We start from the raw sequence: 143,764 nt of genomic DNA, 5'->3' as shown, positions 1-143,764 counted from the left end.
ACCCCCTGGGTGAAGTTCATAACTGTAACTGGAAGTGATATGATATCTTTTAAAAAATGTGATCTTCTAAGTAACAGCAAAACAGATAAAGAATGAGCAGTGAGTAGGAACAATTGCATGATATAAAATTACTTTCAGGAAAATTGTTTTTCCTGCAATCAAGAAAAAATGCAATATGGCTCTTTGAGATACAAGTACAGTTCTTCTCAGTCTTTGGTCAGTGAATCACATGTGCTGATACCACTTCTTTTCTTGGTCAAAAGTTAAGTGATGCGTTAAGTAAATATGCTGATAATCGTTTGGGCTAATGCCTTATGCATACATCAAGAAACCTCTTTTTTCATGCTGAACAGTAATGGTCATCAAATGTTGCAGAAGAAAGCAGACAGCACTTTTGTGCCCTGTGTATTCAGGTGAGATACAGTTCATTCAGAGGCCAGCTCATTCCTAGGCAACAGTCATCCAGACGCCTCCTGGTGCCACAACCACAGGTCAGCCTTGATCTGCTCTTTTGAAGTTACTGCACTGTCTAAACCTGGTGCTTCAGCCAATGTCAGACAGATACCAGCCATCTCTAATTTTAGATGAACTAGTTGAGCAAGATAATATTTTGGTTCTCAGGTAGGTCTAATAATATCTTCACTTATTATATTTTCAGAGCTAGTGTGGGTGCTAATTTTTCAGCAAATGCTGATAAATGCCATGATATTTATATTGCCACTGATTGCACCTATTTTTAAGAGGGGCTTACGTACAAAGCTGAAGACAGGTAACATGAATCATAGTAAGATTACTGTATAGAAATGTGCATGATAACTTAAGTGCTGTCTGGACAAGACAAGTAACCTTAAGCAATGCAAATTTTAACACTGGATTATGAATGGTTGCTATATTGTATGAGAAGAAACCATAGTGTATCCCCAAGCTGCTCTTTGCACACCACTGTTTGCACAGTGCATGAGCTGGGGTGAGACATTAGCACATTAACACACTTTCTGTTCTAGGGCACAAAAAAACGCTATGTATGATGGAGAACTTTCAAACTGCTCAGGTGCCAATCCTGACCACAATTTCCTAAGACTATTCAGTTATAATTGCACATGATAACATAGAATTAAATGTCCATATTGTCTAAATACATGTTAATATTCTAATGGCAGTTAAGATATCCAATTTTAAAATTAGTGTGGCATTACACAGTAAACAGCTTTATTTTACAAATTTTAAATTACTTCTAGAAAACACTAATTTCTATGCACAGTACAGTACACCATAAGAACATTTAAAACTATTTAGTAATGCATATTCACAGGGAGCCAAACATTAACAGACATATTGACTATCTCTGATTGTTTGAAATAGTTTCTGGGTTTGAATTTTCTAAAGAAAATAAATTCCTGCTTTTGAATTGTGTAATCCATCAGCAAAAGTTTGCATATTTCACAAATGAAGACAATATTGGTTTTCTATATTATTATATTTAAAATGTTTTTGCAGGAAATCAATGGACTTACCTGAGTACTGTCACTTTTATTTCTAAGCAGATTTGAATTCAATGTGAATCAAACATCTACTCATATATTGTTCATAATTGTGTTCAGTGGTTCAGTGGATATTTTCAAAGAGAAATAATTTTGTGGCAGCCTTTTTTCCGTGTCTCTTTAGGTCTTTAAATCTTTCCATTAATTTCAGCAATATTTGCTTTTTAAAGCAAGAATCAGCAGCCGTCCTCCACTATAAAAAGCAGCAAATTTCAACAAAATTTATTTTGCTTCCAGGTGCCAACAGGGGGTAAAAAGCTGCTTTCCAAAGTAATATTTGCAACACTCAATACATAGCAAAATTGAACCCAACATCAGTCTTTGTCATCAATGTATTTTCTGTATTTATTTTTTTCATTATCTACGATAACTAATGATTCCAGAAATATTTATACTGCAGAAAATATTACTTTTTCAATGCCTTCTCTTGGGAGTGGCTAAATGTTTTAAAATTAAAGAAAATAAAGAATAGGGAAAATAAAATGGTACAGGAAGTGTTATTTAAAAAATATAGATATTTCAAACAAACTAGGAAAATTGACACAAGCAGAGAATCCAGTCTAATACCACTGGTGGATAAATTGTGACCAGAAGATTAATAGGATGTGGCTTTGTTTCTCCTCTTTGGACTTTGGACTAATGATTCCAATTACATGATTTAGCTGACCTATTACACTTATTTTAGAAATATTGCAAGTGTTGATTTTAAAATACTGGTTGAAGAGATGTCCACAGAGCACTTAGGGAGCTGGTTCTAGTGACTAATTGTCCTGATTCTAACTATTGTGTCTATTGATTTTTCTGGTTTTAGCTTGCATCCACTGGATTGTACCATAACATTTTGCCTGAGCTCACAGTGCACAGATGATTACAGACCCAGGTAAGCACACAGTAAGAAATTACTCACCTAAGACTAAGTTGTGACTCCTAAGGGATTTTGCCTCAAGAGTGACTGACAAAGAACAGCTTCATATGGCACATAACGTTTTAATTGATTCCTTATACCTCGTATTTATCTTTTGTCATTTAAGTTTTTGATTGATAACACAATGTGATATCAAGCAATGTATTACAGAAGTCTAGCACAGTGTAACACTGATTTTCACCAAACTTACAATCTCAATACAAAAAGTGGTTATTTTGACAAGATCATATTAAATGATCGTCTAAACATTCTTTTGATTGCTTATTGAGAATTATCTAGCATTGTGTGTATTATTTACCATGTCAGATGTCTAACTGCTTATTTCAGAATTAAGAAAACATACCTAGAATAAGATGGCTCTTCATTCTCTTTTTTTGAAAACTATCATTAGAAAGAGTAACTTTATTGCAATTACTGAAAATGTTCACAGTTTCTCTGAATTATTAGAAAGCAGCACAAACGGATTGTAAGTATGACTTCAAATGATCTAAAGGATCCATATTATGTGAAAGACTCTTAGTTTTCAGACAAAAGGCTATAATAGAACCTATTTAAAAATGTACCTAGACACAGTTGGAAAACACCTATAACCTATCTTTTTCTCCAAATGCAGAAATGGAGTATTTGTCAAACCTATGCCTGGTTTTCACCCCACTTCAGTCAGGAAGAGCTAGGTTAGTTTTCAGCAGGTTATAAAGGGACTTTTGGACAATGCAGATCATATTGACAGAGGATGTGGTGAGCACTGGGAGCAGTAAACTGCAGAAAAGCACGTGTAGTCCAGCCATAACCATCGATGTCCCTGTGAGGTGCTGGCCTAGAGTTCCAAAAACTGATTTTAGCCCATTACTTTTATAAGCAAGGACAGGCTTTTCAATGCTCCCTAATTATAAATACACAGAGAAGGCAAAAAAGGGAAAAAAGATATGACCGTAGTCAGATAAACTCGTTACAGCAAGGAAACTAAACTTTTTAAAAAAAATTAAAGTGAGCATGTTAGAAAAAAATGAAATAACAACCGAGATTAAAGAAGCAAGCAGTTGAATTACAGATACATAACTAAAAATATAAGTGATACTCATGACTACAGGACGTCACATTCTGCTTTTGATATACTGCCCCACCACTGTTTTTACTTTAGTACCTCACACAGGTTTTGTGAGCTATCTGAAACCTGGAATCAAATTGATAAGAATAGGAAAATCTCTTTTTTTTTAATTCCCTAAGTCATACATATTTGCTTAGGGGTTTGTTTGTTTTGGTTTGGATTTTTGTTTTTGTTTTTTTTTGTTTTTTTTTTTTCCCAAAGCAATCAATTTAGTAGGTGGAACAGCTCACTGTTTTTTTTCCAAGGAGAATTAGGCTTTCTGAAATGATCCAAGCTAAAAGGTCTCAAGTCAGGCATGTACCTAGTAAAAGTAATGTTTTTAGGTTCAAATGAAATAAATATCTTCAGAATTGGTGTTGGAGTTTCTTGGGTTTGGGCTTCTTGGGTTTTTTTGGTGTTTTGTTTTTTTGTCTGGGTTTTTTTTGGCACGGCCCTGATAATGCTACAGAAAACAAAACAAGACATTCTGCTTTTGTTAAAATGATTAGGCAAAATTTAAAGCTTCTTGCAGAAAAAGAAATCTACTGACAGTTACACACATTCACATTCATCCAAGGACAGAACACATCCTTTGGGAAGCTATATGTTTTCAGTAACTCTAATTTCTTCTGAAAAGATAAAAACAATAAAGTAGCCAAATTCCTAAGTGACAACTTACTAGTGGGGAAAACATGACTAGAGAATAATTGCAATTCACCATCCTTGGCCTGGCTACTGCTATGTTGGCAAGACCTGAAAAGGAATGAAACCCATCTCAAGCATTGCTTGTGTTCTTTAAGCACAGAGAATTTGGAAAAGAAAAAGCACGTTGAAGAAATCATGGCATGCAGTAAACTGGACATGCAATTACATTGAGAAAGGCATTGCTAATGTGGCAAAATGCCAAAAAAGGATGTATCCCCTGTCTTACCTCGTGGTCTGCATTTACATTTTTAAGAAATCAAACTGATGTCACAGTAATAGAAGATGATCAAAAACCACAAAAGAAAGAACTGGAAAAGTAGAAAGTAGGCTCAAGCCTAAATTTCACTAATGCTCTCACTGAGCTGTTCAAAGTTTTACCTTAGCTGACAATGGGGAATACTGATAACTTTAGGCTTTGGGTTTTACTCATGTTTAAAGGTATAAAATGGCAAATACATGAAATATAGTCTAGAAATTAGATTAGGGGTTGGATTTTATGTTTCTGTGAAGTGACTTGGCTACTGGCTAGTCCAGTGTACTAGCAAGGCAGATTATTAATAATTATTAATTTGGATCAAAAAAACATGCCAGGTATTCATCCTTTTATCTCAAATATCAACAAAATATTATTCCTTCATTTCAGGATTGTTTCATCTGATTGCTAGTTATGTAAACTAAGGTAAAGTGTGGTTGTTTTCTTGTACACAGAAGCTTTTGAAATAATTCCAATTTCATTGTCATTCTTAGTGGTTTTATTAAAAGAACAGCATTTTTAGTCACAAACTTTTCAGTTATAAAACCAGCAGCACTTTCCTAGAGGTGAACTTATATTTGGATTTAGGAACTGAAAAGTATGGGGTGAGCATAAATAACAGGATTTTCAGTGCTAAACCCTTTTCCCATCAGTTTGCTCCACTAAGTGGATAGTAAAAATGCATAATGGGGCATTTTACAGCCAATGGAAAGAGAGAATTCTGTGGTCTAGCTAATACTCTCCATTGACCATATCATGAGCCTGGACACCTCACACAATCTTGATGGGCTCCTACTTTTAAAAAGGGCCTGAACTAATTTCAAGAGCATCATCTGATGTAAAAATGCTGGGAAGTCTGGGCCCAAGTTATTTCTGTAAGTCTCTCCTAGTACTTGTCTGCATCTTTAGATATACTTCTTAGTCCCTGCATGCTGGTTTGAAAATCTGTAAATGTATTTGGAAATATATTACATAAAAATGTATTTGGAAACAATTTATTATTGATTAACAGGTCTTTTTTTTCTTTTTTTATTCCTTCTATCTTTGCCAGCAGGCCTTTTATTACTAAAATATATAATAAGGTGAGAGTTTGGGTTCACAGCACCCTTAAACGTACTGACACTCCCACAGTTACTCATGTTGGCATGTCCGTGTATCAAATGAGCTCATGGCTTTTGTGTGTTCCAGAACAATTTTAGGTGTGAGACCTTCAATGAGTTACTGATCTGGATGTTTTATCTTTCTATTCCAGTCTTTGTTGTTCTCTTGATTAACTGCTCACTTAATGCCTAGAAAAAATAAAGCCATCAATATCAATAATAGTGCCAATGAACTGTGGCAAACTAAAGGATACAACAGATTAGCAATATTGCATGTCAGAGGCTTATGATTTACTGATGATGATGACTATTGGAATACAAATTTACCTCTACAAAAAATATATTGCAAGCAATTGGAATAAAAGATAACTTTAAGGTATATGTAACCTGCTGTATCCTTAGCAGAGTATTAAGTATAAAGTTATAGATGAAAATACAAGATATTTCAATTGTTTCTTGCACAGATGCAAGGCAAAACCCATATTAAACCTCACTGTGATATTCATAAGTAAGATATATTTTAAGCTACAATATATTTGATGTATAATGCTATAAAACTTGCACTCAATTTAAACTAACTTCATCCAACTAATGCTTAAAAATTATCAGGTTAAAGAAAATGTCATGGGTTTACCAGTAAGATTATTTCTTTAATTTAGGAATTAATGCTATCTGTACCCTACCAGAACTGCCTTGTTTAAATCTTTTAATAAATTAACTCCATTGATGTGATAAATATATTTTCATTTCTGCTGCTGCTATGAAGAGGGAAATTGTCTTTTTGCCAACTTCTGCTTAATTCAGTATGCAAAAGACATTAAATGACTTAGAACTCTGTTCATATCATTGTGTAGTCACTTTCCAGTCAAATGAAACCTAAGTCTAAAGCATGCATTAGTACTCTCTTCTGACACACAGTAATTGGTCTAACCTCCCAAATGAAATTAAATTTACCTTTCTTTTGATTACTCAAGTCTGAAAGGAAATAAGCATACCTATATTTAAAGCTCCTATTTACCTTTCCCTTTGTCTCCTTAACAGAGATAATATGGAGCTTTGTCCTAGCAATATAGATGCTAATTCTACTATCTGGGAAAATCACAACTTTTGACTCTCTAAGACCACATAAAAAACTCCACTTCTACTTTCCTATTGTTGGCATCCATAATAAAATTTTGTGAATAATTTTATTTTTTATCTGCCCCTCATATTTTTATACAATTCATATTAATAGAGGTTTTCCTTCTCAGGACAAAATAGAGAAAAATATACGAAAGCTGAAATGACTAGGAATCTGGAAAAGTTGCTTTATCCCTGAAAAAGACACATATATTAGGTGACACCACCCCCCCCCCCCCCCCCCCCCCAGAAAATATACTAAAAGTGTTTTATCACGAAGTCTGTAACCTGGAAATTACAAGTCCAAAAATACACCCTTAGAATGTATTCTAGGATGATGCTTTCTTCTGAAATTGCTTAGTATCAGTGAGATTCAGTCTCACCTCAGCAATGACCTTGCTGTCACACAGAACTAACATTGCACTTTCCCTTCTAGACAAAGTTATGACTGGGCATAATTTTATAGACATCTATTGCTGATTTTACCCCAAGCTCCATCTTCTCATTCCATTAGACCAATCAGATCCACCATGATAAAGTGCTAATGTACTTCATTTCTAACCTGTTTGGTCAAAAAAGATCAAGGTGTTTGGCACTTCATATGTTGAAACTGTTGTCCATGTGGCTGAACTGGTTAAAGAGCAATTGCACAAGCAATTGTGACAGTGGATCAAGGCTGGCTGATGCACACCCGATACACACAAACCCATCCCAATTCCTTCATTCTCCCTTCCCCAGGCTCCCCTGGCCCTGGCAGAATTTGCTGAAGCTTCTAAATCTGCAGAAAAAAAAGCCTTATGCAGGATCAGTCAAAGTTCAGCTCTGGTAAAAAGGAGGTGACAAGAAAAAGTACTCAAGAAGAAACAGGAAGGAGAGGGGAGGCTTAAGGAGGAAGCCAGAATCTGGGAATAGCAGAGGTTGCTGGGGACAGGGACATTCTCAACCTGCCTTTAGGCATTCTGGATAGTGGAGGTGACAGACTGCAGAGCACTTCTCCCTGCATTCCCTAGTCTTTCTCCTGCCACACTGAGGGGCATTTTGGCAATAGTTTCAAGGACGCCAGAACTGGACTCAAAGTGAGAGAAATAGAGCTTACTTGAAGAAAGACTTGATTAGGTAGTGGACTTTTCCAAAGAGAGATTTAAGTGCATCCAGAGTCTTTAAACACGGATTGCCAGAGACTTCAACACAAAATAAATGGAAGAACTTCCTACCTAAGGAATACCTAAAATAACTAAGGAATAATAACTAAGGATTACTAAAAATACCTAAGGTGTTTTTAGTATTGAACTCTCTCCTAAAATTAGGGCCGGAGCAGATGTTTTATCTTTTCCCCAGCTGGAGATTCCTGCCCCAGGCCACCTGTGACTGACTCAGTCTGTGGGGCACTCCTTACCTCACTCCAAGGAAATTCAACCAAGTTGATGCCAACAATCTGCACTGTTAGAGCTGATCTCTTTTGTTGTGCCTGAAGCAAATTAGTGTGTTTGGGCTGACAGCCTGAAGAAGGTAGAGATGAGCAGCTGCTGTGAGCCAGATCTGGCACCCCTGGACCCAGCAGAAAGCATCTGTCCTTGATTGTGGGTCCCTAAACAACTCCTTCCTCACAAAACACAGGAAGAAGAGTGTAATTAGCCCTCTCTTATTCTATCATGTAATGATTAAATCTCTCACCTCAGACTGAGAGACAGAGGTTTTTTTCCCTGCACAGGGAAATGTACATCTGCATGTTTTGGATGTCCAATTTTCAGATTACTGAGCATTTCAGAGCATGGCAACTTGTCCTTCCCTCTGCAGTGAAATCTAAATCAGGACACAAAAACCCTTGCCATCATCTAGTGAAATTCTTGTAATCTAGCCCTTATTCACCCAGGATAGGAAAAATGAAGGTGGCTCTCGCCACCTCCTCAGTGAACATTCCCTGTTTAATTTGAACACAAGTCTCTTCCTGCTCTCTCAAAACACACCCCAGACAGCAGTAGTTTGACACAGCTCTCTGTCAGAATGAGCACCTCATCATCCACTTGCTGAGATAAGCACTCAAGCAGAGAAGGAAATTAACTACGGGATAATGCTGTAATGCTATAACCACAAAAGTAAAAGGGATATTATGTCATCTGGTCTCACTTTAAATGAAGAGCAGAAATTAAGATTTGATCTGAGTCTGCTGGCTGGTTTAGCCCTGCCAGCCAGCCAGGCAGAACGATGTCTGATTTATAAATACCTCAAATATGTTTGAAACCTAAGCTAAAGGCTGTCACATGATTATGTTTTGGCACTCCAATGTATGAACAGTTGCTAACTTAGAAATGGAAGAAATTTAACTGATAAAAACTTCAGTTCTTATAATAATCAACCTCTGCAGAGTTAAGTGACAGCCAAGGAGGCCCTTTGAGGCTAAATATTTTAGACTTTGCAAACACAACAGCCACTCAGATACCTGGAGCTATTTTGTACGTCAATAATAAAATAGCCTAAAGCACAGTCTCACCACCTTAGAGGATAGTGCTTGTATGACACGTATTCTCTGGCATGTGGTTTCAGGGAGGGTGGGAGTGAGGAGAGATCTGGGAGACCTTGCTGGTGCAGCTCCTCTCTGCCTTAGTCTTTTGCCTCTTAACAGCCAGCACTTGAAGTTGCAGTGAGTGAAAGCAGTCCCACCCTTTAAGGGCTGTGCATGAGCAGCTTGTTTACTAAACCTCCAGTCCTGGCTTACTTTCTCTGCCAGGAGTTTTAGGGTCTGTTTTCCACCAGCATTCATTAAGTTATCATGCAGAGTGCCAAGTTTCCATCAGCCCAGCAAAAACTTTTTCAGTTCCAAACCCTGTTTTCCTGATGGCAGTGCTCTATACTCTTAGACTTTCAGAGCTATCTTGGCCACAGAAATCTACTTATGAAGTTAAATTTTCCTAAGAAGCTAATGGGAAATAAACACTTCAATAAAGCAGAAGATTACTGGCCACGGGGACTAGTGCTTTCGAAAATCAAAACAATGTGGAGGGGGAGCAGTCAAACATAAAAACCACAAATAAAAAAACCCCAAGCTGTAGACATATACAGAATTTTGGACAGAGATGCCCAAGGCTTCAGGTCCTATAAATCCAAAGACTAATCCTAACAGTGATCCTGAAATTGGTTTGGTCTTCCTGAGAATCAGTGAACCAAACCTCTCCAGGTCTTACTCAGGGATGAAACAGAAATCAGTGGCAATAAATGTAACAAATAAAAGTCTTTCCTGCCTGAAGGTGTATCTTCAGTCCTTCTCAGCACATTCTGTGAGTATGCAGTTATCCAACTCCCAGTACAATTAAGTCCTTAATTCCTGTCCACTGAAGTAAACAGAGGTGAAATCACTGATTCAGGTGGGTTCTCAGCTTGCCTCGGTCGGCAGCTTGCAAGGATGTGACTGCAATGACTAACTGCATTACTAATACCTGCTTGTTTCTTCTGTGAAGGAAAAGTTGCTCAGAAGCTGCTCAGTGGGACAAGGGAATTTTTCTAAGTGAAGCAGAATTTTGCGACTGATTTTTGCTATACAGAGGAGACCTAGAAATCTGCATTCTTTTTTAAACTACACAGCACAATTAATGACAGGTCTATGTTTTTGGAAAGGGAGTTGGAATTTCTTTATCAAATGGGACATGATCTCAACAACAGAGCAATGAGAATTATTCATTGTGACAAATATTTTTAAAAACCTTCCAAAAAGGATTAAGGAACTTCAGACTTTGAAATCTTGCATTCATATTGGGAAAACTAGTGGAAGCCTTCATCAAATTTCTAGTCATCAATCAAAAGTGATAAGTATTTTATAGTAAGGAAGAATGGACAGTACTATTGCAGCAGAAAGTTGTACCTCACAAATGTGCCAGTGGTTTTGATAGGTTCTCAAGAGCAGGCAGACATGGGATATACAGGCTATGGAGTGAGTGTAGATTTTAAAACCATTTTACAGCATTCATTTCAAGAAAAAAAAGCTTGAATCATAGCATGGAAGATCCCATCAAAAATTCAGATCTGATCCAAGAATACAAAAAAAGAGTAGGAAAAAATAGCTGATTTTACAAGAAAAGGAGATGCCCAGGATCTGTGCTGAGCCTTGCATTGTTCAGTATAAAAATTAATTATTTAGAAAAGGAAGATGATTTTACAGTTCCTGTCAATTCAAGATTTTAAAAATGAATATTCATAATATTTGCTGGCTGGGTAATGAACCGGCAGGGGAAATGTAATGCTTACAAATGCAGGATCATGAACAAAGCCAGTTCTAATGAGATCCATATACTGGTGGGTTGAAAACTAATATTACTACTATAGAAAATGATCTTGAAATTAGTGAATAAGTTTGTAAAAATCTGTTTAATGCCCAGTACTACTTACAAAGGTAAATAGTAAAAGCCATAGAATAAAGTAAAAAAGCAAAATTATTATGTGATTATTATAAATCTGGCAGGTTTCCATTTTGATTATTATTTCCTTATTCATGTCAAAAGAATATAGTGGCATAAGAACAGGTACAAAGGCAACAATTATAAACAAAAGTACTGATTTCCTTCCATATCAGCACAGGTTATGTTGACTAGAACTTTTAAATTTGGAAGAGAGAAGACTCAATGGATTATGCTGGAAGTCACTAGTGAAAATTTTAACTCAGTGATGATGAAGACAATGTAGTTATACAGATGTTTATAGACAAAACTAAGGGGCAACAAATGAAGTTATCAAGCACTAGTGTGCAAGGAAAAAGAAAGACCTGTGCATACACTGTGTGTAACTACTTAAGTTATAGAATTCATTGTAAAGAATAGTAGAGAAGCCAAAATATGAACTGGGTAAAAAGTAATACAAAAAGTTGATAGCAAAATAATGCATCCATGGTCTTAAATTACAAAGATACAGCTGTGGTTTCAGGAAATCTATGGACTGCAGAAGGCTGGAAAAAACAGGCAGGTGAAGTATCATGCACAGTGCTTTTTCCCAAGGCATGAACTGCTTTCCCCAGGGCGAGACAAGGTGCTTCACTCTCACCCACTATTGGTTGTTCTAATATTATGTGCCTAATGATATCAAGCTATCAAGCCAAATATCTGAGCTTCTGTGGGAATCACATTAAAAATTATTTCCTTAATAAAACAAAACTTTGAAATCACAAGAAATACCTCAAGTTTGAACATTTTTCTTGAACTTCTTTTCCAAGACACATTCAGATAAATTTCTTTCCACCAAAGGCAGCTGGAATACTTCTAGCAATTCCGATGCCTAATTCTGCCTTTAGTATTTTTATCACATGTATGTCCACAGTATTTTAAATAATAGAATAGAGAAGGCTCTCCCTGGAACCTTTTACAAGTCAGAGACAAAATTCTCATTGATTGCTGTGGGTTCAAACATTGTTAACTCATTAGGAAGGGATTGGCTTTTTGACGATTTAAAGGCAGGGAACTGGAATATGCAGGTGTTTATACTTCATTGCTAGTTCTGGGAACCCATTATCATAGTATTTTACTACATTACTTTCTTATTACTAAGTATGGGCAGAACTACAATGTGTCTCAAGCAGCATGATGCTTTCCCACAAAAAATTAGGATTGCTCTTTTTCTTATCTTGGAGCTTTGCTACTGGCTACTGAGCAGATTACCCCACCAAGCACCCAAGCGCACTCTGTACACTGCTCTTGTTAACCAAAGCGTAATGTTTAAATAAGAAGTTTACTGGAATTAGTGCTTCAGTCCTGCCAACAAATTTACCAGATCTGTGAAGACGCTACCCCACATGTATAGCAAGTCTCATGAAGTCTGCATAGGTAAGGAGACCACAGAACTTCAATGTTAGCTTTATGCTACAGGAATCAGACTTCAACAGCTTATACTAAATAACCTCTGTTCTACTTAACTAGCCAAGACTGAATAACAAAAAGCAATCTTGCTAAATGAATCTTCCTTTTCTATCATTTGAGTGATAGCTTCTTACTCCTTGGGACAGGCTATTTTCATGTAGCCTTTCATGTTGGCAGCTGTGGAGAAAAAATTCTTGACACAACCCCTTGTATCCAAGCTCTTTGACTGAGTATCTACACACAGACAGTGCTTTTCCTAGCACTGCTTGAGACCACTGCTGTTATGCAAGACTTATTTTTTAACTCTGGAACCTCCTGTCCCAACCAGTAAAGCACCACATAGAGCAACATCTGAATCAGATGAAACCAGTAAGGTTAGTTGGTGTCTCTCAACCAAGGTATTGCTATAAGGACTTCATGAGTGATGTTGAAGAAGCTGATCCTTTGAGTTCACAGAAGAAACTTTGTAAGGATTTTGGAAAATACTGTAAAGTCATTCATGTCCTATTTAAAAAAAAAAAGAAAGGACTAGCTGAACACAATAGTCCCTGTAACTTTATATTCTCATGATAAGGATTTAATAATTTTAACTATAATTTAACTATAATTTTAACTATACTATACTGATCCATGGTTATAAACTCAATGGACTTTACTTAGGTCCTTTACATAAGACAGAGAATTAGGTGAAGTTGTAAAAGCCACGTGAATTGGTAGAACAGTGGTGAAAAGAGAACTTTTTGGGGGGGTGCGGGGGAGTGTTGAGTTTTGTGAGGGTTTTGTTTGTTTGGGTTTGGGGATTCTGTGTTTGTGTGGTTTTTATTTTTTTTTTGTTTTTGTTTTTGTTTATTTGTTTTGGAGGTTTTGTTGTTTTGGGTTTTTTTGCATTTGCACTTACTTTTGCATTTACATTTGCTGATATTCTAGCATACATCTCAGTAAATCTAAAAACAAGTTATCACTAATTAATGTATATAGTATAGAAGCACTTAAAGACTCACTATCTGCTCTTTTGTGAGGGAGCCAGTGAACTAAATCCATAGATGTACAAAGATGTAAAGCCTACCAGAAATCAGAAGTAAGAATATTCAGATATAATATCACAGGTGACATACATTCATAAATCTTGACAGAAAAATAGAATATTGTTAATTTTTTCCACTGATTCTCTTAGACATATTTGCACTGAATATGTTTCATCTAAAATGTGAAATGGATGTCCAAATCTTGCCATAGTCTCAGAGAAAAATGCGGTCTGTCCTAATTTTCAGGGTTTTCCCATGTAAACTACATAAATTCATTTTTAGCTTAAAAACTTCTGAGATATTAACCTTTAGTCTCCCACAAATACTCAGAAATGAAAAATGGATGCTTATCTCTCCCCAGTTCCTTCCTCTCATTTAATGGGTGAGTTGGATTGGTACTTGAACTCAGTCAAAAGTCCCCAGAGAAGACTCAAATGTTAATTGTGGCCAGGACTACAATAAACCACATCTGATCCTGTGGTAGCATAGGATACATAATTGCTTAGTTGCTAGAACCAGGAAGCTCTCTCAGGAAGTGAGGGAACTGAAAATTATTTTTGAGTTATCCCAAGGAAGTAAATGCCCATCTCCAGCATACCAGTGGCAAGGTACCAAGCAACAGGGCAACTTGGAGAAGATCACATCCCCTGGGATGTGCAGGCAGGAGTGAAGGCTAGAAGAGCAGATTGGAGATGTCCCTGCTGCAGCAGTCCCATGTTTGAAGCTGGACCCTTGGTTTGTAGGGGCAGGGCTGAGCTTTTGTCCCCGACTCCCACTGCCACTTGTGTTCACTACAGTGACAGTTTAATATAAAACTCCTATGCATTTCAAGATTCAGCTGCATAATATCTGTTCTGACCTGACCCTTCTTTCAGCATCCAGCACAATAAATTTTTATCTCATCTTGGTAATATGGAAACAGGAGATGAAATGGATAAAGGCCTAAGTTATCTCCATTGAATTCAGTGGCAGAACTCTATTTTATGTGAGATCAGTAATCATAAATTAATGGCAAAAGTGAGATTAGAATAGATAAACTGTAGGCAGGATTTACACACAGACAAACCACTTATACTTCTGAAACATAAGACTGCATAAGACTCCGCTTACGCAAAACTGTGATCAATAAATATGTCATGGAACAACTGGGACCATTACAGTAATATTTCTAAAATGTAAAACAAAATCCTGAGTTTGGTAGAGGCCACATGCTTGAAATATGGGAAGGATGCTTGTCGCAAAGTGACAAAGGTTTGATTAATCCTGAAACACCAATGTCATCAGAATCCCATTTATTTTGTTTTACCTATCATGTCTGACTGCAGCCATATTGTGCCATTAATGCAAGGTCTGTAAGATATTTGTCCACCTTAGACTTCTCCTTACAGAGGGAGCAGCAAGCATAACTCTTTTTTGTAATGTGTCACAGATATCTTCTGTGCTATGTAAATGGCCAAAGAAATAGACAGACTTCTCTTACCTGCTTTTATATTTTCTATTTAATATAAATATGAACAATCCTACACCTAATATTAGCACTGAATTTCATAGATACTGATTTTCAGATCTGGATTCAAGCACATAAAATATTTAGTGATAGCAGGATAAATGCATTCTGTATCCCAGAACCTGCTGCAGAAGCATCCTCTGTAGAAGTCAAGTGACTGAGGTACTTGAGGGAGGACATTCCCAATATGAGTATCCTTGATCACAGGACAGAGCAAAAGTGATACTCTGGATGAAACTCTTTTGCAGGTAGGTCCTTGAAGGTCCAGGGAAGGATTAGTTTAGGTCCTCTGTTGATGCAGGACTCCGTGCTGCAAGCATAAACCTGCAGTTGAAATGAAGCTGCAGCGTTGGTGCTGGAACTAATCTACGAACATTGCAGTTGTCAGCACTGTGGCTGCAAAGTGGGGAGAGAGAGGTGGATGCACAAATCCTCATACAGACAGTCTAAATCTTGTTATTTAGTATAAAATAGATGAGTCAAAACCCAGTATACCTCTTTCCATATGACTGATTAACCACCAGACTCTAAAGCCAGATTTGTATGGCTCACTGACTTGTGAAATTGCATGCCCCAGCTCCACAAGAAGGGTCTGCAAGCACTTTGTGTGTCTTCTTGCTGCTCTGCCCTTCATCCTCTGTCAGTGTGTGGCTTGGGGTTTCACATTTCCCCAGGAGGCAGGTGGCAGATATGCATATGAATTCTTTCAGGGTGAGAAGCTAAATTGATTAAGTGCTTCCTTTGCAAGTGCTATAATCCCCAGGCTTTTATGTTAAAAGGTCCTTGTCCAGTCAATAACTTCCAGAAGAAAGGCTGAATCCTGCTCAATTACTTAAGGGAATGGTTTCAAGTTTACACTGCACGGGGAAGGGGAACAAGTGGCAGATCTCAAATAGACAGAAGGACTTTTTGGCAGACATTCATTGAGCACCTCAGTTTATGCCAGCTTAATATATATGTCTGACTTCTCTAGTGACCCTGAGCAGGTCTCTGCACAGTATAAGGATCTGGGGTTCCATGTGAAGTATCTGTTTCCCCAGGCCTGTCAGGGGAAATTAACGGAAATTTTTCAATTCCATTCCACACTTTGTATGCAAAACAAAGTGTGTCCTCATTTTGGTGCCACATTTATAAATAACTGCCGACTTTCTTCAACAGAGATACTCTTTCAGAGTATATCAAGCACAGCTATATATTTTAAAACATCAAACACTGATATTTTAGAGAACTAAAATAGAGATCAGATAATATAATATATAATATATAATATATAATATATAATATATAATATATAATATATAATATATAATATATAATATATAATATATAATATATAATATATAATATATAATATATAATATATAATATATAATATATAATATATAATATATAATATATAATATATAATATATGACATATAATATATAACATGTAATATATAATATATAACATGTAATATGTAATAATTATTATATAATAATTGTTATGTTATGTTATGTTATGTTATGTTATGTTATGTTATGTTATGTTATGTTATGTTATGTTATGTTATATTATATTTATACTATGATATGAAATTACATGAGATGATATGAGATGATAAATTATATTATTTATGGCAGTTAACATGAAGTAGTTTGCCAAATTTTAATTTTGTGAGAGATAAGGAGAAGATTAAGCCAGGTGACATGAACTGTCATTGCCATTTTCCATGTATTGCCCACCAGTGCAGAGGCTAATTCAAGGAAGCAGAATATGCCACAGATTCTGATTTGTAGGTATAAAGTCATAGATGGGATTTGTTTGTGAATAGCTTATATTAAAAGCAGATAGCTTAATGCTGAATACATAGTAATCTGCTTTTTGAATCAGAAAGCCAGAATCAATAATTTTCTCCTCTTTCAGCTGAGTCTTAAGAGTAATTTGTCCAACCAGACAAACCAATAAGGGAATCCTGTTTTCCAAGTGAGTTTATTCCACTGATTTGGAATACATTTTCGCCACAACCCTTCTTCCCATTAAAGTCATTGTTTGACGATACATTAAATCCAGATTAGGGATTTTAGTACCACATTCTAAAAATATCTTGGCTACAGAATAAAAAAGGGCCTCTAACATAGCCTGAACTCAATCTACTGCAAATCTGTTAAAACCAAACCAAAGCTGGGGTTCTTGTTATGCTGTCAGGCTTTATGCAGAATCAGGTATTGTTTGTCCCTCCACTCTTAACTTTGTGCCAGATCAGGTAGTATTTTGCAGCACCTGCAACTGCCAGAAGGTCCAGATAGAAGCATAATGTCAACATAATTTGTTTGTTGTGTGCTCTGGGTAATTCAACATAGATGTGATTGTTTGCACAAAACTAATCCATATCCTATTTGAACTGCTGAGTCACCTGGTAAAGCAGAGGCTCTGTAAGAATTATAATGGAAGCAAAATTTTATTTATCCACCACGGGAATGGAAAGGAAATACAACAGAGTGTAAGCAAACCAGAAATTAATTATAAAACCTGCAGGAGCTTAACGATTCATCTTTAATGAATATGTGCAGTCAGTGAGATTGCACTTAATATACACCTGGTGCACACACTCATAGCCACTGCCTATAGCCAGAGAAGGTTCAAGGAATGGGTCTTGGCATGTGAGACTATCATGACTGCCTGACCCAGCATGTTTAATACTGGACAAACCACATGCTGACTCTGAGGATCTTCTCAGAATAGCAGCCCAGGCGTTTGCCCACAGAAGCTACCCCTGGGAGCGCATCCTGTGAAATACCTGCATTATTTGCCCTTCACATTTGTGTATACATGTGGTGAAAAGTCCTACTTCACTAAATATAAATTGGAAGAACAATATACTCTTCCTCTTTTTAAAAAAAGGGAGTTGAATGGGAAAAAATGACAAAAAACCCTCAAAACTAGCTTTTCACAATTATAAACCTTTACATATTGACTGCGCACTGGCAGAATGAATGTGTTTTCCCCCTATTCTTTGTAGTTGTCTTTTTTAAAAATGCTTTGGAGTCTTAGTCCATTTGTTAAGAAAATCCCTTTATTTTCTCATCAGGTTTCCCACTGTCATAGGACAGTATCTCATTTCCCTCATCTTTTTTGTCCTCTCTCTCTCTCAAATACATCCTAGAACATCTCTTCTTATTAGAGAGGCCAGTGCATTACTCCAGTACTAGTTTTTAATGTGCACAACTTGCAGAGTGCTGTAGACTGGCATACTACTGGCTATGTTTCCTTCTAGATCAAGCAAATCAAAGTGAGACAAACTTCAGTGCCCTGCTGCTTTGGCTTCTGATCACTCTTGTATTCACAGAAAAAAAATTTTAAAAAAAGCCAACAAACCAAAACCTCTCCTAAAAGTTTATTGTTGGTAAACTGAGCAGAGTATATATATTGAAGGCATTACTGAAGCCAGTTGAAGTAACCCACTCGAAGAAAATAGATTTTTTTCCAGTGTGCTGTATTCATTTGAGGTTAGTGGTTAAATACAAAAGATTTATATCAGAGTTTACACTTAATGAAAGTATTTGTGTGAATCATCTCTGTTTAGTTGCTGTTAGTAGGGATTTTGCAAGATGTAATTTTCAACAAAGCAGCAGACTATCTTTCTAAGACTATTATCAAAAGTTCATTAAATTAGAGATATCGATTGGAATACAATGTAACTGTCATTCCTGATTTATTATGTTTTCCTATGCAGGAAGAGGAAGGAATGTCTTACTGGAGAAACGAATAAATCTGCTGTTCCAAGAGCACAAATTCAATCTATTATCTGAATATCCTGTACATGCAGAAAATAACTAACTGTATAATCCCATCTCATGGTACATGTGATAATGTACAGGAAATAAGAAAAAGGAGAAATCTTATGGTTCTTCTGTAATGCGTTTATTATGGTATCATTAGTGGAGGCCAGACTGAACACAGGAGAAAAAGATGAGGAATCACGTAGACATCTCTTTTATATTCACAGGAATTACTCACATATACCAGTGTCTGAGGTGTTCAACCCTGACTGTCAGGTGGAGTTACTGCCTTCACACTCCTATCAGGACCACAGTGCTTCTTCTGTTGTGCTTCCCAGGGAGTCACACTGTTAACCTGGGGATCTGCTTAAGCTCGTCCTGTCTTAGCCATTCATTGCCCATACTGCACTCAGTCTGATCCTTGTCTTTGTGTCCTTCCCAGGTTCTTGCCTTGTCACAGCTCCAGCCTGTCACCTCTGCTTTCCTTTCTCTCTAAGGAAAAAAATGCCAAGAGGTAATCTGTCTACAACAGCAATGAAGTATTTAATAGCAAGTGAAATTATGGATTTGAAAAAGTTAATAATGTAAATAAATCAAATATTATTTGACAGGACATAACACAATGTTATTAACAGTAAACTAGAATGCTGTAAAGTCAATAGAGCACACAGTACAGATTAGACACCAGCAGCTCTTGAAATACAACTATAAACATGGAGTAATTTTTGAGTAAAGTCCTACAGGGGACAATCTTTGACCCTAATTTACATATATATTTTAATTAACTAATTAAATGAGGAAAAAATAAATCAACTCAGATATCACTACAGTTTGCTTTTGGCACTTTTTTTTTTCCTATCTTCAATGAGGTGTTATATGGCACATGCAAACTGTCTTGAAGAGAAAAAACAAATTAGGAACCTTGCACATGTTCATAGAGTGAAATCCAGACTTCCTGACAAAAGGGCCAACAACAAGTTAATAATTGCTGCAAACTAGGTCTAAATCATGCACTGAGAGGTTATGAAAAAAAAGTCATAGTGTTGTCTTTAGACAATTTGATAATACTCAGTATGTAAAGTTTTCTTTAGCGTTATGTTGCAAAAGATAGGGCCAAATGCAGACTCTACCATTAGAGACATTTAGGAGTAGTTTTATCAACAGTTGGATTGTGACTGCATGAAAGTATCATTCCAATCCTTTCAAATTGCTACTTAATTGGTATTTAATAAAAAAAACCAAAAAACCTTTTTTGAAAACGTTTCACATACATGTGATAAAAATGCTAAAAGGTATCACAGAAAGTGTTCTCTTAGACGAGCACAATCTGGCCTTGAGGAATTTGGAAGGTATTTTATATGGATTTTCGTGGGTTTTAGCTGGGTGGATAAAGCATACTACATTAATTTTGAGTCTGCACTTACAGACTGCAGCAGACTAAAGAGTAAATAATTAGGTTTGTTTGCTCTCTGAATTGTGATACTCTCGGTATTTCATTGATTTAAAGGTGTGTTGATCATATTTTATGCTTTGACAGCAGCTGCCAATCCAAGATCTCAAATTCTTTATAGTAGTTAATTAGCAAAACCTACAGAATATTTCTCCCTCTTTAAGCCAGACACTATAATGCTGAAAATGCAAATACTTCATATGAACTATTGAAAAAAAAAAGCATGATAGGGAAAAAAAAAATCTTTTGTTGTGACAGATGTCAGGAATCTTATTTTGTATACAGAGAAAAAAAAACAGTAGAAAAGTTGATAGTCACAGTCAGTTAGCAGGAATGCAAACATATACAAACTACAACCACTCTAGCAGTAATCTACTGGAATATGGATTTTGAGAGGTGCTCAGTACCCAGTAATTTCTGTGCTTCTTCAAGTAAATGCCCAAATAAAAACAACCAGAGCTGTAGTTCATACAAACAGCCATCTGCCAGTTCCCTTCTTTACCTTCTAAAGGTAAAATCTCTTCTTCGCGGTCAGAGATTTCAGGATTCAAAAGGCTTGTTTCTGTTGTGATGGTAATGGGAAGACGTGGTAAGGAGAGGACAGAGAGAGCATGTGGTGCTCCAGGCAATGCTAATGAGGGGACCATTCATTAGGACAGTAGCCTTCCCTGACATAAATCTGCCCTGATCTGTTAACATTTGCTAATATGTAGTTTACTGTAATAAATTAGTATAAATTGTACCAGCTAAATTGTCTGTCAAGTTGCAGTTTCTCTTTGCAAGACTTGAGCTGCCTATTTGGTTCATTGCTCTGCTCTGTGTGGCTCCCTGCACCACCAGCCTCAGCTCTCTCTTACAGATCCACATGCACCCAGGAGGTCTAAGCAAAACAAAATCCCAGCCACTGAGTTTCATTTGGTTTCATTCTGAAATCATGCAAAACCAGACCCCTATTTTTAGAGACGGTAGTGAATGAAGTTCGCAAATGAGTTTTCTAAGAAGATTCCAGACAACCTGGGCTGAGATCTGGAGTAGGTAGTCCAGACTGAGACTTTAAGCCAAGACACTACTGCTCAGAAGATCAAGCTCTTTTGAAAGTGGGTACAGTAAGTTGTTGATCCTTATGCTGCCATCGGCACTGCTGACCACGGAATCAAGTTGAACAAGTAGAAAAATTAAACAGTTTTCCTTTAACCTGTTCCTTTTCTTAGGATGAAGTCTGACATGGCAGACAACAAAGGAAAGGGGAAACTACTTTTTGCCATTGGCTGTGAATTCCCTTATACCACTGATGCACATGATGCATGTGAACAGATTTAAGAAGCAAAACAAGAAGAAATTTTTTTTTTCCCTCCACGGGTTTAGCATGCTGATGATCCAGAAGACTGAACCCAGTTCATTTAAGAGTCAGACAAGACAACCCAAGTGAACCAAATCATCATTGATCATGAAAGAAGAAGTGTGCTGCTCCCCTTTCCTAAGAGCAGAAAGAAAATAAGTTGAGAGATCTTTCTGTAAAGCAAAAATTCACCGTAAAAGATCCTACAAATTATCTAAATAGTCTGCAATCAGTAAGATCCTTATGTAAATATCATTAATAGAATCTAGATGTAATATGACAAAATGCTTGAGGTTGGAAGCGACCTACGAAGGTCACTTGGTCCAACCCTTCTGGTCAAGCAGGGCTGCCTAGAGATGGTTGTACACAACTTCCCTGGGTAACTTCTGCCAGTGCTGTGTCACCCTCACAGTAAAAGTGCTGAAGTTCAGAGGGGTCCTTCTGAGTTTCAGTTTGTGACTGTTGCCTCTGGTCCTGTCACTCAGCACCCCTGAAAAGAGACAGACTCCTTCCTCTTTGTACCTTTCCTTCAGATAATTGTACACATTAATGACACCCCCCTCCAGGCAGAACAGTCACAGCTGTTGTGGCCTTTATCTATATGAGGGATTGCTTATCAAATTCTTTGAGGAAAACTGTATATATTCCTTCTCCTGTGAGATCAGGTGATAGAAAACAGGATGCAATGTGCATTAGAATATATTATTTGATTATATTGAACTGTCTCTCTTTATAATAATTTGAAATCTTGTGTATATGATCAATAAAATCTAAAGAGTGATTCATCCCATCTTAAAGTAACTGCCTAAAACAGGTGAGATGAACTATGCTCTAAAATTCACTACTTCAATAAAGAAGGCATAGTGCAATTATTCACTCTGAAGGAAAATAAACTTGGACAAAATTGTCTCTTGTAAGTTACAGAGACGTCTAAAAAAGAAATTGCTACAACATAAAGTAAAAATACAACTGACATGTTTATCCTGCACACAAGATATGCAGGGGTATTCTAATGTGCTAAATTAATACCACGGTCCCTAAAAATAACATTCAAATTATTTTTAAAAAATCTGTTCTTAACAGTAGAAATCTTCTGTCTTTGACGTAACAAGATCTGGAAGTTTCAATCTTTAAAACAGTCCCTGGTAAACAAATTTACTACAAATATGCCATTACTTGGTTCACAGGGAAATTTTACACAAGATGACCTAGAACACAAAGGTTTTTATATCAGCTGCTATTTCTGGGATAATTTATGAAGCAGGATAGGACATAGGATAATTGTCATTGCAAGAAAGATATTTAATGTATTGGATATTGATCACACAGCAGTTTACTGTAGAAATTCAGTTTTGGTACACTACTGTATTCTTTTTGTTTAATCATTAGCCTCTGGTTTGTCTGAAGCTTTTTGCACATGAAAGTATGTACAGTGGGAGAAAGGAAAAATTATGGATGAGCTTCAGAGGAGCTTTGATAGGATAGAGATTCAGCTTCCTTTTAATCATCTGGATATCATCTGGACAATCATCTGCTTCTTCACAAAAGAAAACAAACACAAGACATTTTTGGCATGAGATTTAAGTTGGCTGGTATTAAACAGCAGCTGTAGATCAAGTCCCTCCATAGTAAATCCTCTGCCCCTCCCTCAGTAGTGATACTAATTTTAAATATTTAGGTTTCCATGTAGATGAGATTGTGTACTTCTGGAGGCCCACTCATGCATTTACTTATAGAAAAAGGGTTGAGATGAAATTAGGTGTGTTTTGTTATTTGAAGACTTGTTACACTGTGCCTGTCAGGAGAGGTTTAGCACTGTAATTAATGTCTACATGAATTAAACACAGAAATCTAGTACATACAGTGACAGTATTTAAGTAAAATGGATGGTTGCTCTATCATCTGTTTAACAGATTTTGTCACTTCATATTTCATGTTTATTTTGAATATTGGTGGATCTCTGATTATTCTTCCTCTAAAATACCATTGTTGCATCACATGGGAAAGAAATGTAAATCTATAGTACTACAAAGAACAAGAATCTTTTTCAACATTCTCCAGGTACTCAGAATACTTGACATGGAGTTTAGGTGCACATATATATCTGGGGTAGCACCTCGACATATGCCTTATCGGTCCTGAAAATAATTCTAAACACTGAAAACGCTGAAAGTTGAATCAACACTTTACACATCCTATTTCACTTCAAAATGCTGCAAATAATATTTAAAATATTTTTGCCAGTTTGGAAGAATATAAGCTAATAAGCAAGTAGATAAACATGCTTTGCTGGAATATCTGAATTTAGATTTTCAAAATCCTAAGGGTCTGAAAGGAAAAGAAGAAGTTTTTAAGATAGTTCAGATACCCACTTTCATTATTGTCAGTAAAATCTTTGACAGGTGGGAAAAATTTAAAAGTCCAGGTACTTCTGTATCTGTTGTAATGAGAACTGCTAGATGCTGTGAAAATCCATTTGATAAAGCGAATGGTCTTTCAGTCCAGTTGACAGCCAGTGCACACTCATCAAAAGGATAAATCCAGTTTGTTTCACTTCTTGTCCCATTATCTGTCTGCAAATTGGGTTTTGAAGAATTTTTTACTTCAATGTTTCTATGACATTGGATTGGGATTAACTAGGAAACTCAATGAACTAAAATCTTTCACCCAAGTGAAGAGGGCTGCAATCAGACATTATCTTTCAATATTCCAAAAGAAAACAGTACAGCAGCTGAAAGCAAAAGGAATGCAGGGGAGCCCACAAGCATCATCCAGAATGAAATGCCTACAAAGGATATCTTAAGAAGTTCTACCATTCAGAAGCTAACCATAATGTTATTTTCTTGCTAGCAGATAAGTAAAGAAGGATAGTAATGGTAGCAGGATGATAGGGTCATGCTGACATCGAGAGATAGATTTTGGGAAAAACAAATGCAGGAGAAATATGGTAGATTACAGACTAGAAATTAAGATAGAATGCCACTACAGAATATAAGGAGAGGTTTCCTTATTTTACTATTTCAACACTTTTTTTAATGGTTCAAGTCCTTTACTCTAGTTCTCAGTACAGGGTCCAGATAGTCTTAATGACAAAGGCGACTGTATCTCATCACAACTGTACTGTTCCTGAGATGAAGAATACAGGACTAGCTCCACAGACCATTCCTTAGGATTATATCAAATAGAGGATGCTCAGAGATAAAGAATAAGCCTATTTTATTCAGGGAGGTGGAACTACTATGCTTTGGAGTTTAAGATTTTCATTTTCAGAGAAAATGATGTGGCACTTCATATTTCCAAAGCTGCTTTCCAAAAGTATATATGATTTCACACTAACCAGCTTTGCTACAAACATTCAGCTCTTTTTTTCACTATTGAAGCTATTAACTAACTAAACCTACATTAAATTAAGAAGCTATAAAAAGATTTACACATCATTTATTTTGAAACACAAACTTAATTGAACATATGCTTTTACCTAGAGAGGAGCCTGTTTATTTACCTGTAACCACACAACATGGTGAGATTGCCACATAAATGGACTGGGCTAGTGATTGATGAATTTGGTCTCTAATATTTCTGACCTCTTGCTATGTTAGTGAGGAAAATATAGACTCAAGAGATACACAGTCAAGTGAACTTATTCCAGAGACAAAAATAAGTAATGAAAACTGGAATATAACAGAGAAATAGATTAATATTTCATAAGTGAGAATAATTTCTTTCCGTAATTTTTTCCTTACATTCTTTATGATTCTGTATTCTAGTTACTTTTCATGTCCAATGGTTAACTCTCCCCATTTTAATCAGGAGAAATGTAAAAAACCTATGATTAAATAAATAAATTTGGTATCTATTTACCTCTTCTACCTGTTCTACCACTGAACTTTCTACATCAAAATAACATGTTCCTTGAATTGCTGACCAGTTTTCCTTAACTAGCCCATGGGGCAGTTTAGTAGGTACAGAAAATTATTCACACTGCATGTGATTTAATCTTTATAGCAACAGACTTTTCTGAACAATAGTTTATAAACACAAGCCATTCTGTTATTACTCCAGAGGCAAAGAACCAGTTATTTCTCTGGAGTGCATGGGTAACACTTTTCCTCTATTGAAATGTGCAGAATCAACACAAACTTGCAGAATCAACCCAAAAACTTGGAAGTAGGGTTTTTCCCACAGTGCTGTTGTATGGATATGATCACACATGATGGAGTTTCTACACTGTTATGCCCCATTCCGCTCAGTGAGTGTGGGGAAGGATTGTTTGGCTCACTCTGGGTGGTGCACAGGAGAAACAAAATTCTTAGGAGGTTCAATAACAAACTTTTACTTGCAAACCTTAGAACATTAAGGTAGAATAAGGTTCTAGACAAATTTTAAAATGCAGCCATTTTGGTTAGAAAAATATAAAAACTTAAAAATAACAGTTCAGAAGATGTTTAAGGAAAAAGGAGGAAAGATAAAGAAAGGACAAGAGTAGAAAGGTAAAAAATCGCCACCCATGGGTCCAGCAGCAAGAGTTGGTTGTTGCACTTCCAATGTCTGCTGGTCAAGGTGATGGTCATAGTCTTGGTCAGTCAGGGGTGAGGGAAGCCCATGAAACACAAAGCCCAATGGGTTGATATATGTTCAGGTATAGGTGTGAACACCCAGGTACCTCCCTCCCCTGGGGTGGAGAATTTTACACTGTACAGGTATGTACCCTGTGAGAATAGAGGCTAATTTAAGTGACTTGAATAACTTTTGAAGATGTTATTTTAACTGTAAAAAGGTAGTCTTCTACTTTCAGTGTGTATGTTTGAATCACACCCAAACTAGATCCTTCAAACAGTCAAAAATCTGCTCTAAAACCTCACTGGTGTCTCTTTCAGATGAAAAAAATTACGAATCTCAAAGACTTTTTATGGTGGAAAAGTCTCTTCCACAGCATCCCTGAAGACTATTGACATTAGAATAATTCAGATTTATTCTGTTATGGTAGCAATAATAAATGGACCTGAAATTTATTACCATAAAAATAATTTAGAAAAAAGAAACTGGTTAAAATATTTTTAATTGGACTACATTAACATACCCTCTGTTCCTATAGCAACTGCAGTGGAGTGATCAAAAAGGGAAAAATACCCAAATCTGAGAGTTTAACTTCAACTGGTTTGCCTGATGCTAGGTAGAATGAACACAGCAGAACCATATTAAAAAATGCTTATAAATTTACTTGATTTAGCCACAAAGCAATCCACAATCCACAATTGTTGTGGATGCATAGAAGAAAACTGATGCTGTACGAACTTCAGAGATTCATTTTGGACTACCTCTGCTTTGATTCTATGGACTGAATACCCATGTCTTGGTTAAAACTGATAGTAGGTCCAAATGATAGGAGATGATCATGGAGTATCTGACTTGGAAATGACCCACAAAGATCATTGCACAGGACAACCCTAATCCTTGATGACCTGAGAGGCAAAAATATGGAATGACTGCTCAATCCTCTAAACTTCATTTTCTTAGAAAAATGTAGAATAAAGCACCCAAACCATTACCAAAATCACCATAGAAATCTCAAAAAAGTATCTACCTAAAGTAAGAAATACACAATTCTTTAGAAGGTTTGCAATCAAACCTCAGGCTGCCTCATTCAGTGTGTGAGAGCAATGCGACACTGCCGATTTTTTAGCTGGAGCCACTAGCTGTTAAGCAAATATCTTTCTTTCAAAATATTCACTTCCCTTTTGGTTTTAAGTTACAAGGGCAAACAGAACTAAAAGAACAAGCTGAAGAAAAGAGGTACTGAAACTCTGCAAAGGAACCAACCAGGAAAAGGCATTCCTTCATTTTCTCATATTCACACAAATGGAAATCTGAAAAGTGAAATGCTAATGACACTTTCAAAGTGTTGAGTACCTCGGGCAATTTAAATCCCTACTGCAGAGAGAAAGACATTTCCACAGAATTATTCTCTGCCAATATCAGAAATTCCCCTTTATTAAACAAGTTCAAGTAACAGCTCAGTGTTTTCAAACTTAAAGAAAATGTGAGCTGTTATGTTTTCCACACAGCAAAAGAGACATTTTGTTCTCTGGAATAAGAAATTTTACATTAAGTGAAACAACACAACCAGAAAGAAAAAAAAATAATAATAATAGGAAAAAAAGTTCCATCAGGAAACCACAGCTAACACCTGAGGGTAAAGTCCTGGAAGCATATCTCACATAGAAAATAGAATTGTTACTGCTGTATGTGACAGTTTCATGTACCTCTGTCATGGAACTTTTGTTGCTTTCCTCTGGAACAAGAAAATATTTTACTCCATGATTCAAAAGTTTCACGGTATTTGGTATTCCTGACTTTCTGTCAGAATCAGTTCATATTCTAGAAGATTATAAAATATTTGTTATAAATACATCATTTAGTAAGAATAAAGTAGTATGGACCCATCTGGAAGTGATGACATTAACAAATATGGCTGGTTTGAAATGAGGTAATTTCTTAATCTACCTAAGAAAATGACAGAATTTTTTTCAATCTAGGATCCAACTTTCCTTCTTCAAATTCCAATTTGAAGTTATTCCTAGAGAACAAGCAAGGATAAAGACATTCAAGACAGAGACAGACTGACTACAAATGTCTTGGCTAGGATGGCACAATTCCATATTGTGGAATGCAAAAGAAAGACAGGAAAAAATTGCCTATATTAAAAGTATGTAAACTGGAACTCCATTATATCTTAATGTCGTATTAACAACTTAGAAAGCAGAAATGCATCCAGTGATGAGGTCATTGATAGATTCGATCCAGGATTTTTATATCTTTAAGATTTTTAGATGATTTTCAGAAAATATCATATAATTTCAGATCTTTGCTGAGAGATAATGCTCCCAATGTACAGGGCAGAGAGAATTGCACTTTCTGGAGCAGTAGCAGCACTGCATGAAAACCCAAGTTCATGTTCTCTGGAAAGGGATGAGTTATTAGGATGCATGATCTCATCATCATTAACCATCACCAAGCAACCACCACCTGCTGCAATTCACATTACTGAGATGCTACTGCAAGGATAGGGAACAATTCATTAACAGCATTACTAATGACAGATACATATCAAAGCATGCCTTCCAGAGACAAGCATTCTTACAGCTCTATAAAGCAGAAAATATCTGCAAAATAAAATACTTTGTTTATCCTGTGAGACGGTTGAGAATGGCCAAGTGCTCATACTCCAGAAGTAGCCATATCTCAGGAGAAAACACCTCAGGAAATTAGTCCCTATTATGGATAAAGCATAAGATGGAGTTTTGTTTAAAAAGGCAGGATAAAGCAGTAGCTCTGGAGGATTTGGAAGCTGACACAAAAGCTTGCATCACATGTTTGAAATAAGCCCATCACCAGCAGAAATGCTGAATCAGTAGCATACACAGATTTATGAAAATTTATTCCTAGTTATGCAATCAACAGAACGAGGAGATATGTAATATATATGTTTTAATTATTAAAAGTTCCAGGAATTACAATTCCTGTAACTAGTAATTAGTAGTAATCCCTGTAATTAGTAGCAAATTAATACTCCATTTTCTATTAAGTGCACTGAATGGAGGACAAAACTAAGGTCATAGGCAAAAATGTCTGTATTGCTTATAAAGCCTGTCAACTGGTTGCTCTGGTTGTGTTGTGAACTAACACCATTCTGACCAAGAGTTTCTTATTTCTTCTTTGCACTTCCCTATCATCATTTCTATTCGTGTGCACTGATTCTTGCTTACAAAATCAGGCAGAGATTCTTTTGATCTTTGAAAGATGTGTAACAAACCCCACTTGCTGTGACAATAGGCCTCCATGCCCCAAGGTAGAACACAAATCAGTCAGCGTCAATAGAGAACTTAAGCACAAATTATCATCTAATAGGCGCTTTGTAAGCAAATGAAGACAGAGTTGCAAGACATGCTAGAGTGTCACAGCAGTTACCAAGCATACAATGAAAGACCTCAGAAAAGAATGCATCAAAGAACAATGTTTTTGTTTCACACTAGCAAGAGAATGGATGACAGAACAAAAAAAGTAGTAAAATATAGGGGATACAAAGCCCATGTACTCAGGTCAGCAGATCTGAGTACAGCTCTCAAGAAGTACTTTTAAGTACTTTTAATTAAGAATGCAAAACCTAAACTGCATTGGAACAAAGTGCATGGGGACACATGGCAGATTGCCCTGCAGTAAGCAATGAAGAGTTATCAGTGACCTTGTCATATGCAGTTATATCATGCACATGCCAGGATCTGAACTTAACAAGAATCTCATTGGTCAGTGACACCCAGTGCCTCTGATTTTTTTCTGCAAGATTTGCAAACATCACATAACAGCAAGCATCATCATCAGGAATCCAGAGATTACATTAAATAGAAGCCAAACAATCACCTAGAGAAGACTAGTACAGCCATGATGATGTGGAGGGAGAAGATGGATTCCTGAAACATCTGTGTTAAAAGTTAAAGTTAAAAAAAGTTTTAAAAGTTAAAGTTAACTGTTAAAGTCTGGCTCCAGCAGGTCAAGAAGGCTTTCACAGAGAACACAAAATAGCTACTAAAGGAACCTGTGCATACAATTCCAGTCAAGGTATATGGCCTGGAACTGTTCATTAGTTGCTTCCTAAGGTGTGAACAGACATTCCATTACAACAAAGCTATTCATGAAGCACATGCTGAGCTCATACTATCTCAGTGAAGAGAAGTTATAAACAACATGCGGTGAAGACTGTTTATATTTTCTGAAAAAAGTATTAAGCTGTGCATTCTCCAAAACCATCATCTTGGAAACTCCAATCCAGACTTCATGCTCTCCATTAGTGCTGAGAGGATTTTCCCTGGGTTTGTCAATAATCCACAAGACTGTTCTGATGATCATGTTGGAGGCAGCTACTTCCTTCTTCACCTAGAGATGAAAACAAGCGATATGAAAGCATCCCTTATTAAGACAGAGCAAGATAATATATGTGTATTAGAGTTTATGTTACACTGAAGCAGATTTACAGTAACTAAATGACGAAATCAGTGGACTACTGACAAATACAGGAAGATGGTCAAGAAAGTCACTACAAGTTTCTCAAATGCTGGCTGCAGATGTTTGTCTACAAGTAACTATATTCTTTAAGAATCTCTTAATCCTCACTTGGTGAATTAACTGCTTGCAAAATAAGGAACTATTCTTGGCATGTTGCTCCAGGCAGTGGGAAATGTGCACTAGGGATCTCCTGCAACCAAAACCCAGGCAGAATTTTGATAACAGTAGTCTTTAGATTAGGAACAATTTAAGGTACCTGATCGCTGCTCTGGGCCTAAGCCACTTACTCAACAGTATCTGAAGGCAGTGGAAACTGAGTTTTCACTTCTATGCTAGAATTCTGTGCTCAAGCTATCCTTCTGTGACTGAATGGAAGCTGAATTTACCAAGCTAATAATCTAGAAAATATATGTGGAACATGGTCCTGAACTATCTTAAAGCAGAAATAACTCTCTTTTTTTCTGAGAGTGACTTCATTCTATACATCACCTTTAAGTATGCGCTTTTGCTTCTTTTTCTCTTTTCTTTTTTCTTTTTCTTTTTCTTTTTCTTTTTCTTTTTCTTTTTCTTTTTCTTTTTCTTTTTCTTTTTCTTTTTCTTTTTCTTTTTCTTTTTCTTTTCATATTTTGAGAGAGGGAGGGAAGGAAGAGGAGGACATAAATAGTTCAATTTCCAGGTAGTTTTCAAAATTCAGATTTTATTTTTCTGTGCATAAAATTTTGATCAACTTGTACCATCCATTTTGCCTGATGCTGACAGTCCTTTCTGCTTATATAAGGGAGAAAACTTATAATTATTGGATTTGTCTATATACATCTATAGTCTTTCCATGACTTTATGTCTATTCACTCTGCAGAAGCTACTGGCTTTGGATAACAAAGTTTTGGAGAAGGAAAGCATAAGGGAGGGACTCCATCTGCTAACAAGAGTTTCCCCTGAGGAGCTCTAATATTTGCAATTGGAAATCCAAAGAAGAGTTAATGCCTGCTTCAAAGCCTAAGGCACAGATAACTTCACTTTCACTCTACCTGGCCACAAACCAGAGCTGCTGGACTTCTTATTATGTGGCAGCCAATAAGAACTGGGTCTGAATGGGACACTAGCTTTCCTCATTCCTGTTAATCAAAGAATCACAAAATACCTGCCTATGCCTAGACACAAACAAAGCTTCTATTCTTATTGACATTTGAGAGCTCACACCTCCAAAGGCAATGTGATTCCCAGAGAGCTCCATGTCACTGCACTGAGAGACCTGATTTACTATACACAATTATGAGGTAATTAATATGTATTTATTACTTAATATTTCATAATATGTTTATTTTGGAGCTGTTTTAAGATGTTTTATATCTTTGACTTGTGTAGGCTTGAAAATTTACCACATTTATTGTGCTGGCAATGGGATTTGGTCTTGTTTGGTTTGAAAAAGATATGTCCTGTAGTCTCAGGTACCAAATTCCAATTCAGAAACAGCAAAAGAAGCTACTTTTCTCACTTATTTCTTTAAGAAAGTAAGACATGTCTTTTCCAGTTTTGACAAGTTCCTTTGAAATCAGACTATGAAGCTGTAGTCCTTCCATTAATTCTATCCTTTCAGAAGTCTCTGCAGTCACAAAACCTGCATGAAGTAAACGGGCATCTGCCTATTCACAGTTCATAGTCCAAGCACAGGGGGTGGTTTATGGTCTGTTTTCCATTTGTTTCACAGGCCTCCTCCACTGTCTAATCGATAGGATATCTGGTCACAAACCAAGGAAATAAACTAGGTAGAATGGAAGCACTGCAAGTTCCTGACTAGTACGTATTGTTGCATTTGCATTGCAGATTTTGGTTTTCTGGTTGGTTGGTTGGTTGGTTGGTTGGTTGGTTGGTTGGTTGGTTGTGGTGAGGGTTTTTGCTTTGCTTTGCTTTGTTTTATTTTTAGGGTGGGTAGTTGTGGGTTTGTTTGTGGTTTTTTTGTATAAGCAATTATCTTAACAAAAGTTTGTGTGCTCTCTTTTTCCATTACTTAAATGAAAAATTTTGTTCCCCTAAATAAAGTCCTTTCCATTTAGAGGTAGAGTGGTAGAAAGTAAAACACTTGATTAATATATTCCTTGGCAATTTCCCACCTGCACAACCAGAGACACGATTGTTCTTCATAATATTTTTTTCCCTCAATAACTCTTAGTAGAGGTTCCCTTTAAACTTACCACGGCTGAGCCCTGGCAGTCTTAAAGTGCCGTTGGTTTTACTACGCTTCTTTAGGTAAGTAAATGAAGTTATTTTAACTATATTTTGCTATATTCCTTAAAAAAAGAAAAAAAAATTTAGAAGTTGACTGCTTTTAAAAATCTGAACAGTGACAATCATCCCATTGACTTCAAAATTTTTATGGCTCTAATTTTCTCGTTCTATTTCCTTATAATGATTTGTGGTCATACTAAATTAATTTTAAAGCTAAACAACATCTAAAAAGTGTTAAAAGGGTTTCCCCCCCCGCTTCTTAGGCAATAAACATCTTGAGACTTCACAACAGGTCTCTCATTTGCTTTGTTAAAACACATCTTTATTACGTCTTTCAGCTAACATGAAAAGGTGTAAGCATTTCGCTATACTAAAAGCTTTTGCTGTGCTGAGCTCAGAGGAATAAACAGACATCGCTTGAATCTAACAGCGATGCTCTTAAAAAGTCATTACTAAGGTGCTTTCTGAAAGATTAGTGCCATGTAATATGCTGATTAATCGGCTTCTAAATAGTGAAATTGTAAAAGCAAAGCTGAAATGTGTTTAATTGCACGAACAGAATTCTTTTCAGAAAGGAAAATGTGTTTGGTAACACCTGTATTGCCCACCTATTCTGTCTGGCCCAACATTTCATTTAAGGGTTTTCTTATTCTGTCAGTCCCAGGCAGCAAACATCCCGTGGAGCCCAGCGAGAGAGCGGCCGGAGCCTCTGCCCCCGAGGACACCACTGCGTCCGCCAGCCCCTCGGTGAGCAGGCTGGCACCGGGCCGGCACCGCGCTGATACCGGCCTGGCACCTCGCTGGCACCGGGCTGGTACCGGGCCGGTACCACGCTGCCCCGCTCGCCCCCAATGCCCCGGGCACTCCGCGCCCCCACAACGCCGCTATAGGAGATGAAAGGGCGGCTCCTGCACCTCTAATTACTGCTACGCATCGGAATGGGCTCCTGAAAGCTTCTTATGACCTCCCAGTCGAAGGCAACCTCCAAAAGCAAATAAATAGCAGATAAATACCTTATAAAAGCCCAGTTAGAATTATTATTCAATTAAACATAGGAGTGCTCTGCCTCTTTCTTAAAAGCAAACATAATTTGCAAAGCCTTCCTAAGAGGCTTGTTACACCCCCGTCTTCACATTAATTTAATGAATGGAAAGTGTCAATTATACCATTAGGTGAAACAGATTCCAATCTTTCCCCTCTGCTGCATGGTCAGCTAAAGCAGGGCACTTCCCTGGTCTGTCACTTGTACACCTACTTATGTCTGAATTTTCTTGCATCCTAAGTATTCTCCTTTACTGCAGTCTGATTTTCAAAGTACACTTCACTATATACAAGGATTTAACGTGTTGTACAAATTAACTCCAGAAAACACTGTGCTCGTGTCTTTTGTGACTTTAGATACAGCAGGAGACTGCTGGAACTAAATGACCCTCACACTCTTAAAATTAAACAGCTCTATAATTGTTTGCAGAATGGAGGCCTACATTACTTGTCTCTAATTATAATATCTACAAGTTGCATTTTTTATTTGCTGTCCTTTGCTGTGTTTACAGTCTTTACTAATTATAAATATATATAAAACACTTTTTCAACCCATTCTTTAAGGCCACAAATTAAAACAAAGAAGACAAGCCTTGGTATCGGGAGCTGGACTTCAATGATCCTTGTGAGTCCCTTCCAACTCAAGATATTGCAATTCTATGATCCTACAGGACATTTTTCACCATTGTCTCTCCAGATCATGTGTCTTTACAGCTGAAAATTTAACATGTGATGGATCAGTTAGAAAAAAAGAAAAACAAACAACAAAATAAAACAAAACCCCCAAACCACCACATTAGATTTAGTGATACAGTCAATGTACCAAATTTGTGTCCAAAATAATTCACCAAATCCATAGCAGCTTTAGGACTGTGTTAAGGTCACTGGTAGACAATATCAGACAACGCTATTAACTGGGGCGGAACATCGTCTTTCTGATAATGAGAAATGCCTAGCCTTTTCTTTCATGTGGAGAAATACCAGCCTTTTTTAAACCATGTAATAAAGCACCCATTAGCTGCAGTGTTATCCTCCTTACTTGACGGTTTGTTGGTGGTTTCTTTGTTTTTTCTTATACTGTATGTGTGGCAATAAGACATATTCCAAGTGTAGCATCAAAGAGACTTAAAGTTGCAGTCGTATAACAATTTGGTGAGTTTGGAAGAGTGAAGCAAAGGTTTCTCATCTGGGAACTTCTAACGCCTCAGCAAGGAGGATGTTTCCATCAACACTGCAAATCACAGAAATCCGTGGGGTGCAGCAGGATTTGCAGGTTTTCCTGCCAGACTGTTGAGCCTGAGGCTGACAGAGATAGTCTCAGTTGGAAGCTGCACTAGCTGTGCTTGGAACCTACTGTACTTGTGATAAAAGCACATACCAGACATGAAGAAATTAAATATCATGTGCACGAAAAGTTAAAGTACATATAAAATATATTTACGTGTATATACGAATTTATAGGTGCAATATACAAATGGGTGTCAGCATTCAAATCAAGAAACCAGGACAAAAATGTGCAGTGCATTAAAGAACTGTAGCATGCATGCAAACAAGTTTTAGACGGCACTTCCAGAAATGGAAGAATTTAAACTACAAGCCCTCATGCATGCTGTCAGGTTTGTTTTCAACTATTTTTCAAATTTTGAGCCCCTACACATTACTTACTGGCATTATGAATGTCTGCCAGGCTTATGAAAATGAGCCTGTTTTTCTTGTACTGTGGGTTCTGTGAACATTAATACCACACCTGTGCATTACTGGAGTAAATAGAAGTGCACATTGCAGATAGATCAGGTTTGAATACACAGCTTCATTCCGCCAACCTGGACAGTAAGATTTTTAATGCTGTCTTTATGATCTTACTCGAGCTTTTTTTTGAGCTACGGATTGATCCATTCTGATCTTGCATAAAGCAAAACCAGGGGAGACAACATTTGAGACAGCAAAGCTTCAAGATCAGAGATGTCTATGGAAAAAATATTTAATTCATTTGAAGAGGCAAAGTGAGTTTTTTTTAAGTTCAAGGGACTGTTATGTTTCTAGACTCAGACTGTGCACAAAGACTGGATTTACCACCACATTAAATGGTACTCCTTAGGGCATAATGTATTTGACATGCTCTTTTCAGTGGTAACAACCATTTAAGGTGTACCTAGTGTTACAGATAAGAAAGAGATTTAGTCGAATTGAGTATAATCAGAAATAAGTGATAATTTATTTCGTGGCCGGGATACAGTCCACGACAGCCACAATCAAAGAGCAAAGAGCAACGCTGAGCACGAGATCGGTGCCGGGTGAACACTCTATGATCTGAATTCTACCACTCCGGATCCCCCAGTGTTCACAAAACTGCTTTGGTTAGTCCAGTTTATATACAGTTTTTCCTAGCCTGGAGCAGAGGTCTTTGTCTCCTTCCATTGCTTCGCATATTCATGTGGTTTCCTTTCTCTGTGTTGGGCTGGACAAAACCATATTCTAGGAGACGATGAATTCTGATGAAGGCAGGCCTTGGTTTATGGGAAGCTGGTATTGAGATGTATTGTCCTCGATGGCTCTGGTTACCTTAATTGTGAGTGCTTGCTGGGCCGCTGATCGCCTGGGTGTTCTCTGGACGGTTTCCTAGAGTGCCATCTCCGTTTGGCCACGTCCATTCACTTGTTAACCCGGGCTGTCCTGATTTTGTTAGCTATTACAATGTTGTGGTGAAGCAATCTGTGTTTTTTTTGTTTGTGGTTTTCTTTTTGGTTTCTGAGTTTATTTTATCCATACAGACACTGTTTATTAATTTACAACTTTACACGAAATATACTATATATTACACTAAGACCCCCTAATGCCTTGCCACTGGTTCATATTATGGCAGCTGGCATCATTTGTGGGGCCAAATGACAAACCAAACAAATTAACAGAGACAGATTAAAAATAATTCTGACAAAAAAGTCATGATCTGCCTTCATCTAAGGCAGCTCAAGCAGCTGTGCTCACACTGTGGAAAGCATGGTTAGGCCAGGTCCGAGCAGGCAGTGTGCTGGATAGGAAAATCTGAAGCCACGGCTGCTTGAAAAAATGGTGTGAAGAACCATTCCCAGGGATACTTCTTCTGTTTGCTCTCTGCTACCTCACCCTATCAACTTGAAAATTTGTCTATAGGTATGCAAAGGTCCTCAGGCCACAGGCAAAGGCTATTCAGGCACACCTGCTCTGCTGAGGGAGAAGTGATAGAGACAGCTTAGGGAAACACACTCAGAATGCTTGCAGTTATAAAGATTTTCCCCATCCACTGTATTCAAGTCTGCTTTGTTACAAGTCTTACACTCAAGTCTAGTTCATGAAGGTAAACTGGTCAGAAAGAGTTCTCACCATCCATCTTACTAGGCTTACAGTTCTCTGTTCAAACCTCCTTCCTAAATACATGCTAGAGGTGCTCTTTGAATAAATGACATTTTTCAATACCCCATTTCAGCTCTGGAGATCAGTGTATGCTCCTAAATAAAGATGACAACAAAGGATTGTTTGCATTTGCAAAGCAGCTTCTCTGGTAGAATTATTCATTTGTGTGAACTGCTTTTACATATTTTATGATTAATTATACACTTAATTTTATCCGTTAAAGAAAATTAGAGAATGAAGTATTTGGAAAGCAGTAGAATAAGTTCAAGGGATTTAAAATGCAAGAGAAGTCAGGTATCTATACCTAAAAATTTTTAAGAAAATTCTACCCTTTTATATTTAGCTGTTGACATTTTTTAGATAGTCACATTTAGTTTTAACTTTGAATGCTCTCTTCTTGTTGATTTTAACATACATTATGGGTTTTTTTTAATGACATGCATTCATATATATGTGTAAAAAGAACATTTATTTATAATTTTTTATATTAATTTATTTACCAAAATATACACAAGGCTAAGTTTCTTGGCTAGATCTCTTTTGATCCTATTTTTAAACAGTATTATTTTACTAATAAGATGCAAGTCCAAGGGTTTAACATTGCCCCAGGAAAATTAGTCTCTGAGGAACACATTGCTCACAGCTGCAATGAAGTATCCATCACTGAAAATTTCAGCACTTTTAATTCCCTCTCAGTGACATCAGTGGAATAATTGAAATATTACTCACATGTGGTACTCAGTAAGGGCATGTATGATTTTATCAAAATTCTAAAAAAAGTAACTTTGTATTTACCATTAGCATTTTTTTAACAAAAAATCAGAACAAAAAATATTACTGTAGTAATACGGTGTATTTGTGGTGGAATTTTTTTTCATTATTATTAAAATAAGATGCAATTCTCCCGAAGTTTAAAATGATCAGCAAACCTCTTCCTGTTTAGTTTATAGCTTCTTTCTTTTAATCCTCCCACAAAATTGGGAAATTCATACTGTAGCAGTAGCTTAGCCAACCTTATGGAGACTTTGCTGATTATAAGTCACTCAAAGGATAACTCAATTACTGTTTGCAACTCAGTGAAAGCCATGTTTTTTTAATCACCACTGCCAGACTTGTGACCAGTCTGACCATGTGTGTGATAGTACTGCTTTGATTTTGACACTGACATGTGCAGCAAGGTACATAATGCCCCACACTGTGGCACTGTGCGTTCTCACCCTCAGGTCCTTAAACTTCAGATGTGGTAGGATGCTGACAGTGTTGTTGATATCTTTCTAGAAGATTGCTTTTTCTAATGCTGAGGTCAGTACCATCCAAGGAGAACTGTACACTAAACTGTTTGTCTTGTGGCAATGCTAAAGCATTGCAGCCTTATATCCTATTTATTTCCTTTACACAAGCTGAACAGCAATTGAGAACACAACTGCAAGGAGAGTCCCTGAACTAGAAGTTCCTTCTTTGGAGATTACAGCACACTACTAGGAAAGTATTTGAAAAACCAACATACACAACTCTTTGACATGCTAAGTATTTCGTTTGATAGACTGAAGAATGTAGAAGGGTTAGTGAAAGGGAGAAATTAGTGAGAGGAGATGACTAGACTTCAAACAGGGAAAACAACAAAGGAAAATCTTCACAACTGACAACATCAGGGAAATGAATTCTGAGGGTTATGTTAGCTTACGCTAGCAGAAAACTCATTTGATAAAGTTACTTAGGGTCAAAAGAAGTTGTAGCCGTGGAAAGGGTTATTAACCCTTTAGATGTGGTGGAAATAAGGCACAGCTACATGGTCATCCCTCAGGATGGGAAGGAGACAAGTTTTATTCAGAAACACATTTGCTTAAATAGAACGACTCGTAACTCCAAGGGCAGAACAAAGATGATTGGTTCAGAGAGAAGACACCTCTTTTCCAGGGCCTGGTCACGAACCACAACAGGTGTTCTATCTTTGTTATTATTCCTCTCTATTTTGACCAAGTTATCATCCTGGGAGAGATTTTCCCTGGCCTTCAGCTGGACCAGCTTACCAGCCTGGGAACAGAGCTGACAAGCTCTGGCCTGGAATATTTTCCACGCTGGCTCTCTTAAGTGAGTGTCCACAAGAAGTGCCATGATCATTAGGAAATTGACAAACCTCAGTTTCTCAGTGGTCACTGGCAGCTAACAGGGTACTTGGAAGGTGACATCTCCATTTCAGAGACTTCCCAGACCATATTGCCTGAATATCAGAGATGTACAAGAGGCCACAGGAACTTTTGCTTGTATAAGGTTCCCGAAAAGGATTCATACCAGGATCTCTTGAAGTTTCTCCTGATTCCATATTAACAAGATCAAAGCAAAGACTGTGTTGCAGACCATTGTTCACCAATGTGGCCAGCTGGTGCACAGGGCTGGTGTTGGTTGCAACTCCTGCTGGGATGTAGCTGGCACCGAGCCCATTCAGATCTGCAGGCTGTATGCTGCTGTCAGATCCAGCCTGCTCTTTGATGCTCTGGCTCAGAAAGTCAGACATTATTGGCAAACATAGCTATTTCAAGTAACCACTTGAACAGCTGTGGAACTGGTGCAACGTGTGTTTGGCCAAGTTCTTATCAGGACAGTGCTTGCTTATTTTTTTGCATATAATAACTGGGAAAGCAAGAGGCAGCAGACAGCAGAAGGGGGAGAGCAACTCCAGATGACACTACAGTGTGCTATGACTCACTGGTTTCCCAATAATGGCAATGGGATAGCTTTGTGCAAAATTTGAAGTGCTGCTTGCTGCACTGCAACACTAGGTATTAATTTTGTGAGAGCTGGAAACTCTGTCTTCCTGACCTTGCTACCAGCTTTTTGTAGCTTACTCCATTCCTCTCCTTTAATATGTGACTTCCAAGAAGAATGTCATACTTTATCCCAGTCCTCACCAGAACATTATTTCTTTCTTTTGCATAGAAAACTCCAGGTGATATACCCCAAAATGCTTCCTATATTGTTGTTGTTGACACATACTTATTTAGTTTGTGATGCACTACTAGATCTTTCTTCCATATGCTCCTAATTTTGTATTTGTACATGATACTTCACTTATGCATAGCACTTCCCATTTGGTCTACTAAATCTTGTAAGATTTATCCTGTTAATAAGTCCTTAGTAGAACTTGTTACATTAGCAGGAAGCAAAGTAAACTATAACAGGAGTATAATAAAATTTAAAACTACAGTTCATATTTGTGATAAATTTTGCTTGCTATTGTTACAATGACATTTAAAGTACTGTGATGGGTTGATGCTGGTCAGATGCCAGGCACCCACCAAAGCCCTGACTCACTCCCCCTGTGGCCGGACATAGGAGAAAAAATATAACAAAGGGTTCATAGGTTGAGATAAGGAACGGGAAAGATCACTCATAAATACTATCATGGGCAAACAGGCTCAACTTAGAGAAATGAAGTTAATTTATTTCTAACAAAATCAGAGTGGGATAATGAGAAGTAAAATAAACCCTGAAAAATGCCTCTCCCCTGCCCCTTCCTCCTTGGAGCTCTACCTCCTACTCCAATGGCTCAAGGAGGCAGGGAATGGGGGTTATAGTCAGTTCACCACGTGAGGATTCTCCTGCTGCTCAGGGGGAGAACTCATTCCCTGGCTGCATCATGGGGTCCCCTCCCACGGGAGACAGTTCTCCATTAACTTCTCCAGTGCGAGTCCAACTCAAACAATAGTTCCCCGCAAACTGCAGCAACGTGAGTCCATCCTATAGGCAACAGTCCTCCCAAAACTACTGCAGCATGGGTCACTCTTCCATGGGGTGCAGTCCTCCAAGGACAGGCTGTTCCAGCATAGGAGCAGGACTCCTCTCTCCACAGGCCTCCCATGGGGTCACAGCCTCCTCTCAGGCATCCACCTGCTCTGATGTGGGGATCCTCTATAGGTTGCAGGTGGATCTCTGCATCCCTATGGTTTTCCATGGCCTGTAGTGGCACAGGTGCTTCACCATGATTATCACCACGGCCTGCAGGGGAATCTCAGCTCCAGCACCTGGAACGCCTCCTCCCTCTCCTTCTTCACTGACCTTGGTGTCTGCAGAGTTGTTCCTGTCACGTATTATCACTCTGTTCTTCTCTGGCTGAAATAAAACTATGCCACAACTTTTTTTATCTTTCTTCTTAAATATAGTACAGCATTTCTGATTGACCCAGCCTTGGCCAGTAGCATGCCCATTTTTTAAGCCACCAGGGACTGGTAATGTTGGACACAGAGGACGCTTCTAGAAGCTTCTCACAGAAGCCACCCCTGCAGCCTCCCCACTACCAAAACCAGGCCACGCAAAACCAATACAGGTTCCCATTACAGAAAGAAATTTGAGAAATATGCTCCCATATTATTCTATTTAGCTTAATGTGCATATTTGAAGGCAGACATTGAGAATCATTTGAAAAAAACAGGGTCTAGATTAAACTAGTCATACGTCTCTTTTTAGGTAAAAGGAGAAAATCTTCAGAGACTGATTCATTCTAAATTTTTTGATTGTCTATTTTAGAAAGGTAGTAATCACTTCCTGGATTTGTCTTTTTCCACTGACTACAGAAGAAGCCAATACAAATGCTTTAGAAGAGATACCAAATTTCCAAATTGCTAAGATTACACAAGATGAGTCCCAGCTGCAGCTTATTCTCCCCCTAGAACAGACAATCAGACAAATTCTTCAAAGATTTCAGGCCTAACTCCCATTGATTTCTCACTGTGAGATTCTTTAAACAGTTGACTTCAAGGAGAGTTACACACCTAAAAGTAGTGAATACTCAACATCGGGTCTGCAAAACACTGATAAAAATCTTAAAAATCGCCTGTGGCTATTTAAGCAGATACAGCCTTCAAGACTTTTTCCCTGTGCCAAAATTTTCCATCTACACTGCAGACAGGAACTTATGTTTGAGCTTTAGGTACCATAATCCCCCACCCCACGGAAGGGGAGCAGAGAAGAGCCAAAGACATTACTGTCTGGAAGACACACTGCTAGGTTCAACAGAGCACTCTTTCAGATTCCCTTTTAGACCACTTCTTGATCTTCCTTACCACAAAATGTTTAATTTTAAAAGATTATGTAAAACCCCTCAATAAACTAAAACAAGTAGAACAGACCTGGCAGGTGTTTTGTTAAGTAGCACCATACTGAAATTACATCTACTTATTTTTTATTGAAATTGACAACATTTCAACTTGAGTGTTCCATAATGACATAAAACTATGTCTTATTTTTTCCTCTTTGAAGTTCCATCATTGTAGCTGTTGATTGTTTAATTGTCCTTCCAATCAAGCACTTAACTTCCTACTTAGCCCTACACAGGACATAACTTGAAGACATTAACAATCGTCACTAATGTAGATTGCCTTTGGATGTTTTAAGTTTATTTGCAATGAAGGCAAATACTTACTGTTTGGATTAATTCTATAAAAGCTGAACATTTTATGCCCTAGGGAAAGTTTTCAGAGTTCATATGGCTTTTCTGGTTGTAATCAGTGCATTCAAATTATGCGTAATTTGGTTTTCATGGTTTCACTGTTGGATCACATAAAGTCAATTATAATTACTACCAAAAATAAATTTCTGTATGCACCTTGGAATATTCACTGTGGAGTTATGACACACTAGGAGATTCACAATTACTAGGAAATTATTTAAGAATATTTTATTATTTTCCTCAAATGCAAATGAAATTGCAATGGTTAATCACAGGATTTGCAATAAATGGTCATGAAGTCTTAGTGCAACTATAATCTATAATCAATTGTTATACCAAATGGGCAGAAGCAAAGGAAGGTGGAAAAGCTCTTAATTTAGAGTAATTTCCATTAAAAATGCAATTGGATGTGATTATTCTTTACACATAAAGAAGTAAAAAGGTTCTTCTGCATACAATACAAAGGTTTTGTGGGACTCTTTAGTAACTTCCAGACAGGTGCCTGAGGCAAAACTTTCTCTTGCTTATTGCAAGGTATTTCATGTAGGCAACCAGCCTCCACAAAATGCATGTCCTGCTCCACTTTTTTTTTTTTTTTTTTGTAAGCAGGATGAGTCTTACTGGTTCATCTCTCCTTTGAGCTGTGGTTTTAGAAAAAAAATTTTGTTAGCCTTAAGATTATTCTTTCTAATGGACTAAACTGGTGAATCTCCAATAAGCAGTAATAATCTTGAGAGCATGAACTCTTCATTTCCTTCTCTCAGTTAGCTCTAAACATCTTCTTTGACAATAAATAAAACTGATTAGGAATAAATAGATAGGACATTAATTCTGCCAATGCTCCTTAAGGGTTATTTACTAACAGGAAAGTAAATGGATGGGCCATTGGTTTCTATCTCACTCTATCAGAAGTATATGTGCCAGAGTGTAAGCAATGTTGTTCTGCTTTGCTTCTGCTTTTTGCTGCTGAACCCTACGCAAGTCACTTATTTTAGCCATGAAAAGTAGAAAATCTGAAATGAATATCAGACACAGATTCAAAGGTGATCCAGGAGTGCATGGGAAGACTTTTAATTCCTGAAGTGGCCTTAGAAGACAAAATCGTTTAGTATTTAGTAGATGTAACTGTTCAGTCCTTTTGACCTTCTGATATTAATCCTGCAGATCTAACTACACATAACTATATACAACTATATGTAATTGTCTGATGTAATGACTTGAGATTCCTTTGCAAAATGAATAAAAAACCTGTAATTAGATTAACTGAAGTCCTACTAATGTTATAAAAGATGTTCTAATTTAAATTCAGAACAGAAAATGTGTAGCACTTTAATTTAGTTTTGCTTAATTTAGCAATAGGTAAATTATTTTTAATAATCTGCTAAACCCAGTCTGATTTAGGGTTGACCTTTTCTGGAAGTAAATTATTTGAAAACAGTGCCTGATTTTAGTGCATTAATGATATGCAAAAAAAAAAATCATACTTAGCTTCTGGGTGTGTCTTTTGCCTGAGGTGAATACATATTTTAAACAAGGTATGTTTGGACTTGAATCTTTAAATCTGTATTTATCTGATTTAAAATAATCAGAGACTGAAAATAATACCATTAAAATCAAGCCAAAACGTCCAAAACAGTGGGCTGTATCTCACTACACAATCCCCTGTCCTCCACTCCCAATCCATATACAGGACTATGCTTGGTAGTGTTGTGGAGGAAACTAATTTCGTTAGCCAAAGAGAGCTTGAGGGTCTAGTTTTACAAGAACCTTTCTCTGAAGCCATGCTTCCCTCTCCTCAACATCATTCCCTCAGGCTGACCTGTATTCAGGCAGTCATAGAGAGGACTGCCTTTGCATAATCATGAGTAAAGTCTCTTCCTTGTGCAGCTAATGGAAAAGTGGATAAGGAAATTATTCCAACTCAGAATTAAAGAGTGAGAGTGTGTGTGTGTGGTATTATTTTTAAGGGGTTTCAGTCAAATCAGTCCCCTAATCCTGGTGAATTCTGCAGTTACACTAATGCCAATCCAAAGAATGGTCACCAGAAGCTCCCTGATACATGTGGAGATAACAGAGTAAATGAATGGGACACCTCTTATTTTGATATAAGCTTACTTTTAAGCTTATACAATACAGTCCAGCCAAACTTGTGAAGGAGGAATTTCTATTTGCTTATGTACAGCCACAGTGCACACTCAACCTAAAACCAATGATGAAGAGACTCCTGGAACTGAGGGTTGCCAGAGCTTGCAGTGATCATGAGGTGCAGAATCGCTCCCTGATACTTCTGAAGAGAGCAAATCTCCCTGTGGGAAAAAAGACTTTCTGTCATGGACTTTGAAGTACACATACATATAAGTATATATTAGCGTTGTAAGAGTCATAATATTGATTACTTTGAGAAAAGAAGCTGCAAAGATAAATGAAGTAATTTTCTGAATTGATTTACCTTGCTTAACTTAAAACAGCTTCATATATTACTAGCACTAAATATGCATTAGGTTTTTCTAAGGACACAGTATTCCCTGACTGTGTGAGTGGTTTTCAAAATTAGAAAACCAATAGTTCCTGCTCTTTTCATCTTTTTTCCCCCCTGCTTTTGTTTCTCAGATTCTCTCTTGTTCCATAGTTCACACATGCACCATATATATTATTGACTGCTATGATAAATTAAGTTCAAAATGCTTTGTTTCTAATTTTTCTTTTCCTTGGATGTTAAAACTGACAGCTTAATGACTCTCTTGCCTCCTACTAGTGAATCACCACCCTTACCAACACTCAAGATAAGAGAAGCTCACTTTTCCCAGAAAAATGAGGCCCATTGCTGTGCACTCTGGGAACTATAATACAAAGCTTAGTTATTTTAAATCTATTTTAACTTTTGTAGATCATTTAATGACTACCTGGAACAACATAAAGATCCTTCTCTTTAATTTTGATTACTCTGCAAAATTAGCAAGTATAACATATCTTACCAATATATAAACACATGCTCAAGTATCTCTGTATCTTGGTGTTAATGGTGTGAAACAATTGGACAGCTAGAACCAATGCTGTAACTTGAGAAAAGCTTTCCCACTGACATCCATGGAAACACGTACAGATTAGTGATGGATAACTTCAAAAATCCAGATTTGGCACTGTCCTGCTGTCTGTTTAGAACAGCTCAGTGTTTCACAGGCTTTGTTCATCTAATGTCACCCTAATGTTTTCCAAAGGAAGACTGGAAGAGAAACTGCACTACTGACATGACAATGGTACCAGGAGAGTCTTCATTCACTTTACATAAAAAACAGTAACTTGTAAAGAAATACTAAGTAATTTATATCCTATATTTTGTTCCTTTGCTCGTTTGCTTGCTTTTGTATATAGAAAAAAGAGGGCTCCTGCAGCATTTGTTTGTTTTCTCATGGTAATTTCCTTAAGGAACAGCAGTGATCAATGGAGCACAAGCCGACAAAACATTGCACAGCTCTGTACACCCTCTGTACATCTGAAACAGTCGTGTTGATAGTGGCACATGAATGTTTGTACTTAGTTAAGACTTGTCAGTCTGGCTTCCAAACTCATGACTCCTGGCTAAAATGTAGTTTTGTTTCTTTAGCAAAAATCCCCATATCATCAGATATACATGGAAACAATAAAAACCGGGACAAAGTTTCAGCCTTACTAATCTTGATTCTGGAGCTGTCAAACTTCTTGAGGCTCCAGGTTCACAGTGTGTAAGATGTCTGCCATCTTTCAGGTGTACATATAAAGGTGGGAGTGAAAGCAGTGTTCGTGCGCAATTTGACGGCTGGTGCTGCGGATTAGGGGGGTGTGAAGCCTTCAGTAATTGAATCCGTTGCAGGGTTCGGGCTTACATATGGAACTTGAACAATAGGTATTTACTTAAATTACACAGATTACCTCAGAGATGTGGAATCTGTATGTTCTGCCCATTTTCCTGAACCTTTGGAGCCGGGATCCTGTGGGGAACATAATGGGTTTAATTTAGCCGTGTAGGACCCGGAAGGCAGGAGTTAACCTCACCTCACCTTTTACATGCCAGTGACCCCAGGCTTGGCTGGGAAGCCCTTGGGGCCTCTGGAGCAGCTTCTCGATTACGACGACACAGGCCACCTGGTGTGATGGCAAAGGAAAACCCCGCGCAAGCACGGCCATGGTGCCCGTGCCTTCTCGCCTCGGCCCGCGCCTGGTGGGTGATGCTCAGGGAACACAGAGCCTGCTGCCCGCTTCCGCTCGCCCATGGAGAGGCCGAGGCCAGCAGCAAAACCCCACAGCAGCGCCCGCCGTGCTCGAAACGGGCATGTGCTGCGGCCCGGAGCGGAGCGGGGGCCTGGGGCTGCCACCGCCAAGGCCTGGCAGCAGTGGGATACGATGCCGGCCCGGTCCGGTCCGGTCCGGTCCGGTCCGGTCCGGCGCACCACCCCGCACGCCAGCCCCGCGGGGCCCGGCCGCGGCTGTCACATGGCACGGGGAGGGGGCTGCGGCGGGGCGGGCCGTGCTCGGGGCTCCCCCGGCCGCGCGGAGGCGGGCTGAGGTGGCGGAAAGTTTGCGGAGTGGCTGGCGGCGGTGGCGGCGCTGCGGTCCCCTCCCGCTTTCTTGTCTTTACTTTTTTCTACACCCCCGTCTCCCATCGCCTTCTCCCCCTCAGCGGCCGCTCCGGGGCATGAGCGGCAGCCACCACCCGCGCTGAGAAGCAGGAGGTCGTGCCGCGCCTCGGTTCTGTCAGTGGGGAGAACGCCAGGGACGGGAGCGCGGGCAGCGGCTCCGAGCCCGCCATGCTCCGCCGGCCCCGCACGGCGCCCGCCGTCCTCCTGGCGCTGCTCCTGCTGCCGCTGCTGCTGGGCGGCCGCCCCGCCGCCTCCCTCTGCCCCGCGCCCTGCCGCTGCTCTGGGCACCTCGTCGCCTGCAGCCGCCTGGAATTGAGCCGGCTGCCCGAGCGGCTGCCGCGGGGGGCGGTGCAGCTGTGAGTATCGGGGCGGCGGGCACCGTGGTGGGCTGAGGGCGCCCGCCCGCGTCCGCCCGCCCGCCATCTTCTGCCCCAGGGGCCGCGGACGGGCGGGCTTTGAGGGGAGCGCGGGTGTGGTGGCCGCAGAGAGATGCGGGAGCGGGCAGCGCTAGGGCCGCGGTCGAGCTGTCAGCGGGCCCGGCCGGGGAGCCGGCGACTGCAGCAGGACAGAGTCCCTTGGGGCGGGCTGCGGCCCCGAACGGTGGTGGCGATAAGCGCCGGCTGAAATGTGCCCGGGAGTTCTGCTCAGTGTCGGAGGGGGCGAGGAAGAAGTTCTGTGGACTTTGTTGGACAACGTGCAGTAATCATCACGTTAAAGCTGATCGGTGTGTCGGGAAAGCTGCTGTTCGGTTTTCTTCGTGCAGCTCTTCATTCCTAACTGGGTAGTTTCTGCGCTGCGATGGTGCGGGCCCGGTCGGCCCCGTAGCGCGCAGTGGCCGAGAGCTCAGGGCTACCTGGGGAAAAGTTAGTTTCAGTGGCAAACTTATATAGCAAAAGCATAAATTAGGTCAGCTTTCTAAAAGCTTGAAAATGGCCGAGGGACTTATCACGTTTGTTTTTTATCGCTTGTCACTGAAAGATCTTCTATATTAGTCGTATTAATTTTCTATTACGTTTTTAAAGCAGATCGAGATAAGGGCTTTAAAGTAAACAGGAAGACTTTCAATTAGTTGTGGCTAATTCTGTTCAATTGCCTCGTCTGGAGGTCATGCTGCTTTACTCATGAATGCGGATGGCTGTATTGACACCATATGGAACTGAACACAGGCATGGCTGTGGGAGTTGAATATTTCCAGGACTGGTATAGGAAAGTGTGAGGGAAAAGAAAGTTTTTTTAACTTATGTGACTGAAACATACGGATCTACTACTGGATCTGCTTTACATTTAACAAGTGGTTTTGCTTTATATTACATTTCATCTCTCTTACTCTTTTGAGCTCTTTCAGTATATGCCCACTTAAGTTTTTTGACAAAACCTAAGGATTTTATTTTGATATAAGGTAAGCTTTATAGTTTAGTTTCTTAGCATACATCGGTGCTGTTGAAATTCAGGTATGGTAAATAAAAACACAAGGGGAAAATCACAGAACTTTTCATTTTTTTAAAGTTGATTTAAAAAGCGTTTTTCGTTAGCAGTAATGCAAATTTGTCTTTTATACTTAGGTTCCCGAGAGACAATAAAACGCATTGCAGGACTTTTTTTGTTAGCACAAGGGACATTTTTCTAATTAGAATTCCCTTGGTAGTGTAAATTGCCCTTATGTAAGTCCACATTCCTTTAAAAGTGTGAGAAAATAAGTTCCACTTGTATAAATAAGCTTTGGTCTGTTGTAAGAAACCCTGCTGTGATTACTCATTGGACAGCTGTGTCACTTGCTTTTAAACTCACAGAAGTACATCTTTGTAGGTGTCACCAAACCATGCGGTCTGGCCGCTTTTGTGTAAATATTTCTTTTGTTTGTGACAAATGCCTTAGAAGTACCCAGCTCTTTCTTCCTTCTTTTCCATCTTAATAAGAACCAGGAAGAGTGTGGCGTTTTCTGTTACTTCCACCTACCCCACTACCTGGATCTGGAATTGTGCAATCTGAGAATAAATGCGTTCAGTTTTACATATGCAAAAAAGGTTTGACTAGTCTGGATTATTGTTGCAACAAACTGCACATTACAAATTGTCGAAGACTGTTTATGAATTTTATTGCTATATGTCTACTGTGTTTTCCATGCAACTCTATAGTGGGTATAGCCAAAGGCTAATAGTTTAATTGCAGGCTTTCCAGTCCTCTTGAGAAAACAACAGGTTTTTTACCACTTTCTCAACATACACAGATGAGACTCCCAAGCAGGCGAGTGAAGGCTCTTCTGCCTGAGAAGGTCTAGGCCCATTTTTGGCTTTACACCTTCCTTTACCCATCTGTACTTGCCCATCTGGAGAACAGGTTTTTGAAACTCCTGCTGCATTCTTTCATGCCTTGTTTTGTTCACATTCCCTGCTTAAATAACATGAGAGTGACCTTAGAATGGACAGAGGGGAAAAAATTGAACCTAAGTTCTTCTTGGTGCCAGGTGTAAATCTACTGCTTTGTATGGAAGTGGCTTCACAAAGTGGAGTGTAAACAGGCTGTAATTGCCAACTTTACTGTGATTTTAGCCAAAAATACTGTATTCTATTACCTTATCTTCATGAGTGATAACGGTCTGCTGAAAACTGATAAACATTTATAATGGCTTTGTGTACAGATAGTTTTGAAGTTGGATGTTCGTCCTGATATTGTAAGAATGTGGCCTTAGAGCTTGAAGAGGAGGAAGAGTGTTGAGCATTGGCCAGCGTCCTCCATGTGTGCAAACTCCCACTGGCACTGCAGTTCCCTTTGCCAGGTTCACTCAGGAATGCTAGAACTGTCGGTGGGGCAGGAGGGAAAGTCTGAAAAATGGTTTTCACTTGTGTTTGCATTACATCTCTAGTATTTACATTTTATAAATCCTCTAGTTCTCTACCAGAATTGCCAGAAAAAAAAGCTGTATGGTTTTCACAGCTGTTTTTCAATATTTTCCAGACTAAAGCTTGAGCATAGCAAGCTGATTTATGAGTCACTTTGGATCAGTGTCTTAGAACAGCTACAGCCTGGCTTTTTGTTTTTCAGCTCTGCTGATTTCTGCTGAATTAGCAGCTCTATAGGCCCCAGTGGGACTGATTAAGGAACTGTTGCTGGATTTGCATTTTAAAATTTGACTTGGAGCTCAGGTTTCTGAGTTCTCTAAGGAAGAAGATGATAATTGTAACTAAGTGTTGTAAATTAAGTTCGAGTCTAAAAGTTATATCTATAAAGTGTGTGAAGAAGCACTTGCCTTCTCCCTTTATGCATTAGACTTCCTTTCAGTTTTTAATCACACATTGATGTTTAGAGTTAAGTTTCAGCTAATGCTGAGCCTTGTGAGTTACAAAAGATGGTCATACAAACATAACGGAACTTAGAAAATAGTTTCTTTCATAGAATAGGTTCTCAGAGGGTAAAACTATGGCATGCTTTCTCAAGTGGAGGCAATTCTACTTAAATGTCTAATCACTTCTATTAGAAATGCAGGGTGAAGAACAGGGATATATGCTTACTATTGTTATAAATAATTTCTTATTTGGTTTCTGACTTTTCAGAGTGTGTTCTGTTCTATCTTCTATGACTTTTGAAATTCTAGTAGCAAAAGTAATCACAGAGGGAATTTTCTCCTCCCTTGCAATTTGGTTTTAACATACAAGGAAAATTCAGAAATGGAAAACACAGAGTAATAATGTTTGAACAACGTCAGTTGCATTTCTGTGAAGGAGAAATAAAACTTAATTTTCCAGCTTTTTCTCCGTGCTTGTTTTAGGTATGTTGAGGAATGCATTGGACTGAAATAAACTTGTAGCTTTGCAACTGGGATGATAGATTTTTGTATTTAAGAAAAAATTGTGCCAATTCAGTGCTTATAAGTTTGAGAAACTTCTACAGGCTTAACCTTCACTTAGATTATTAGTAAGAGGCAAATACTTTTAACTCTTGGTTCATTTCCAACCACTCTGATTGAACTTGAGATGTAACTTACAAGGCTTTTTTTCCTGAATTTTCATGAAGTTTCCTATGCTGGTAGTACTCAAGCAATGTTTAATAAAATATTTATAATACATATTTTATGCAACTATTGGTAGACAACCATATATACTGTATGAAACAGGCAATTCAGTATTGTCTGGAGAGTTGGGCATTTTTTGTTGGATTTTTGCTTTGGGATTTTTTTCCATCTTGTATTTGACAACTTGCTGTAAGTAAACCAGGCATAAGAAATTTTTATGTATGATTTTTTTAAAGTAGGTGCTACTTTAAAATGTGAAAATGTGAATGTATCTTTAGTGTTAAAAAACAAACACAGAAAAAGTAGTTTGAAACCTAATGTTAGTTATGCTCATGGTTGCCTTGATAGACTCCAGATGGATGTGAGCTTGAGCTATGAGTGAAAGTGTCTGGCTCCAGTGTGGTGATCATGCACAGCAGTGGTTGTAATTGCAGGATTTTTATAGTTTAAGGACTCTGCCAGATTTTTTTTTTAACCTGTTATAACTCCAGCAGAGCAAATCTACTCACGTCTGTTACTGTCTGGTAGGTCCTTTAGCCTTAAATAAACCTTTTGCAGAGATTTTAGGTGAAATGAAGAAATGCAGTTTTTTAACACTAATGTTGAAAACCCTTTGTTGAAATAATTACCGATTCCTAGGTCTTGTCTTAAGCGTGAACAACAGCAACATGTTAGACACCAACAGCCATAACTTAACTAAATTTTGGCTGTTTATTTGCATAGTTCTTACAGTCCCTTCAGACTAAAGCCAAATATTGAATTAAGTTTAAGGGCAAAAACTATCTCTGCCTTTAAGGACCAAGTTAGATTGCTGTCTAGATTTTTGTAGCAGCATATTTTTTCAGTGTTTACACTTAAGAATGCAGTGTGAGAATTTCAAATCTGTGAAGCTAATGCCTTCAGATGTTAAACAAAGGGTTTTTGCTCCAGTGTGTCGCCTGGAGAATGTTTGCACTAGATTTTTAAGCAGTGAAAGATGCAGTCCTCCAACTTCAGCTTGGTTAACCTAATATGCAGGAGAACTCAAAATCATAATAGTGAAACTAAAATTAATGGGCTTTTGAAAACATTGACACTATATTCGTTTTCCATTGTTAAGAGGGAAATCTGTAGGGATTTAGACACCTGAAAAAAGGCACAGATATATTAGGTGCTTGAGGTCAGAGTTGAGTCTCTGAAAACATCCCCTCTGTCGCCACCTGAGTAGAGTGTGTTCCCCTTCTGTAATTAGCTCTTCCCCAGCCCTCAGCCCCCTTCCTTTGTTCTGGAAAATGCCATTCACACCTGCAGCTCTGCCCTGTTCCTGTGCAGCCCTGGCTTGGGAAATGCAGCCACATCTCTTTTTCCCTGCCTGTGGCCCTGAGCCAGGCTCTGGTTCCACAGCTCAGCAGCTCACTGGGCCTGGTCCAGTTGGCTGGCTCAGAGCACACCTTACAGCTGAGTACTGGTGCTACCCCTCATAATACCCGTATATGCCTGGGATTATTTTTTATACTTAATTTTATTGCTACTGGGGGCTTTTTTAACTGCCAACTGCAGGAAAGGACAAAAGTGACAATGAAACTGTCCTGGCAACATAGAACAAGTCAGTTGGAAGAATCTAAAACAGATTTACTATTCACATGTTCTACTAAGGGAACCTAGGTGCCTGGCTGGGTTGCAGCATTACACCTGTGCTGAGGATGGAGTCATGGGTGCAGGGGAACTAGATTTCCCTGGATCTGTGGGTTTTCAGAGCTTAGTCACAGAGCAGAATGCCTGGCATAGACCCTGAATTTGACTTTGTTTAAGCCAGTTCTGGTCTGTGTGCAGCAGGGATATGTTGTTCCTCAGCTTTCTTCACTTCTGGAACTGTGGATGGAGAGTAGACATGTCTGTGGCAGTCAGGCCTGTGTTTGGCATGCTCAGCACGCTTGACTGTACTGAGTCATCTTACCCAGAAAAAGCGAGGAATCATGTAGTTTCCTCATAGACTCAACTTGAAATAACACTTTATGCCTGTGTGGCTTGATGAGGACCCCAGGTATGGTGGATGACTCTTTAGTGCTTAATTAGCACAGGCAAAACTATGATGGAGTGTGAGCAATTTTTTTTTAATTGATGCTGATGCTGCAGCTGCTCACTGCTGAGGTGTGCTGAATAATTTTGTTATATGTCTGTATTACAAACACTCACTGGAGTGAATTTAAGAACTCATTTAAAATAATGTCGTTTTTGTTAGCTGGCTTGGATAAATGCAGTGTCCTAACTTGGAACAAATGCTTGCAGATGGCTGGACTGATGCTGGTGAGGTAGTGATAATCTATAGCAGGGGAATAGAAAATTGCACATTTTGGTGGATGACTGACTAAGAAGGGGGAGGCCTTCAACAGAGCTAGTCATGGTTACAAGATGAGTTGTGAGACTGTACCACTTGTGCAGAAGTTTAGAGATGTGCAGGTTTGAGTTCCTGCAGTTCTCTTTTCTGTCTTTTACTTTCCGGTCACTCTTATTTCTGTTATGTTTCCAGTACTTCTGAGCCTACAGTAAAAATTTCTTAGGACTCTTGTATGGTGTCAAGTCTTTGAGAGGGTAAAGATGCATGGCACTGTAAGGAAAAGTACTTCTTGTGGTCAACAAGAAGTGTTGCATTTTTAGTACCTAGCTTGTTTCGTAGCAAATGCTACTAAGGTGCTAACGATTGCTTGCAAACTGCATCATTACTAGAGATCTTCAATACAGCATGGCACAAGCTAAGTGTTTGAGCTACTTCAAGTGTAATTAAGTGTGGTATTAATATCACTAGTACACAGACATCTTGAAACTCAGAATTAGCCCTTGCTATTTCTTAAGATCTCCATTAGATTTGGTTATGTGGGAATGCTGTCCTGAATATTGTGAAAGCATGAAAATACAATTACAATTTATGGGCAGTCCTCATTGTGTATTTGTGAGCTATGCATTGCTTTTGGGAAGTGGGTGAGAAGAGTGAAATATTATGATTAACCCAAGTAATGAGACTGCAATGACAGTTGTTTTCTGAATTTTCCTTGTTGAAGTAACAAAGAGGTTGATATAGACAAATCTTTTGTTGTGAGGGGATGTGGGAGTGGGGTTGTTGGTATATCTGAGCCAAAATCTTTAGATGTTTTCCATGGGCCCTATGCACATTCCAGTGAACAGTTCTATTCTCTTCAGAGGTACTAGGAATTTCGTTGACACTGCTAGCATTGATCAAGGTACTTGCATTTGTATCTGTATATGTATACTTTGCATAAGCAAATGAGTTTCTATTACAATTTTACGAATATAAAAAAATCTTTTTATGTACTTGGAGACAACTGAGAACATAATTTGGATTGAAATTGTACTGCTTTACCTGATACTGTATGGTAAAACTGACAGGGTGTTTATTTTTGTAACCTCGTAGGGACTTAAGTCACAACAAATTATCTTCAATCAAGACTGGTATCTTGGATCACCTTCATAGTCTTCAGGAAGTGTAAGTTAATTTGTCTTAATTAAAAGCCATACCAAAACATAAACCCCAATCAAAAATACCCAACCTGTGTTTGTGTATGCTAATTGTATATTTATTTCTCTCGGGATGGTTGCTTGAACAACAAAAATGCTGTTCTTATATGTTACATTAAGTGAAACTGGAAGTTTTTTTAATTTTGAGGTGACACAGCTCAGCAGTTTAGCAAGTCCAGTGTACATACTTCTGATTAACATCAAAGCTAACTCTCTCTTTTGTAATATTAATAGGAAGTTGAACAACAATGAACTGGAGATCATTCCAGATCTGGGACCAGTCTCGGCAAATATAACTCTTCTGTCTTTGTAAGTAGATCTTACTTTTGTCCCTGGTTAGTGGAACTAACTCTACAGGGTTCGTGGAAATGTGTGCATTACAGAGATTAAAGTAAAATAATTGGAAATAGAGCAGCTTGTGGTTAGGAAGTTGATTATGTCATATTATTTAGTAGTTCTTTAAAATGTGTATAATTGAGCTTAATCCTTGTAGTTTTTGTGCTTCCCAGGTGCAAAGACTGCATTAGAATTAATTTATGTTGTGGTAGTGTCCAAAAGCCTTAGTCCTGTTGTACTAGGCACTGTATAAACATCTGTAAATGTTAGACAAACTTGTACAGTGCTGTCTTTAAAACAAAAGTTATACTCTGTCGTTATCCATCTTGACTTAGATCCTGGTGTGTTAAAGCAGAATTCCATTAATTTCACTAGGCAATACAGGGAAATCCCCTCGAGATGCAGCTTCAGAACAAGTATCTAGGTTAGATGTTTTGCCAATGTGTTGAAAAAAATTTTGAGCCCATTTTAATGTGTAGCACTTTTTTTATGACTGCAGTTAATACATAAAATTGTGACACATGATTGTGTCCGTATTCATGGCTTTTCATGAAAGAAATGAGTAGGTTACTTGGTGTTCATTTGTAATATGAGTATAAAGTTGTAAAAGGCATATAGGGCCCATAACCAAAAAAGTTGATTTTAAAGGAAATCTTATACCTGATGTTTTGATGATAAATTAGTTGGATTTTTTTTCTGTGATTTAGTTTCAATAAACTGTTGAAGGAAGGTGTAGAAAAGTAGTTACTATCATACTATTAGTTAGAAAAAAATAAAATACCTGGTTTTCATGTGTGAGATTTGTGTTTTATCAATGGGAATCTAAAGTGTCTAAAGCTATTAATATGTAGCCCTCTGGCCAAATCCTGTCCTTGAATATAAATTTCAAGTTACCTTTCTTGAAGAATCCTGAAGGGTTAAAACAATACAATAAACTTTGGAAAGCTGTTCAGTTAATTAAATTGATCACTGTTCAATTGCTTACATCTGGTGATTTATAGGGGTTTGTTTTTACTCTAGGTCCAGGTCAGCCAAGTCAGCTGGTGCAGCCGCTGTGTCTGGGCTGCTCTCTTTGAATAAGAACTAAGTGACATTTGATACCGATGTGGTTTCTTAAATCAGAAAAGAATGAAAGAAAAAGCAGATGGTGTCTGAAAAATAACTGTTGAATTTAAACACATCTTTTATTTTGCAGTAGCATTGGCATTACTTTTACACTGGCACAGCATTCTGTAGTTTAGGCATTTAATTGATCTAAAGATTATATTTCTCATATATATATATATATATATATTTGTATATATACGTTACTAGCTTGCTAAGGTCCTTTTTACCACAGGGCTAGACATATTAGCGTAATAAAGTGGTTTATATAGTCTTGCTTTACTTCTGAATTCTTAGCATTTCTCCTACTCATGGAAACTCAGCAAGTTTAGAGGAACCTAAAATCATGCTTTTGCAGCTATGTAAAAATTCTGGTATTCCTTTGAGAGAAAAAATTATTATTAGTCACTGTTGAATTGTTTGTTTCATATCCTTAGGTCCCTGGCTTGGGGCATTTACTCAGGTGGTCAGACATGGAAAAGTCTTTGTTAGATCTGTGCTATGCACTGTATATGCTAACACTTGAAAGGAAAAAAGCCCCACATTTTCTAAAAGCTTTTATCAGACTACTAATGCAGTTAAAGTTGCTCTGATTGGGTGTTAGCTTGTTCTCATTCTAATTCTGTGTGTGGATAAGGAGATTACTGAATGTAACTGTGCTACAGCTGGGATTTAATACCTCTGACTTAACGTTCTATGACTACAGCAGAGATTCCTGGAGTTTAATATAGTAGAAATAATGATTTTAATGTTCTGCGTTAACTTACAAATTCCAGTCTACAATAGTTAAGATAATTGTTCTATATCAAAATAGATGATAGAACATGATAGAAATCAGAGTGGCATTGTATTGTTCAAAAATAAAACATCTTTTGCTCAGCTTTTCTTTAAAACATAGAGTAGAATTATAGAATCGTTTAAGTTGAAAAAGACCTTTAAGGTCATCAAGTCCAACCATTGACTCAGCACTGTCAAGGCCGCCACTAAACCATGTCTGTAAAAGCCACATATGCCCATCTTGTAAATACTTCCAGAGATGGTGGCTTAAAACTTGCCCTTTGCAGCCTGTTAGAATGCTTCACAACCTTTACCATGATGAAATTTTTCCTAATATCAGTCTAAACTTTCCATGGTACAACTTTAGGCCATTTTCTTTTGTCTTATTGCTTATTACTTCAGAGAAGAAACTGACCCCCCACCTCCTTCCAGGTAGTTTTGATAGGAATAATGTCTCCCCTGAGCCTCCTGTTCTTACTGGTTGGATGTCCTTTAGGTAAAGATATTAAATTTAATTTTATAGAAAACTGTATAAATAAAGAGAAATAAACATACAGCTGTTTGGTATAAAAATATATATAGTATTTTGGTAGCATAAATTGACAAATACTCAATCTAATGATGCAGTATTTTTTCACTTCTAAAAAAGTATTTGGTTTTCTATGGTGGATGTTATTTGAAAGGGATTGAATCGAACTGAGTTAATACATCTTAAGTCATACGAAGAGAACACATATGGAACAAATAGAATATAAGTTTTAGAACCACTCTTCAGAGAAACATCTGATGACTTTCTCCAGGATTTTTAACTTCTATAAGAAAGGAGGTTGTGAAGCTTTTCCAAAGCAAATCACTGTTTCCATGCTGAGTCTCTGTTCTGGCATTCAAATAATAGCCAAAAAGAGGGTGGTGATAGTCTTCTGAAACTTGATTTGATTACATTTTTTATGAGATACATATATGTTGGTTCATTACTATCAGTTGAAAAGGCAGCTGTTTTTTTCCAAAGAATCTTCAAGGAATGCTGTAGAAGTGATACCCTCTTTTCTTGCCAGTATCTTCATTGTTGAAGAAGCTCTATTACAAGATTTCTTTCTTTTGCTTGTTAAGAATTCTCACTGAGCTGGGAAACCTTAGAATTTTACCTGTTCTGCAAGAATTTTCTTGCCCTGCAGAGGAAATTACACTGCTGTTATGTGTCCATAATAGTGCAAGTATCCCCACATGGCCATGTGTGAATTCTTTGAAGAATATAAACAAGCATGGGTGGATTATCATGTTAGTCCAGTTTCCATTTTTAGAGCAACCTCATTTCTAGCTATATAGTTGATACTTTATCTTAATAAGTTATTTACATACTAATGAATTATTTAGGATAAACATACCCAGAGCAGGAGATGTTCCCAGTCTCGTGGTCCCAGTCTGTCTGTAACATGAAACAACAATGCTAACATTCTGTTTTTACCGATGCCTATTTGAGGGTTGAGCATCTTGGGTATGAAAAGTATCAGGCACACCCCCTCACCACCACCCTGGGAGATGTGTCAGTGTGTAGGAGTGAGTATGCAAGGATATTCAGGCACACTCTTATTACATGGATGGAGATGTATCTTACGATTTTATTCATGGGATGAGTATGTATCTTGTTACATGTCATAGGAGAGCTTGTGAACCTCCTGGGAATTTGGATACTACTGTGAGCTACATGGGTGGTAGTTTGGGTTGGACAGGAGGCTTAGGTCAAGTCTCTGAAAATTAAATTTCAGGATGTTCTTTTTGCACAGCCACCAAGCCCTTTTATATACCTTTTATATATAGAGAAGGCATGAAGAGAGCAGTATAGTAAGGCAGGAATAGGGAAGTTCAGGTATTTGCCATAGATTGTTACCACAATAGGCTCTAGCCAGGAGGTCAGGTCTCCCACGTGCTGGCAACATAAGCTTTTTTCCTTACCCACTGTAATGTAGGTGTATTTATCTATCCCTAGAAGTAAAGTATGTTAGAAGTTTTCTACTTTGTGTTCCTGAAGTAAATGTAAAATCAGTTAAATTAATGGAGAATTGCTTTAAATGGTTGTAGTAGAAAATCCTTCATTTCTTGGAGAAAAAACAATTTACTTTTTACTTTCACTAGATAGGTGGATAGCTTTTGTGTCAGGTACAAAAATGGGCACTAATGCCCTCATTCCAGGAGAGCAAGTAGAAGTTCTGAATATTGTTTCTGTTCTAATGACATTGCTTATTCAAGATGTACCAGTTCTGTCCTATTTATCCTAAAAGTCTGCCTGAACCAATGATCTTGACACAGGGGAAGAAAACTAATATTGCTTTTAGGTCTATCACAATTGTAGTTGTGGACCAAGGATAAAAATCCAGATTGAAACCAAATAGTGTAAGTACAATAGCCTTGTCTAGAAGTCCTGTTTAGTGTTTAACTACCAACTACTATTTGCATAGGAGTTTTACTTCAAAATTCTTCCAAAAATGTTTACTTTTAATGTTACTAGTACTTTTTAAGGAAGAGATGCTGATTTGCAAATTCAGCAATGTTATATAAGATTTTGTTTAAGGATATACAATTTAAATAAGAAACCCATGCTATTTTTACTTGCAGAATTTTAAAAAAATACGTAGTTGTAGACACTATCCAACATCGTCAGTACACTGTATCCTTGAGTTCTGTGAAAAATGGCATGGTTGCAGTGACTATGAAGATACAGAACAGCTTTGAGTATTAAAGTATCCTGCCTCTCCAACTAGAATTTATTCTTCTTATCAAAACATAAGTGTAGAACTAATATGAAAACCCCCATATTTCTCATTAACCACATCCAGGATATGTTCCATAGTAATCCACTTGCAGTCAGTAGGGACTAGAAAAGCTGTACATGCCCAAGTGCATATAATGAAATTCTAACATTAGACTAGTTTTCAAGAACTGAGTATTTTAAATAAATGGTAATTTTACATTTAATTGAATAGGAGATATTTTATTTAAAATTGCTAGAGCATATGGCATAGGCAATTCAAATTGTTATGTTGTAAGGATTGATCATGCTAGTCTACAACACAAACAGATTCTGGGTCTTAATAAAACCAGAGAGGAAAATGCATAAGTCATGATGTGGAAGTTAAAGGGTGCATGCATGATTCACAGTTCAGGAATGTTTTTCAAGTCTTACATTAATGTGTGTTTTATATTAGGTTCCTGCTTCACGTTTTTTTTAAGAATGTGAAATCTTCTGTTTATAAGAGACACAATGAAAATATGACATCGTAGAGGATTTTCTCTGCTGTGCTGGGGGATTCCTCTGACTCCATCTGTACCAGGAAGCCTTTAAGGCAGGGACCGTTCACTTTTGAGTTCTGAGATACTTCAAAGTGCTGCCAAAATTGAAGCAGTTTTTTTGAAATGTGACCGTGTGTTTGTTAGATGATGAACAGAGTCCAAAAGTCACTTCTCTGAAGGTTTTCTATAGCCTTTGGTTTGTAATGTCTTTCTGTCAATGTGTGCTGAATTTAAATTCACTGTCTTTGAAGATGTGTCTTGTATCCTGGATGTTTAAAATGGTAAATGAACAAAAAGTAACAGGAAAGGTTAGGAGACAAAAACAGGACAAAAGAACTGTAAAGTAGCCAGTCCTAGGTGACTGCACAGGTCATAAGTTTTTGTAGTAAGAAAAACTATTTCAGCTTTAAATTTAGCTTTCTGATCAGCCACTACAAGATTAGCCTGATTGCTTATTATACTTTATGCAGAAGCATAGTTACTGAAGAAAAGTGGCAATTAATCCCTTCTGCTATTGAGAGGGATTTTTTTAAGTATTGTGTATCCCTTGTATCCCTTTCTGTTTAAAATGTAGAAAAGTGTATTTATGTATGTTAATGTGATAATGGGCATCCCAGATCAGGCTTCAAATAGTCATATTGAGAAATAAAATTCAACTAATTGAAGCAAACACTCAAAATAAATAATGCATTTTTCTCAACTGACAGCTTGGAAATAAGAGTGGTAGTTTGCACTTTCTGAGAGTAACTTAAACCGCTGTGAAGGGCCTTCAGTAAAGACAAGAAGAGTAGATATGAGAGAAGTTTGCCTCTTTGTCATCTCACAGTGGTCTGGGAGCAAAAGCTGTGTGTAAAATCCAGGAGAACACTGTCTCAGTATGCAGTTAGAAAGCTGCAGTCACAAGAAAGATGTTGAGATGAAACTCCTGCAAATGAAAGCTTACATTCAGAAAGAGTGGATGCCTTTCCCAGCTATGCTTGCCAGAGAAAGTGGTATTGTTTGTTTATAAAACTAGCATACTAAACTGGAGTCTGGATCCCAGTATGAAGAAAACGTTGGTCAAATATTTTACATCCTTGTCATCTCTTCAGCTACCACTTTATTATGAGAAGGATTAAGATTTGGATGCTGCCTGGAAGACTTTGTTTTGAAGGACTGAAAGAAAGGATAGAGGAATGTCAGACTGGGCCTCAGGCATAAGGCTACTTGGAGAATGTCCCAAAACAGAGGGATGGTAAACCATGTGTGACTTGGTCTGAAGTTGTGAGTAAAAAGCTAGAGTGAGGAACTTACTGGAATTTGTTCTTGCAGTCTTTGATATTTGTTGTGGAGACTTATGTGGAAGTAAATTAAAGAATTTGAAAAGGAACCTGACTTAGTCAGACTTATAGACATGGAAACTCAGTTTTTATGGCAGCAATTTAGGCTGAATGATGGGAAAGAGAAGAAGTACATAGAAACCCAGAGTTTGTTGTATCAAAATATAAGGAGTGAGAGCCTAGTTTAATGTTTTTGCAATGAGAATGGAAAAGAATGTAAATTTTATGAGCTATTTGCAGTGGATAAATCTGTCATGATTTTCTGATCATAGTGGTCAAAGAAGAGGTGAATTAAAAAGAATGTAATGAACTATGAAAATAGAGAACACTTCTGATATGAGAGAATGGAAGAGTGGTAGGAATTTTACAGAGGAGTAGGGCATATGATACGGAAAATGAGAAATGTGAGAATGAAACTGAGAGATCAGGCATAAGTGTTTGAATTGTGTTTTAGAGAATTGCTGGTGGTGATTGCAATAGAGGAGTGGAATCACTTGTGTCTTGAGTGAAGGAGAAGTGGATGGGAAAACATTTCTCACCTTGTATTGATGATTGAAGTTAGGGGCACATCTAGTAAGGTGTGCAGTCTAAACTGCCTAGACTTTGGTCTGCACCCTCTAAAAGGGAGGATTGCTCTGTAACAATAAAGAATAGGTGCTTTAGTTAGGAACTCTATACATTAGATTAGAAAGATGATTTATAATACTGGAGGGCACTATGCTGGTTTTTTTCTAGGTCATATTCAAAATTTTTCAGGATTTTAGCATTAACTAACTGTCACACAACTCACCAAGTCTACAATGGGCTATTATTCCTGTTGTCAGCTCTTGCAGAAATAGTTATGCTTGCATTGCTTTTGCTTATAGCTGTTAAAATAAAGAGATGATCTTACACACTCACTTGCCTATCACATGCTAAGTAACTTGTGATTATTTTGGAAAAGCCAGAAAACTGAATTGGAAACAGACATCATGGTATTAAGAAGAGAGTTCGGAAGCAAAGCTTAATTAGTTGCATATTGGTACTATGACTGTTATGGAAGTATCATGTGTTTGAAAGTTTGGATTTGTCTCTTTCTTCTTTTTGATGATGAAGACATGTCTGATCATGGAGTTGTTTCAGTCTGCATCTTTCCCCTTTCCCAGTTTATGTTTGATTTGAGAATCAATAAATCTTTGGTTTCAAGTTTTGGACAGGGTATCAGTAGCCTACAGAGTTCTGAGTTTTCATTTTCTATATTATGCCTGTATACCATAAAAACCAAAATATAAAAGCAGAGTCTTTCTGACATCTGGCTTGAAAGATGAATGAGAGCCATGAATCCTGGAATGAAGGAGACCTTCAAAAGAACACCTGCTTGCCGCAAGGAAGGCAAGAAGCTCGTGTGAAAGAGGCATCAGATTTGTAAACCTACCAGTAGAACTGGAAGTAAGCCAGAATCTGGACTCTATTTCTGCTGACTTTTTGGAGAAAAATAGTTTCACTTGTAATATTTCTATTACTAATACTTGCAAATATTAAAAAAAACCCCCAGGCTTTCTTAATTCAGTCCAGTTGGGTGTCTTAATGGTGAGAGGAGCATATAGTCTCATTCATATCAGAGGCTGCACTTTTTGTAAGGGTAGTGTTGAGCTTAAAACTGCAAATTCAGTATTTTAAATGATGTAATTACTCATTACATTATGACTCAGTATTTAAACAAATAGAAACTGAAGAAAAAAAGAACGTTTTTGCTCTTCTTGAAGAAGTAGTTACTGAGGCTTTTCTTCAAGTTCCTTAAAGTTGTCCAGTTTTATCCTGAAAGCCCCAGGGTATGTATCTTCCAGCACTTGCCATTACAGTCTTGATCCTTTGTATTTAATATATTTTTTTCTTTTTGCTTCAGTTTTCTTCCACACAGTATCTTTACATCATTGCCCCCAAAGGAGTTTGGGAGGGGTGACATGGTTCACCCTTTGCCCACTCAAGACTAGGGCAGCCCTGCTAGCTCTGAGGCGAACTTGTGCCAAGAGTGGCCTCTTCCCAAGATCCGGGAAACTCGAGATATAGAGGTAGAGCTCCAAGCTCTTGCTGTGGCGGCACCAGTCCGAAGGAGAGTAAAGAGCACAGGATAGTCCTTTTGTAGATCCAAGGGTAAGGTTTATTGGAGAGGGATAGGAAACCAACTGGGGTCAGGGAGGAGGAACCACAAAAGGCAGGGAGAACACTTGTACAACAACTTAAATAGGGGTCCTCCCCCATGGGAGGGTACAACTTGCCAACAAATCAGAGTAGCCTGGGGTGTAACACAAGGTGGGGCTACCACTGCACTTAACCAATAAGGGTAGAACATAAGCAGAGACCACACAACATAGCCAATGGTATGCATAGGAGAGGAAGATGAACACTGAACATTCTGGAAGAAAGGGAGGGGTCAAAGGGGATTGACATCTGTGTGGGATGGGATTAGGGTGACAGGCGGGCAAGAATCTGGAACTAATCTGGAGCAGGGGTTTGGGGATAACAGACAAGGGTGGAGGCGGGAAGGGAAGAGACTAAAACATGTTAAACCAAGGGGGTAAAACCTAGGAACGAACCATTGTGAAACTGGGTATAACCTGAATTAACACAAAATAAAACAATACGCCGTGACATCTTTTCTTTTCTTTTTAAGACACTGGTGATGACAGACTAGATTCGTATTCAGAGGCCATATCTTCATTAACCCACCCGTCTGGGTTAGGGCGTATTTCAGTTTTGACTGAACGGGAGATGTTCTGGGAAATAATCATTTTGAATACGGATAGGGCAATGGAGATTAAAAACAGGATCAGTAACACCAACAAAACGTTTTTGACAACTGGCGCCAACCATCCCAAGAGTCCCCAGCCTTTAAACAGGTTGTCCAGCCAGCCTTTGGACTCCTTCTTGATGTTGGTAATGAGTTTTGCAATTGTTTAATCCTTGAGTGGATACTTTGACTGTTGAATGATAGGTTGAAACAACACAGTCCTTCGAAGTCCTTGCAGCCATGGCTGTGAGCCAGTATAAGAAAATCGATGGTAGTCGTATTCTGAAGGGTTGCCTTCCTAGTGATTTCCTCATCTTTGAGGAGGTCACTGAGGGCGGTTGATGTAAGGTTCACCTGTTTCGCCACCCAACGCTCTAGGTGGCCCAATTTTCCTAGAGCTTTGGCTGCCAATACCCAAGGCAAAAGGCAGATACCGCAACTCTTTTTGGCTTGGCTCAGTGGAAAATTTCTGAATTGCAGTTTTCATCCAGATTTTTCAGTTCTCTTTTTTGGACTGCCAGTGTATTATTTTTTAGCTTCCAATTAGCAATATGGGTTCTGTTGGGTGAGAACAGGGTCAGTTGCCTGATTGTGCATGGCCCTCCGAGAAGATGAGAAGGGATGCCTGCCCACACCTGGTCACTGCAGTTGAGGAAGACTCCTTTGTCTAACTTTAGGGATTCCTCATTGGGGGCTTCCTTTCCTTGTGTGGTCTCATTGCACCATTTTGTGGCTTGATATTCAATGGCATACTGGGTTACACGGGAATATCTTTCAGAGTAATAGGTTTGTAAGCAAAGTTAACACAAAAAGGGGCAGGGAAAGAACCTAAAACCAGGACACCACTGCTGAGTTTGGGGGTTCTTCCAAGTCATTACTGATTTGAGAGAAGCCCTGGACGTGCCTGTAAAAATTGCTAAGGCCTTAAGCGATGTCTGGCTCAATTTTTCTTTAGGAATCAGATTGACATTTGAGTTAAATAATTTGTGGCTTTGATGATGTACTGATATTTGTCCAGTGTAGCTGTCCAAAGCGAACTGGAGGACCTCATTTTTCTTGAGCAAATGCTCCAGAGCCTCATTAGTCAACTTACCCAATGTCAAGGTAAGTGGTATGTGGATGCACGTGAAGTCACAGCCCACCAGTTCTGGCCTTCCTGCTCATCTGAGCCATCAGCTCCTGTGGCCTGGTGATACTTTTGGACCGCTGGTGACTGAGGAACACCCACTCTATAATTAAGAGGGGGTCCCTGTGGTCCTGGTCCTACTGAAAGATGAGGCCATGGAGGTGTGGCAACTTTCCAAGGATAATGTAGTTAAACAGCAGGTTTGGCAGGTATCGATGGGCTTGTCTAGATCCCATCACCCTTTCTACTTCTAATGCAGCTCTAGCCTCTGGGGTCAGTGCCCTAGGAGAACATAGATCATCTCCCCCTTTCAATAAATTGAAAAGGGGGGCTAGGTCTTCAGTTGTTAATCTCAGCCAGGGCCTGACCCAATTCAAAGATCCATACTGCTGGTGGAGATCCGCTAAGGTTTTTGGTTGGTTGTTAATGGCCAATTTCTGCAGGACAATGGTCCTGTTGGTGATCTGGAGCTCAAGATACTTCCACGGGGGCATCTATTGAACCATGTCCTTCTGGAGTTTGAATCCTGCAGAAATCAAAACCTCGATAACTAGGTCAAGAACATGTTGCAGCATGTCATCCGTGGGGGCACAAATCAGCACGTCATCCATGTAGTGAAGGATGTCAGCCTCCCCTGCTTTGGCACACACTGGGGACAGCAATGAGGCCAAGTACCATTGACAGATACTGGGGCTGTTCTTCATGCCCTGAGGCAGTACCTGTCAATGGAAGCGCCTCATTGGGGATTCTCAGTTGGTGGTGGGAACCGAGAAGGCAAATCCTGGCGCATCTTCGGGGTCGAGGGGAATTTGGAAAAAGCAGTCTTTTACATCAGTAATGGCCAGATTCCAATTTTGTGGAAGCATTGAGGGCGATGGCATGCCCAGTTGTAGGGACCCCATGTTTTCAGTTTTCTTACTGATTTCACGGAGGTTGTGAAGGAGCCACCACCTGTCCTTCCCCAGCTTCTTGATGACAAATACCGGAGAATTCCAGGGCCTAGTTGTTGGCACTATGTTACCCTTTGCCAACTCCTCCTCCATTGAGCACCTTCAATTTCTTTTTGTTAAGCGGCCACTGATCTATCCAAACTGGTTCGTCAGTGAGCCAATTCAGTTTCTGGACAGGGCGCTCCACAGTGGCTGCTAGGAAAAATCCCACAAGGACTTCAGGATTTCCATCCTAACTCCCCATTGAGACATGGCGTCCCTACCCCACAAGGGCGCATTGTAATCCATAGCAAACTGGCAGATATTTGCCACGTGGCCATCAGACCCTTCAACCTTAATGATGCTTTTTGACTGTCAACCCAATTTGGACCCCCCGACTCCTTGTATCTTACCTGCCATGGGTTGCAGTTCCCAGTGTGACTGCCATCTGTTGGTAGGGATGATCGTCACATCCACCCCAGTATCGAAGAGTCCATCGAGGTAGAAGTAATCTTCACCCCGACGGAGTCCGCATCCTATTATGACTAATGCCCAATAGATACAGGGATCTGCCGGCTTTGCTACGATGCTATTGGGCACCAGGATGGCCTGCACTATCAGTTGTCAGTTAGGGAAGAAGTATGGTGGTTGGATGCAATGTGCCAGGAGAAAGAAACTGTCCAGACACACAAGTTGGGTCTGCGGCATGATCTCAGTCTCTGGGGGAGTATGTTTTGTATCCCCAAGCATGACATATGTACAGTCAAGTCCTGCGAACAAACCCAGAGACATAGGTCCAACTGGCACACCCCACCAATCCTGAGTGTTAAAGAGCACGTTTTCAGTCAAAGCCAAGCCTGGGGGGGACGAGGGTCCCACCCAGGCACTATACATCTTGTCCGGTAGTAAATGTCTGTGTTTGTATTGGAAATGTCATTTTCATTGCCCCCTCCCAAGTCCCCCTGGCGGCCTGCCTCATTTTCATCTGCATGCGAGGTAGGCCCGCGCTCCCCCCCTAGGTTTTTTTTTTTGTAGAGTCGATGTTACTAGCTCCTCCCTGCTGTTGCTCTTCCGTGTGTTTCTGTCTTTCGGGACATACACGTGCCACATGTCCTATTTTATTACAGAGGAAACACTACACAGGCGCTGGCCGATGTTGTGGCAGAGCGGTGGTCACGGTGATGTGAGGTGGTCCTCTCCCAGGTGTGGATGGTTGTGCTGAAACCACAGCCCACTTCACACAAGCTTCTATAATCATGCTGAGGGTGGGCTCAGGATAGAGAGGTAGGGAAGATATGACATGTTTACAGGCGTCATTCGCATTGATTTTCACCATCTCCCGTACTATCTCATGTTGAGACTCTTTGCTCGCCACCTGTTTCTGAACCTCCACCCTCAGTCTTTCAACAAAATCCACTATTGGCTCCACTGGGCCTTGTCTGATGGTAGTGTAATTCACTCTAGGTTCTTTCCTAGGCATCATCATGAATGCCTTCTCAGCAACAGCTTGGACTTTTAAAATGACAGGCTTAGGGATCTTTTCAGCCTATACCTCCGCCTGTGACCAGTCACCTTTGCCACACAGATGCTGCCTGGTTATTGTGTTGTTACCTGCATCAATGGTACGTTCAGAAATCTGTAGAAGCTCAGGAAGGAGATCCCCAAGCAACCTTTTCCATGTCGCCTCCCACAACTCATATTCTGTTGGGAGAAGCAGACAGGAAAATAAGACCTTCAGGTCGCTGGGGACCAACACGTTTGAGGAGAAGGTGGCATGTAAGAGACCTTTAAAATATTCACTCTTCCTCCCAAACTCTTTCTGAGCCTTACAGATTTCTTTTTTATAGGAGTATTTGAATGGCTGCCAATTTTGAATACCCCTTTGCCTTGAATAATGAACCGGTGCGGCTATAAGGGTGGCTGCTGGTTCCGGGTTCCAGCTCCCTAGCTTGTCACATCCGGTTTCCAGCTCGTGGGAACCGGAAGGAGGAGCATGGGAACCGGAAGTCGGAAGCGGGTAGGCAGGACAGCTTGCTGAGAAGGAGGAGTCGATGAAACAACTGCATTCACGATGGGCGGAGCCATCTGCTGGTGACAGCATAGACTGAGAGGGTGGAACAAGGTGGGTGACTTCATCTGGAAAGGCGGGGTAAGGGGCAGGGCAGTAAGAGGAGGTGGGAAACAGGAAAGGGTTGGGACAAGGGGAAAGGGGTGGAGCGGTGGGAGAAGGAAAGGACAGGTCAATGTAAAAGGGGTTCTGGGAAGAAGAAGGAGCACAAAGGGATGACCGTGCCATGTGGCCAACGTCATCTTGTGCTCCAGGGTCACAGGTGCCATTTTGTGGTTCTGTGACAGAGGAATTAAACCTAACAGATTTTGGGGTCTTGGGGGTAGGCTTTGGGGTTCCAGCTGGGGAAGATTTCAGGGTAGGTTTTCAGGTTTTGGGATTCTTTAAAACTGACTTTGGGGTTGAAACTGGGGTAGAACTCGGGGAATTAACTGGGGAGATTGGGTAAGATGAACGTTGGGAAGAGGGAGTAGGGGAAGGGTCCCTGATGGCAGGTGCCTTGCCACCAGGGCTTGGGTATCAAGGAGACTGGAGGGGGCCAGGCGAGCAGTGGCCGGTTTCCCCAGCCAGGCTCGCCTTCAATCGTGTTTGTGCTGCCCCACGCAGGTCTACTGATTTAGGGGATGAGGGATAGGGTCGAGGGGAAGGAGAGGCAGGGGAATTGGGGAGATTCGGCATGTCTTACCTCTCACTCCCTCTTTCTCCCTCAACACTGATCTTACAAGGAGAAAGAGCCCCAAAAACTTTTCCACTGATGTGTCGCCCTGGGCCCGCACACTGGTTAACTTGTGGCCCACAGAATCCCAAAACTGGACCGGTTCCAGTTGCTGGGGTGACACACCGGGGAAGTGAAAGGTAAGCCAACGCACAAACCTTTTTAAACTTTGAGAACCTTTTTCCCCCTGCCCACCAGGGTTCCCCCAGCTTGGTGATAAATCTCCTGCTGCTGAGTAGAGAGCTTTGCGCCCATCTTTCTAATTTGATGTTAACCAATTTACTCAGCCCGACTCACACTCCCTCTGCAGCAAAGGGAAAATTAAAAAACTAAAAAGAAGGATCCTGGGGTCAGTGAAGAGGCACAGGAGCTACTTCACAGCCAACCTTAGTGGCCTTTTGATTCAGGGTCCTACCTAGGGACAGTGCTCCCTGCCTTGCCCCATAGGGAGTTCCTCTCTCCCTTTGGGGGATACTCACCTGCCCATTGACCTTCCAGGACAAGGTGCTGCAGAAAAAGGTCTCTCCCTCCGAAAGCAAGCCTCCTGGGAGGTGAGAATTGTTGCCTTTTCCCCTGGGAGCGCTGCCAAATCGACCTGCTCCGACCGGGGGTAGCTGATGCCCGACACCTCCGATCCACAGATCACTCGAGGCACTTTGTGAGGTCATGGCTGGAGTGGCCCCACGTTGGGCGCCAGCTGATATGGTTCGCCCTTTGCCCACTCAGACTAGGGCAGCCCTGCTAGCTCTGAGGCGAACTTGTGCCAAGAGTGGCCTCTTCCCAAGATCCGGGAAACTCGAGATATAGAGGTAGAGCTCCAAGCTCTTGCTGTGGCGGCACCAGTCTGAAGGAGAGTAAAGAGCACAGGATAGTCCTTTTGTAGATCCAAGGGTAAGGTTTATTGGAGAGGGATAGGAAACCAACTGGGGTCAGGGAGGAGGAACCACAAAAGGCAGGGAGAACACTTGTACAACAACTTAAATAGGGGTCCTCCCCCATGGGAGGGTACAACTTGCCAACAAATCAGAGTAGCCTGGGGTGTAACACAAGGTGGGGCTACCACTGCACTTAACCAATAAGGGTAGAACATAAGCAGAGACCACACAACATAGCCAATGGTATGCATAGGAGAGGAAGATGAACACTGAACATTCTGGAAGAAAGGGAGGGGTCAAAGGGGATTGACATCTGTGTGGGATGGGATTAGGGTGACAGGCGGGCAAGAATCTGGAACTAATCTGGAGCAGGGGTTTGGGGATAACAGACAAGGGTGGAGGCGGGAAGGGGAGAGACTAAAACATGTTAAACCAAGGGGGTTAAACCTAGGAACGAACCATTGTGAAACTGGGTATAACCTGAATTAACACGAAATAAAACAATATGCTGTGACAGAGGGGAGGAGAGAGAGTGCGAGAAAGAACATGCCAGCTCTATGAATGTGGTATCAGGTAGTGAGTGATGGGAGGAACCGGTGAAAAACCCGAAAAAATTTAAAAGGAGGCTGTGAGTTGTAGTGGCATGCAATGGAGACCACGCAGAAGGTGCTCAGATGTGAACAGTCACATTGATTTTGCCAGGATTCTGATATGGCTATCTCCAAAAGCGCTCTAATCACATCCGACCTGGCATCCATGGATTTTCATGTCTCGGCCTCAGCACTGGTCATAAAGATACATCTAGTCCTAGCAGAAGGCTTTTTTTCCCCCCTCTTTACATATCCTCTTCTTTTCCAGCAGGAGATTCCACTATGGTTTAATTTGCCTGTTTGTGCTTCAGATTATTCTGCCTCTCAAGGCTTAGTTGAGGGACATGAGGTCCTGTTTTAGTCCAGATATATACATATGTTAAGATAGTTACTTTGCATCTAGCAGTTATTCAGAACACGCTGCACAGACTCTTCTCCAAAGTTGTCTTTGTGGACAACTTTTTTTTACCGGGTTGCTCCACCTCCAGGCTCCTACACATACTCCTTGACAGGATAGTAGGGGCAGATCCAACTGAGAAGTTTTCAACACACTGCAGATCTGGATTTAGCTGGAAGAAAAAGTTATGCTGGAAGTGCAGGAGTGGTTTTTTGTGGTGAGCTTTCAAAGAGAAACAAATGATAGGACTTTCAGGTCCTAATCTGTTCCTGCCTTGGATTTTCCATGTTAATGTGTGCATGATGAGTTAGAACTCATCAGGACCATGAAGCTTACATGGATGTTTTTCTTAGGTAGAAAACATTTTATGCCAACAATCTTTATCAAGAGTCATTGTGACTACATTAGATCTTTAAAAACTGAGGGGAGGGGCATATTTCAGCACTTAAGAGCTAAAAGGCGTTAACTAGATGCTCAACAAAATGAATACAGGAGTTTCTGACCTGCTTTGTATTTCCCCAGAGTAAGGAAAGTGCAAGTCATTATGTTAGATACGTGGTAGCTGTTTATATAGAATGAGTCTTAAGATCAGGATTGAGAGGGCTGTTAGAGGATTTCTGGCTTACTGGTGTGTTTAAAGTCATGAATATTGAGAGAGAAAGCTAAGGTTTCTCATACCCATAATGAAAAACTGGTATTCACTCTTAAGCTGGTATTCAGACAGGCTCATGTAAAACTAATTAAATCAGGCTGTATGCACTCATGGTCATTGCTTTGTGGAGTTTTTTGCTACAAGATGGGGTGTAGGCACTCAAATTGCAAAAGGCACGTTCAAATTCATGTAGATATTTTTGTTGGGTTTATCTGCATTCCTTGGTGCTCCTGCTGCTGTAGCTGTTAACAGGAGAAGTTGTAAAGAAGCAGCATGTTGCTGTTCCTTCCACATGAAGAAATTGTTACCAAATTGTTGCACCTTCCTTTCTGGCAGAACTTGATGATCTGGTTTTCTTGTTGCAGACGATCTGTTTCTCTCATCTCCACTTGAATGTCTGTGAAAATAAACCGATGGGGTGCATGCAGCTCCTTTTGTCTGAACATAGCAATAGTGGCATCTCACAAGAAAGATTTTCTTTTGGGTTTTGTTACCCACACCCTCCTGTCAGTAAAAAAAGCTTTTATGTCATTGTGTCCACAGTGTACTCTTTGGTTGTGTCTTGGCAGTTAGATAGGCTTGTGTTTTCAAACATGTCCTTCTTGACTAATTTTCATGGTAATTTGGCAGTTATGGAGAGGATGATACATTGTTGGTTTTTTTTTTAATTTGCTTAAGTGATGATTATGAAGAAAAATCAAATTACAGTTAAACTTTCTCATATTAAATAAAGTTGGGTTTTAAAGTAGAACTGTTTGGATATCTTCTGTACTAAATAATCATCCAGGTGTGAATTATATTCTTTTGAAGAGAAACTGGACTAGAGTGTTGCAGCAATAGGGAGTGAACTATTGAGCTATTTTGCAGCTGAATAACTTCTACAAATATGATTAAGTGGGAAGGTGCAGTGAGGGCTGGTTTGATTTGATTGTGAGATGGACTAGGACTATGATGTGTAGTGCAGTTTCAGTGAGCAAAAGAAGTTGCTCGTTAGTCCTCAATATGGCTTTACCATCTCCAAAAAAGAAAAATCTTCCTGAAACAAACAAACTGCAGGTTTTTTGTTTGGTTGTTTTTTTTGTAACTTGGTCTGTGTCAGGTAATTTGCCAGTTGGTTTAAGTGTTACTCTGAAGACAGTGTAAGAGTTTTATTCGGTTCCATTAGGTCCAACTAAAGTTTGTAATACAGGGGCTATTATCACGCCAGTTGTGAGGAATTTCTGTTTTATGGAGCAATGCTGACACAAAGACAGTACTGTGCAAGCCGTCTTAAAACTGAACACTTTCACACTGCAATTTAGGAGGCGTGCAGTTCAGGAAATTACTGGCTTCTGCTGGAGCACACTTTTACTGCAAGGAAAATTTTATTCGTCATTCAAGTAATTGGCAGTTTTAATACCTTGTTAGTTAATTACCTTGTAAACAAACTAATGCATAAAGGCAAGGTTCTGTGACCTGTTATCTAACACATTCTTATTTGGTTGGTGGAACTGACACGTGGTGGTGGTGTTCGTTGTTGTTTTTTATTAAAGTAATTTTTTTCCATTTATTATAAATACTTACAGCTAAAAGTTAAAAAATGCAGTGTACCTCTACCAGACAGCCTAAGGAGTGAAACATGATACAGGCTGAGCATTGGAGGGGCTGCTGGATCACTTATCCATTCCCATATTTGGTCAGAAAACCCATTAATCTCACTTCTGATTCAGTTTGTGAATTAGGACTTTTCTGTCTTGAGCAGTAGTTCCTCCACACCCCTTGAATACATGAGAATTGTCCATGCTACCCTAATGTGTGTCTTACTGTTTGATCTAGAGCAAGTATTTCCAGTAAAGGTAAACATGCTCCAGATTTCATATTCTTGTTGATAGTTTTACTAAAATTGTGTTTGCCTGCAATCTGTCGGATCTGAAGAAAGCTCCTAAATTTTCGTAATTATCAAACAAGGTATAGAATGTACCACAGCTAGAACTGACTTGAACTTACAAGGTAACAATAATCATTTCAGGCTACATTTGTTTAATTGGTCATGATCTACTTTCACGTATGTACTGGTAGCCCTGAGTGATCATGTTACTGATGTGCATGTATGATTCTGTACATTATGCAGCCAGGATGGAAGAACTGGTAGGTTGCTGGGTATGAACATGAAATAGGATCACTGGAAAAAATTCATGTGTGAAAGAAGGGGTGTTCCTTAGAGCAGACTATAATACCCACATCTTCAGATTGTTGCATGCTTTTTGTTGTGGAATTGGGTGTGATGCTGAGCTGAAGTCTGACCAGACATGAAGTCCAAAACTCCTGTAATGACCTGTAATATGCAGAATTTTTGTTCTTTGCTGGCTCATTGGTAGAATCTGTAGGTTGGAATACTAGGTCTAATTCCTCAGTTACATAGTTTTTTTTCAGGAGGCTGCACTGTCATCCATCTTTTATAATCCAGGTCTTCATTTTTTTCTGGAAATTCAGTTGGACTTCCATGCCAAGGGAGTCTTCAAAAAATTCCAGACACCATGTTTAGCTACTATGATATTAATTTGCTTAAAAGAGAAAACAGCTCTAACCTTATTTCATTACAATACTGTGACATACTGTTCCATACAAGTACCAGATACTTCTCCTATTCAGAAATAGGTGGTTATAGAGTTTTACATCTCTTTTTAAAAGCCATGAATTGCAGTAATTTGATTATATTGCATTTTTTTCATAGTTTCCTGGAATTATATTTTAAGAAATATTAATGAAAATTTATTTAGACTATTCCAGTTTGTGATTTCGGATTAATGTTATGCATAGAGAACATACTTTATTGCTTTTGTGTAACTCAAAATTATTTTCAAGTAGAGGAATTAAGAACTAACATTTGCCAGAGTTGTGTAGTTAAGGTGTGTTTACTCTGGAAATGACAGTTTTTTGCCTACTGCTCTTAAATTTCAGGACCAGTAACAAGATTGCCAACATTTTGTCTAAACATTTGAAGCCATTTCAGAGTCTAGAAACTTTGGACTTGAGCAACAACAACATATCAGAGCTAAAAATTTCATCATTTCCATCATTACAACTCAAGTATCTGTAAGTAAAAATTACTACTCTTTTTTTTTTTTCTCCCAAGTTACTTTCAAAAGTCTTGTTGGATAATTTAGATAGGCAGCTGTTTATTAAGATTTAGTATCTTAATACTACATTCTTTTAATTGGAATGACATTAAGTATTCCTACTTTCACCTGCCTAGTTTAACATAAGCTGGTAACTTGAATATATGAGTTGTTACAATGAGATGTTTTAATTCATTAAAAAAAGCTAAGACCATTATCTTGAGATGAAACAAATAGATGTGTTTTTTGAGAAATAATTATGTGATAAAAGGAATTTAAGTTCCCCATGTATAGGTTAGTTTGTATGAATATGGTGTTTGATAGACTTCTTGTGAATACACTTTAATTCTTATTCAGGAATATTGTAATACCAGATATACTGGCTGATAAACAAGTAGCAGGATTGCCACATATTATCTTTTTCCATTATCGCACTCAGGATTGCCACATATTATCTTTTTCCATTATCGCACTCTGGCAGAGTAGAGTAAAATGGTGGTGGTGAAATACTGACTATAAAATAAGCTGTCAAGAACTCTAATTAATATGAAAAAGTTCCATTTATAAATGACTAAGCACCACAAGAGCTTTGTGTTTCACTACTTGGTGTTAAGAATTTATTAAATAACTGTAAATTTAACCTTCAAGACATTATTTCAACAGGTATATTAACAGTAACCGAATAACCTCTGTGGAGCCTGGTACATTTGACAATTTGTCTACCACACTTCAAGTATTGAAACTGAACAGGAACAAAATTTCAGCAATTCCTCAAAAGATGTTTAAACTGTCCCATCTGCAGCACCTGTAAGTGTGACCTACAATTGACTAATTGTTTTCAGATTTTCCAAAGCACTGGCAGTGCTTGAACTTTAGCCTTTAATTTAACCAGAGCCAGAGTGAGACAGACAGAGAAAACATGTTACTACAACCCTTACTAACTGCAGCGTTGTACTGAACAAAACTAGTCTTATATTTTGGTAAGATGTGAACAGTCTTTGTGTTTAAAAATGTGTTTGCCTATTAAAAGTTAAAAAAAATAGGCTGGAAAAGGGGTAGTAGCAATATTTCTGTAAAAAAGCATCAGGAAAATAGTAAGTAAAGTAAATTTACATAGTTCACTGCAGCAGTCATTTACTTTGTGCTTTCACAGTGAAATGAAGGAAATTCATTTGCTTTCAGATGGCATGACAATAAGCAATATGCTTGAACAAATAGACTTTCAGCTTGACTGATACAGTGCTCTCCATAAATGTTTTACCGAATAAATAATAAAGTTATATGAAAGAGACTGTGTTGGTTTTGTTATTTTTTTTAATTGGAAACCTTAGAAAGTGCAGAAAATAAACGAGAATGGGTTGAATTTTGTCAAATCCTGTATAATTATTTTCCAAATCAGACAGTCATGAGTTAAAAATGACAAAGTCTCTTAGGTTAGCTTTGAAAGTAAGAGGTTATGATAACACTGAAATATTAGGGTGCTTGATGTTTCTGGAAAGAGTGACTGTGTCTCTTCTGTATACTAGTGCTGGAACACTTCTACTCAGGCCTCAGTAGAAGAGTGTGAGAACAGTCCTGCAAAGCTCAGGTTTTGTTAATGAGCTTGGTAGACTTTCTGATCTTCTGATTCACCTTAAATTTTGGATGTTGGTTATATTCTTGCCTAAAAATATTCCCTTTGTTCATAGTCGATATGCTGGCCGAGTTATGTTAGGTAGATTATTTGCAAGGAAGGCCAAAAATTTGTGTTACCACATGAAAGTATTCTGAGAAGAAGGGGGAAGAACTAAGGCCTGTTCTTACTGAATGTTCTTCACTTCTTATTCATATTTAAACACAGGATGAGAAGTAGGGTTCTCCCTCAGGTCTGTTATCAGGTAGATTTTGTGTCAGACTGCCATAGAGGAAAGCTGAATTCTTACAGGGCTGTCTCTGAAAAATACTGATGGTATAACTATGGGGAGAGGATTATTTAGACCTTTACTTTGCACGAGGAAATAAGTTTTGAAAGGAGAGATTCTTCCTAGTTTGGTAGACCTAAGACTTCCTTGAACTCATTTTACTACTACTTTCTGGTAATATTGTCTAATCCTGTGACTGCATCTTGCCCTCCAGTTAGTCATGCCCTACATCTCCCTCACAGGATACACATTGCTCCCAGTTTCTGACCTGCACAGGGTGAGTGTAGAAGTGGCAGAAGGACGAGTGCCAGGACCACTTAAGAAAGAGGAAAAGGCACTGTATAACTAATTGTGGAGGAAGGAGAGATGTAATGAGTGCTTGGCTACAGGTACAGAAAGAGATCACCCAGGATATTCGATTTTGTCTAGTTATCATAACTAAAATTTTAACTTTTTCTTGACTGTTTATTGATTGCAATTACAAACCAACCTTAACAACTCTACTGCTGGATAAACACTGCTTTCAGTTTTGATTTGGGAACAGGGTTAACCATGACATTCTAGGTCTACAGGGATTTTTTAAGTCTGAAAATCAAGGAGTTACCAAGTACTTGTCCTCAGTATCAGAAAGGGAGAATATTAACGTGGTTGAACATAATGTGTTACAACAAAACACTTGATTTTTATTACTTCTTGCCTTTGTTTCATGTGCAAGTATCTAAATAAAGTTGGTTCCAGAGAAGGAAGAAAGGTTGTTGGCATGTAGGTAAAATTACTGTGCTGTAACCATAAACTATTGATGCAGGGAGCTGAATCGCAACAAAATCAGAAAAATAGATGGGCTCACTTTCCAAGGACTTCCTGCTTTGAAATCATTAAAACTGCAGAGAAATGGAGTTACGAGGCTTATGGATGGTGCTTTCTGGGGTTTGACCAACATGGAAGTCTTGTAAGTATCAAATATTTGCTGGTAGGTTCTGCTGATAACATATGAAGTAGATTTGCACAAAATTAATAGAATTGTGTGGTAAAATTTAAAATGTAATTTAATTTAGTTTTTTAGTTAAATTGTTGTGGTCTGAAAAGCAGCAAGCAGTCAGTAGCTATTGTGTAGAGCAGCACATTTTAAATACATGCATATGATTTGAGATTTAAATAGAGACTCCAGCTATCTAGTGAGATATCTAGTGTTGTGAGGTCAAATGTGGACCTGTGGCATAGCACGCATGCTGCTGAGTTTCTGAACCTTATGTCTTTTTCTGTTTGTGGGTGTTTGTAGGCAGCTGGACCATAACAACTTAACAGAGGTAACCAAAGGCTGGCTTTATGGCTTACTGATGCTGCAGCAACTCCATCTCAGCCAAAACGCCATCACCAGGATCAGTCCTGATGCCTGGGAGTTTTGCCAAAAACTCAGTGAGCTGTGAGTGCCTTTACTCTCTTCCAATTTCAAAAGTCGAGTACATGCCAAAGCATGAGCTTCTTAGCACTGATCTGTGAAGTTTTCCTTGCAGAGTTTCCAAGGTGACAGCAGCTTTGCTGTATAAGACAGTTATATCTCGTTGAAAGAAGCTGAAGTTAACTGTGATTGCTCCATTTCACTATAGCAGTGGTACTAAAGCCATAACACAGTCATTTTCAAATGAGAGAAACTAATTCTGCAGTAATTTCTGAGTTGTTTGAAACAATGCAAAATGCTGTGTAGTCAGAAGTGGTGTAGTGGGTTCTGTGATAATCACAGAATTGTGATTGTGCCTCCCCCGTGAAAATTCATGTGGGTTGAACTAAGTTAAATAAGCACTGCAGCATGAACATTAAAATGCTTTTTCTTCCCCTTAAATTTGCAGAGATTTGACATTCAATCAATTAGCAAGGTTAGATGATTCAAGCTTCATTGGTTTAAGCATGCTGGTTGGACTGTACATTGGAAACAACAAAGTAAATTACATTGCTGATTGTGCCTTCAAGGGACTTTCCAGTCTACAGATTTTGTAAGTTGATGAACTCAATTTGTAAGGTCAAAAACCTTAAGAAAAATCCTTTGTTTATAGGTTATTTCTTTTCTTTATGAAATAGACAAAAACGTTTTGCTAACTTCCCCTGATCAGTGTATGATTTTCTTAAAGTAAGGTTTCTTTCCAGAATAGTTGAGAAAGGGAGGAGTTCCTCTTTTGTTAAGGCTGTGCAAAATGGAGGGTGATAACTGTGATACAAACTTTCAGTAGCATTATTGTAGGAGAGGTACATCTCTGCTTGAAGACAGCAAGCAGAGTACTGCTACCCATACTTTTAGGGATGTATTTTATAGTTGTGTCTTAACTGAACCATTTTCCCTCATGGCAGAAATAAGATGACAGAACTCATTGTCATGACTGGACAATTGCTTTAAGTATTAGAGCATGTTTTGAAATAGCATTTCTTAAAGGAAGGGAAAGAACAAAGTAGACAATCTAAATACATTCCTCTTCATTAAAACCTTCGCACTGCATACCACTGACCCATCTGTCAGCCATATGAGCAAAATGATTGCCTTTCTCCTCTAGGCTGTATTTTCAGGGATTTGCTCACATACTCAGACTTAGGGCATCCAGGAAAGATGCAAATTAGGGGAGTGTACACTATTTTTTTAAAGATTATAGAGTTGGAGATCATAGAGGAAGTTGGAGAATTGCAAGGTGTTTAGGTATTAAGTATTATGTTTTCTCTCCTAGATTTTTTTTCTCCTACAGCCCTAACTGGTAGATTGTTTGCTGACACACCATTCTGTACACAAATCTCTAATCTCTTTATGCTTCATAGATAATGAAGTGAGTGTTTTGGGATGTTAAAATGATTCTCTAGGTGTTAATGTAATGGACTTAAAAAGACGTGAGGGTATTTCGTTTCAAAGGGACAACAGTTGGTCCTTTCCCTTCCTGTGATGCATGTTCTCTTGAGATAGTTCTGTATCTAAATACCTTTAGGAGGGTGTGTGGGTTGGTTTGCTCACAATTCTAAAAATTGTTGAGTTTCTAATCTTTTTAATTATCAGTGGGAAAAATACTAATAGTCTTCAAAGTCTCTCAGTAAAAATTGAAATGATAAAGTTAATCAAGAAAATCTTCTCTTAAAAAAACCCCAAAAAACAACTGAATAAAAATCCATCCTAACAGAAAACTGTTAGAACTGTAGAATGTTTTTTAAAGTAATGCATGCTGTTGAAGAAGTATGTGCTTTGTTCTTTTTAATATATTTTGTGATTTGATTTCCCCATCCCTCTTAAACAGAGATCTTAAAAACAATGAAATATCATGGGCTATTGAAGATATGAATGGTGCTTTCTCTGGCTTAGATAAACTTAGGAAGCTGTGAGTATTGCTAAAATATTTGTACCTCATCATGCTGTAAAAAAATTAGCTTATTATGTGTCTTTCAAGGGACAGGCTCAACACCTAAGGATATTAAGTTTTCCATAGCAGAGATAATTTCTTTCTCCCTTACCACATGTTCCTTTTCAGTAAAAGAAATGCAAGATTTTCCAAGTCAAACTAATCTGAAATATTTTAAGTATTATTAATATTTATGGACATACTTATCAAAGAATGAGGTTTTCCCATACTAAGAAGTAAGTGTATCATTTGACAAAGGCATAGTGACAGCTTAGTCTTCAATAAGGTAAAGCAGCATCCAGTGGAAGTGGCTCCATTGCATTGAAATTTTCAAATGCAGATTTATGAAATGAAAATATGTTTATAGTTATATATTTAGAATAATCCATGTCACTTAACTGTACACCTTAAATGTCTTCTAAAGTCATTGTAAAATCTAGATATTTATTCAAGGGGAATAAATGAGTATCTTTTGGATGTGATACATTTTGCTGCATTGGAGATGACTAAGTGGTGCATACTAGTCACAGTTCAAAAATAAATGCCAAAAATGCAATTGTTCGGCTCAGAAATACTCACATTTATTTGCACTTTGTTTGCATCACGTGTTTAAATTTTTCAGGATACTCCAAGGAAACAGGATTAGATCCATTACAAAGAAAGCATTTTCTGGTTTGGATGTACTTGAACACTTGTAAGTAGTAGAAATTCACATTTAACTCACAATTGGAAAAAAATTACTTTTGATACTAACTGAATTTAAAGTAGGACTAACAAGCTTAACTTTTGACTTGGGATGAGATACACTTACCATGGATTCTACTGCGATCTTCAGAAGATTTTTCAGTTTTGGAATTACGCTGAGTGGGAATTTTGGAATTAATGCAGAAATTCTTACATATTAAGCATGCTATGAAACTCCTTATTTGTATCTCTTTCACTTTTGAGCTTGAGAGTCCTTTGTGTATCACTAAAATTGCAAATTGTTGCTTGAGTCTAAAATCCATTCAGTTTAATAAATTATTATTTTCTTCTAATCTTATTTTTCTTTTTTCTTCCTAGAGATCTAAGTAACAATGCAATTATGTCAGTTCAAGGAAATGCATTTTCACAAATGAAGAAACTCAAAGAATTGTAAGTTTCTATCAGAAGACATCATCTCTATTAAGTATATATATCCTGATAAATATATTAAAAAAAGCCTAGTAGGAAATTGCCTGATGCAGTGATAAACCCCTGCTGTAATCTCTCTGAAGTAACATAAAAAGCTTATGTCAGTGTTTTCGTTTTTTTTGTTTTGTTATATGATGGGTGTATTTAAGTGAAAGAGAGTAGAATAGGAAGCATTCATTTTCTGCTACATTTGTTGCCTCTAAAGTCCTTATTTTAAATTAGGTGATCTCTAACATGTTTTAGATAAGGGAGACTTTGATGTAATGTGCTCTAAGATCAGCAGTACTGTCACTGAGCTAAAGCTTGCTGGACCAGTGAAATGCAGTGCTGTAATTCTTTCATAAAGACCTAGTTGTCAGTGCTTGTAATTGGGTCCTTCTGTGGTAGCAGACAGACAGATCTTCAGAGAAGTCTGGAAGTGGTCACTGCGAAAAATGTATTTTTAGTGAGGATGGATTTTTGTCCTATCACCCTTTTTTTCTTTTGATCAATGCAGAAAAACTCTGGCTCATGGGTTGGGTGCAGAGGGTTATACTGAAAGGGGTGACTTCAAATTGACAACCTGTCACTAGTGGGGTTCAACAGGGTTCCGTCCTCATCCCTCTGCTCTTCAAAAGGGACTTGGATGCAAGAGTGAAAGGGACACTGAGCAAGTTCACAGATAGTGCAAAACTGGGAGGAACTGTTGACTCCCTTGAAGGCAAGGAGGCCCTGCGGAGAGACCTCAACAAATGAGGGGGCTGAACAGTCAGCAGCTGTATGAAGTTCAACAAGAGAAAGTGCTGGATTCTGCACCTGGGGTGGGGCAGCCCAGGGTGTGTGGACAGCCTGGGGAATGAGATGCGGGGAAGCAGAGCCATGGAAAGGGACCTGGTGTCCTGGTTGATGGCGAAGTGAATTTGAGTCAGCAGTGCCCTGGCAGCAAGGAGGGCCATCCCTGTCCTCAGGCACATCATGTTCAGCATCACCAGCTGGCAAGGGAGGGGATTTAAGCTGAACAATATTGCCATCTTTCTCTTGCAATATGTGTGTTTAATCTAAAACCTTAGTTTTGTTACAAAAGTGTGCTCATACAGATCTATATTACAAACAGGCTTTGATTTTAATTGCTTTTTCTTAGGCACTTCAACACATCAAGTCTCTTGTGTGACTGCCAGTTAAAATGGCTACCACAGTGGATGTCAGAGAACAACTTCCAGAGCTTTGTAAATGCCAGTTGTGCCCATCCTCAGCTGCTAAAAGGGAGAAGTATTTTTGCTGTCAGCCTGGATGGGTTTGTCTGTGGTGAGTGTAGCATCTATTTCTCACTCCATAAAACAAATTTTACTGTGTGCTTGGGATTTTTTCTGGTTCCTTGATAAGTTGCAATTTTTATAACAAAATTGATGTTACTAACATTTTCTTCTGTTCCAAAACTGTGATGTAGATGGTCAAAGCTTGTGGCTTTGTATAAGACAGGGGGTGATGATGGTAGTCTGACTTTTATTTCAAGTACAGCTAGCTAACACAGAACATATTATAGCATGTGAGTGAAAGCTCAGTAGTTTCTGAGGGCAAATATATGTGCCTCTAGATTTAAAAGATACTGTTTCAATAACTATCATTTTTAAATGAGACGTATTTTGGCAAAATTAAGGTGTAGATTTTGGGTTTGGTTATTTGTAAATATTTTTCATACTCCATTAGTTTTGAAGTTATTCCGGAGCTGATAAAATTTGAAGGTAAAAAAACCAGTATGGCTCAGCTCTGACTTTTTTGAGTGCTTGTTGTCTGCTTTAATAATTATTTGGAGTATGTAAATTACTTCCTTTATATAAACTGTGTTTAAAAAAATACCTGATTACCACAGTTATGATACTGTTTTTTTGGTTTTTATTTCAGTTTGCCAGATAGTAAATGCTAGTAAAATATTTTTGTCTTAGGACCTGAGAATTTGAGGTGATAGCATCTGCCTTAAAAATGAAATTTTTCTATATGTGTTCAGCAGCATTCATGAGCACCTGTTATCTTCTGTTCTCAATTAAAGCAAAGTGAAGCTAACCAGAGTAAGGATGTGTGTTTAATTCTCTGATATGTAAAGTGGGAACTTTGAAAATATCAGCAAATTTTAAAGCTAACTGCATTTCATCTACTTTTGTTTTAAAATATATTTTATTTTTCTTACTAAAGAAAATTCAAACTTTATATTCTTTGGAGACAAAAAGGTGTCTTCTCAATAACTTCTTCTCATAGCAAATATAACAGGTTAATTTTTACTGTTGCTACTCATACCCTTTTTTCAGTGGGAAAGCAGGTCCAGAATATAAAATAGTGTACCAAAATGTTGTTTTTTCCCTTCCTGTTAGCGGTCAAATATTAAATAAATTAAATAATGAGCAGATTCTAGCTACTGCTGAAAAGGAGAGGTTGATATAACGCAGAGAATTACAGATTACTCAGTGGCTAGAGGGGTAAATATGAAGTAGGTGTCCTGATTTATGCTAAATGCATTCTTTCAAAAAAATAAACTGGGTATTTCAACATATATCTTCCATTTGTTAAATCGGGGAATTGTGATCTTTCTTTTGGCTGCTGAATGCTATTTTTAAGTAATTAATTTTAAAGAGTATTAGCAAAAAGAAATGTACCAATTCAGTTGTTGTGCTTGATACTTAACACAGTTGCCATGCAGAAATAACTAAAATCTCCTAATACAATCATTGAGTGTTTCAGTTATATCTTTAAAGTTCGTTATCACTAGACGTTCAGATGTATACACCTTGCCTTACAAATTTACAATGGCTGCTTTTACTTTTGCTTTTATAGAATTTTTAAGTAGGGTGTGTTGACTCCTGTGTGAAATTAAAAGTTGTGTATATATGTGGATGTCTTTATGATTCATTCATTCAAATATGCTCTCATATTATTCTGTTCTGACAAAACATAATGCTAGTCTTATCCTAGTGTGCTCTGTATTCTGTACTGTATGCTTATTTGAGTGACCTTTTTATCACCCCTTCCTGTCAGATAATTAAGATTGAAGTATGTTCTCCCATCCTTTCAAAAGGCTAATTTAAGTACTTAGTGTTTTACGTAGTTATTCCTGTGCAAAGTCAGTGAGTGTATGAACTCAATTTGCAAATGGTTAGACATGGGTATGAAGCATGAAAAGCAAATGGCCTGGGAGGTTCTTAAAGCCCATGCTTAGAGTCCCATATCCATGTTGCCCTGTCACTGGAGCACTGGAGCTTCATACCTGCAGGAATTTTGCAGACAGTTCAAGGTTAAGCTATCTGCACATATCATTTTCTTTTGTAACATACTAGTGGTTCTTCAAGGAAATAACACTTTGACCTCATAGTTTTAAGCTATCTGCACATCTCATTTTCTTTTGTAACATACTAGTGGTTCTTCAAGGAAATGACACTTTGACCTCATAGTTGTTCCCAATCATTTGAGATGTAATAAATAAGACAAAGGGGTTAGGAAAAACAGCAGGGTCTCCAGGGAGGAATTTTTGGGGCACAGGGCTTTCCCTGCAGTTCCTATGAAGTTTGTCTGGAGATTGGACACATCTTGAAAGTTGGGAATATACTAAAGCTTTTGCTTTTGTGAAACCAAGAATTTACTTGCCCACTTTTTTTGCACATGCAGTGTAAGCACAATTGAATAAATAATTCAGAAGGCAGCTAATTCTGTAAACTCACAGATGTTTGGCACAAATGGCACTTGGAAGGTAACTTTCCTATAGTAAAGGGACCTCCAGGAATTCTTGCAATTCTTGTGTTCTGCCCTGCTTAAGGGACCTTCCATCCCCTTTGGCCCAGACAGATGTAGATCACTGACTTCTGTACATGATTTTTTTTTTGTGAGTTTGAGTAAAACTCTCAACTGTAAGTTGCAGTTTCTGATAGCACAAGAACTATGCTTTCAGTAAAGAAAAACTCACAGCCGCCTGAGGTGGTGTAAAGATGAGAGGTAGGCTTCATGATTGATTCCAGTATAGTTCCTATGGATGTCAGGGGGTAGTTCTTCCATCTTTAGTGCTGCTATTGAAGGAACTATGCGCATAGTCTGCTTTTAAATGTGCTTTCTCTTCAATAAGAGATGGCTTATAATTCATGATGGCACAATAAACTCATGAATACAGCATCTTTAAATGCCCTAAGGCTAACAATATTTAAAACAAAAGCATTGTGGATCCATTTAATAAATACTTACCTGACTCTTCTCTTAAACCTATAAAAGAAGGCTTACTTACTCTCTTGAAAGAGTCCTCAGGCATCACATATATTTTTTTTTTCTTTTCCTCTGTGCAGATGATTTTCCTAAACCACAGATCACTGTCCAGCCAGAAACACAGTCAGCAATTAAAGGCTCCAATTTGAGTTTTGTGTGTTCAGCAGCCAGCAGCAGTGATTCTCCAATGACTTTTGCATGGAAGAAAGACAATGAATTACTGCAAGATGCTGAAATGGAGAATTACGCACACCTTCGGGCCCAGGGTGGAGAAGTGATGGAGTACACCACCATCCTTCGACTCCGCAATGTTGAGTTCAGCAATGAAGGGAAATACCAGTGTGTTATTTCAAATCATTTTGGTTCATCCTACTCTGTCAAAGCCAAACTAACAGTAAACAGTAAGTATGTTATGTTTTGCTTGTGGACTTAGAATGATTTTCACCAAGATAGGTAATCATAGATTTTCCATTCTCATAATCTGCATCTTTTAGATCCATAATATGAGATTATTTCTTAAAAATTCATCCATTTCCAAGGTCACCATTCAGTTTACTTCTGGTCCCAGTGTTCTGAAGCATAGTATAGGAAAAAACAACGTACCAAATTCAGAGTAAATCTGGCAAAATCAATATTACAAGATGGAAAAATGTTAACTTTTTCTCACAGGAGATAAGCGTACGCTCTGTTTCAAGATGCTTTGGAAAGGTCATGTAGGAGGCTGTTACCAAAAACGATATTTTGATCCAGGTGGTCTCACATACTTCACAGTTCCCTCCCTTTCTGCTGGCAACTGATCAATTTAGGTTGTATGTTTCTCTAGTGTTTCTAGGCCCATGAAAGATGTTCAAGAAAATGCTGTACAAAAAAGGAAAAGTATGTTTCTTGTATTTATTTTGGTATCACCCACTTTTCTTTAGTGCTACCTTCATTTACAAAGATCCCTATGGACTTAACCATTCGAGCTGGGGCAATGGCACGTTTGGAATGTGCTGCAGTTGGGCATCCTGTCCCACAGATTGCTTGGCAGAAAGATGGTGGAACAGATTTCCCTGCAGCGCGCAAGAGGCGCATGCATGTCATGCCTGAAGATGATGTATTCTTTATTGTTGACGTAAAGATTGAGGACACTGGTGTTTACAGCTGTACAGCTCAAAACACTGCTGGAAGCATTTCAGCTAACGCAACATTAACAGTACTGGGTAAGATATTGGCAAACCTTAATAGCACAATCAATATTATGATTCAAAATAATAGAAGTTAATTTCATTTCTCAGTGTGTACACATCTGGTATACATGGGATGGAGGGAAGAAGGGGCTTCTGTTTTCATTTAGAGACAGTAGATTTGTTTAACTTTTGATTTCTTGAGATTTTGTTAACCATTTTTATTGTAGTTCTCTGCAATCTTAAGCATGTATGATTTGGCATTTTTACCTTGTAAGGTAATCAAGCATGTAAATCGGATCAATTGACAAGTAAGTTGTAGGCTTTAAGTACAAATTCTTGAGTTTCTTAGAATAAGAGTAAGCCTTCTTAGGCCTTACTGATGCATTTAATTTAGCTTTTCCTCTTGAGCTGTAAAGGAAAGAGACACTTCTTACTCTTGCAAGGTCATTTAGAATATAAGGCTTGTGCTTTCTTCTCAGAAACACCATCATTTTTGCGGCCTTTGCTGGATCGAACTGTAACAAAAGGTGAAACTGCAGTCTTGCAGTGCATTGCTGGTGGAAGCCCTCCACCTCGACTGAACTGGACTAAGGATGACAGCCCTCTTGTGGTAACAGAAAGACACTTCTTTGCTGCAGGCAATCAGTTACTAATCATTGTGGATACAGATGTCGAAGATGCTGGGAAATACACTTGTGAAATGTCGAATACACTTGGAACTGAACGAGGCAACATCCGTCTTAATGTAATTCCTACTCCCACCTGTGATTCTCCTCAAAACATTGCCCCATCACTTGATGATGATGGATGGGCTACAGTTGGCATTGTGATCATAGCTGTGGTTTGCTGTGTGGTCGGCACTTCCTTGGTGTGGGTGGTCATCATCTACCACACCAGAAGAAGAAATGAAGATTGCAGCATCACAAATACAGGTGTGTAAACTGAAGGTTTACCTTGGAAAGGAAAAAAAAATGTTTGTGGTTGTTTTGCAGTTCTGTTGTAGAAACATTTGTATGCTTTGATTCAGAGGCAGAAAAGAGAATTATTTGTTACTTTCGGTGTTTTGCTGACAAGTTTAAAAATGTTTCTACAAACTGAAGTATGCTGATGGCTTTTGTATGTGTTTTGCTTCCCCACAGATGAAACAAATTTGCCTGCTGACATTCCAAGTTACCTGTCATCCCAGGGAACACTGGCTGAAAGGCAGGATGGATATGGCTCGTCTGAAAATGGTAGTCACCATCAGTTCCTCTCATCTTCTGTAGGAGGGTATTTCCTGCAGCAGAGGGACAGTAACGGTAGGTAGAAAATGCTAAGCAGATTTTTCATGTGGCTTGAGGAGCTGCGGTTTGGCTGTTGTCTTTCTAAAGTAAAGAAGCATGTTTACAGAATTTAATAGAGGATGTGAAATTTGTTGCTTGGGATTTTTTCTAAATGATAATAACTGGAACTTGGTTCTGTTCATCCAAATGACATTATAGTGTTCATTAAATCAGGAAGTTTTTCTCTAGTCTTAGGGTAAGTTTAAGCTGATGAGGACATGAGCAAAACAGGAGTGTCCAAAAGAAATTACTACAGCATGCCTTCCTCTCTTAGAACTTGAAAAGGGTGCTTTTAGTGGAATGTAGGCATGTGTGGTAATACCAGCAGAACTTAAGTATAGCTGTTTAAACTTGTGGTTAAAAGAATCATTGCAGTCAGAGTCAATAAAGCATTTAAGGTGACTGCAAGTTATAAGCTGCAGTACTTGACATTTATACGTGTGGCCCCAAAGAATGCTGTACATACCTGCACTAGGGAGGAAAAGGCACCTTTCTGGGAAACGGCTTGGGGTTGAGATACAATCAGGAGCTGGGAAGGTGGGAACAGAGTGATGGTGAGATAGTTTTTCAAATGTAGGGTAGTGAGAGGAGCAGCCTCTTTGTGGATCAAGAACCAGAGACTGTGTCCAGAGCTTTCAGGAGCCATTGAACTGAAAATCTTTATAGCTGTTTAGCAGCCAGTGACTCCCTCAGATTCTTCCAGCCAGGACTTTGACATTGACACTCTGCTTTGAATGAATATTGTCTCCTGCACTTTAGAAGAAGGAAGTCCCTGGTTCTGATCCCTGTGATTGGTTTGGCTTTGTTGTTCAGGGATTGTACAATGAAGTGACACATTCTCTGTCAAGCTAATTAATTGAACAGTTGCTGGAATTAGAATTCTCATCCGCAGGTTAGGTTAGACGTAAGCAAACTCTAGGCTACACTATGAAATGTAGTTGAACATGTGGGGTTCTTAAAACTTAATCAGGAAACTCTTAAGCTGAAGATTCAAAAAAGACCGTGTGTGACACATCAATTTTATTTTTAAGGCATTTGCCATCTAGATAACAGCAGTGAAACAGACTTGGAGGGTGTTGCAGATCCATTCCTATGCCACTATCTGGGGACTTCGGGGACTTTGTATTTAAAAGGCAATGCTTACAATTCTGACGCATTTGAAGCACACAGTACAAGTAAGTTGGTGGGGGGCAGTTTTAGGCCTAACTCAATTTTTGTTATGATGTATCTATATAAAATCAATTTTTCACTTCCTTTAGGTTGCAGCTCTGACCAGAGAACAGCAGGCTTGGGCCCTTATGAGTCTGGATATTTAAAGAAAAAGGAATGCTATCAATATGCACCTCCACAGGAAGATCCCTTTGACCAGTGTGTTGGCATTATTGGGACACAGGCTACAAGTAGCAGATTGATGAACTCTATTTCTACTCAAAATGAAGGAACTGGACTCAAAAGCAAAAGTCCCAACTCAGACACATTTGATTTAAACAGAAGTTTGGAACCCTCATCTTTTATGAGTAACAGCACTTTCATGGGTATGTTCTAGCTATTGTTTTTTTAATTCAAGCTGTTATTTTCTTTACTGTCTTATTTCCTACCTACAACACTAAGCAAAACTGATTTCTCAGCTTTTTCTTTCCCAAATGTTTGAAGCTGAGGAGCAGAAAAGTGACTATAGTAAAACTGTGTGATGAAGATATTAGATTACTAGATCTTAATAGATCACACTTATGTAAAAATCTCATCAGTGATGCAATTCTTATCTTCTGTCTTAATATAGCTGGCAGATTTCTGTAAATGTTAGCATACATAACTTAAATATATTTTAACAAACTTCAGGTATACCAGAAGTTTTGCCTGGCAGAAGATATGTAAGGAGAGCTCAGGTGTGGAGACTTGAACCTGTATGCATATATATTGTATAACGCAGCCAGAATTATTTACCCTTCAAAATAAGCCGTTATGTAAAAATGCCCTCTCTATCCCTCTTTATTCATTTTCTTATGATGTGCATGACAAAAGAATTCTCTGAGTTTAATTTAGGGTTTACAGTTTAAATCCAGACTGTAGGGAGAGGTGAGGGGAGGAGAAAAGCATTGCCTTATCCTTGAAACTCATTAAATTTTGGATGTTGGTTTGGTTGCTTGGTTTAAAATGCATATAAAACCCCATGCTGTTTTCATCCTTGTGATATCTTAGCGCCAAGAACAGCCCTGGTACCATGGATTGTCTTCTGGCTGGTGTGTCAACATTGACTGATTGAGATCTTGGTCTGCTGGCTCTGAAGGGGACTTGGAGGAATGTGCATCACTGGGCTCTTTGTTCTCGGGGTGGGGAGGAAGGCACAAGCTCTGAAGTTTTCCCCCTTCAAAAGCCAGATGTTTGAACTGTAAAATGTTGCAGATGCCAGGACATCTGGCAGAGACCCTGGGACTGCACACAGCCGGCCTCCTGGCTGCCTGCCACTGTTACTGCGGTGGGACTGTGCAGAAAGGGCTTTTAGCATGTCTCCTGCAGAGAGCAGTCCAACTGTATATGCGTATATCCAGGAATTAATGTCACCTCAAGGGCACATAGTCCTGCTGTAAAAATCTATGCAGAATTACTTCTTTCATCAGTTCTCTGAGCATACTACCCCACTTAACGCTGTATTATCATTGCCTTAGATGCTTCATAATCATTAGCACTCTTCCCTCAAAGAGCCTATGGCTAGATCTTGGAGGTGGTGGCTGTGGAAGAAGTTGTGATAGATTTCTTGTCTTTAGTTGAGAATTTGCTTCTTCAACAAAGTCGTCAAGTGCAAGCCCCCTTTTGCCTGTGCAATCACATGAAGAAGACAACTGACATTAGCATCACTAGCCAGAAAGTTCTTGGCTTGGATTTTTGTTTTTAAGACTGTTCATTTGTAGCTTTGGTGCTGTAAGGAACATCTTTTCATATTGCATTAGGTCAAAACTGCTCTACAAATCATTGATGAAAATAGGGATTTTGTCCAATTCCTTTTTTAGTAACTTCTAAGGTCACAGTTTTGCTTGAAACCCTTGCTTTTAATAACTAAACAAAGAAGTGTTGCATTTTGGTTTCAAAATTTATTTAAAAATATAGTATTAAATTATTAATAAAAACTTGAGTTCTTCAAAGTCAACCTTGTGGCACGTTGTCCTCTGAAAACAAGTTCTTACAAACACTGACTTACGATGCTTATATCTTTGTTCAGTGAAAAAAGACAGCCTTCCTTGTAGAGGTGTTGATAATAACAGCTTTCCAGTGGTGAAGAGTGACACACACTCATTGTTTTCTGACTCGTAAATGCAGATAATTATTAATAACAGTTGAACTGAAATGTGTAATTCTCTTTGGGTTGCTACTGTTCTCTTTGCCCACAACTGATGATAGTGGTGAATGGAGCATGTGGCTGTCTGTATGTTTATACATCTCCCTTCTTTATTATTAATGGGAGATGTTGGCCAGAAAAAGATTGCATTAGCATTCAGATTGCACTGTGGGACAGTGTTGTATAACCTGATAGAGGTTGTGGGGTTATGTTTTTTTTAAATTCCTGTTTTAAATTTTCTGAACTGCATGGTAGATTGCACATGCCATTCATTTATTGAAGAACAAAACAGGGAGTAGCTTTTGCATTAGAAAGTGTCTTGTGATATGTTTGCAGTTTGGTCTGTGTTCCCACCTCCTCCTCACCAGCCTCGCCAAAGAAAAATGAGTGTGGAAGTAGTCATGAAAACAAAAGAAATGAAGTTTTGTGTGGCTATACAACTACTGGGAAATGTTTTTAATACCTCTGGTGGCAGAATCTTTTCTTATGCTTGCAATCGCATGGATGTTTTCTTTTAAATGGTAAAGCAACATTTAAGTAAATCTCACTTTGGTGAACTTTGTCAATCCTTGGCTTGCATTTCAGTGTCACTTACGTACACTAGGGTGAGACACAAAGCTTTTACCATCAGTATTTCTGTGCTCACTCTTTTACTGTCTTTCAGGAACATTTGGAAAGACTTTATGGAGGCCTCAGCTGGACTCTCTTTCAAGCTGTAGACAGCCAGCAAATTGCCAACCAAAAATCTCCCATAATAATCATCATGTCTCACTGGACTTCGATGCAGAGGCAGATGAAGAGGGAAAGGAAAGGACAGTTACTAGAGGAGAAAATAGCTTTTATATTTGCAAACAGTCATTTGAAAACTTTAGGACTTCTGCTTTCCAATCTTGTGATTCGGATGCATAGCTCCTTTGGACTTAATGATTTCTGGAACCAAAGAAATAATTTGACATACTACTACCTCAATATAGAACTTTATTTAAAAAGGGAATAAGGAGAAGAAAGGAAGAAAGGAACAACATGATGCTCTGAAATCAGAAGAATTTTTTTTTTCCAGTAAAGCATAATTTCCAAGATGCTCTACATTGATTATACAGGGAAAAAAATCCTTATAAAAACTATATTTGTAATTATTTTATAGCCTTTTTTAATGCAAATAATATGTTTTGTAAATTAATGGTGTAAATAATACAGTGTATGTATTTCTATGTCAGACTTCATTTTCTTGAAATGAGTAGTAAGCATTTTAATTTCGTACTGTTACTTGTACCTTTTTACAAATGGAAACTCCATGCTGTTTGCAGGTATCATGCATCTTATTTGCACATTAATAAAATATGCTGCCATGTGGTCTCTGACCCACATTATTGTATGAGGAATGAAAAGTATGAGTTACGTTTGTAGACAGTGTTGCAAATGTAGGTGCTTTCTGATGCATGTTTGCGCCTTTATTTGACTTAAACTTGTACCTTTAAATTCACTGTGTAAAATATGTTCATCTTCAAAGAATGAGTGTGGTCCTGCCATGGCTACTGGGAAGGTGGGTTGCAGCTATTTGAACCAAAGCAAGGCTGTAAATCCTCCAGTTTGTGAATTCCCCCTGTCAGATGTGCACACACACACTCTCAGTTTTCATAACCATGAGGCTGTAGTACCAGCACTTTGCCTGTGCCTTTGTTAGTGTGCCTGCATCTGGTGGAGGGATGTACACAGTAGATGCACAAATTCATATCAAGCTATTTAGTCAAAGAAGGAAAAAAAGGCACTGGGTATCTGCCTGGTAACCTAGCTCTTCTCTGAGTGGATCAGTGTCAAGTGTTTGCCACATACACAGTGCGTGCCTGAGTCTTTGCTTTCCCATACCCTTTCTCCCTCTTTTTTGCTTCTGCAGCCACTCCTTGCTCAACATGAGGAGGTAATTCAAGACCAAGATTATGTTTTCTTTGCTTTAATTCATGCTTCTGTTCCTTACTTGGCTGCCCTTCTCTGGTTAGAGATGCGATCTGTGCTTTATTTAACTGCTCAGTCAAGTTGAGCAATTGTAGACTCTTGCTATATTTGTAGTAATGAACCCAGTATCTTAAACTGTAAAAAGTCAGAGGAAGAGGATTGCTTACTATAAAACAGTAGTTAAAACTAAGTGAAAACGGTCTTTATTTTGTGTTTCCATGTACAGATGCCTATTGTTTTAAAAAGCTGTGAATCCTGTTGTCATCACTGCACTAAAACAGAGTGACTTCAAAATGATTAATTCTACAGGACATTGGCTTTTAAAATCTGCCTGCTTTGAAGGTGCAAACTTACATGGTGGCCAAATAGCTTCTTTTAAATTAAATTAAAAGCAGCTGTTGGAATAGGCCATCACAGGCATCAGGGCTAAAGCAAGAGCAAAGATTTTATTGCCTGGTGTAGCTGAACTAAGGGCTTTTAGTTATCTGCAGCCAGAAACCTGGTACCCAGATTACAATGCAATTTCCCTTTAATTTAGGCACCAGTATTAGAGACAGGAAGTTAATCCATCCTTAGTCACTGGTGGTCTAAGCATACAGAGTGGATTTTGCGTGCTTTAGTTGATCATATTGACAGATTTTTTGACTTATTGTTAATTTGTCTTCATTGCTGCCAGATGTGCTGATGTGGTAACAGATACTGGTAAGGGTATTTCATTATAATTAAGTGTGTTTAAAAGAGATTAATTTTTCCTCAGTTAAGAACAAACCTGTAGGTCAATAAGGCAAGAAATATAAAATTTGATTCACTTAATATCTCTTCTTTTTCTCCTCCAAACCTCCCTCCCTAGTGACCCTATTTTTAGGGAGAGGAGAGCTGGGGCCTGTTATAGCTCCTGTTTATAACCAGACATTTTTTTTACATACTAAAAAATACTGAAGGTAAAAGCAGGAACTCCAGATTTTGTGTTTATTCTTAAGAACTCCATGTTAAAGGTCCATCATGAAAAATAAGCTTTAAATTCTGTAGTGGGTGAAGGTTGAGCACACTCACAATGTCATTCCTTTTTCATCTCCCTCGCAAAGTTACTAATCTTCCAAAGGCTTGGATGTCTGTACCTAAATAAATGTTCAGGGTCAATGACTGAATTTTAAATGCTTTCCATCAAGTTGAATTTAGCAATCTAGACATAGGAATGACTTAAAAATTTAGTTGATGCCTTAAATGCCCAGAAATAGAAATGAAAGCTCTCTAATCTTCTTTTCTGATAGCTTTTGTGTTTTATAAGTGAATTGTGCTTAAATACAGTGGCAATCTGTAAAGTTTTCAATATCTTAGTAGCTCTTTTAAAATCAATGATGTAACTAAACACCTGTTTTAAAGGCTTGGAAGTTTGCTTGCCTTATTTTTTTTCTTCTTTTTCCCCTCTTCTCCCCTCTAAGATGCAGATGTTATTCAGCTGGTAGCTGGGTATTTACCAAGCTGAAAGCTAAATCATAAATTGATGTGATGGAGAAATAAATTGTAGCCAACCCAGAGTAAAGCTTACACTGCATCTCAAGAATTGGAATGAGAAACAAGTGTTGTATTGCTGAATGACAAAACACATTTTGCTGTTTTATGACCAGCAGCAACTGGAATCTTGCCATGGGCTCACTTTAAAACTCGTAGAATGTTCTTTAGGGGCAGTATCCACTTAATACTTCACACAACAAAATGTTTGCCTGTTGAACTCACACAAGCAGTTGCTGAGGTATAATTTCTGCAAGTCTAAATAATTTTAGATAAATGGAGCTACTCATTTGCCACAATCTCTCTAGTGCAAGCATTTCCTAAATAAGTTACCTAAATGGTGTGTATGAGATGACACTAGGGATACCTGCATCCTGAAGGGTGTTACAGTTTCAAACACAACCTTAAGGAGTACTACTATATTTCAGCAGCAAGTGCTTTAATTTAGAATTCTTAACTGTAAGGGGATCTTGAAAAATGGCAAAGAGTTAGGTGCAAAGCTTTCTACCAACCGAGGGCTCATCAGTGTCACCAAACATTTCTTATTTCAGTCTTGGGGATCTCTTGAATACTTAAGCCTTATTCCTTGAGCCACTTCAAAGAAGCTTAAAAACTGAGACTTAGGTTTGCACTACAAACATTTGTGTTCTGCCAGCCTTACAAACCAGGACTGTAATTGGGGATTTTGTTTCTTCTTGAATATAAACATAAGCAGAAATTCTATTAGCTACTTGCATGATTTCTTGTTGTGGATATGACATATCTCAGAGAATTATACTTTCTCAGTGAAGTCTTCTTTTTGCTCACTTAGTGTATTGCTTTGTCAGAGAATGTGTCTTGAATAGTTGGATGTTAGTTTACAAGTCTTGTGAAATTACTTCATTTAGAAAATAGGGAGGGGGGAATCTCAGCCAGTTTAATAAAGGTAAAAATAAATTTATAACAAGATGCAGTTTGTGTACATACCATTTTACTCCAGTTAAGAACTTTATTTTTTTTTTATATTTCAGGGAAGTGTTATAGGAGGGAATAAAAGCAACGTCTTGCCTCACTAAAGTATGGCAAAAGGTGCTTCTCCTGGTTGTTGTGCTTGAGTATTAAAGGGTCACTTGTTCCTCTGAAATAAATATGTACACACTGACTTCTTACCAAAAGGCACAGGTGCCTCTCCTGTTTACCATGCTGCTTTGTTTTCTCGTAGCTCAATACTGCTCCCATATCCTCAGGAGACCCGCTCTGATAAGCTACACTACTCAGTTTCCAGTTTCTCTGCTTGCCCTTTTACTGTGGTGATAGTCTGGACAAATGGACTCAGTTTACAGAGCACAGTGCAATTGCAGGCAGTAAGTCAGCAACAGTTGTGTGCTGGAAGAGAGAAGGGGAAATGTTGGAGAGAGGCTAGCCATAGCTTTAGGAAGAACTTGATATCAAGTGTGCAGAAAATGCATAATTCAGGAGACAGGGATAAAATATTTATAGTACAATGTTATAAGCATAATAAAGAGCATTTTTGTACTTTAAAAACTTTACAATGCTTTTTATATATTTAATTCCACTCACCCTCTATGCTTACAAGTGCCAAAAGTTGCAATGCACAAAAGGGCAAATCATCTGGAGAGTTACCTCTTACTGCATCTAAAATCTCCTTTTCTGGTAGACAAGAAACAAGATCTGTTTGTTTTTCTGTGTTTGGGTTCAAGACTGAATATTGCTGGTGCAGTGCATAGTTTCCCAGAGTCATGTGGTCTGTGGGGTCCACTGTGTCAGATTGTGTGTGACCTCTGTGACTCAAGAATGCCATGGGACAGCAGGACCTGAGGGTGAAGTCAGTAGCAATTCTAAATTTACTGCTTGTAAAACAAATTTAGGCTTTGTGACTTCAGAATTTTTTTCCCACACAACAGAGAACAGAACCATAAATTTCTCTTGATTATGGACTACAGAATAGCACTTCTACATGATCCCTGGACCTCAGCCATCAACAGGGGCATTGGTGTTCTTCCTATTCAATTTGGCTGTTGACCATGTGCTGTTAGCCAGCAATTTCAGTGCAGGAGTTGGCAGAGTACATGTATGTACTCTGTTCTGAAATTAATGGCGACCTGTTTTAAGGCACGTGAATTTCAAATATGGCATTGGAAATGAAGATCTAACTTACTTGACAGAGGTAGTAAGATCCCCTGGATATAAAACAAGCTTTGGGATTTTGTAGGGCTCTACTTTGAAAGACTGGTATGCAACATTGTCTGAAGACACTCTAATTTGTCATAGCAATATGCGACCTACTTATTTTTAGCACTTTCTTTGTAGATGTGCATGCAGAAGCTTATGATTTGGGTCTGCTGCTTATGAATTATTCTGGATTATGAAAATTCTGGTATTGATTATAGAGGTGTGAAATAACATCTTTTTTGGACAGTGCGGCTTCAGATTCTTTTATGGCAAAATTATGCACGACCACATTAGTTCCTATCCAGTTAAAGAGCTCCTGTTCAACCTACTTATTTTAGAAATCACTGAAAAAGTACTGCCATGGAAGAATAGATATTGATGTCCTTCGGTTGCTTGAAAAATGCTTGCATTTTGTTTTGCTGTGACATGGAGAATTCAGGGCTCCATTCAGCTTCTGTTCATCAACAAATGGTGGCCTGCTTTCATCCTGATTTTCATAGATGTGCCAGCACTAGACAGACATACCTACTCTGTCCTGGGCTGGCATGCTAAAAGTCAGTCTGAGCTACTGTAAGGCAGAGCTACAGGGGTACCCTAAAGGGAATTCAGGGGAGGAGGGCTGTAGTTCCCCTCCATGGAGGGGTTTTGAATAGTTATTTTGCTCCAAGGGAGTAACTTGTGCAGATTATAACATTTACTCTTTATAATTCTATAAGCTTATCAAGGAATTAAAGCTACTGCTTTATTAGCCCTTGAATGCGGAAGGCATGCATTTTCTGCAGGACAAAGTACGTTGGAGTTTTTGGAACTGCTTTTCAATCTCATTGTGATTCTAGACTCTAAAATGTAAGCAGAAAGACTTGGTACTTCATTTGATATATGGAGGTCCCTCATGACATGCCTAACTGCATGCAGAAGAATTTTGCATTCTATTGACTAACCAGAGAGCTCACATGAAAAATATTTGACTCACTGGTACTACATAATTTTTAACACATCTCCAAATGAGTCTTTTGTTCTATGTTTTGTAATAGCTGTGGCTGACTAGCACAGCAAAGAAGATGCTATTTGAGTAAGTGGTAGAGCACATATATAATTAAGCCAACTCATAACTGAAACTAGCCACTGTCCTGGCTTAAAATAAACTCTATTTTTACTGCTACCTGCTGTGGATCTGTACACCAGCAGCATTAAGAAAGCATCAGTGCTACAGCAGGCAGCTGCCTGTGGCCTGGCCTCTGCCACAGAGTGATCAGATTCTTTATTAGTGTAAAGTTCTTTCTCTATTAACCTTCCCTCAGGAAAGGGGAAACACGGCCTCCATTGTAATTAGCTTACACAGCCTTCCATGTAAACTAAAAAATGGAAAGTGTCAGGGGTGCTTGCAGCAGCTTCATAGGTATTTGCTGTTAGCAGGGAAAAGTTAATCTGCTCTCAGATTTTGGCAAGGGCACAAAAATCCACGTGTAAAAATATTCTTAGAATGAATTAAATTTCATGTAAATGTGACCACACAGTAGGTAAAGTATGGGAGTGATGATGGAAAATATGACTAATCAGAAAGCTGCATTAACTTAGTGAATAAAATTATCCTATAACATAAACTGAGGTTCTTAAGTACCTTATTTTAAAAATGTGTTTGTTTATTGTTCTGTACCTTACAACAACTGTTATTTCACCTACCATCACACTCTAGCAATTTTATCTGAAACAGCATTTACATGCAAAGTATGGGGTTTTTTTTAAAAAAAAAAAAAAGAGAAGATGACATAAAAAAATCAGAACATGAAAAAACTGTGAAAAAATAGAAATGTTTTGATTTTTCACTTTGAAATTACTTGTCTCAAAATTATTTTCAGTTTTGTTTTTGAATTTTCCCTTTTCCATTCAGATCTGGACTATAAAGTGCAGAGCCCCTTAGGTTATCAGGGCAACACAGACCAGGCACACAGCTGTAGTGTGCAGAACTGTTGCTTGTTCTTTCCCTGCTGCACATCCCTCCTCCCAAATCCATTTGAACTGAGTTTGGCAGGTCCTTGCAGATTGATTCTCCTTCCTACCAGAGCATGTTTCTCTCCTTGATTTCTTCTTGAAAGTACTGACTCAACGAATTTCTATAATCATAAAGAGTCAGGCTTGATATTTTTCTGTGTGATTAGGAATGTTCTGCTCCCTGTGCACTTTGAGAGCTGTAGGAGGCTGGTCCCAAGGTGGATTCTTACAAGCCCTGAGTGGTCTCTTAGCATTGCTGTGTGTGCTGTTGGCAGAGGAGCCACTGTGGCAGCCTTGCTCTCAACAGCTCCTACCCTGGGGGTGCCTGGATCCAGCAGATCTCAAACAGCACCTCAGATTCAGGAACTGCCCAAATCATCTCTTCTGTTAGATTGAAGTGCAAATAAAAGGCTGCATCAGATAATTATCTCTCAGACAAGGCAGCTGGGGAAACATCTTTGAGTCTGTAATGTCTGGTCATTGATCAGGTACAGATGCTGAGGAGAGGGATCTGGGAAAGGCATTCCTACCTCTTTCCTCCACCCAAAGCTTTCCAGCTGTTCAGTAGCATTGGACCTCTTTTCTCTTCACAAAACATTCTTAAATGGAAAAGTAAGAATTTGCTCATATAGTTCACAGCAATTACAAAGTAACTATTTTATAAGTTTGGTGGTGGGATTTTTCTTCTTCTTTTTTTTTTTTTCGTCAATGAGGTCTTTCACAAAGGAATTTTAAGCTTATGTGGGTTCCTGGTCAAGCTTCATATATTTGTCAAGAAAGAAAAAAAAAAGGGTATGCTTTTTTTAGAGCCAGGTGTTTTATATGGCTAAGTTAAGACATGCCTGAAAAGGCTGTGGTTATTTTCTTGTCTGAAAAGTATTGCATTTATTTGTTATTTTTCCCTATTTCTTTTTGTAACATTGAGCACATAACCTTTCAAACATGCTGTTTATTTCTGTGTTTTCTGTTTGTGAATCCTCTATGACCATTAGTTTCTTTGCAATGCTGGACTTGAAAGTGGACATTAGTTTCCTCCTCTCCTTAAATATTCTTACAGATGTTGCTGTAAATGAATTGCAGGACTGACATAGCATTTGGCTGCCTGACAAATGTGCCATAATAACACAGCTCAGTAAAATATGGAATTTCTGAGGTACTGCTTGTAGCTTTTTCAAAGCAGTTGTGAATTCTCATCCATATCAGCACAGGTGGAAAGATAGTCACGAATAATGTATGTATGTGTGTGTGTGTGTGTGTACGCCTGTGTGCATGTGTATGCGTAGAGGGTGGCGTGTAGAGGTTGCCTGTACTTATTCTTTCTAGAGAGTCCTCTAGGTGTTTGACCACTTCCATTATTTAATTCAGCTACTTGAAGCAAATTAGGAAAAGAAATATTCTCATTAAACTCAAAATGATCTTGCTAACAAAGTTTTGGAGAGAGAGTATGTGCCTGCAAATCGAAGCAAAGAGGCTGTGGCAGCTGAAGGTAGGAGCTGGGCCTGGTAAACCCTGACAAGCTTCACAGCAGCCCCTTAGGTAATGATAAAAGAGCCATTTCAGGTACCTGCCATGAGTTTCTGCTTCTGAGAGGGCTGAGCCAAGCTGCTCTTCATCTTCAAGAGAATTCACCCGTGAGTTGGAACACTGCACTGGTAGTTCACAGCACTGGGCAGGGATGGGAACGTGTTGTCCCAAGAACTTTTGCTTTCCTGTTTCCTTGTGTGATGAGTTCCAAGAGGCAAGATGTTTGGATATGTTTAGGAATACAGCTAATCCTACTGAATGGTTGATTCTGACTAGGCAGCTCCCATTCAGCCTTCCTGGCTGTGCCTGTCATTCTGCATCCCTGGTGAGAACATGCTTGTCACCTGAACACATGCTGAGCAAGGAGCTAGACTATCATTTCCCTGAAAGTAAGAATTTTCTGTCTGTTTCCTTTGAATACATGAGTATAAGTTTACTCAGGAGTTGTTACGCAATAGCTAAGACCAAAACATTTGAAGGAATCTTAGAATTTGATTAGCTGCTCCTGCTGAACTACTGTGAGAGGAAAGCCATACGGAAATTCTGGGAACACTGATTTTAGAAATATCGCCTCTTCTTACAATAAATGGTAAGAAATACATTTGCTTAAAACTAAATAATAAGCTCACCCTAGAAACTTCTTTCTTAGCTATTATTTCAATCATCACTACAGAAACATGATGTAGAACAGAAATCCAACTTACACTACATAATATTTGTAGAGCATAGATACTGTGATGAACATCAAACTGCACACAAAACTAGTGTTAAAAGAATATTTATTCTCATAGTTAGACACTTTAAAATAATGTGTTTTTAAATGTAAAAATTAGTATTTGAATCTTTCAATTTTGGTTTCCTTTAGTGAAATGTCAAGAGACTTCCAGAGCAATATCCTCGAGTTTTAAGAAATATCTAAATGTCTTTATCATTTTGCTTGATGAGCCAGAAATATCTGATATGATAATACATCAAAGGCCTGTCTTTCTTATATCAGAAAGATTCACTCTTTGTATCCATAAACTTCCACAAAAAAAATAAGATTTCCTGATTGGGACCTTGAAGAAAGACGGGAATATCTTTATTGTCTTAATATCTCAGTTTCCCTGTTCAGGTTTTGTTTGGTTGGTTGGTTGGTTGCTTTGTTTTTGGTATTTTTAAGTAAATCAATCAGATCCTTCTGTGTTTAAAATGAGATATGATTCTGGGGACAACTGTGTTTGAGTCTGTTCCCAGAGGTCACCTGGGAAAAAGGTAGCAGTGGTATCCCTGCAGAGCCTATAGAGGTGCCTTCAAATCGGGGAGTCAAAAGCATTTTGTACCATGTAACAGAGTCATGACATCATATATTGGAAAAGAAAGGAGGAAGGAAGGGAGGGAGGGAGGGAGGGAAGAGGGAAGTTTTGGGAAGGTTTGGGAAGGCATGGGAAGGAAAGCTTTGGGAAGAGAAGGATTGGGAAGGGAAGATTTGGGAAGGTTTGGAGAGGGAAGAGAAGGTTTGGGAAGGTTTGGGAAGGGAAGGTTTCAGAAGGGAAGGTTTCAGAAGGGAATGGAAGGACTGGGAAGGGAAGGTTTGGGAAGGTTTGGGAAGGGAAGGTTAGGGAAGGTTTCAGAAGGGAATGGAAGGACTGGGAAGGGAAGGTTTGGGAAGGGAAGGTTAGGGAAGGTTTGGGAAGGGAAGGGAAAGGAAGAGAAGGGAAGGTTTGGGAAGGTATGCGAAGGCTAGGGAAGGTAAGGGAAGGTTTGGGAAGGGAAGGTTTGGGAAGGGAAGGTTTAGGAATGGAAGGTTTGGGAAGGGAAGGGAATTTTTGGGAAGGGAAGGGAAGGGAAAGACTGGGAAGGGAAGGTTTGGGAATGTTTGGGAAGGGAATGTTTGGGAAGGGAAGGTTTGGGAAGGGAAGGTTTGGGAAGGTTTGGGAAGGTTTGGGAAGGTTTGGGAAGGTTTGGGAAGGGAAGGTTTGGGAAGGTTTGGGAAGGTTTGGGAAGGTTTGGGAAGGTTTGGGAAGGTTTGGGAAGGGAAGGGAAGGGAAGGTTTGGGAAGGGAAGGGAAGGTTTGGGAAGGTTTGGGAAGGTTTGGGAAGGTTTGGGAAGGTTTGGGAAGGTTTGGGAAGGGAAGGGAAGGGAAGGGAAGGGAAGGGAAGGGAAGGGAAGGGAAGGGAAGGGAAGGGAAGGGAAGGGAAGGGAAGGGAAGGGAAGGGAAGGGAAGGGAAGGGAAGGGAAGGGAAGGGACGGTTTGGGAAGGGAAGGTTTGGGTAGGGAAGGGAAGGTTTGGGAAGGGAAGGGAAGGTGTCAGAAGGTTTCAGAACGGAAGGTTTGGGAAGGTTTGGAAAGGGTAGATTTGGGAAGGTTTGGGAAGGTTGAGGAAGGTTTGGGAAGGTTGGGGAAGGTTTGGGAAGGTTTGGGAAGGTTTGGGAAGGGAAGGTTTTGGAAGGTTTGGGAAGGTTTGAGATGGGAAGGGAAGGTTTGGGAAGGGAAAGTTTGGGAAAGGAGGATTTGCGAAGGAAAGGGAAGGTTCAGGAAGGGAAGGCTTGGGAAGGTTTTGGAAAGGAAGGTTTGGGAAGGTTTTGGAAAGTAAGGAAAGGTTTTGGAAGGTTTTGGAAGATAAGGGAAGGGTTGGGAAGTTTTGGGAAGGGAAGGTTTGGGAAGGGAAGGGAAGATTTGGGAAGGGAAGGTTTGGGAAGGGAAGGGAAGGGAAGGGAAGGGAAGGTTTGGGACGGGAAGGGAAGGTTTGGGAAGGGAAGGTTTGGGAAGGTTTGGGAAGGTTTGGGAAGGTTTGGGAAGGCTTGGGAAGGTTTGGGAAGGGAAGGTTTGGATAGGGAAGTTTTGGGAAGGTTTGGGAAGGGAAGGTATGGGAAGGGAAGGGAAGGTTTGGGAAGGGAAGGGAAAGACTGGGAAGGGAAGGTTTGGAAAGGTTTGGGAAGGGAATGTTTGGGGAGGGAAGGTTTTGGAAGGGAATGGAAGGGAAGAAGGTTTTGGAAGGGAAGGGAAGGTTTTGGAAGGGAAGGGAAGGGAAGGTTTTGGAAGGGAAGGTTTTGGAAGGGAAGGTTTTGGAAGGGAAGGGAAGGGAAGGTTTTGGAAGGGAAGGGAAGGTTTTGGAAGGGAAGGGAAGGTTTTGGAAGGGAAGGGAAGGGAAGGGAAGGGAAGGGAAGGGAAGGGAAGGTGTCAGAAGGTTTCAGAACAGAAGGTTTGGGAAGAGTAGATTTGGGAAGGTTTGGGAAGGTTGGAGAAGGTTTGGGAAGGTTTGGGAAGGTTTGGGAAGGTTTGGGAAGGAAAGGTTAGGGAAGGTTTGGGAAGGGAAGGTTTGGGAAAGATTGGGAAGGATTGGGACGGGAAGGGAAGGTTTGGGAAGGTAAGGGAAGGTTTGGGAAGGGAAAGTTTTGGGAAGGACGGTTTGGGAAGGAAATGGAAGGTTAGGGAAGGGAAGGTTTTGGAAGGGAAGGTTTGGGAAGGTTTGGGAAGGTTTTGGAAGGGAAGGTTTGGGAAGGGACGGTTTGGGAAGGGAAGGGAATTCTTGGGAAGGGAAGGGAAAGACTGGGAAGGGAAGTTTTGGGAAGTTTTGGAGAGGGAAGGGAAGGTTTGGGGAGGGAAGGTTTTGGAAGGGAAGGTTTCAGAAGGGAAGGGAAGGGAAGGGAAGGGAAGGGAAGGGAAGGGAAGGGAAGGGAAGGGAAGGGAAGGGAAGGGAAGGGAAGGGAAGGGAAGGGAAGGGAAGGGAAGGGAAGGGAAGGGAAGGGAAGGGAAGGGAAGGGAAGGGAAGGGAAGGGAAGGGAAGGGAAGGGAAGGGAAGGGGAGGGAAGGTGTCAGAAGGTTTCAGAATGGAAGGTTTGGCAAGAGTAGATTTGGGAAGGTTTTGGAAGGGAATGGAAGGTTTGGGAAGGGAAACTTTGGGAAGGGAGGGTTTGGGAAGGCTTGGGATGGGAAGGGAAGGTTTGGGAACGGAAGGTTTGGGATGGATTTGGAAGGGAAGGGAAGGTTTGGGAAGGGAAGGTTTGGGAAGGGAAGGTTTGGAAAGGCTTGGGAAGGTTTGGGAAGGGAAGGTTTGGGATGCTTTGCGAAGGTTTGGGAAGGGAAGGTTTGGGAAGGATTGGGAACGTTGGGGAAGTTTTGGGAAGGCTGGGGAAGGTTTGGGAAGGGAATATTTGGGAAGGTTTGGGAAGGTTGGGGAAGGTTTGGGAAGGTTGGGGAAGGTTTAGGAAGGCTGGGGAAGGTTTTGGAAGGTTTGGAAAGGTTTGGGAAGGGAAGTTTTGGGAAGGGAAGGTTTGGGAAGGTTTGGTAATGGAAGGTTAGGGAAGGATTTGGAAGGGTCGTTTTGGAAAGGGAAGTTTTGGGAAGGTTTGGGAAGGTTTGGGACTTTTTGGGACGGGAAGGGTAGGTTTGGGAAAGGAACTTTGGGATGGGAGGGTTTGGGAAGGGAAGGTTTTGGAAGGGAAGGTAAGGTTTGGGAAGGGAAGGTTTCAGAAGGGAAGGTTTGGGATGGATTTGGAAGGTAAGGGAAGGTTTGGGAAGGGAAGGTTTGAGAAGGGAAGATTTGGTAAGGGAAGGTTTGGGAAGGGAAGGGAAGGTTTGCGAAGGTTTGGGAAGGGAAGGGGAGGGAAGGGAAGGTTTGGGAAAGTTTGAGAAGGTAAGGGAAGGGAAGTTTCGGGAAGGGAAGATTTGGGAAGGGAAAGTTTGGGAAGGGAAGGTTTGGGAATGGAAGGGAAGGTTTGGGAAGGGAAGGTTTGGGAAGGCTTGGGAACGTTTGGGAAGGGAATGTTTGGGATGCTTTGCGAAGGGAATGTTTGGGATGCTTTGCGAAGGTTTGGGAAGGGAAGGTTTGGGAAGGATTGGGAACGTTGGGGAAATTTTGGGAAGGCTGGGGAAGGTTTGGGAAGGGAATATTTGGGAAGGTTTGGGAAGGTTTGGGAAGGTTTGGGAAGGGAAGGTTTTGGAAGGTTTGGGAAGGGAAGGTTTTGGAAGGTTTGGGAAGGTTTGAGACGGGAAGGGAAGGTTTGGGAAGGGAAAGTTTGGGAACGGAGGATTTGCGAAGGAAAGGGAAGGTTCAGGAAGGGAAGGCTTGGGAAGGTTTTGGAAAGGAAGGTTTAGGAAGGTTTTGGAAAGTAAGGAAAGGTTTTGGAAGATAAGGGAAGGGTTGGGAAATTTTCGGAAGGGAAGATTTGGGAAGGGAAGGGAAGGTTTGGGAAGGGAAGGTTTGGGAAGGGAAGGTTTGTGAAAGGAAGGGAAGTTTTGGGAAGGGAAGTTTTGGGAAGGGAAGGTTTGGGAAGGGAAGGTGTTAGAAGCTTTCAGATCGGAAGGTTTGGGAAGAGAAGGTTTGGGAAGGTTTGGGAAGGTTTGGGAAGGCTGGGGAAGGTTTGGGAAGGCTTGGGAAGGTTTGGGACGGGAAGTGAATGTTTGGGAAGGGAAAGTTTGGGCCAGGACGATTTGGGAAGGAAAGGGAAGGTTCGGCAAAGTAAGGCTAGGGAAGATTTGGAAGGGAAGGTTTGGGAAGGTTTTGGAAGGTTTGGGACGGGAAGGGAAGGTTGGGGAAGGATTGGGAAGGGAAGGTTTGGGAAGTTTTGGGAAGTTTTGGGAAGTTTTGGGAAGGTTTGGGAAGGTTTGGGAAGGGAAGGTTTGGGAAGGGATGGTTTGGAAAGGGAAGGGAAGGTTTGGGATGGATTGGGAAGGTTTGGGAAGGTTTGGGAAGTTTTGGGAAGTTTTGGGAAGGTTTGGGAAGGTTTGGGAAGGTTTGGGAAGGGAAGGTTTGGGAAGGGAAGGTTTGGGAAGCGAAAGTTTGGGAAGGGAAGGTTTGGGAAGGGAAGGTTTGGGAAGCGAAAGTTTGGGAAGGGAAGGTTTGGGAAGGGAAGGTTTGGGAAGGGAAGGTTTGGGAAGGGTAGGTTTGGGAAGGGAAGTTCTCGGAAGGGTTTGGAAGGTTTGGGAAGGTTTGGGAAAGTTTGGGAAGGGAATGTTTGGGGAGGGAAGGTTTGGGGAGGGAAGGTTTGAGAAGGTTTGGGAAGGTTTGGGACGGGAAGGGAAGGTTGGGGAAGGATTGGGAAGGGAAGGTTTGGGAAGTTTTGGGAAGGTTTGGGAAGGGATGGTTTGGAAAGGGAAGGGAAGGTTTGGGATGGATTGGGAAGGTTTGGGAAGGTTTGGGAAGGGAAGGTTTGGGAAGGGAAGGTTTGGGAAGGGAAGGGAAGGGTAGGTTTGGGAAGGGAAGTTTTGGGAAGGGTTTGGAAGGTTTGGGAAGGTTTGGGAAACTTTGGGAAGGGAAGGTTTGGGAAGGGAATGTTTGGGGAGGGAAGGTTTGGGAAGGTTTGGGAAGGTTTGGGAAGGCTTGGGAATGTTTGGGAAAGGAAGGTTTGGGATGGTTTGCGAAGGTTTGGGAAGGGAACGTTTGGGAAGGGAAGTTTTGGGAAGGATTGGGTACGGTGGGGAAGTTTTGGGAAGGCTGGGGATGGATTAGGATGGTTTGAGAAGGTTGGGGAAGGGAATATTTGGGAAAGTTGGGGAAGTTTTTGGAAGGTTGGGGAAGGTTTGGGAAGGCTGGGGAAGGTTTTGGAAGGTTTGGAAAGGTTTGGGAAGGTGTGGGAAGGGAAGGTGTGGGAAGGGAATGTTTGGGAAGGTTTCGGACGGGAAGGGCAGGTTTGGTAAGGGAAGGTAAGGTTTGGTAAGGGAAGGTTTGGGATGGATTTGGAAGGTAAGGGAAGGTTTGGGAAGGGAAGGTTTGGGAATGGAAGGGAAGGTTTGGGAAGGGAAGGTTTGGGAAGGTTTGGGAAGGGAATATTTGGGATGGTTTTGGAAGGTAAGAGAAGGTTTGGGAAGGGAATGTTTGGGAAGGCAAGTTTTGGGAAGGGAAGTGAAGTTTTGGGAAGGGAAGTTTTGGGAAGTTTTGGGAAGTTTCGGGAAGGTTTGGGAAGGTTCAGGAAGCTTTGGGAAGCTTTGGGAAGGGAAGGTTTGGGAAGGCTGGGGAAGGTTTGGGAAGGTTTGGGAAGGGAAGGTTTGGGATGGTTTTGGAAGGTAAGAGAAGGTTTGGGAAGGGAAGGTTTGGGTAGGGAAGGTTTGGAAAGGTTTGGGAAGGGAAGGTTTGGGAAGGTCAGGTTTGGGAAGGATTTGGAAGGTTTGGGAAGGTTTGGGAAAGTTTGGGAAGGGAAGGTTTGGGAAGGGAAGGTTTGGGGAGGGATGGTTTGGGAAGGTTTGGGAAGGCTTGGGAATGTTTGGGAAAGGAAGTTTTGGGATGATTTGGGAAGGTTTGGAAAGGTTTGGGAAGGCTGGGGAAGGTTTGGGATGGTTTGGGAAGATTTGGGAAGGTTTGGGAAGGGAATATTTGGGAAGGTTTGGGAAGGTTGGGGAAGTTTTGGGAAGGCTGGGGTAGGTTTTGGAAGGTTTGGAAAGGTTTGGGAAGGTTTGGGAAGGGAAGGTGTGGGAAGGGAATATTTGGGAAGGTTTCGGACGGGAAGGGAAGGCTTGGGAAGGGAAGGTTTGGGATGGTTTTGGAAGGTAAGGGAAGGTTTGGAAAGGGAAGGTTTGGGAAGGGAAACTTTGGGAAGGGAGGGTTTGGGAAGGCTTGGGATGGGAAGGGAAGGTTTGGGAACGGAAGGTTTGGGATGGATTTGGAAGGTAAGGGAAGATTTGGGAAGGGAAGGTTTGGGAAGGGAAGGTTTGGAAAGGCTTGGGAAGGTTTGGGAAGGGAAGGTTTGGGATGCTTTGCGAAGGTTTGGGAAGGGAAGGTTTGGGAAGGATTGGGAAGGCTGGGGAAGGTTTGGGAAGGCTGGGGAAGGTTTGGGAAGGGAATATTTGGGAAGGTTTGGGAAGGTTGGGGAAGGTTTGGGAAGGTTGGGGAAGGTTTAGGAAGGCTGGGGAAGGTTTTGGAAGGTTTGGAAAGGTTTGGGAAGGGAAGTTTTGGGAAGGGAAGGTTTGGGAAGGTTTGGTAATGGAAGGTTAGGGAAGGATTTGGAAGGGTCGTTTTAGAAAGGGAAGTTTTGGGAAGGTTTGGGACTTTTTGGGATGGGAAGGGTAGGTTTGGGAAAGGAACTTTGGGATGGGAGGGTTTGGGAAGGGAAGGTTTTGGAAGGGAAGGTAAGGTTTGGGAAGGGAAGGTTTCAGAAGGGAAGGTTTGGGATGGATTTGGAAGGTAAGGGAAGGTTTGGGAAGGGAAGGTTTGAGAAGGGAAGATTTGGTAAGGGAAGGTTTGGGAAGGGAAGGGAAGGTTTGCGAAGGTTTGGGAAGGGACGGGGAGGGAAGGGAAGGTTTGGGAAAGTTTGAGAAGGTAAGGGAAGGGAAGTTTCGGGAAGGGAAGATTTGGGAAGGGAAAGTTTGGGAAGGGAAGGTTTGGGAATGGAAGGGAAGGTTTGGGAAGGGAAGGTTTGGGAAGGCTTGGGAACGTTTGGGAAGGGAATGTTTGGGATGCTTTGCGAAGGGAATGTTTGGGATGCTTTGCGAAGGTTTGGGAAGGGAAGGTTTGGGAAGGATTGGGAACGTTGGGGAAATTTTGGGAAGGCTGGGGAAGGTTTGGGAAGGGAATATTTGGGAAGGTTTGGGAAGGTTGGGGAAGGTTTGGGAAGGGAAGGTTTTGGAAGGTTTGGGAAGGTTTGAGACGGGAAGGGAAGGTTTGGGAAGGGAAAGTTTGGGAACGGAGGATTTGCGAAGGAAAGGGAAGGTTCAGGAAGGGAAGGCTTGGGAAGGTTTTGGAAAGGAAGGTTTGGGAAGGTTTTGGAAAGTAAGGAAAGGTTTTGGAAGGTTTTGGCAGATAAGGGAAGGGTTGGGAAATTTTCGGAAGGGAAGATTTGGGAAGGGAAGGGAAGATTTGGGAAGGGAAGGTTTGGGAAGGGAAGGTTTGTGAAAGGAAGGGAAGTTTTGGGAAGGGAAGGGAAGGTTTGGGAAGGGAAGGTTTGGGAAGGGAAGGTGTTAGAAGCTTTCAGATCGGAAGGTTTGGGAAGAGAAGGTTTGGGAAGGTTTGGGAAGGTTTGGGAAGGCGTGGGAAGGTTTGGGAAGGCTTGGGAAGGTTTGGGACGGGAAGTGAATGTTTGGGAAGGGAAAGTTTGGGCCAGGACGATTTGGGAAGGAAAGGGAAGGTTCGGCAAAGTAAGGCTAGGGAAGATTTGGAAGGGAAGGTTTGGGAAGGTTTTGGAAGGTTGGGACGGGAAGGGAAGGTTGGGGAAGGATTGGGAAGGGAAGGATTGGGAAGGGAAGGATTGGGAAGGGAAGGGTAGGTTTGGGAAGGGAAGGGTAGGTTTGGGAAGGTTTGGGAAGGTTTGGGAAGGTTTCGGAAGGTTTGGGAAGGGAAGTTTTGGGAAGGATTGGGTACGGTGGGGAAGTTTTGGGAAGGCTGGGGATGGATTAGGATGGTTTGAGAAGGTTTGGGAAGGGAATATTTGGGAAGGTTGGGGAAGGTTTTGGAAGGTTGGGGAAGGTTTGGGAAGGCTGGGGAAGGTTTTGGAAGGTTTGGAAAGGTTTGGGAAGGTGTGGGAAGGGAAGGTGTGGGAAGGGAATGTTTGGGAAGGTTTCGGACGGGAAGGGCAGGTTTGGTAAGGGAAGGTAAGGTTTGGGAACGGAAGGTTTGGGATGGATTTGGAAGGTAAGGGAAGGTTTGGGAAGGGAAGGTTTGGGAATGGAAGGGAAGGTTTGGGAAGGGAAGGTTTGGGAAGGTTTGGGAAGGGAATATTTGGGATGGTTTTGGAAGGTAAGAGAAGGTTTGGGAAGGGAATGTTTGGGAAGGCAAGTTTTGGGAAGGGAAGTGAAGTTTTGGGAAGGGAAGTTTTGGGAAGTTTCGGGAAGGTTTGGGAAGGTTCAGGAAGCTTTGGGAAGCTTTGGGAAGCTTTGGGAAGGGAAGGTTTGGGAAGGCTGGGGAAGGTTTGGGAAGGTTTGGGAAGGGAAGGTTTGGGATGGTTTTGGAAGGTAAGAGAAGGTTTGGGAAGGGAAGGTTTGGGTAGGGAAGGTTTGGGAAGGTTTGGGAAGGGAAGGTTTGGGAAGGGAAGGTTTGGGAAGGATTTGGAAGGTTTGGGAAGGTTTGGGAAAGTTTGGGAAGGGAAGGTTTGGGAAGGGAAGGTTTGGGGAGGGATGGTTTGGGAAGGTTTGGGAAGGCTTGGGAATGTTTGGGAAAGGAAGTTTTGGGATGATTTGGGAAGGTTTGGAAAGGTTTGGGAAGGCTGGGGAAGGTTTGGGATGGTTTGGGAAGATTTGGGAAGGTTTGGGAAGGGAATATTTGGGAAGGTTTGGGAAGGTTGGGGAAGTTTTGGGAAGGCTGGGGTAGGTTTTGGAAGGTTTGGAAAGGTTTGGGAAGGTTTGGGAAGGGAAGGTGTGGGAAGGGAATATTTGGGAAGGTTTCGGACGGGAAGGGAAGGCTTGGGAAGGGAAGGTTTGGGATGGTTTTGGAAGGTAAGGGAAGGTTTGGAAAGGGAAGGTTTGGGAAGGGAAACTTTGGGAAGGGAGGGTTTGGGAAGGCTTGGGATGGGAAGGGAAGGTTTGGGAACGGAAGGTTTGGGATGGATTTGGAAGGTAAGGGAAGATTTGGGAAGGGAAGGTTTGGGAAGGGAAGGTTTGGGAAGGCTTGGGAAGGTTTGGGAAGGGAAGGTTTGGGATGCTTTGCGAAGGTTTGGGAAGGGAAGGTTTGGGAAGGATTGGGAACGTTGGGGAAGTTTTGGGAAGGCTGGGGAAGGTTTGGGAAGGGAATATTTGGGAAGGTTTGGGAAGGTTGGGGAAGGTTTGGGAAGGTTGGGGAAGGTTTAGGAAGGCTGGGGAAGGTTTTGGAAGGTTTGGAAAGGTTTGGGAAGGGAAGTTTTGGGAAGGGAAGGTTTGGGAAGGTTTGGTAATGGAAGGTTAGGGAAGGATTTGGAAGGGTCGTTTTAGAAAGGGAAGTTTTGGGACGGTTTGGGACTTTTTGGGACGGGAAGGGTAGGTTTGGGAAAGGAACTTTGGGATGGGAGGGTTTGGGAAGGGAAGGTTTTGGAAGGGAAGGTAAGGTTTGGGAAGGGAAGGTTTCAGAAGGGAAGGTTTGGGATGGATTTGGAAGGTAAGGGAAGGTTTGGGAAGGGAAGGTTTGAGAAGGGAAGATTTGGTAAGGGAAGGTTTGGGAAGGGAAGGGAAGGTTTGCGAAGGTTTGGGAAGGGACGGGGAGGGAAGGGAAGGTTTGGGAAAGTTTGAGAAGGTAAGGGAAGGGAAGTTTTGGGAAGGGAAAGTTTGGGAAGGGAAGGTTTGGGAAGGGAAGGTTTGGGAATGGAAGGGAAGGTTTGGGAAGGGAAGGTTTGGGAAGGCTTGGGAACGTTTGGGAAGGGAATGTTTGGGATGCTTTGCGAAGGGAATGTTTGGGATGCTTTGCGAAGGTTTGGGAAGGGAAGGTTTGGGAAGGATTGGGAACGTTGGGGAAATTTTGGGAAGGCTGGGGAAGGTTTGGGAAGGGAATATTTGGGAAGGTTTGGGAAGGTTGGGGAAGGTTTGGGAAGGGAAGGTTTTGGAAGGTTTGGGAAGGTTTGAGACGGGAAGGGAAGGTTTGGGAAGGGAAAGTTTGGGAACGGAGGATTTGCGAAGGAAAGGGAAGGTTCAGGAAGGGAAGGCTTGGGAAGGTTTTGGAAAGGAAGGTTTGGGAAGGTTTTGGAAAGTAAGGAAAGGTTTTGGAAGGTTTTGGCAGATAAGGGAAGGGTTGGGAAATTTTCGGAAGGGAAGATTTGGGAAGGGAAGGGAAGATTTGGGAAGGGAAGGTTTGGGAAGGGAAGGTTTGTGAAAGGAAGGGAAGTTTTGGGAAGGGAAGGGAAGTTTTCGGAAGGGAAGGTTTGGGAAGGGAAGGTGTTAGAAGCTTTCAGATCGGAAGGTTTGGGAAGAGAAGGTTTGGGAAGGTTTGGGAAGGTTTGGGAAGGTTTGGGAAGGCTGGGGAAGGTTTGGGAAGGCTTGGGAAGGTTTGGGACGGGAAGTGAATGTTTGGGAAGGGAAAGTTTGGGCCAGGACGATTTGGGAAGGAAAGGGAAGGTTCGGCAAAGTAAGGCTAGGGAAGATTTGGAAGGGAAGGTTTGGGAAGGTTTTGGAAGGTTGGGACGGGAAGGGAAGGTTGGGGAAGGATTGGGAAGGGAAGGATTGGGAAGGGAAGGATTGGGAAGGGAAGGGAAGGTTTGGGAAGGGAAGGGTAGGTTTGGGAAGGTTTGGGAAGGTTTGGGAAGGTTTGGGAAGGTTTGGGAAGGGAAGGTTTGGGAAGGGAAAGTTTGGGAAGGGAAGGTTTGGGAAGGGAAGGTTTGGGAAGCGAAGGATTGGGAAGGGAAGGATTGGGAAGGTTTGGGAAGGTTTGGGAAGGCTGGGGAAGGTTTGGGAAGGCTTTGGAAGTTTTGGGAAGGTGTGGGAAGGTTTGGAAAGGTTTGGGAAGGGAAGGCTTGGGAAGGTTTGGGAAGGATTGGGACGGGAAGTGAATGTTTGGGAAGGGAAAGTTTGGGCCAGGACGATTTGGGAAGGAAAGGGAAGGTTCGGCAAAGTAAGGCTAGGGAAGATTTGGAAGGGAAGGTTTGGGAAGGCCTGGGAAGGTTTGGGAAGGTGTGGGAAGGTTTGGGAAGGTGTGGGAAGGTTTGGGAAGGTGTGGGAAGGTTTGAGAAGGTTTGGGAATGGAAGGTTTGGGAACGGAAGGTTTGGGAAGGATTGGGAAGGATTGGGACGGGAAGGGAATGTTTGGGAAGGGAAAGTTTGGGCAAGGACGATTTGGGAAGGAAAGGGAAGGTTTGGCAAAGGAAGGCTAGGGAAGGTTTTGGAAAGGAAGTTTTGGGAAGGTTTTGGATGGTAAGGGAAGGTTTGGGAAGGAAAGGTTTGGGAAGGGAAGGTTTGGGAAGGAAAGGTTTGGGAAGGTTTGGGAAGGGAAGGTTTTTGGAGGGAAGGTTTGTGAAGGGAAGGGAAGTTTTGGGAAAGGAAGGTTTGGGAAGGGAAGGTGTTAGAAGCTTTCAGATCGGAAGGTTTGGGAAGAGAAATTTTGGGAAGGTTTGGGAAGGTTGCGGAAGGTTTGGGAAGGCTTGGGAAGGTTTGGGAAGGCTTGGGAAGGTTTGGGAAGTTGTGGGAAGGTTTGGGAACGTTTGGGAAGCAAAGGTTTGGGAAGGTTTGGGAACGGAAGGTTTAGGAAGGATTGGGAAGGATTGGGATGGGAAGGGAATGTTTGGGAAGGGAAAGTTTGGGCAAGGACGATTTGGGAAGGAAAGGGAAGGTTCGGCAAAGTAAGGCCAGGGAAGGTTTTGGAAAGGAAGTTTTGGGAAGGTTTTGGAGAGTAAGTGTCGGTTTTAGAAGGTTTTGGAAGATAAGGGAAGGGTTAGGAAGGGAAGTTTTGGGAACGGAAGATTTGTGAAGGGAAGGTTTGGGAAGGTTTGGGATGGAAAGGGCAGGTTTGGGACGGGAAAGTTTGGGATGGTTTTGGAAGTTAAGGGAAGGTTTGGGAAGGGAAGGTTTGGGAAGGGAAGGTTTGGAAAGGTTTGGGAAGGGAAGGGGAGGGAAGGGTAGGGAAGGGGAGGGAAGGTTTGGGAACGGAAGGGAAGGGAACGGAAGGGAAGGGAACGGAAGGGAAGGGAAGTTTTGGGAAAGTTTGAGAAGGTAAGGGAAGGGAAGGTTTTGGAAGGGAAGGTTTGGGAACGTTTGGGAAGGTTTGGGAAGGTTTGGGAAGTGAAGGTTTGGGAAGGGAAGTTTTGGGATGGTTTGGGATGGTTTGGGAAGGGGTTGCGGAAGGGGAGGGAAGGTTTCAGAAGGTTTCGGAACAGAAGGTTTCGGAAGACAAGGGTTGGGAATGTTATGGATGGTTTGCGATGTTTTGGGAAGGGTAGATTTGGGAAGGTTGGGGAAGTTTGGGGAAGATTTTGGAAGGTTTAGGCAGGTTTGGGAAGTTTTGGGAAGGGAAGCTTTGGGAAGGTTTGGGAAGGATCGGGACGGGAAGGGGAGGTTTGGGAAGGTAAGGGAAGGTTTGGGAAGGGAAAGTTTTGGGAAGGATGGTCTGGGAAGGGAATGGAAGGTTAGGGAAACGTAGGTTTTGGAAGGAAATGTTTGGGAAGGTTTGGGAAGGTTTTGGAAGGGAAGGTTTTGGAAGAGAAGGTTTGGGAAGGGAAGGGAAAGAGTGGGAAGGGAAGGTTTGGGAAGGTTTGGGAAGGGAAGGTTTGGGAAGGGAAGGGAAGGTTTGGGAAAGTTTGGGAAGTTTGGGAAAGTTTGGGAAGTTTGGGGAAGGTTTGGGATGGCTGGGGAAGGTTTGGGAAGGTTTGGGAAGGTTTGGGAAGGGAAGGGAATGCTTGGGAAGGGAAAGTTTGGGAAAGGAGTATTTGGGAAGGAAAGGGAAAGTTCGGCAACGGAAGGCTTGGGAAGGTTTGGGAAGGTTCTGGAAAGTAAGGGTAGGTTTTGGAAGGTTTTGGAAGATAAGGGAAGGGCTGGGAAGGGAAGTTTTGGGAAGCGAAGGTTTGTGAAGGGAAGGGAAGGTTTGGGATGGGAAGGTTTGGGAAGGTTTGGGAAGGTTTGGGACGGGAAGGGAAGGTTTGGGAAGGGAGGGTTTGGGAAGGGAGGGTTTGGGATCGGAATATTTGGGAAGGAGAGGTTTGGGAAGGTTTGGGAAAGTTTGGGAAGGGAAGGTTTGGGACGGGAAGGTTTGGGAAGGGAAGGTTTGGGAAGGTTTGGGAAGGTTTGGGAAGGTTTGGGAAGGGAAGGTTTGGGAAAGTTTGAGAAGGTAATGGAAGGGAAGATTTGGGAATGGAAGGTTTGGGAAGGTTTGGGAAGGTTTGAGAAGGTTTGGGAAGGGAAGGTTTGGGAAGGTTTGGGAAGGTTTGGGATGGTTTTGGAAGGTAAGGGAAGGTTTGGGAAGGGATGGTTTGGGAAGCGAAGGTTTGGGAAGGGAAGGTTTGGGAAGGGAAGGTTTGGGAAGGGAAGGGAAGGTTTGGGAGGGGAAGGTTTGGGAAGGTAATGGGAGGGAAGGGAATGGAAGGGAAGGTTTGGGAACGTTTGGGAACGTTTGGGAAGGGAAGGTTTGGGAAGGGAAGGGAAGGTTTGGGAAGGGAAGGGAAGGGAAGGTTTGGGAAGGGAAGGGAAAGGAAAGGAAGGTTTCAGAAGGTTTCAGAATGGAAGTTTTTGGAAGAGAAGGTTTGGGAATGTTTTGGAAGGTTTGGGATCTTTTGGGAAGGGTAGATTTGGGAAGGTTGGGGAAGGTTGGGGAAGGTTTGGGAAGGTTTGTGAAGGATTGGGATGGGAAGGTAATGTTTGGGAAGGTAAGGGAAGGTTTGGGAAGGGAAAGTTTTAGGAAGGAGGGTTTGGGAAGGCAAGGTTTGGGAAGAGAAGGAAAAGTTTTGGAAGGGAAGGTTTTGGAAGGGAAGGTTTGGGAAAGTTTCGGGAAGTTTGGGCAGGTTTGGGAAGGGAAGGTTTGGGAAGGGAAGGTTTGCGAAGAGAAGGGAAGGTTAGGGAAGGCAACGTTTGCGAAGGGAAGGTTTGAGAAGGGAAGGGAAGGGAAGGGAAGGGAAGGGAAGGGAAGGGAAGGGAAGGGAAGGGAAGGGAAGGGAAGGGAAGGGAAGGGAAGGGAAGGGAAGGGAAGGGAAGGTTTGGGAAGGGAAGGTTTGGGAAGGGAAGGGAAGGTTTGGGAAGGGAAGGTTTGGGAAGGGAAGGTTTGGGAAGGGAAGGTTTGGGAAGGGAAGGGAAGGGAAGGTTTGGGAAGGGAAGGGAAGGGAAGGTTTGGGAAGGGAAGGGAAGGTTTGGGAAGGTTTGGGAAGGGAAGGTTTGGGAAGGGAAGGTTTGGGAAGGTTTGGGAAGGTTTGGGAAGGTTTGGGAAGGTTTGGGAAGGGAAGGGAAGGGAAGGGAAGGGAAGGGAAGGGAAGGGAAGGGAAGGGAAGGGAAGGGAAGGGAAGGGAAGGGAAGGTTTGGGAGGGTTTGGGAATTTTTGGGAAGGGAAGATTGGGGAAGGTTTGGTAAGGCTGGGGAAGGTTTGGGAATGTTTGGGAAGGTTTGGGAAGGCTAGGTTTGTGAAGGGAAGGTTTGGGAAGCTTTGGGAAGTTAAGGTTTGGAATGGTTTGGGAAGGGAAGGTTTGGGAAAGTTTTGGAAGGTAAGGGAAGGCTTGGGAAGGGAATGTGTGGGAAGGGAATGGGAGGGAAGGGAAGGGAAGGTTTGGGAAAGGAAGGGAAGTTTTGGGAAGGGAAGGGAAGTTTTGGGAAGGTTTGGGAAGGGAGGGTTTGGGAATGTTTGGGAAGCTTTGGGAAGCTTTGGGAATGTTTGGAAAGTTTTGGGAAAGGAAGGTTTGGGAAGGGAAGCGAAGGTTTGGAAAGGGAAGGTTTGGGAAGGGAGGCTTTGAGAAGTCTTGGGAATGTTGGTGAAGTTTTGGGAAGGCTTGGGAAGGTTTGGGAAGGGAAGTTTTGGGAAGGCTGGGGAAGGTTTTGGAATGCTGGGGAAGGTTTTGGAAGGTTTGGAAAGGATTGGGAACGTTGCGGAAGATTTGGGAAGGCTGGGGAAGGTCTTGGAAGGTTTGGAAACGTTTGGGAAGGTTTGGGAGGGTTTGGGAATGATTGGGAAGGGAAGGTTAGGGAAAGTTTTTTAAGGTTAGGTTTGGGAAGGGAAGGTTTGGAAAGGTTTGGGAAGGGAAAGTTTGGAAAGGTTTGGGAAGGATTGGGAAGGGAAGGTTTCAGAAGGGAAGGGATGGGAAGGGAAGGGGACGGAAGGGAACGGAAGGGGACGGAAGGGAACGGAAGGGAAGGTTTGGGAAGGTTTGGGAAGGGAAGGTTTGGGAAGGTTTGGGAAGGTTTGAGAAGGTTTGGGAAGGGACGTTTTGGGAAGGATTGGGAAGGGAAAGTTTGGGAATGATTTGGAAGGTTTGGGAAGGTTTGGGAAGGTTTGGGAAGGTTTGGGAATGTTTGGGAAGGGAAGGGAAGGGAAGGGAAGGGAAGGGAAGGGAAGGGAAGGGAAGGGAAGGGAAAAGAAGGGATGGGAAGGGAAAAGAAGGGATGGGAAGGGAAAAGAAGGGATGGGAAGGGAAGGTTTGGGAATAGAAGGTTTGGGAATGTTTTGGAAGTTTTTGGAAGTTTGGGGAAGGGTAGATTTGGGAAGGTTTGGGAAGGTTTGGGAAGGGAAAGTTTTGGGAAGGAGGGTTTGGGAAGGAAATGGAAGGTTTGGGAAGGGAAGGTGTGGGAAAATTTTGGAAGGTAAGGGAACGTTTGGGAAGGGAAGGTTTGGGAAGGTTTGGGAAGGGAAGGTTTGGGAAGGGAAGGTTTGGGAAGAGAAGGGAAGGTTTGCGAAGGCAAGGTTTGCGAAGGGAAGGTTTGAGAAGCTTTGGGAAGGGAAGGGAAGGGAAGGTTTGGGAAGGGAAGGGAAGGGAAGGGAAGGGAATGGAACGTAAGGGAAGGTCTGGGAAGATTTGGGAGGGGAAGATTTGGGAAGGTTTGGGAAGATTGGGGAAGGATTCGGAAGGTTGGGGAAGGTTTGGGAAAGTTTGGGAAGGTTTGGGAAGGGAACTTCTGGGAAGGGAAGGTTTGGGAATGTTTGGGAATGGAAGTTTAGGTATGGTTTTGGAAGGGTCGGTTTGGGAAGGGACGGTTTGGGAAGGTAATGGAAGGTTCAGGAAGGGAAGCTTTGGGAAGGGAAGCCTTGGGAAGATTTGGGAAGGTTTGGGAAGGGAAGGTGTGGGAAGGGTAGGTTTAGGGAAGGAAGGTTTAGGAGGGGATGGGATAGGAAGGTTTGGGAAGGTTTGGGAAGGGAACGTTTGGGAAAGTGTGGGAAGGTGTGGGAAGGTTTGGGAAGGTTTGGGAAGGGAAGGTTTGGGAAGGGAAGGTTTGGGAAGGGAAGTTTTGGGAAGGTTTGTGAAGGTTTGGAAAGGGAAGGTTTGGGAAGAGAATGTTTGGGAATGGAAGGTTTGGGAAGGTGTGGGAAGGTGTGGGAAGGTTTGGGAAGGGAAGGTTTGGGAAGGGAAGGTTTGGGAAGATTTGGGAAGGTATTGGAAGTTTTGGGATGGTTTGCGAAGGTTTGGGAAGGCAAAGTCAGGGAAGGGAAGGTTTGGGAAGGGAAGGTCTGGGAAGGGAAGGTTTGGGAAGGGAAGTTTTGGGAAGGTTTGTGAAGGAAAGGTTTGTGAAGGTTTGGAAAGGGATGGTTTGGGAATGGAAGGTTTGGGAAGGTTTGGGAAGGTTTGGGAAGGTTTGGGATGGGTAGGTTTGGGAAGGGTAGGTTTGGGATGGTTTGGGAAAGTTTGGGAAAGGAAATTTTGGGAAGGGAAGGGAATGTTTGGGAAGGGAAGGGAGGATTTGGGAAGGGAAGGGAAGGTTTTGGTAGGTTTGGGAAGGGAAGAGTTGGGAAGGGAATGTTTGGGAAGGGAAGGTTTGTTAAAGTTTGGGAAGGTTTGGGAAAGGAACATTTGGGAAGGACTGGGATGGTTGGGAAGGGAAGGTTTGTGATGGGATGGTTTGGAAAAGGAAGGGAAGTCAATATTTGTGAAGATAAGGTTTGGGAATGGAAGATTTAGGAAGGATTGGAGATGGAAGGGAAGGTTTGGGAAGTTTTGAGGAGGAAAGGGTTGGGAAGTTTTGGAGGGTATAGGTAGTGAAGGATTGGGAAGGATTGGGAAGGTTTGGGAAGGGAAGGTATGGGTAGGTAAGGTTTGGGGAGGTTTGGGAAGGTTTGGGAAGATTTGGGAAGGTTTGGGAAGGTTTGGAAAATTTGGGAAGGGAAGGTTTGGGAAGGGAAGGTTTGGGAAGGGAAGGTTTGGGAAGGGAAGGTTTGGGAAGGGAAGGGAAGGGAAGGGAAGGGAAGGGAAGGGAAGGGAAGGGAAGGTTTGGGAAGGGAAGGTTTGGGAAGGGAAGGTTTGGGAAGGGAAGGTTTGGGAAGGGAAGGTTTGGGAAGGGAAGGGAAGGTTTGGGAAGGGAAGGTTTGGGAAGGGAAGGTTTGGGAAGGGAAGGTTTGGGAAGGGAAGGGAAGGTTTGGGAAGGTTTGGGAAGGGAAGGTTTGGGAAGGTTTGGGAAGGGAAGGTTTGGGAAGGGAAGGTTTGGGAAGGTTTGGGAAGGTTTGGGAAGGTTTGGGAAGGTTTGGGAAGGTTTGGAAGGGAAGGGAAGGGAAGGGAAGGGAAGGGAAGGGAAGGGAAGGGAAGGGAAGGGAAGGTTTGGGAGGGTTTGGGAATTTTTGGGAAGGGAAGATTGGGGAAGGTTTGGTAAGGCTGGGGAAGGTTTGGGAATGTTTGGGAAGGTTTGGGAAGGCTAGGTTTGTGAAGGGAAGGTTTGGGAAGCTTTGGGAAGTTAAGGTTTGGAATGGTTTGGGAAGGGAAGGTTTGGGAAAGTTTTGGAAGGTAAGGGAAGGCTTGGGAAGGGAATGTGTGGGAAGGGAATGGGAGGGAAGGGAAGGGAAGGTTTGGGAAAGGAAGGGAAGTTTTGGGAAAGGAAGGGAAGTTTTGGGAAGGTTTGGGAAGGGAGGGTTTGGGAATGTTTGGGAAGCTTTGGGAAGCTTTGGGAATGTTTGGAAAGTTTTGGGAAAGGAAGGTTTGGGAAGGGAAGCGAAGGTTTGGAAAGGGAAGGTTTGGGAAGGGAGGCTTTGAGAAGTCTTGGGAATGTTGGTGAAGTTTTGGGAAGGCTTGGGAAGGTTTGGGAAGGGAAGTTTTGGGAAGGCTGGGGAAGGTTTTGGAATGCTGGGGAAGGTTTTGGAAGGTTTGGAAAGGATTGGGAACGTTGCGGAAGATTTGGGAAGGCTGGGGAAGGTCTTGGAAGGTTTGGAAACGTTTGGGAAGGTTTGGGAGGGTTTGGGAATGATTGGGAAGGGAAGGTTAGGGAAAGTTTTTTAAGGTTAGGTTTGGGAAGGGAAGGTTTGGAAAGGTTTGGGAAGGGAAAGTTTGGAAAGGTTTGGGAAGGATTGGGAAGGGAAGGTTTCAGAAGGGAAGGGATGGGAAGGGAAGGGGACGGAAGGGAACGGAAGGGGACGGAAGGGAACGGAAGGGAAGGTTTGGGAAGGTTTGGGAAGGGAAGGTTTGGGAAGGTTTGGGAAGGTTTGGGAAAGTTTGGGAAGGTTTGGGAAGGGAACTTCTGGGAAGGGAAGGTTTGGGAATGTTTGGGAATGGAAGTTTAGGTATGGTTTTGGAAGGGTCGGTTTGGGAAGGGACGGTTTGGGAAGGTAATGGAAGGTTCAGGAAGGGAAGCTTTGGGAAGGGAAGCCTTGGGAAGATTTGGGAAGGTTTGGGAAGGGAAGGTGTGGGAAGGGTAGGTTTAGGGAAGGAAGGTTTAGGAGGGGATGGGATAGGAAGGTTTGGGAAGGTTTGGGAAGGGAACGTTTGGGAAAGTGTGGGAAGGTGTGGGAAGGTTTGGGAAGGTTTGGGAAGGGAAGGTTTGGGAAGGGAAGGTTTGGGAAGGGAAGTTTTGGGAAGGTTTGTGAAGGTTTGGAAAGGGAAGGTTTGGGAAGAGAATGTTTGGGAATGGAAGGTTTGGGAAGGTGTGGGAAGGTGTGGGAAGGTTTGGGAAGGGAAGGTTTGGGAAGGGAAGGTTTGGGAAGATTTGGGAAGGTATTGGAAGTTTTGGGATGGTTTGCGAAGGTTTGGGAAGGCAAAGTCAGGGAAGGGAAGGTTTGGGAAGGGAAGGTCTGGGAAGGGAAGGTTTGGGAAGGGAAGTTTTGGGAAGGTTTGTGAAGGAAAGGTTTGTGAAGGTTTGGAAAGGGATGGTTTGGGAATGGAAGGTTTGGGAAGGTTTGGGAAGGTTTGGGAAGGTTTGGGATGGGTAGGTTTGGGAAGGGTAGGTTTGGGATGGTTTGGGAAAGTTTGGGAAAGGAAATTTTGGGAAGGGAAGGGAATGTTTGGGAAGGGAAGGGAGGATTTGGGAAGGGAAGGGAAGGTTTTGGTAGGTTTGGGAAGGGAAGAGTTGGGAAGGGAATGTTTGGGAAGGGAAGGTTTGTTAAAGTTTGGGAAGGTTTGGGAAAGGAACATTTGGGAAGGACTGGGATGGTTGGGAAGGGAAGGTTTGTGATGGGATGGTTTGGAAAAGGAAGGGAAGTCAATATTTGTGAAGATAAGGTTTGGGAATGGAAGATTTAGGAAGGATTGGAGATGGAAGGGAAGGTTTGGGAAGTTTTGAGGAGGAAAGGGTTGGGAAGTTTTGGAGGGTATAGGTAGTGAAGGATTGGGAAGGATTGGGAAGGTTTGGGAAGGGAAGGTATGGGTAGGTAAGGTTTGGGGAGGTTTGGGAAGGTTTGGGAAGATTTGGGAAGGTTTGGGAAGGTTTGGAAAATTTGGGAAGGGAAGGTTTGGGAAGGGAAGGTTTGGGAAGGGAAGGTTTGGGAAGGGAAGGTTTGGGAAGGGAAGGGAAGGGAAGGGAAGGGAAGGGAAGGGAAGGGAAGGGAAGGGAAGGTTTGGGAAGGGAAGGTTTGGGAAGGGAAGGTTTGGGAAGGGAAGGTTTGGGAAGGGAAGGTTTGGGAAGGGAAGGGAAGGTTTGGGAAGGGAAGGTTTGGGAAGGGAAGGTTTGGGAAGGGAAGGTTTGGGAAGGGAAGGTTTGGGAAGGGAAGGGAAGGTTTGGGAAGGTTTGGGAAGGGAAGGTTTGGGAAGGTTTGGGAAGGGAAGGTTTGGGAAGGGAAGGTTTGGGAAGGTTTGGGAAGGTTTGGGAAGGTTTGGGAAGGTTTGGGAAGGTTTGGAAGGGAAGGGAAGGGAAGGGAAGGGAAGGGAAGGGAAGGGAAGGGAAGGGAAGGGAAGGGAAGGTTTGGGAGGGTTTGGGAATTTTTGGGAAGGGAAGATTGGGGAAGGTTTGGTAAGGCTGGGGAAGGTTTGGGAATGTTTGGGAAGGTTTGGGAAGGCTAGGTTTGTGAAGGGAAGGTTTGGGAAGCTTTGGGAAGTTAAGGTTTGGAATGGTTTGGGAAGGGAAGGTTTGGGAAAGTTTTGGAAGGTAAGGGAAGGCTTGGGAAGGGAATGTGTGGGAAGGGAATGGGAGGGAAGGGAAGGGAAGGTTTGGGAAAGGAAGGGAAGTTTTGGGAAAGGAAGGGAAGTTTTGGGAAGGTTTGGGAAGGGAGGGTTTGGGAATGTTTGGGAAGCTTTGGGAAGCTTTGGGAATGTTTGGAAAGTTTTGGGAAAGGAAGGTTTGGGAAGGGAAGCGAAGGTTTGGAAAGGGAAGGTTTGGGAAGGGAGGCTTTGAGAAGTCTTGGGAATGTTGGTGAAGTTTTGGGAAGGCTTGGGAAGGTTTGGGAAGGGAAGTTTTGGGAAGGCTGGGGAAGGTTTTGGAATGCTGGGGAAGGTTTTGGAAGGTTTGGAAAGGATTGGGAACGTTGCGGAAGATTTGGGAAGGCTGGGGAAGGTCTTGGAAGGTTTGGAAACGTTTGGGAAGGTTTGGGAGGGTTTGGGAATGATTGGGAAGGGAAGGTTAGGGAAAGTTTTTTAAGGTTAGGTTTGGGAAGGGAAGGTTTGGAAAGGTTTGGGAAGGGAAAGTTTGGAAAGGTTTGGGAAGGATTGGGAAGGGAAGGTTTCAGAAGGGAAGGGATGGGAAGGGAAGGGGACGGAAGGGAACGGAAGGGGACGGAAGGGAACGGAAGGGAAGGTTTGGGAAGGTTTGGGAAGGGAAGGTTTGGGAAGGTTTGGGAAGGTTTGAGAAGGTTTGGGAAGGGACGTTTTGGGAAGGATTGGGAAGGGAAAGTTTGGGAATGATTTGGAAGGTTTGGGAAGGTTTGGGAAGGTTTGGGAAGGTTTGGGAATGTTTGGGAAGGGAAGGGAAGGGAAGGGAAGGGAAGGGAAGGGAAGGGAAGGGAAGGGAAGGGAAGGGAAGGGAAGGGAAGGGAAGGGAAGGGAAGGGAAGGGAAAAGAAGGGATGGGAAGGGAAGGTTTGGGAATAGAAGGTTTGGGAATGTTTTGGAAGTTTTTGGAAGTTTGGGGAAGGGTAGATTTGGGAAGGTTTGGGAAGGTTTGGGAAGGGAAAGTTTTGGGAAGGAGGGTTTGGGAAGGAAATGGAAGGTTTGGGAAGGGAAGGTGTGGGAAAATTTTGGAAGGTAAGGGAAGGTTTGGGAAGGGAAGGTTTGGGAAGGTTTGGGAAGGGAAGGTTTGGGAAGGGAAGGTTTGGGAAGAGAAGGGAAGGTTTGCGAAGGCAAGGTTTGCGAAGGGAAGGTTTGAGAAGCTTTGGGAAGGGAAGGGAAGGGAAGGGAAGGGAAGGGAAGGGAAGGGAAGGGAAGGGAAGGGAAGGGAAGGGAAGGGAATGGAACGTAAGGGAAGGTCTGGGAAGATTTGGGAGGGGAAGATTTGGGAAGGTTTGGGAAGATTGGGGAAGGATTCGGAAGGTTGGGGAAGGTTTGGGAAAGTTTGGGAAGGTTTGGGAAGGGAACTTCTGGGAAGGGAAGGTTTGGGAATGTTTGGGAATGGAAGTTTAGGTATGGTTTTGGAAGGGTCGGTTTGGGAAGGGACGGTTTGGGAAGGTAATGGAAGGTTCAGGAAGGGAAGCTTTGGGAAGGGAAGCCTTGGGAAGATTTGGGAAGGTTTGGGAAGGGAAGGTGTGGGAAGGGTAGGTTTAGGGAAGGAAGGTTTAGGAGGGGATGGGATAGGAAGGTTTGGGAAGGTTTGGGAAGGGAACGTTTGGGAAAGTGTGGGAAGGTGTGGGAAGGTTTGGGAAGGTTTGGGAAGAGAATGTTTGGGAATGGAAGGTTTGGGAAGGTGTGGGAAGGTGTGGGAAGGTTTGGGAAGGGAAGGTTTGGGAAGGGAAGGTTTGGGAAGATTTGGGAAGGTATTGGAAGTTTTGGGATGGTTTGCGAAGGTTTGGGAAGGCAAAGTCAGGGAAGGGAAGGTTTGGGAAGGGAAGGTCTGGGAAGGGAAGGTTTGGGAAGGGAAGTTTTGGGAAGGTTTGTGAAGGAAAGGTTTGTGAAGGTTTGGAAAGGGATGGTTTGGGAAGGGAATGTTTGGGAATGGAAGGTTTGGGAAGGTTTGGGAAGGTTTGGGAAGGTTTGGGATGGGTAGGTTTGGGAAGGGTAGGTTTGGGATGGTTTGGGAAAGTTTGGGAAAGGAAATTTTGGGAAGGGAAGGGAATGTTTGGGAAGGGAAGGGAGGATTTGGGAAGGGAAGGGAAGGTTTTGGTAGGTTTGGGAAGGGAAGAGTTGGGAAGGGAATGTTTGGGAAGGGAAGGTTTGTTAAAGTTTGGGAAGGTTTGGGAAAGGAACATTTGGGAAGGACTGGGATGGTTGGGAAGGGAAGGTTTGTGATGGGATGGTTTGGAAAAGGAAGGGAAGTCAATATTTGTGAAGATAAGGTTTGGGAATGGAAGATTTAGGAAGGATTGGAGATGGAAGGGAAGGTTTGGGAAGTTTTGAGGAGGAAAGGGTTGGGAAGTTTTGGAGGGTATAGGTAGTGAAGGATTGGGAAGGATTGGGAAGGTTTGGGAAGGGAAGGTATGGGTAGGTAAGGTTTGGGGAGGTTTGGGAAGGTTTGGGAAGATTTGGGAAGGTTTGGGAAGGTTTGGAAAATTTGGGAAGGGAAGGTTTGGGAAGGCAAGTTTTGGGAAGGAAAGGTTAGGGAAGGGCAGGGAAGGTTTGGGAAGGGAAGGTTTAGGAGGGTTTGGAGAGGGAAGGTTTGGGAAGGGAAGGTTTGGGAAGGGAAGGTTTGGGAATATTTGGGAAGGTATTGGAAGTTTTGGGATGGTTTGCGAAGGCTTGTGTAGGTTTGGGAAGGCAAAGTCAGGGAAGGGAAGTGAAGGTTTGGGAAGGGAAGGTCTGGGAAGGGAAGGTCTGGGAAGGGAAGGTTTGGGAAGGGAAGGTCTGGGAAGGTTTGTGAAGGTTTGGAAAGGGAAGGTTTGGGAAGAGAATGTTTGGGAATGGAAGGTTTGGGAAGGTGTGGGAAGGTGTGGGAAGGTTTGGGAAGGGAAGGTTTGGGAAGGGAAGGTTTGGGAAGATTTGGGAAGGTATTGGAAGTTTTGGGATGGTTTGCGAAGGTTTGGGAAGGCAAAGTCAGGGAAGGCAAGGGAAGGTTTGGGAAGGGAAGGTCTGGGAAGGGAAGGTTTGGGAAGGGAAGTTTTGGGAAGGTTTGTGAAGGAAAGGTTTGTGAAGGTTTGGAAAGGGATGGTTTGGGAAGGGAATGTTTGGGAATGGAAGGTTTGGGAAGGTTTGGGAAGGTTTGGGAAGGTTTGGGAAGGTTTGGGATGGGTAGGTTTGGGAAGGGTAGGTTTGGGATGGTTTGGGAAAGTTTGGGAAAGGAAATTTTTAGGAAGGGAAGGGAAGGTTTGGGAAGGGAAGGGAGGATTTGGGAAGGGAAGGGAAGGTTTTGGTAGGTTTGGGAAGGGAAGAGTTGGGAAGGGAATGTTTGGGAAGGGAAGGTTTGTTAAAGTTTGGGAAAGGAACATTTGGGAAGGACTGGGATGGTTGGGAAGGGAAGGTTTCTGATGGGATGGTTTGGAAAAGGAAGGGAAGTCAATATTTGTGAAGATAAGGTTTGGGAATGGAAGATTTAGGAAGGATTGGAGATGGAAGGGAAGGTTTGGGAAGTTTTGAGGAGGAAAGGGTTGGGAAGTTTTGGAGGGTATAGGTAGTGAAGGATTGGGAAGGATTGGGAAGGTTTGGGAAGGGAAGGTATGGGTGGGTAAGGTTTGGGGAGGTTTGGGAAGGTTTGGGAAGATTTGGGAAGGTTTGGGAAGGTTTGGAAAATTTGGGAAGGGAAGGTTTGGGAAGGCAAGTTTTGGGAAGGAAAGGTTAGGGAAGGGCAGGGAAGGTTTGGGAAGGGAAGGTTTAGGAGGGTTTGGAGAGGGAAGGTTTGGGGAGGGAAGGTTTGGGAAGGTTTGGGAAGATTTGGGAAGGAAAGGGTTGGGAAGGTTTTGAATCGTATGGGAAGGGAAGGATTGCGAATATATGGGAATGTTTGGGAAGTTAAAGTTTGGGAAGGGAAGGTTTGGGAAGGGAAGGTTTGGGAAGGGAAGGTTTGGGAAGGGAGGGGAAAGTTTATGAATGGAAGGTTTTGGAAGGTTTGGGAAGGGAAGGTTTGGGAAGGGAACGTTTGGAAAGGTTTGGGAAGGTTTGGGAAAGGAACTTTTGGCAAGGGAATGGATCGTTTGGGAAGGGAATTGAAGATTTGGGAAGGGAAGGTTTTGGCGGGGAATGTTTGGGATTGGAAGGTTTGGAAAGGGATTGGAAGTGAATATTTGGGAAGGAAAGGTTTGGGAAGGGAAGATTTAGGAACGTTTGTCGAGGGAAGGGTCGGTTTGGGAAATTTTGGGAAGGAAAGGTTTGGGAAGTTTTGGGAAGGTAAGGTTTGGGAGTGTATTGGTAGGGAAGGATTTCGAAGGTTTGGGAAGGTTTGGGAAGGGAAAGTTTTGGAAGGTTTTGGAAGTTAAGTGAAGGTTTGGGAAGTGAAGGTTTGGGAAGGGAAGATTTAGGAAGGTTTGTGGAGGGAATGGAAGGATTGTAAAATTTTGAGAAGGAAATTTTTGGGAAGGGTTGGGAAGAGAATATTTGGGAAGGGTAGTGAAGGTTTGGTAGGGTTTTGGGAAGGTAAGGGTAGGTTTGGGAAGAGAAGTTTTGGTAAGGGTCGGTTTAGGAAGGTATGGGGAGGGAATGGAAGGTTTGCGAAATTTTGAGAAGGAAATTCTGGGCAAGGTTTGGGAAGAGAAGTTTTGGAGAGGTTTGGGAGGGTATGGGAAGGTTTGTGAAGGTTTGGGAAGGCTTGGGAAGGGAAGGTTTGGGAAAGGAAGGTTTGGGAAGGGAACGTTTGGGAAGGAAAGGTTTGGGAAGGTTGGAAAGATTTGGGAAGGTTTGGGAAGTTTTGGGAACGTTTGGGAAGGTTTGGAAATTTTGGGAATGGAAGGTTTGACAAGGTGAGTGAAGGCTTGGGAAGGGAAGGGAAGGGAATGTTTGGGATTGGAAGACTTAGGAGGGTTTGGAGAGTGAAGGTTTGGGGAGGGAAGGTTTGTGAAGGGAAGTTTTGTGAAGGGAAGGTTTGTGAAGGCTTGTGAAGGTTTGGGAAGGGGAGGTTTGGGAAGGTTTGGGAGAGTATTGGTAGGGATGGATTGGGAAGGTTTGGGATGGTTTGGGAAGGTTTGGGAATGTTTGGGAAGGGAAGGGAAGGGAAGGGAAGGGAAGGGAAGGGAAGGGAAGGGAAGGGAAGGGAAGGGAAGGGAAGGGAAGGGAAGGGAAAGGAAAGGAAGGGAAAGGAAGGGAAAGGAAGGGAAAGGAAGGGAAAGGAATGGTAAGGAAGGGAAAGGAAGGGAAAGGAAGGGAAAGGAAGTGGAGGTTTGGGAAAGGAAGGGAATATTTGGGAAGTTTTGGGAATGGAAGCTTTGGGAAAGGATGGGAATGTTTGGGAAGGTTTGATAAGGGAAGGGAAGGTTTGAGAAGGGAATGTTTGGGTAGTTTTGCGAGTGTAATGTTTGGGAAGGTTTTGGAAGGCTTGGGAAGGTTTTGGAAGATTTGGGAAGGAAGGTTTGGGAAGTTTTGGGATGGTTTCAGACGGTTTGGGAAGGGATGGTTTGGGAAAAAAGGTAACATTTGGGATGGGAAGTTTTGGGAAGGGAAGGGAAGATTTGTGAACGTAGGTTTTGGGAAGGGAAGGTTTGGTAAGGGACCTTTTGGGAAGGTTCTGGAAGGTTTGGGAAGATTTGGGAAGGTCTGGGAAGGTTTGGGAAGGGAAGGTTTGGGAAGGGAAGGTTTGGAAAGGGAAGTTTTGGGAAGGGAAGGTTTTTGAAGTGAAGGTTTGGTATGTTTTGGGAAGATTTGGGAAGGTTTGGGAAAGTTTGGGAGGTGAAGGTTTGGGAAGGGAAACCTTGGAAATATTTGGGAAGGGAAGGTTGGCGAAGGGAAGGGATCCTTTGGGAAGGGAACCTTTGGGAAGGGAACCTTTGGTAGGGGTAGGGAAGCTTAGGGAAGATTTGGGAATGTTTGGGAAGGGAAGGGATGGAAAGGGAAGGGAATGTTTGGGAAGGTTTTGTAAGGTTTGGGAAGTTAAGGTTTTGGATGGGAAGTTTTGTGAATGTTTGGGAAGCTTTGGGAAGGGAAGGGAAGGGAAGGGAAGGGAAGGGAAGGGAAGGGAAGGGAAAGGAAGGGAAGGGAAGGGAATGTTTTTCAAGGGAAAGTTTTAGAAGGGAAGGTTTAGGAAATCTAGGGAACGTTTGGGAGGGAGCGGGGAAGGGTGGAATGGATTGACGGAGGGAGGGAGATAGGGAGGAAGGAAGGGCGGAAGGGCGGAATGGAGTGAGGGAGGGAAGAAGGCAGGGAGGGAGGGAGGGAGGAATGGATGGAGGAAGGCAGGAAGGAAGGTAGGAAGGCAGGAAGGAAGGCAGGAAGGAAGGTAGGAAGGCAGGAAATCAGGAAGGAAATCAGGAAGGAAGGAAGGAAATCAGGAAGGAAATCAGGAAGGAAATCAGGAAGGAAGGAAGGAAGGAAGGAAGGAAGGAAGGAAGGAAGGAAGGAAGGAAGGAAGGAAGGAAGGAAGGAAGGAAGGAAGGAAGGAAGGAAGGAAGGAAGGAAGGAAGGAAGGAAGGAAGGAAGGAAGGAAGGAAGGAAGGAAGGAAGGAAGGAAGGAAGGAAGGAAGGAAGGAAGGAAGGAAGGAAGGAAGGAAGGAAGGAAGGAAGGAAGGAAGGAAGGAAGGAAGGAAGGAAGGAAGGAAGGAAGGAAGGTTGGTTCACTAGACATGATTACATGATTTCACAGAGGTTTCAAATGGAGCCTTGAGGTGACCCAGGCTCTTTGGATGAGTTTCTGCCATGGTTTTGTTGCAGAACTTGTCCTGGTCAGTGTGCACACAAGCTGCACTGTGTCTTTTGATCTAGAGCCAGGTATTGGTACCTTGAGTGGATGGCTCTGATGGATCTGTTATACAAAACAAGTACTGGCATCTTGAAAGTGCATTTTAGGTCTTTGACTGCATGAATTCCCAACGTGATCACCTTTAGGAATTATAACATCATCAGTCTCCATGTGCAGCAAGGAAGAAAGAGGAATACCTTTAAGCATCTATCAGTTTGGGGTTATTTGGGGTGTTTGTGTGTGTTTCCACTTATTCAAGAGGCCTCTGAAGAAAGTATATGATTACACATAATTTTTAATAAAGCTATGGTTATGAACTTTGTTTCAATAGTGAAGGCATGTGAAATGAGAAAAGGGAAGGAAAGGATTGTAAAAGATCTTTAGGGGGAAAAATGAGAGGCTGTCCCAGCTTCGGCCCCTCCCAATGCCTTGTGGACCCCCAGCACTGATGCAGAAAAGGCCAAGATGATGTGAAACCACTGCTTAGCAATAGCTAAATCATCAATGTGTTACCAACACTGTTCCAGTCAAAAATCCAAAACATATTGCTCCATTCAAACTACTATAAAGAAATTTAATTGTGTCCCAGTGAAAAACAGTACAGGAGGAAAAGACAGAGATCATAATTGGAGAATATTTTTTATATTTACCTGATAGCATTATTTTTTACTTATTTTTAAATGTCTTTTCTGTTTTATTTCATTGCATTTTTAGTTACTTCCTAGACATGCAATACCGCTTCTTGTCCTTGCTAAAATCAACTAGCTTTAGACAAGTCAACATTTTACCTAGGAACTTCTAAGGAAAAGAAAACTTATATTTAAATATAAAAAATATTTTTGCAGGTAAACCCTATTTGGGGGCTTTACATAACCAGTAGAATATGAATTGGGAAAGCAAATTGTCCTAAAAATTAATAAGAACTTTTCAGAAAAAGAAGTTTGCAGAAAAGGTCATAGTTTCAAAATTTGGAAATCAGCCATTAAATTGTCTAATCAGAATTCCTTGGGGAACATTTATTCAGGGAAAAAGAAATCAGATTAATGGAAATAATTTTCTTCCAGAAATAATTTGATCAGGTCTCCATTTAACTTTTATATTAATTTGACCAAAAAGAGGAAAACAAAGTAATGTCTGGGCTGGAATCTTCTGTTTATTGTTCCTTCCTTGTTAAAAAGCTCAGAGATAATTTTTATTGGTAGCAATTTGGTGTTAGTAGATAATCAACGATTTATTACTAGATTCATACCATATTGCTTCTTCAACTTGCAAAAACCCCTTTCTTTCACCCATAAAACACTTTTTAATTTATCACCTCTTGAGAGCACTTAAGCAACTGTGATTCAATTAAGCCAGTGTTCAATGTCTGTGCCTGTGTTTCACACTTGGCTGATAAAAGAAAAGTATGGGTCACATTATACCTTATTGATGGACTATAGCTTATTTATGGTTTTAACCTCTAAGTCTTTAACAGTCACATGAATTTTGCATGTGTGTGTGTAGAGAGTGCTGAGCTGATAAACGAAATCTACAAGTGCAACCAACACAGAGAAAGGAGAAACATGTTTTAACATTTTATTTGTTTATGTAGTGAATCTATAGTTTTTGGTTTTGTCGTTCCAGAGAGCAATTTTCCCTCCTTACATGCACAACAGGGATGCCATAAGCACTAGTAGTGCAACTTTTCCTAAACTGGAAGAGCCACCAATGCTATTTGAAGGGATTTTCCCAGGGATTGAGTCTCTCATCTATTCTGTTTGCTTCCTAAAGTCCTGTGATAGGCTTTCTGGAAATGATGCAATTTCAGCTTGTGACATCAATGCATCAGAGAAAGGAAATATATGCAGGTGAGGAAACTCAATCAGACAACTGTAAACTGATTTGTCCAAGGTCATGTAGAAAGAGCCAACAAACCTATTATATATATGAATATACACGCATATATATAGAGAGGGAGATAGATTATATATATATATATATATATATATATATATATATATATATATATATATATATATGATGTATAGATATATAGATGTATAGCTATATATAGATATATAGATATATAGATATATAGATATATAGATATATAGATATATAGATATATAGATATAGGTCCAGACTGGGTTTGAATCCAGAGGGGAACACAAAATTTCAGAGGCACCTAGTTTAGCTGAGGGAATGAAGTGCACAAAAATGGATAAAACCAAATCTTTTAAAATGTTAAAGGAATTATGCACTGTTTTCAGTCTCTATTTAATCTGCCATATTGCTCCCACATGGAAGCTTTGAAATAAAGGCAGAATCTCAGAACACAAAATGGAAGGATAGACAGTGAAAGGTAGTTGAAGTTCTTGGTCTATTCATCAGGAATAGACCCCGATGTCTATTCCACAGGCTCACCCGAATAATGCCTTTTGAAGCTGTTCAATGGCAGGGGTTCAGAAGAATAAGGAAAAATATTGTTTGTTTTTATTAATTCACTTGTGCAAAATGAAGCTTTTGGGGACATTGTCTCTCAAGTACAGCTGACAAGATATTGTCTCGGAATTGAAACACAAAATCTTACTGAAATAAATTTGCATGAGTCTCCTGTACTTAATAAATCCTGCACAGCCCATGGAAAAGGCTGGGTGAATTTAAAGAGCACAAAATATTCTTGTAAAGAGAGGTTTAAATGAACATCAAAACAGTAAATTGGAACAGGTGGAATATTTTTGTTTAAAATTTTCTTTGGCTTAGAATGTCTTTTAACAAACTTTATTTTTTGTCAGGAGCTCTGATATTTTATAATTTTTCCACTTTTATGTATACCTTTTCTGTAAACAGAGAAATGAATTTTTTAGGATTCATATCAGGTTCGTTGTTGAGGAAGAAATGTTTCCCAAGAAGTTCATTATGTCCAGCAGGTAGTGATGATGATGATGATGATGACGATGACACAAAGGTGTCAGCAAAAGTGGCTGAGCTGTCAAGTGAAGGTGGGAACCAGCAGATCCCCAGGGAAGGTGCAGTATTCCCTCAGAAATTTCCGATAGGAGTTTTTCTTGAAGCAGATGTGAGAATTAAAGATTAATAATGATGTAATTTTTGTTTTATTATGATTTTCTCAAACTTTCCATCACTGAAAAGGTACAAAGATGAGGGTTTTCCTCATTTTGTTTTGTTGTTTTTTTGTTGGGTCTGAGTTTTTTCTCTCCTGACTCAAACTCTCTTTTGTGTTGTTGCTGCTCCTGGTGGTGTTCCCTGTTTATTTAATCCAGCTGTTTGGTAGGCATTCTGTTTTACTTTGTGTTTAGCTGCTGATTTCTGGCTGTGGCTTCTATCTCTAATTTTGTACATAATGAACAAAATAGAAGAAAAACAAACAATAGCAAAATATGTCATGATCCTTTGCATCTTTTCCATGCTTTTTGTTGATCATATGCACATAATTTGTCATGCTGCCAAGAGCATCTGAACTTCAGTCAACTAGCTTTGGGACTGTAATTCCTTTATGGTCTATTCTCCTATTTATTTTGTTCTGAATGGTTTAGCAGTGCAGCTTGGAAAAGATACAGGCAAAGATCTTTGGACTAAATTTCTGTTGAATTAACATACCATTGGCTACAGGCATAACGCATGTTGGGCTGGCAATTGGCCTTGAGAATGCAAATCAAATGAATTTATTTTCTTTTTCAACTCCTATCTACTTGGAGGAGCAGACATTCTTATCAAAAGTTAATGTTATACTAGCAACATATTACGACCAGAGAATGGCAATGGATACAAGAAGTTCATTCATCTATTCATCTGTGTATCTATGTATCCTACATATGTTAATAGAACATGTCTGCTACACAGAATTCATTATATTTAGTTTCTTCTGCTTAGTTCTTGCATATGGAAATAAAACTGCATTGGACTTTTTTATTTTCTTTTATTTTCTTTATTTTTTTCTGAGTTTTTTTTTTTTTAAATGAGGTTTTTTTGTTTGTTTTTTTTTAATGGTTATATGATTTTTATTATTCATAGGGAAAAGAAATATAGCCAAGAGGTAGGTTGGACCAACTGAAGTAAATCACAGGGTAAATAGATTATTAAACTAAACTGTCTAATGTACATAAGAGACTCCTAGTATAGCTCTCTCTGGCTATATTGGTCTGCCTTTGCAGTCAGACAACAATGGTAGTTTTCAAAAATGTCTCCAGTATGGGAATTTGTGTAGTAGAAATCTATATCTAATGGTATTCCAGTCTCCTTTTTCAGACTGGTATGAGAAACAGCTATTCCTAGGAAGCACCTCATCTCACCCTGATTAATAAAACTAAAATATAATCGTAAATGTAAGATTTAGTAATGCTATTTGCCCTCCAATAAAAGAATCGAGCTGAGTAACCCAGATGTACCTGTCTTCTGTAGTTTGTTGAGATGAATGCCATTTACAATTTTACAGAATTTGAGATCTTCCACTATTTTTTGATATTGAGATAGAGTTGCATTCCAAAGTATAGCATGCCTCATGATAGTGGATAGCATCCTTTCATGATAAGAATGGTATATGTTGTGTATTCACAATCCTTAGTAATTCCGCAGTGAATGAGAATCAAATATTGATCAATATGCCTCAATACAGATATGAGATTTAGTCATATGCTTCTGTACAATCATCAAATATTTATGCATGTGGATCAATAAAGATTAAGAATAAAGTTAGCAAGATACAGACAACAATTTCTTAAAAGAAAAAATACCGTTTTCTTATGAAGTAAAAATTAATAGTTAATGTATCTGTGTACCTTTGTGGATATATCTTAGATAGAGACTTGCATTTGTGACCCAGCAGGTGGTGAGAACATTGTAACTGCTCAAAAAATATCAAGAGGTTGGCTACATTGCTCCTGACCAAGTCAGTAGCTGAATTAAAATTCACTTACTTTAAATAATGATATGAAAAATCTTGAACTGAAAATCCCTGTGCCTGTCTAGCCACAGAATCCTAGTCAAGCAGTCAAGGTAGAAAAATCATAAAACTGTATGATACGAACCTATCACTGCTGGAGAGTGAGATTAGAGTCAGCACAGCCAATCTCTGTCATCTGCTCCTGCAGTTTCTTGACCAGGTTGCAGGGTAGGCAGTATCCTCCCTTTTGTGCTGCCATGTGCTGTCTTCTGCATCAAGGTATTTGACGCAGTCCAAAAGTTTCACATTCTGAATCGAAATTCATGAGAGCAGATTTGGACTGAGCCATAAGACATTATCCTACAAGAGTTGTCCATTGAAGCATTAAACTCACTAAATGTAAACTCAGAGTAGACAGTCTGTAACTAAGCTATAAGAACCAGTCCTAAATGAGCTAAAATACGTGCTGGAAGACAGGAATGTGTGTTTTTTCCCATAGTGTTTGATCCCACTAAAGAAACTCTTCTGAACCAAGTCTCCAAGGTAGTTCACTTAAAGTTAACACGGTCATTTCTACAAGGCTTTGCCCTCCTCACACGTAGCCACACCTTCAGCGGACTTGTCCAAACTGCAGGAGAGAATGTTTTTATACATCACGTTTTTATACGTGAAATTGCTGCATCAGAAATATACTCCATGGAGAAAAGACAGGCAAAAAGACAATAAAAGGAATTTAACTATAAATATTTTCTTCTTTTTACCCTGACTTCTTCTACCAAAATTAAAAAGCTTGATGATGTTATTTTTAAAATTAATTTTCTCAGTATTTCTATGTACATTCAGTATATCTGTGCATATTATTTCAAAATATAATTTCCTTTAAAGAAAGCCATCATTCAAATATTTATAAATGTTTTGCTAAACTTCAAGAAACTAATTTTTTTTTTCAGACTTATATCAGGGACCAAACATTACTTAATCATTGAGTTTTTTAATACTAAAGATTACAGCCTCAGAACAAAGGTTCCCCTATAATGGAACATATAATTTTGAGGAATGTGTACTTAGTTGTCTTAAATATTAGTCTTAAATATGATATTAAAAATTCTGTATTGTATTTATAATTATATATGATATATATTAAGAAGCTATGTTATATTTATAATATATTTAATAATTAAAAGGAAGTTGATTTAGGAAATCTATTTGGTCAGCAGATTCTTTTTCCTTTCCTTTCTTGTTCCTTTTTTCCTCTTTTTTTCTTTTCACAGTCTTTTAAAACAGCAAGTACCAATATCTTTTGTAAAGAACAGTGGAAGAAGTGTGAAGAGATGAAGAATCTAGGTGTACTCATCACTTGCTGAATGCCATTTTAAGAGAGCAAAAGAAAACAGAGAACCTTGATTACACAAAGACAGGTTCAAGGGATAACAATTCCATGAACGGTGCAGAGAACAGACGTGAATTAATGAATCACACTCATAAAGCATTAGAGACTGAGGGTGAGGATTCAGCCAGCATCTGGAATGAGAGGTCTACATCAAGCAGATGGAAATACCTCAGCTGCAAGTACTTTATAGCCGTCCTTCATTCTTTTATTGTTTTCTTTGTTACTTTAATTGCACTGGGAATTGTTCCTTGCTCTGAAAACCACAGCATCATTCCTTAAAGAACTACAACTGGTTTTGTATGTGGGTTTTTTAATTTCATAGCACATTATAAGACTAAAATTTATTTCTAATTTACAAAATAGAGCAAGATTTTCAACCCAGGGACACAGAATCTCCTGTAATGGAATATGGATATTTCTTAGAGTCAATAAATCTAAAACTTTTCAAATCTCTGAGGCAATCAAAAAAAAACATTTAAAATCTAAATGCATGTAAAATAGTGTCAGAGGAAAAAAAAGCAAAATCAGCTAGTGCACAACTGAATTAACTATCCCCCAAAACAGTTTTTAGCTGCTGATGTCTCTTGATGTAGTACACTTTTGTGACAGCAATGCTTTCCCGTGCTGTGTCATTCCTCTTGATGCTAATAGCCTTCTGACTTTGTAAGATAGGATTTCCAGTTGGTAAAATGTAATCAGTCATTTTGTCTTTGAATTGTCTCTTTAAAAGAAAATGAGACAAGCTAATTATTTGTATTCTGAAGGCAGAATACTTTCACTTTGTCCTCCACTTTTCAAAGGGGTATTCAACATTGGGCAAACAAAGCAAAATCGATAATGCACTGTTAGAAAGCAACTCTTGCAATGCTGTGCAGTCGTACAAGTTCCTGGGGAAGAATAATTTTAATCTTTTCTATTTTTAAGCAGGGGACATCCTCAAAAAATGAACATTTTGTTGTTGTTGCCCAATAAAACAAAGGAAGAGTTAAACAAGCAGTTAATGAATTACAAGGAGCAAAATCCAACCTGCTGCAATTCCTCTCGAGTTTCAGGCCAATGTGCACATTTTTTGTCAAAGACAGCAAAGGTGAGGCTAGAGTCCAATGTACAATGTCAGATTCTCTTATTTACAAAAAAAGCACATTATGTTTTTTCAGGTGAACATTTCTAAGTCCTCATACAAAACCCAGATATACAGAACACCTCCTTTGTATGAATTTTAAGTCTCACATTTTATGTTACATTCTTTTCGCCCAATATTTAATATCACTTTTTAAAAAATCAGTTTAATTTTTTTTATTATCACAAGTTCAAATTTATTTTCACTTTCTCAACTGTCAATAACATATCACTTTCAACTCAGTAAATGCAGCTAATTGTGTGTGTGTATACATACAAAGTTGAACCAATTTACTTGGATCCTTTGAACTAAGCCAGTGAAAGAAGGCAGCTGGGAAGACCTGGTGGCAGCCAAATCTTGAAACGTTAACAGAAGCAACTAAAGAAACCCTCACCAAGTCAGCCACACCACTATCCCAATTGCATCCGTAGCACTGAGTGCTGCCAGCAAAGTAGATTATAGGGTTTGTTTTATGAGTTCTTTGTCTGCCAGGCAGGCTTTGTGTGTGGGCATGTATGTAATAATTAGTCCTTGGTGAAGGAGGGGTGGGTACCAGTGCTAGTGTGCAAGGAGAGAATGAGCAGGTGTTCAAAAGTGCATTTCTCTTCCCTCAGACACGAGGCTGCCATCCACCAGCCAAAAATGACATTACAAGGCTGATCTGCTCAGTGTGGTCTGAGATTCAGTTGTATGCAGTGGTCATTGAGCTCTGTAATTAATGTGGCTAAACTAAAATATCCAGCTGTTGGGTCCCCATTTTTCCCTCAGATGCATGTGTGTGGCTTCCATGCTTCAATGGGAACAGTGTGTGCATAGCTGAGGATGGGATCTGGTGCTGTGTATACACATTTGAGCTTCTGTATATACAACAGTTTTAAGGAGAAAGAGAAATATATTTTCCTGAATTATAATATTCATTAGCTTCTCATTTTCTTTCAGCACCAAATGTTACTATTTGCTTTTAGAGTCGTGGACTTTGGTTCATAGCAGTCTTCTTTGGCAAAGCATGTAGGTAATTTGGTGGCCCTGTTTCAACCAAAGCAAAGTAATTGTCTTAAACTCTAGCTCAACCACAGCCTGAGCTGTCTGGAAAAGTTAGAAGGGTGGGTAGGGAGAGAGAAAGAGGGAAGAGGGAAGAGGGAAGAGGGGAGAGGGGAGAGGGGAGAGGGGAGAGGGGAGAGGGGAGAGGGGAGAGGGGAGAGGGGAGAGGGGAGAGGAGAGGAGAGGAGAGGAGAGGAGAGGAGAGGAGAGGAGAGGAGAGGAGAGGAGAGGAGAGGAGAGGAGAGGAGAGGAGAGGAGAGGAGAGGAGAGGAGAGGAGAGGAGAGGAGAGGAGAGGAGAGGAGAGGAGAGGAGAGGAGAGGAGAGGAGAGGAGAGGAGAGGAGAGGAGAGGAGAGGAGAGGAGAGGAGAGGAGAGGAGAGGAGAGGAGAGGAGAGGAGAGGAGAGGAGAGGAGAGGAGAGGAGAGGAGAGGAGAGGAGAGGAGAGGAGAGGAGAGGAGAGGAGAGGAGAGGAGAGGAGAGGAGAGGAGAGGAGAGGAGAGGAGAGGAGAAAAACCTAATGTTCTGTTTGTATCTGAAATGTGAAACAGCAATGCCAAAATATCCTAGGAAGTCTATTCTTGCTGTACTATTGACCCAGCCAAAACCAAGTGCTTCTGGAAATCCTTCAAGAAATCTTATTTGAGTTATTTCCGGTCTTGCTGCCAGACCAGAGAGACTTGGATAAAACATTCAAAAGTTCGAATGTTTATCAGCTACTTCTTGCTTTTGCCTCTTCCTATCTAAACAAGAGCCCAGATTCACCTGCAGCTCTTCATGGACATGTCACTTCCTTCTGCAGATATCTCTGACTGGCTCTCCACCCATGCAGGTCAGAAAGTTGAAACAACTGAATTTAGATTTTCTAATCATAAAGCAAAGACCTAAGACAGGCAAGTTACTAAAAAACATCCTATAACTGAGCAAGAGTCGAAAGTGATATCATCATTCCTCCTGTGTTCCCATTTGCGCACTGAAATATTTTGAAAATCAATAGGTATCCTCTTTAGCTCAATAACTGCAGTTTATTCAGTAACATGACTAAGCATTTGCTTCTTGTTGCAGATGTGGTGTTGCATTTCTCTCTGAAGCTGCCTCTGTATCTATATGAAGCTGAGCTTGTAGTTCAGGTAGCAGCTGTGACTGCTATTTTTACTCAATTTTTTCAGAGCAGAGCTAAGAATATGAATTATTCGTTCTCTTTAAAATTAGTGATCATCTGCCCTGATTTCATTTTTCACATAGTAATCCACATTTGATTGGCATCTGGGACAGAGGTGGTTTATTTCATATTCTAACTGAACTGTTTTCCTCATGCCTCATTATCTCTAAGAATTAAGTGTTGGAAATAATTGGAAAAAAAAGTCAGTTTGACTAAGAATCAGAAAAGAACACTATTTTTTTCATAGCTATTCTGCTTCCTAAAAAATATTAGTCCTTTGATATATGTATTGATATATATATATACTTTTTTTTAAGTATGCCATCCATAACTAAGCTTCCTTATTCTAATAGTCTAATAAATCTTTCACTTTTTTATTCCTGGTTAGTAGGTCCTCTCCAGTCAAGACAAACCTTTTAAAATATAATCTCTTACAAAAGCCTCAAAAGTGTAACCATCTATAACCTTACTTCAAATTATTCAAATTCAATTTGTAATTCTGTTTGGTTTGAAATAAGTAGTATTGCATGACTCATAGGTTACATGCTCAAGAATGGACCAGTGTGGTCAACTATCTCAACCGGTGGCACAGAACATCAGGCTAGCCCGACTTTGATATTACTGGAGCTAAATCATGACCTTTGGAATAATGTTTTATAATTTTTTTCTCACATAGGTCTAAGCAAGATCACCTCATAACTTCAAAAGATAAAATGCCTGCATTTTTTTGTTGTGCGTCATGTTTCCGTACAATCTAATTATTCACACAAATCTTCTCTGAACTCTTTCCAAATATCAATCCTTCTTGTATTGCAGGCAAAGGAATTCACTTGAGTATTCTAGTAAAGTTTACTTTGGGAGAAATACATAAATGTTATTTACTCTTTACACTTGCTCAGTAACCCCTTTTTACCAAATTCAAGGGTCCTTTCAGCCTTTCAAAACACAGACTTTCATGTGAAGCTCAGATCAGTTTAGAGTACAACCATCTCAATGGCTCTTCCCAGAATTGCTCTTTCATGCGTTGTCATCTCCTCTTCTGTTGGTATCATTTATGTCCTTTCTTCTTTAGTCTCTCTCTCTCTCTCTGTCTCTCTCTCCTTGTTCAAATCAAAACACTCTTTGCAAGCTCTTTGCAACACTGTTTGCAAGCTTATAGCTTATCAGACAATCAAGACTGCCCTTTGTCAATAACATTTCTTCTTTATTATTTTGCCAGACTCTAGTTCTTCCCGGTAGTTGCAAACTTTGTTAATGATATTCTTATGTTATCTTCCAGGTCATTGATAAAAACTCATTAAAAATGTTATGAAAGCATTGCCTATGGGACCACGCTAAAAGCACACCTGCTTGATGAAGATTTCTCTGACGTCTATGGCTTAGTTAATGGATAATATATATAGTGTTCACTGTGTTAAATTTGTAATATTTTAGACTTTTAATCAAATTGTCCTTGATACACAGAATTTTGGCTGAGCTTTGATTACATATGCTGATATTACTTCTTTTGTGAACTCAACTTTTAATTTAAAAAAAATCATGTTTCCTTGGGAGAACCTCTTTAGCAGAAGACTAGTTTGAATGACATTCATAATATTTTATTATTTTTTGATGTAATGTGTCTGTTCTACTATTTTGTTTAGGGTCAAGGTCAGCGTGATAGAATATCTTCAGGCAGTTCATCTTGTTTATCCCATTTAAATACTGGTGCAGCATTAAATTTCCTCCAGTTTCTGAAATTATTCCAGTATTTCTGGAGTTATAGAAAATAGCAATAATAGCTTAAAGACTGTTTCAGCCACCTCTTAGGATTCATAACTTTTGTAGTGCTTAAGTCATAGTTCATGAATATATGAATGCTCTTGAAAACCTTACCCAAAGTCCTGGGCTGCTCAGGCACAAACTATGAGCAGTGTAGGCGTTATTAACTGTGTTGGTTTGAAAGTAAAACCAGTGCGAGACTCCAAGTCAGTAATACAATTTAATAGGAGAAAAGAGAAAAAAAATAAAATACATGCAATAATATAAAAGAAACAACCACCAACACAGTCAGAAATACAACCTGACACCCTGTCAGTCAGGGTGTTGGTAGCAGTCCATATAAATGGTGGCTGCAGTCCTCCTGGATGACAGATGTGGTTCTGTTGAAGCAGTGCTCCTGTAGAAGGTGCAGTTTTCCTCCGAAGATCCAGCAATGATGTGGAAAAAGGTCCAACTTTCCTCTGGGATCCAGTAGAAAGGTCTGCCCTCGGGTCCCAAACCCCAGTTTTTTATCTAGGTAGGAAAGGCTTGGCTCCTGCCCCTGGTTGGGGCATCTCCCAATGGGGTGATGTAATCTTATCAGTCACACAATAGGACTTAATGGCCCATTAACGGAATATATCTTCTGGAGGAAGGATGGGTTGTGAATAGATAACGATGATCATCCCCCCATCTTATCAGATGGCACATCAGCAGAGGATATCTCCCACAGAGATAAGGATCACCACCCCTCCCACATTTTAACAGAAGGTGATAGAATACACATTTTTGCATTGTACCCCAGGACATAATCCACCCCTTATTCTATTACCATCTACATCACAGCCAAACCAATACCCTCTTACAGATATATAATACAAAATGAAACCTTACATACAGTTCTCACTAAAAATTAGGTCTCTTTGCAGTACACAACGGGTTTCCCCATCTTTCTGCATTACCCACCAGGTGCAACCAGGTCCTTGAGCAAAAACAATCCCACGGATTGGTTTGCCTTTGCCTGTGGTAGGATTAATCCAAACAGTCTTTCCTAAAATACCTTTCATGTGTACCACTGGGACCTTGTCCCCATCCACTGTGTGCAGGGGTTTAGAGTGGGCAGGACCGGCTCGATTGATGGACCCTCGGGTGTTAACCATCCAGGTGTCTTTGGCCAAGTTCATTTCCCAATTTCTGAAGGTTCCACCACCAAGTGCTTTCAAAGTAGTCTTAAGGAGTCCATTACACCGTTCAACTTTCCCGGCAGCTGGCGCATGGTAAGGAATATGATATATCCATTCAATGCCATGTTCTCTGGCCCACGTGTTGATAAGGCCGTTCTTGAAATGGGTTCAGTTGTCTGATTCAATTCTCTCAGGGGTACCATGCCTCCAAAGGACTTGTTTTTCTAGGCCCAAGATGGTGTTCCAGGCAGTGGCATGAGGCACAGGGTAGGTCTCTAACCATCCTGTAGTTGCTTCCACCATGGTCAGTACGTAGCGCTTGCCCTGGCGGGTTTGGGGAAGGGTGATGTAGTCAATCTGCCAGGCTTCCCCGTACCTGTACTTTGACCATCGTCCACCGTACCACAGAGGCTTCACCCGCTTGGCCTGTTTGATTGCGGCACAGGTCTCGCAGTCGTGGATGACCTGTGAGATGCTGTCCATGGTAAGGTCCACCCCTCGGTCACGGGCCCATCGGTACATTGCATCTCTCCCCTGATGACCAGAGGCATCATGGGCCCAACGAGCTAGGAATGATTCTCCCTTGTGCTGCCAGTCTAGATCCACCTGTGATACTTTCACTTTGGCAGCTCGGTCCACCTGCTCGTTGTTGTGATGTTCTTCATTAGCCTGGCTTTTGGGTACATGTGCATCCACGTGTCGAACCTTTATGGTCAGTTTCTCTATTCGGGCAGCAATGTCCTGCCAAATCTCAGCTGCCCATATGGGTTTCCCTCTGCGTTGCCAGTTGGCCTTTTTCCAGCGATCCAGCCAACCCCACAGAGCATTAGCTACCATCCATGAGTCAGTGTAGAGATAGAGCCTTGGCCACTTCTCTCGTTCAGCAATATCCAAAGCCAACTGGATGGCTTTTAGCTCTGCGACCTGACTCGATCCACCTTGTCCCTTGGTAGCTTGTGCAACTTGTCGTGTGGGGCTCCATACTGCAGCTTTCCATTTCCGGTTAGTGCCTACAATTCGGCAGGAACCATGAGTGAAGAGGGCATATCGTCTTTCAGTCTCTGGTAGCTCATTATATGGTGGGGCTTCCTCAGCACGTGCCACTTGCTCCTCTTCTTCTTCAGAAGACAATCCAAAAGTCTCACCTTCAGGCCAGTTTGTAATTATTTCCAGAATCCCAGGGCGATTTGAGTGATGAGGGCAATCCACTTGCTCCATGTGGTGTCAGTGGCGTGATGTGTGGAAGGCACCTTTCCCTTGAACATCCAGCCCAGCACTGGTAGTCGGGGTGCCAGGAGGAGTTGTGTTTCTGTGTCAATCACCTCTGAGGCAGCTTGAACTCCTTCATAGGCGGCCAAGATCTCCTTCTCTGTGGGAGTGTAGTTGGCTTCAGATCCTTTGTAGCTTCTGCTCCAGAATCCCAGTGGTCGACCCCGAGTCTCACCAGGCACCTTCTGCCACAGGCTCCAAGACAAACCATGGTTCCCGGCTGCAGAGTAGAGCACGTTCTTCACATCTGGTCCCGTCCTGACTGGGCCAAGGGCTACTGCATGAGCAATCTCTTGCTTGATCTGGGCGAAGGCTTCCTGCTGCTCAGGGCCCCAGTGGAAATCGTTCTTCTTGCGGGTAACCAGGTAGAGAGGGCTCACAATCTGACTGTACTCAGGAATGTGCATTCTCCAAAAGCCTATGGCACCTAGGAAGGCTTGTGTTTCCTTCTTGTTGGTAGGTGGAGACATAGCAGTGATCTTATTAATTACCTCTGTTGGGATCTGACGACGTCCATCTTGCCACTTGACTCCTAGAAACTGAATTTCCTGAGCTGGTCCCTTAACTTTACTTCGCTTAATGGCAAAACCAGCTTTCAGCAGAATCTGGATAATCTTCTCTCCTTTCTCGAAGACTTCCCCTGCTGTGCTGCCCCATACAATGATGTCATCGATATACTGTAGATGTTCGGGGGCCTCACCCTTCTCCAGTGCAGCCTGGATCAGTCCATGACAGATGGTGGGACTGTGCTTCCACCCCTGGGGCAG

The 143,764-nt window shown here is 40.7% G+C and overlaps 1 protein-coding gene and 1 long non-coding RNA gene across 3 annotated transcripts; one reads left to right on the top strand and one right to left on the bottom strand.

The window, feature by feature from the left end:
* Window positions 1-40,787: 40,787 nt before the first annotated feature.
* On the bottom strand, window positions 40,788-47,079 carry LOC148223683 (uncharacterized). The gene is made up of 3 exons (XR_015803947.1): window positions 46,850-47,079; window positions 46,722-46,780; window positions 40,788-45,118 (listed from the first exon to the last, which is right to left on the bottom strand). It is a non-coding gene; the product is annotated as an uncharacterized LOC148223683 (long non-coding RNA).
* Window positions 47,080-47,445: 366 nt separating this feature from the next.
* On the top strand, window positions 47,446-92,833 carry LRIG3 (leucine rich repeats and immunoglobulin like domains 3). Of its 2 annotated transcripts, none has more exons than XM_014871194.2 (19): window positions 47,446-47,784; window positions 54,847-54,918; window positions 55,185-55,259; window positions 74,837-74,971; window positions 75,658-75,801; window positions 77,701-77,844; window positions 78,175-78,318; window positions 78,743-78,886; window positions 80,162-80,242; window positions 80,886-80,957; window positions 81,326-81,397; window positions 82,557-82,720; window positions 85,735-86,055; window positions 86,575-86,856; window positions 87,303-87,755; window positions 87,963-88,121; window positions 89,177-89,320; window positions 89,405-89,680; window positions 92,144-92,833. In XM_014871194.2, exons 1-19 carry the CDS (start codon window positions 47,597-47,599, stop codon window positions 92,386-92,388), a joined length of 3,315 nt encoding a protein of 1,104 aa, XP_014726680.1. In that variant the 5' UTR covers window positions 47,446-47,596; the 3' UTR covers window positions 92,389-92,833. The 2 variants fall into 2 exon arrangements, with proteins under 2 accessions (XP_014726680.1, XP_088021724.1); XM_088165598.1 differs by lacking the exon at window positions 47,446-47,784 and adding an exon at window positions 47,855-48,152.
* Window positions 92,834-143,764: the final 50,931 nt, after the last annotated feature.

The sequence above is a fragment of the Sturnus vulgaris genome, chromosome 5 (assembly GCF_052056855.1).
Source record: "Sturnus vulgaris isolate bStuVul1 chromosome 5, bStuVul1.hap1, whole genome shotgun sequence".
NCBI lineage: Eukaryota > Metazoa > Chordata > Aves > Passeriformes > Sturnidae > Sturnus > Sturnus vulgaris.
Note: the sequence above shows the minus strand (reverse complement) of the source record. Positions and strands in the feature narration are given on the sequence as shown.

Bases quoted from the DNA above. Each gene is read 5' to 3' on its own strand.
- LRIG3 (XM_014871194.2), top strand. From the start codon at position 47,597: ATGCTCCGCCGGCCCCGCACGGCGCCCGCCGTCCTCCTGGCGCTGCTC. The intron at 78,887-80,161 runs GTAAGTTGATGA...CCTCTTAAACAG, and splicing joins CTTTCCAGTCTACAGATTTT to AGATCTTAAAAACAATGAAA. The intron at 86,056-86,574 runs GTAAGTATGTTA...ACTTTTCTTTAG, and splicing joins AGCCAAACTAACAGTAAACA to TGCTACCTTCATTTACAAAG.